The sequence below is a fragment of the Oncorhynchus tshawytscha genome, linkage group LG33 (assembly GCF_018296145.1).
Source record: "Oncorhynchus tshawytscha isolate Ot180627B linkage group LG33, Otsh_v2.0, whole genome shotgun sequence".
Classification (NCBI taxonomy): Eukaryota; Metazoa; Chordata; class Actinopteri; order Salmoniformes; family Salmonidae; genus Oncorhynchus; species Oncorhynchus tshawytscha.
This window is the reverse complement of record NC_056461.1, coordinates 21645950-21780397: the sequence shown is the minus strand read 5'-3', so window position 1 is coordinate 21780397 and position 134448 is coordinate 21645950. Positions and strand designations below refer to the sequence as shown.

Below are 134448 nucleotides of genomic sequence, written 5' to 3'. Positions count from 1 at the left end.
ATTACAGATACTTTTGAAAAACTAGATGACTACTTTGATTACTTTTAAATTCAGAAATGATGTAGCCAATTAAAAATAAAAAAAAATAAAAATGCAGAGATCACTATGATGACGCAACAAATGCATTTGATGGATCCTTTTTGTGATCTTCTAATGCCTCTTAAGGGGAAAGTAATCCAAAAGTAACAGAGAGTAAACATATTACTTTACTGTGTTTGGGTGTTCCAAAATGTACATTACTGAATACAATATGACAAGTAACTAGTAACTGTAAAAGATTACATTTAGGAAGTAACCTGGCCAACCCTGGATACAGACAATAGCATAAACACAGCTCAGACACTCATGAAAGCATAGTTACACATGCTCACAGTGATCACAAACTGTCTAAAGCATTGCATTGATGGGCACTCTCCTCCTCTATCCACAGGGATTCAACATAAAGAGCATGCAGTCCCAGGGATTTAAGCTAAATGTTTGGGACATTGGAGGCCAGCGCAAGATCCGCCCATACTGGAGGAACTACTTTGAGAACACAGACGTACTGGTAGGTCCAAAAAGTTCTGACCACAAATAAATGGAGACAGCTTGATACGGTTGAACCTTTCTATCTGTCACTAATACTCTCCTCTGTCCATCTTCGTCACAGATCTATGTGATTGACAGTTCAGACAGGAAACGCTTTGAAGAGACCGGTCAGGTAAAGCGGCACCAGTCTGTAAAAATGCACAATATTCTATTCAGCTGTCTTCTGATATCCCTATTTTGATGCAGTTATTGATTGAACCCCTCCCCCGCCCTTCTCTTACACACACACAAACACACAGGAGCTAGCTGAGTTGATGGAAGAAGAGAAGTTGAGCATGGTGCCACTGTTGATATTTGCCAACAAGCAGGACCTGATGACTGCGGCTCCTGCATCAGAGCTAGCTGAGGGTCTCAACCTGCACACCATCAGAGACCGGGTATGGCAGATCCAGGCCTGCTCTGCAATTACCGCAGAGGGAGTACAGGTATAAAACACACATCTATGGTGGTTTAGACATTTTTGCAAATGTATTAAAAAGAAACAACAAATATCACATTTACATAAGTATTCAGACCCATTACTCAGTACTTTGTTGCACCTTTGGCAGCGATTACAGCCTCGAGTCTTCTTGGGTATGATGCTACAAGCTTGGCACACCTGTATTTGCAGATCCTCTCAAGCTCTGTTAGGTTGGGTGGGGACTTCGCTGCACAGCTATTTTCAGGTCTCTCCAGAGATGTTTGATTGGATTCAAGTCTGGGCTCTAGCTGGGCCACTCAAGGACATTCAGAGACTTATCCCAAAGCCATTCCTTGTTGTACTTTTTTTTTATACTTTTTTTTATTTTTTTTACCCATTTTCACCCCAATTTCGTTGTATCCAATTAGTAGTTAGTCTTGTCTCATCGCTACAACTCCTGTACGGACTCTGGAGAGGCAAAGGTCGAGAGCCGTGTGTCCCCCAATAAACAACCCAACCAAGCCTCACTGCTTCTTGACACACTGCCCACTTAACCCGGAATCCTGCCGTACCAATGTGTCGAGGAAAACACCGTACACCTGGCGACCCCGTCGGCGTGCACTGTGACCGGCCCGCCACAGGAGTCTCTAGTGTGCGGTTGGACAAGAACATCCCTGCCAACCAAACCCTCCCCTAACTCAGACGTGACCCAATTGTGTGCCACCCCATGGGTCTCCCAGTTGCGGCTTGCTCAACAGAGCCTGGACTCGAACCCAGAATCTCTAGTGCCACAGCTAGCACTGCGATGCAGTGCCTTTGACCACTGCACCACTCGGGAGGCCTCGAAGCCACCCCTGTGTTGTCTTGGCTGTGTGCTTAGGATTGTTGTCCTGTTGGAAGGGTTGTTGTCCTGAGCGCTCTGGAGCAAGTTTTCATCAAGGATCTCTCTGTACTTTGCTTCATTCAACCTGACTAGTCTCCCAGTCCCTGCCGCTGAAAAACATCCCCACAGCATGATGCTGCCACCACCATGCTTCACCGTACGGATGTTACCAGGTTTCCTCCAGACGTGACGCTTGGCATTCAGGCCAAAGAGTTCAATCTTGTTTTCACCAGACCAGAGAATCTTGTTTCTCATGGTCTGAGTGTCCTTTAGAAGCCTTTTGGCAAACTCCAAGCTGGCTGTCATGTGCCTTTTACTGAGGATTGTCTTCCATCTGGCCACTCTACTATACATCCTTGGTGGAGTGCTGCAGAGATGGTTGTCATTCTGAAAGGTTCTCCCATCTCCACAGAGGAACTCTGGAGCTCTTTCAGAGTGACCTTCAGGTTCTTGGTCACCTCCTTGAACATGTCCCTTCTTCCCCGATTGCTCAGTTTGGCCGGGCAGTTTGGTTTTTTATCTGACATGCACCGTCAACTGTGGGACCTTATATAGACAGGCCTTTACAAATCATGTCCAATGAATTGAATTTCCCACAGGTGGACTCCAATCAAGTTGTAGAAACATCTCGAGGAGGATCAATGGAAACAGGATGCACCTGTGCTCAATTTCGAGTATCATAGCAAAGGGTCTGAATACTTATGATGTAAATGTTTTTTCTGTTTATCATTTTTTATAAATTAGCAAACATTTCTAAAAACCTGTTTTCGATTTGTCATTATGGGGTAGTGTGTGGATGGATGAGGAAAAATATGAATTTAATCCATTTTAGAATAAGGCTGTAACGTAACAAGATGTGGAAAAGTCAACGGTTCTGAATCATTTCAGACTGCACTGTACACACAAACCGCCCGTACACTACATTTGCACACAACACACATACTGTATGCACATTTATATAGCATCATAGACACTGATTGCACAAAACACATACTGTACGCACATTTAGAGAGCATCATAGACACTGATTGCACACAACACACATACTGTATGCACATTTGAGGCATCAAAATATTTGAATTTAATCACATACTGTAGCACATTTAAGGCATCATAGACACTGATTGCACAAACACACATACTGTACGCACATTTAGAGAGCATCATAGACACTGATTACACACACATACTGTACGCACATTTAGAGAGCATCATAGACACTGATTGCACACAACACACATACTGTACGCACATTTAGAGAGCATCATAGACACTGATTGCACACAACACACATACTGTATGCACATTTTAGACACTGATTGCATCATTTAGCATCATAGACACTGATTGCACACAACACACATACTGTATAGCACATTTAGAGAGCATCATAGACACTGATTGCACACAACACACATACTGTACGCACATTTAGAGAGCATCATAGACACTGATTGCACACAACACACATACTGTACGCACATTTAGAGAGCATCATAGACACTGATTGCACACAACACACATACTGTACGCACATTTAGAGAGCATCATAGACACTGATTGCACACAACACACATACTGTATGCACATTTAGAGAGCATCATAGACACTGATTGCACACAACACACATACTGTACGCACATTTAGAGAGCATCATAGACACTGATTGCACACAACACACAAACTGTACGCACATTTAGAGAGCATCATAGACACTGATTGCACACAACACACATACTGTACGCACATTTAGAGAGCATCATAGACACTGATTGCACACAACACACATACTGTATGCACATTTAGAGAGCATCATAGACACTGATTGCACACAACACACATACTGTACGCACATTTAGAGAGCATCATAGACACTGATTGCACACAACACACATACTGTACGCACATTTAGAGAGCATCATAGACACTGATTGCACACAACACACATACTGTACGCACATTTAGAGAGCATCATAGACACTGATTGCACACAACACACATACTGTACGCACATTTAGAGAGCATCATAGACACTGATTGCACACTAACGTTTAATACTGTGTCGGTGTAATATGAGTCTGTTTACTTACTTTTTAGGATGGCATGACATGGGTGTGCAAGAACATAGCAGTTCGTAAGAAGTGACGCCAGGGGCATACTTATTCCCACAGACTCAAACGAAGGGTAGGAGGTGAAAGGTGGAGTGGTGTTCATTATCAAAGCTTTTGACTTGCTGTCATAATATGTTTTAAAAGTATTGTGATATTTTTTTGACTAGATCATGAGCCAGTTGCAATAGAGTAAAAACTTTAAAGAGAAACTTTCTGTAATGTTGACATTACCAGCATTTTATTAATGCTTCTCCAGTTGTATATACTGTATATACGTTATTATTTAAACATTTCAATTATTCAGATATTACTCAACTGTCATTTCTGTGTGCTTACTTTTGCCACCTTTTTGTAATAGTCAGGAGGCTTATTGTGAAGATGTCTACATTATGAAAGTAGTTTTTTAAGAATGAACAGCTAAATAGACACGACCCACTGGGCACAGACATCAGTTCCAACATCTAGTTTTGATTTACATTTGGTTGAGTTGTCAACTAACTTGAATTCAACGTGAAATAAACAAAAACTTTCACTGTGTCATTGGATTTAGGTTAAAAGTTGGGTGGGAAAAAAACACAACATGCCCTTACGTTGATGACATTTAGTTTTCCATGTTGATTCTATGTTCTCATATAGATTCTTTTGGGTTGAAATGATGTGGAAACAATGTTGATTCAACCAGTTTTTGCCCAGTGGGTACTTTGTTTGCTTGTATGTGATTGATACTCTGTCCTTAGTACCAGTGGGGCAGGGAAATATCCTGCTCTGTATCAGTAACCAGGTTTCTATCCAACCATTTCATGCCAATTTAATTACCTAAAGAATTAACAAATAAAACTGTGTTTGTTCAAAATGTTCTGATCTTTTTGTGTCTGTAAAATAAATTATGCGAGAAATGGCAGTTGAAATGCCTTAATTCGCAAATATTGATTTAATAACTATCATATCGAAGTCAACTTGGAGTCACGCAATGATGTTATGTGGTCCTCCCACTATGACTCGGGAAAGGATTCTACATGGTTGTGAAAGTGCCCGGTGATGAGCTTGATGCACCTTTTCAATAAATATTGAGGGTCTTATTCTGGTGACATGATGATCGAATGCTTGGCTACCATTTAACAAACTAATTTTATTGCTTCTATTATCCGTAATAATCTCATCATGTAGGTAGCCGACCCACACAGTGGGGCAAATTTTCTATAAGGCTAACTAATCCGTTTTTGTGACAAAAACATCAATAGAGTTGAAAATGTGATGGCAACCCATTTAACTTGTATTTTTTCTTCGGTACATGGGAATTTAACCGCAAAAGTTATTTTATCTGCAAATCAAAATAAAATTTTATTTATCACATACACAGATGTTAATGTGAGTGTAGTGAAATGCTTGTGCTTCTAGTTCCAACAGTGCATTCATATCAAACAAGTAATCTAACAATTCCTCAACATCTACCTAATACACACAAATCTAAAGGGGTGAATGAGAATATGTACATATAAGTTATATGGATGAGCGATGGTCGAGCGGCATAGGCAAGGTGCAGTAGGTGGTATAAAATACAGAATATGCATGTGATATGAGTAATGTAAGATTAAAGTGGCATTATTTAAAGTGGCATTGTTTAAAGTGACTAGTGATTGGGTCTCAATGTAGGCAGCAGCCTCTGAGTTAGTGATTGTTGTTTAGCAGTCTGATGGCCTTGAGATAGAAGCTATTTGATGCACCTGTACTGACCTCACCTTCTGGATGGTAGCGGTGTGAACAGGCAGTGGCTCGGGTGATTGATGTCCTTGATGACATTTTTGGCCTTCCTGTGACATCCAGTGCTGTAAGTGTCATGAAGGGCAGGTAGTTTGCCCCCGGTGATGCGTTGTGCAGACTACACAACCCTCTGGAGAGCCTTGCGGTTGAGGGCGGTGCAGTTGCCGACAGGATGCTCTCGGTTGTGCATCTGTAAAAGTTTGTCAGGGTTTTGGGTGACAAGCCACATTTCTTCAGCCTCCTGAGGTTGAAGACGTGCTGTTGCGCCTTCTTCACCACACTGTCTTTGGGGGTGGACAATTTCAGTTTGTCTGTGATGTGTATGCCCAGGAACTTAACTTTCCACCTTCTCCACTGCTGTCCCTTTGATGTGGATAGGGGAAGGCTCCCTCTGCTGTTTCCTGAAGTCTACGATCTTCTCCTTTGTTTTGTTGATGTTGAGTGAGAGGTTGTTTTCCTGACACCACACTCCACGTGCCCTCACCTCCTCCCTGTAGGCTGTCTCGTTGTGTTGTCTGCAAACTTGATGATTGAGTTGGACTATGTTATCAAGCACAGACTTTTATCTGTAATAAATATGTTTCTTGGCAACACACTGGTGGGATAATGTGCATATTGTTTCATGCAGATTTCAGAAAATTCCCATGAAAATCTGTTGCAAATTGGATAGAAACCTAGCTACTAAGGCCCAAGCACCGAATGTCAGACAGGAATGCCTGCGCTTCTACTAGAAAATTACTAGAGGGCACTATTTCTCTACTATTGATCTCCATGACAACGCTTGCTCACGGCACTCACATATCCCCTCTTGTTGCATAGTACTTGTACTGTTTTTCAACAACATACATTTCAACATGTGTATGTGATGAGTTTATGTTATGGGCTTAATTAATTGATCTATATTGGTTGTGATTTTATAGGGTCAAATAAAGTCATTATTCAGTATCCTTTAGAACACAAACAAGCAAAGCAAGAAATGATTTAGCCGATTGAAACTTTCCCTTGTTTCTCACTCTCGTTGGGCTGGACTAATGTAGTTCGTCTAGACTAGAGAATTTGCACCACTACAATAAAAGCCCCAAATTACTACGAAACGCAACTCTAATGATCTCTGGATTTCGTACCTTAGAATTTGAACACGATCACATTTTATGCATGAGAGTTCTTTCCGTAGTAAAGCAAATACTATGAACTGCACCCAACAATCTCTGACACTGGCGCATTTACAACAATCTCTCTTCAATACATCTCTCTTGCATATACAATAAATCACATAGAATACCTCAACCATTCAGTGAAGTTCTCACCTTGTTCACCATGATTTACCACAAGGCAATTCCATTTTTTTTATTTCTATTTTGTCTTTTATCGCAGCCCATACTAATCTGCCTGGGCTGAGTGCTCCACTGTGGTCTTATAGACATTTACATACAACCCTTTTCCAGGACTCTAATAGATCTCCAATACAATTTGCATTTATATAGCCCTCTTCATACCAACATGATTTGGGTGCTTTGCCATGATAAAAACAAACCTCCTCCTCTGGCCTTGAGTCACAATATTCTGCCGTGTGCCGTGCTCTCCATGTAAGCTTGGCTGGCTTTAATAACCCGAAGTCTGTTGATCCTCCATCTGAGGCAAAACGAGAGCAGGAGTATTCAACTGGACCTCAAGGTGATTCAACAGTCAGCATAGAGTATGGAGGGTTTTGTAGACCATGCACAAGTGTGATCCATCCATATTCACTGTGGTTTGCTGCTTTGGTACACTTGAAAGCAATAGTGGTCATCACTCTACCTAAGCAGAGAAACATGTAATGTAAAGATGAACGTATTATTGAAATGGATTCTAAAAAAGTATTTCATATATTTTCTACTGAAATGAGGAAATCTATAAGGAGTTGCATTTAAGTTCTGAGGAAATTAAATAAAGAATCACAAGTTTAGCTCTTGGGTTTGTCCAGTGTATAAATAGGTGTTTATAGTTTTATGGGGTGCATGTAGTGCTCTTCTAAAGGTGAAAAGTGAAAAAAATATAACAGGGAAATGAAAGTCTACCATGTGAGACAGATGATAAAATCTCCATAACTCTCTCTCTCTGCATTGCTTAATTATTAACATCTGAACCACACAATGTAATAATCAAACTAATAAAATGCACTCAAAGTTGTTTCCCTTTCCCAAATATGATGTTAATCAGATCACAAACTGCAGAGGATGAGAGTGACAATAAATCCCAATGAACAATATAGGATTTCCCAAATAAGAGAATAGAGCGAAGCAATCAACCCTCGTTACCCTCACTGCTAACCTCGCTGAGGCGAGAGGCAGTCAGGCCTGCAGTAGGCCATAAATCATGGGACTTTCCCAGCTTCTTACCCCAGAACACCGGCCTCCCACACAGGGGAAACGAAGGACAGAAAGACAGATTGACCAGCGGGGTAAAGAGAGAGATATCCTCTAACTTAATTAAAGTGTTGTGTGTCACACAGTCTCTGTCTGTAACTATACTATAGGCAGGGGCGTAGGAGAGTATAACATTGATTGGGGCCATCAGCCCCCTGGGAAGATTTGTTTGATAAACACCTTTTAAATGCTCTTTATTTTTTTTTACTTTTGAGAAAAGGATACAGACAAATCTTAACTAACAAATAGGCAAATTTACAAGGCTAAGAGGGGCCTTGTAGAGGGGCACTTACTCTGGTAAACTCCAATCAGTGACTGTCTATGTGGATATATTAATTTAAACAACCATTTTGTAGTCTTTCTCTGATACTGTATGATTAATTTCCTAATATTAGTCTTACTTTCCCTATAGCAGATTGTTACTTCTGCTGCTCTGCATACTTTATTGTTTGAAACTAAAAAAATAATATTTGTAATACATTTATTATACTGTAACAATAACCAGCAACATAATAACATTTATAAAACTAGGCATGAAAGGTCAAACTGAAATTAATCAATCTCTCTCTACACAACTACAATGTATATATAAAAGTATGTGGACACCCCTTCAAATTAGTGGATTTGGCTAATTCAGCCACACCCGTTGCTGACAGGTGTATAAAATCGCGCACACAGCAATGCAATCTCCATAGACAAACGTTGGCAGTAGAAGGGCCTTACTGAAGAGCTAATTGACTTTCACCTTTGAACCGTCATAGGATGCCACCTTTCTAACAAGTCAGTTCATCAAATTTCTGCTCTGCTAGAGCTGCCCCAGTCAACTGTAAGTGCTGTTATTGTGAAGTGGAGAAGTGGAAACGTCTAGGAGCAACAACAGCTACGCCGCAAAGTGGTAGGTCACACCATTTCACAGAACGGGACCGTCAAGTGCCAAAATCGTCTGTCCTCGGTTACAGCACTTACTACCGAGTTCCAAACTGCCTCTTTAAGCAATGTCAGCACAATAACTGTTCATCGGGAGCTTCATGAATGGGTTTCCCTGGTCGAGCAGCCGCACACAAACCTAATATCACCATGCACTATACCAAGCGTCGGCTGGAGTGATGTAAAGCTCGCTGTCATTGGACTCTGGAGCATTGGATACGCGTTCTCTGGAGTGATGAATCATGCTTTACCATCTGGCAATCCGACGGACAAATCTGGGTTTGGCAGATGTCAGGAGAACGCTACCTGCCCCAATACATGTACAAATTACCTCGACTCATGTTCAAATTACCTCGACTAACCTGCACCCCCGCACATTGACTCAGTACTGGTACCCCCTGTATATTGCCTCGTTATTTTATTGTGTTACATTTTTCTGTTTTTATTATTTTTAACTTTAGTTTATTTGGTGAATATATTCCTAACTCTTTCTTCAACTACATTGTTGGTTAAGGTCTTGTAAGTAAGCATTTCACGGTAAGGTCTACTACACCTGTTGTATTAGGCGCATGTGACAAAGTTTGATTTGTACTGTAATGTTTGGTGGAGGAGGAATAATGGTCTGGGGCTGTTTTTCATGGTTCAGGCTTGGCCCCTTTGTTCCAGTGAAGGGAAATCTTAACGCTACAGCATACAATGACATTCTACACGCTTCTGTGCTTCCAACTTTGTGGCAACAGTTTGGGGAAGGACCTTTCCTGTTTCAGCATGACAATGCCCCTGTGCACAAAGCGAGGTCCATACAGAAATGATTTGTCGAGATTGGTAGGGAAGAACTAGACTGGCCTGCACAGAACCCTGACCTCAACCCAATCGAACACCTTTGGGAGGAATTCGAACACCGACTGCGAGCCAGGCCTAATTGCCCAACATCAGTGCTCGACCTCACTAATGCTCTTGTGACTGAATGGAAGCAAGTCCCCACAGCAATGTTCCAACATCTAATGGAAAGCCTTCTCAGAAGAGTGGAGGCTGTTATGACAGCAAAGAGGGGACCAGCTCATATTAATGCCCTTGGAATGATATGTTCGACGAGCAGGTGTCCACATGCTGTTGTTCATGTAGTGTGTATATATATATATATATATATATATATATATATATATATATATATATATATATATATATATATATATATACAGTACCAGTCAAAAGTTTGGACACACCTACTCGTTCCAAGGTTTTTCTTTTTTTAAACTATTTTCTACATTATAGAATAATAGTGAAGACATCAAAACTATGAAATAACACATATGGAAACTTGTAGTAACCAAAAAAGTGTTAAACAAATCAAAATATATTTGTGATTTTAGATTCTTCAAAGAAGACACCCTTTGCCTTGATGACAGCTTTGCACACTCATGGCATTCTTTCAACCAGATTCACCTGGAATGCTTTTCCAAAAGTCTTGAAGGGGTTCCCACATGAACTGAGCACTTGTTGGCTGCTTTTCCTTCATTCTGTGGTCCAACTCATCCCAAACCATCTCAATTGGGTTGAGGTCGGGTGATTGTGGAGGCGAGGTCATCTGATGCAGCACTCCATCACTCTCCTTGGTCAAATAGCCCTTACACAGCCTGGAGGTGTGTTGGGTCATTGTCCTGTTGAAAAACAAATGATAGTGCAAATCAGATGGGATGGCGTATCGCTGAAGAATGCTGTGGTAGCCATGCTGGTTAATGCTGCCTTGGTAGCCATGCTGTAGCCATGCTGCCTTGAATTCTAAACAAATCACTGACAGTGTCAACAGACAAACACCCCCACACCATCACACCTCCTCCTTCATGCTTCACGGTGGAAACCACATATGCGGAGGTAATCCGTTCACCTACTCTGCGTCTCACAAAGACATGGCGGTTGGAACCAAAAATTTGGTTTGGACTCATCAAACAAAGGACAGATTTCCACCGGTCTATTGTCCATTGCTTGTGTTTCTTGGCCAAAGCAAGTCTTTTCGTGTTACTGGTGTCCTTTAGTATTGGTTTCTTTGCAGCAATTCGACCATGAAGGCCTGATTCACGCAGTCTCCTCTGAACAGTTGATGTTGAGATGTGTCTGTTAAGCATTTATTTTGGCCCGCAATCTGAGGTGAAATTAACTCAAATGAACTTATCCTCTGCAGCAGAGGTAACTCTGGGTCTTCCATTCCTGTGGTGGTCCTCATGAGAGCTAGTTTCATCATAGCGTTTGATGGTTTTTGCAACTGCACTTGAACAAACTTTCAATATTCTTGACATTTTCCAGATAGACTGACCTTTATGTCTTAAAGTAATGATGGGCTGCTGTTTCTCTTTGCTTATTTGAGCTGTTCTTGTCATAATATGGACTTGGTCTTTTACCAAATAGAGCTATCTTCTGTATACCACCCCTATCTTGTCACAACAAAACTGATTGGCTCAAACGCGTTAAGAAGGAAAGAAATTCCACAAATGTACTTTTAACAAGGCATTCCAGGTGACTATACCTCATGAAGCTGGTTGAGAGAATTCCAAGAGTGTGCAAAGCTGTCATCAAGGCAAAAGATGGTTACTTTGAAGAATCTCAAATATAAAATATATTTTGATTCGTGTAATACTTTTTTGGCTATTACATGATTCCGTATGTGTTATTTCATAGTTTTGATGTTTTCACTATTATTCTACAATGTAAAAAATTGTAAAAATAAAGAAAAACCTTGGAATGAGTAGGTGTGTCCATATTCTTTACTAGTACTGTATATGCCTTTACGGGCATCACAAAACCGGGCATCAACATTGATCAAAGAAGGCAACGATAGCAAGTAAGGATGTGTAAAAGCAGTAACGGGCAGAGCAGCCCTCTCTCTGGAGACGGTCTTCTCCCAGGATTCAGCTAGAGACATTTCATCCATCGATTCACTTGATTCTGATTGGCTACATCCAGCCCGTCCCCTCTCATACTAACACACACAGTTTCACAGTCTGTGCTGAGAGCTGAAGCGAGGTTAGATTACATTGTACCCCAAACATTTTTTGAAAGTGTTAAGAATTTAAGTGTTTAATGGCATGTAATGATGCAATTGTGCAATACAGGATTGTACAGGAAGGAAAGACCTAAGGAAATGTTTTTTGCATTCTTAACAGTAAGTTGAGACCCTGACTGAGTTTTTATTTTATTTATATTATCGAGGTCCAGACCTCAGTGTCCTCGTATGTATCTATGGCTCTGTTCTCCACCTGAGACTGGTTTCTTCATGCCCCGTGGAGGGCCCCAGCCATAGCCCAGCGAGACATGGGCCGAGAGCAGAGGCAAACCTCCACCCAGCAGGAGGAAGAAGGTCCGCAATCCCTTCCCAAAGTGAGAGCAGCCTTTGTTGTGACACGTCACACAGCCATGTCTGTCTCTGTTGCTTGTCTGTCAGTGAGCCCGGACCTCCCGCTGCTATAATAGTATAATACACAAGATGCATTTTCGATACTTGGTTGTGCACCAGCAGTTTTCTTCTTGTTACATGTCACTTACTGACATGCAGTCACACAATTAGCCCATGTCAGTTAAATATTTTTAGATAGGTAAATGAGTTTATTAAGTCTAGCCAGCTTTCTAAACTTTACCGACAGGGAATGCGGGTCACAGTAGCCCTGACCTCCAGGTGGCCCTGACCTCCAGGGATCCCCCATGTATTTTGTTAGTCACTCTCACTCAGATATCATATTAACATGTCATGAGTCACGGCAAAATGTGAATAATTGCAGGAAATTAGCTGTAAAACTGCAACAACAACAAAAGGTTATGTAAAGCAAGCGTATTTGCTTACCTTTTGTTAATAAAATATTTTTCTGCTAACAGATCCCTCTATACGTATCAAATGATTGTTTTGAATCCCTGTGCTGAGTCAATGTGAGTACAGCAGCTAATTTGATAGGTAATAGGGTATGTGTTTGTAGATCATACTGAAGTGAATGAAGCTACAGCAACCAATGTGATAATGGTTGGGGTAGTCTTTGCTTGTTTTTTTTTTTATCTCCAAATAGCATTTCAGTTTTTAAACTGTATAGAAATACAGTAATTGAGCTTGAACTTTCTTAAAATGTCCCTCCAGACCTCACTAAGACTCAGACCCTGGCTACAGCCCTGGTAGAGGAGGAGTTGAAAGGTCCACTGGGTCCATGTCCTGCACCAGAGTGGTGGTGGAGGGGCCGTCCTGAAGGGAAGTAACCACCGTCGGCAGTTCAGAATTTGTTTTGCCAAGGAGGCCTTAGTTAGGAAATTTTACATCTAAATAAGGTGTTTAATGCAGTATTTCTCAAGTTAAAAATATGTGCTTGAGAAACTAGTCAGTGCACTGCATATACTGTACAGTCTATTGAGTCGGGAAAGTCTGTATGTACTCTCAGGACATGATCTCTGAGAACAATAACATGTCTACAACTTCATCATCTGCAAGCTGCCAAACTATCTTAAAAACGTACAAGTTACACACTGTTTATCAGTGCCGAAAATCACTTGCTAACTAGCTACGTGTTTGTCAATGAAGCTAGCAAGTAGTAGCTGGCTTGTGATTTCAGTGGTATGGCTACAGCTGTTTTCTGAAAGAAAATTACAAAAAATATGAGAGGTGTTGAAGCAAAAGGAAATCTGAGTTCCTTCCTCTGCATGGTCCCGTCTCATCTCTGGCTTGTGGCATCTGTGTTGTCAGTCATTGATTCGTGTGGCAGCTCCGACCCGTGTGAATCTTATCAGTGATCCTTTGACTCAACCCCTATCCACACACTCACACATACAGTGCATTTGGAAAGTACTCAGATCCCTAGACCTTTTCCACAATTTGTTACGTTACAGCCTTATTCTATAATGTATTGTAATTGTCCCTCATCAAACTACACACAATACTCCATACTGACAAAGCAAAAACAGGTTTTTAGAAATCTTTCCAAGTTTTAAAAAAAAAAAAAAAAAAAAAAAAGCTCTGTCAGGTTGGATGGGGAGCGTCGCTGCACAGCTATTTTCAGGTCTCTACAGATGTTCAAGTCCGGGCTCTGGCAGGGCCACTCAAGGACATTCAGAGACTTGTCCTGAAACCACTCCTGCACTGTCTTGGCTGTGTGCCTGTTGGAAGGCGAACCTTTGTCACAGTGTGAAGTCCTGACCGCTCTGGAGCAGGTTTTCATCAAGGATCGCTTTGTAATTTGCTTCGTTCATCTTTCCCTCGATTCTGACTAGTCTTCCAGTCCCTGCCACTGAAAAACATCCCCACAGCATGATGCTGCCACCACCATGCTTCACCGTAGGGATGGTGCCAGGTTTCCTCCAGACGTGGTTCTTGGTATTCAGGCCAAAGAGTTCAATCTTGGTTTCATCAGACCAGATGTTTCTCATGGTCTGAGAGTCCTATAGGTGCCTTTTGGCAAACTCCAAGCGGGCTGTCCTGAGCCTTTTACTGAGAAGTGGCGTCTGGCCACTTTACCATAAAGGCCTGATTGGTGGAGTGCTGCAGAAATGGTTGTTCTACTGGATGTTTCTCCCATCTCCCCAGAGGAACTCTGGAGCTCTGTCAGAGTGACCATCAGGTTCTTGGCCACCTCCCTGAACAAGTCCCTTCTCCCCCGATTGCTCAGTTTGGCCAGGCAGCCAGCTCTAGGAAGTGTTTTGGTGGTTCCAGACTTCTTCCATTTAAGAATGATGGAGGCCACTGTGTTCTTGTGGACCTTCAATGCGCCTCGACACCATCCCGTCGCGGAGCTCTACGGACAATTCCTTCGACCTCATGGCTCTGACATACACTGTCAATTGTGGGACCTTATATAGACAGGTGTCTTTCTAAATCATGTCCAATCAATTAAATTGGCCACAGGTGGACTCTGATCAAGTTGTAGTGACATCTCAAGGGTGATCAATGGAGATTGGATGCACATGAGCTCAATTTGGAGTGTCATAGCAAAGGGGTGTGACTACTAATATAATATTTCTGTATTTAATTTTCAATATATTTGCTAACATTTCCAAAAACAAGTTTTCACTTTGTCATTATGGGGTATTGTGTGTCGATGGGTGAAAAAAAAATCTATTTAGTCCATAATTCAAGAATCATTCATATTTTTTGAAGGCTCTGTACAAGAATGATGTACTTTTAGTTCATGGTTGAAGCAGTTTGTTGGCCATTAGCCAATCTGCGTTTCTCAACAAGTTCAAAGAACATGAATCCCATCTAATTGGTATTTACAACTTCACAACTGGTAATTATCACCTTCCCACTTGGTTATGAACGCAGCATGAGAACGAAGCAGTCAGTGGAGGTGGGGGAAGTTTCTCATGTTCCGGCAGAGGAGGCTTTTTCAATATAAAAGTCCCTCAACAAATCTGGCTACTATTGTTTTCATAAAAGTGTTGCTTCTAACATTGGGGGGGACATGTCCCCCCTGTTCCACCCCGGCTCCTACACCATTGACTACATTCCTATAGCTGTGGTATTGGCCTACTTTAGGATCAGTGGTTTTTATCTTAAGAATTATGATTACGAGGAATATGACCTCAATAGCAATAAAATGTTCAAAGGCCTTTCACACCTCTGTCCTGCACCTGCAATGTGTTAATACTGTATATCAAGCAAGGTACCCATTTACTCCGTGCTACAAACACCCACACATCCCACTGTGTTGAGAGAGGGGGGGGGGCTGGCAAGGCTGAGATTAATCTGCCCTATCTGACCAACAGACACATTTACTGCAGCGAGGAGGGTTCGTTTGGCCATCTGAGTGCTCAGGGTATCATTCACGACCCATCCCTTTTGATTAAGCGGCAGAATGCCACATGATAAAACAAACAAATGTCGGCATTCCTCCCATAGCCTCTTTGATGTCTCTCTCTCTCTCTCTCTCTCTCTCTCTCTCTCTCTCTCTCTCTCTCTCTCTCTCTCTCTCTCTCTCTCTTTGGAGCCATAACAGCTCTGGGGGAACTCTGCCGCTCTCCAGGGCACAGTGGACTTGGGGGCCAATAAGGGCCACACTGTAATCAAGGCATGAGCCATAAAGAGCCACTGATGGGGACAGTAAAATGACTGGAGCTCAGTAAGAGGTAGAGGCTGTCCTCACACCTCAGTGTGGGTCAAACCCAGAGCAACACCATGGGGTCACCACTGAGGCCATCTTGACAGGGGGCCTTGTTCTATTTGATGGTGACGAGACAGATAGCGGAGAGAGTGAGAGGTTATAGTAGCCTGTTTACTCAGTCAGGGTTATATTTCCACTATGACATCAGGAATCCTGTGACACAGATACAGTATATGAGAGGGTGTCATGGGATGACATTTCTCCACACTGTTTTAGTAAGGGAGTCTCTTAAATACCAATAGAATGGATGGAACAAACATGGCACAGTGTTCTATAGCCCTGCATGGGTTTAGAGCAACGTTTTTATGTGAACATTTAGTTTTCTTGATTCACTTCTGGGCTATTATTTCATCCAGCCTTTAATGTGCTTGTTATCATTTGGATGTGCCATTACAAGTACATAATGATCAGTTGCTGCAAGTAATCATCTTTTCCACATAACAAACTACATTTCGATTAGGTTCACTTGAAACCAATAGTGTCCAATATAACAAAAACAGACTGTGGGGACTTAAGTTCTTTGGAGCAGTCTGGGAGCCTGCTGCATCAGCTATAGGCCAGGTCAAAGGTCATGTTCTTGACCCTTCGCTGACCTCTAACTCCAGACTGCACTCGGCTGTGTCACACAGGCACTGGGAGAATTACACATTCCATCGCTCACGTGAAGAAATGCTTTCCTCATTGACTGATTGGCCTTATCTCTTGACGGATCTTTTCCAATTCCCTGTCTCTGTGTCCGTGCATCCCCACCTGTCTCCCCAGCAGTCATAATTGAACTTTTTATCACCTCTCGCTGAAAGAGAGAGCCGGCGTCATCCGTCATTACAGCACACAATGACAGCTCTTCACAGATGCATGAAAGGAATGGATTTTTACATTTGACTCAATCCGGGGGGTTACTTTACTGTAACAGATTCAATATTCTTAAATGAGCCTGGCGATACATGCCGGTCAGATGAAATGATCTATTGCATGGCCTTAATGGATTTCCTAGACTTCAAAGGCTGGGTACTTTAGGAGGAAAATACATAATGTGCAATAAAAACATCATTGTTAATTTGATTAGCCTGATCATTTATGCCACTCCCATTGTCTTAGGCCTGAGTAGTAACTGTGAGTGTGTTCTATTTAGGATGCACAGATTTCTCACAATGAGATTTCTCCCAATGTCTAAAAATATCTCTGTAGAACAAAATAATTTGGAAAATGAAAAGGTATGCGAAAGGAAAGACTGTTATAGAAAATAGAGAAAATTATCAAACATATAAAAAAGCATATTATGAGAATGAACCTGCATAATATGTTTCTTTAGATAGGTCTAACTGATATTCTCCCCCAAAACACTATGAATTATTTGTAACAAGAACATTCTGCTCCAGAACCCCCCAAAAAAAAAAAACCCACTATGTATTATTTGTAACAAGAACATTCTGCTCTAGATCCCCCCCCCCCCTATGTATTATTTGTAAAAAAACCCACAAAAAAAAAAAAAACATTATGTATTATTTGTAACAAGAACATTCTGCTCTAGAACAAGAACATTCCCTAGAACACCCCCAAAAAAAAAAAAAACATTATGTATTATTTGTAACAAGAACATTCTGCTCTAGAACCCCCCTCCAAAAAAAAAATCAATTTTTTTTGTAACTTTTTTTACGGCATTGATATTTCCTTGGTGAGAAATTATAAGTACTGTAATATCCATATGATATTATGATAGTTAGACATTTCCAAATATGGTACATTTGAATCTCTGTGATTCTCTGTGAGAGAATGAGAGAGACAGAGATAGAAAGAGAGAGGGAGAGGCAGGAGGAAATATTGTTTTTGTTTTGTTTAAATATCTTCCTGTTTTTAATGGCTTGTGTTTGAGTTTTGCAAGCGTCTGTGTGTGTGAGAGCAGGAGAGAGGGAGAAAGAGAGTATTCTCAATTTCCCTGTAAAAAGAAAATTCATTTGCAGTTGCTAATGTAATGTCATCGTTGTGTTTACTGAGCGTGGATGATGTATAGGGGATGTTGCATTGAGTGAGACTGCTTAATGATGCATAGAATTAAGTCTGCGGCTTTCAGCTGAGCTCCCCTCTCCCTTTTACACTCCACACTCCCACTCCCTCCCTCTCTCACTCTCTCCCTTCTGCCCTTCCTCTCTCTCTCTCTTCCTTCCTCCTCCATCCTTCCCTCCCTTCGTTCTTCAGTCCCTGCCTCTCTCTTCCCCCTTTCTCTCTAGCTCTCTCTCTCTCTCTCTCTCTCTCTCTCTCTCTATATATATATATATATATATCCTCAATGTCTCTCCCCCGCTCTCTCTCTCTCTCTCGCTCCTTCCCTCCCTTCCTCTCTCTCTCTCTCTCTCTCTCCCCCTCTCTCTTTCAGTGAACGCTGAGAAACAGGCTGTCTCGGACTGGTGGCCACACGTTGCTCTGTGCTCTGTCGCCTAACTCCATCAATCACTATGGAGGGAGAGCGAGTGAGAAGGAGAGAGCAAGAAAGAGTGTGTGTGGGGGAGAGAAAAACAATAAAAAGAGATATTGATAAAAAGTGGTGCAAAAAATCACATTGTGTGTAGACATTGAGGAGCATAAATTATAAAGAGAAAGGGGAGAGAAAGTCAACCAAATGAAAGGTATAATAGCAGTTATTAATAATTTGCCATGCATAATGATGTCTCAAATAAATGTGTTTTCCCAATACTGCTTCACTACAGTGTGAATAAAGTGTCAGAATGGTGCACAGTTTGGCTGGGACTGTGATTATAATTGTATGATGATGGTGATGATGATGGTGATGATTATGATCATGGTGATGGTGATGATAGTACTTATGGTAATTGTATGTCCTTAGTTGTTATGGTTATTACCTATGTGAGATCACCAACTGAGCATTATGAGGGCTGAGCGGGAGACGTACAGATGGAGAGGGGTACCTGCATATGGCATTTACGTCATCTCTGTAGGAAATTCATCCATATGCAATGGTAATAAGCCTGAACTGAAAACCATCACCTGTTTTGCTGGAAATACTTTTATTGTTTGACAATTGCGTTATAGTTATGTGTAGTTACTGAAATGTAGCTTTGCATTTCAAATAAATAAATGACACTGACCCAAGCAAAGGGAAAAGTGGAAATGTTTAGTCATGTGCAAATGTCCTTGATATACACAATTCTGAAATACTGTAATCTATATCAACAACAGCTTGATGATATTGTCATCATCCTAACAAGTTGGGGGCCTATGAAATATATTTCAGCTCTGTTGTGTGTAGATTTATGTGTAAATATACAGCCAGGCAGCTGCCACAGTGAAAGCATCGCTGAGAGTGGCCTATTTCACTTCCAACTGCTGAATGTGCGTTTCTATTTGATTTGATTTGGACTCCTCGTCACTTTTTCAATGGCGTCTAAAAATGCTTCAAGTCCTAAATTCCTGGGTACTGAAAGAGATCCTCACTATAAATCATTTTAAAAAACTTAAGTCTTTCAAATCTTTCATGAAGGAAAATATAGGACGCCAGTTTTCTGTCCTGTTCAAAAGAGAACCCATTTGATGCAGTATTACAGTTCTCAATACACTTTGAGTCCCACGCTATGAAGTAATAATGTTATATTAGTTGCCATCGTGTGACAATGTTCAGCTATGCAAACATGATGTTTACCAGCTGATGTCTGCAGAGAACTGCAATGTCAACCAAACTAAATATAAATCATTTTTCTACCTAAGTGAAATGTCCCTTTCATCACCTATGTAGTTGACAAGGTAGTCACAAGTGAAATAGACAATTCAGCCTTTCACATTTACTCAACTTAAAAAGTAACGATTACATTTCTTCTAGTTTCAAAGAACTAAATATTCAAAATACTTTTTATAGCTCAGCTGGTTGCTAAATTATTGCTCAAACGACTCTGGAATATATCATAAATCACTATGGTTAACTAACTAAACTGTATTCATGAAGCTAAATGAAGCAGTGAATTCCATCATTTCAAAGAATGGTGCCAACACTTTCCTCTATAAGGACATCTGCTGGACCGGTCCTTTCAATTCATCTCATTTTCTCAGTCACACATATAATCCGCTATCTGGAGTGTCTATTTCAGTTAGTTGTGTCTATGAAAACAGCATACAAACTATTTCACTGAATGATGCAATGTTTGTTTGCTTATGGATTTTCTAGTTGTTCTCTCTCTCCCTCTCTCAGGCCTTCTTCCTCCCGGTCTCTTCCTCTCTCTCTCACTCCATTGCTCCGTTGTGATCTAGCTGTCCACCCCATTCATCATTCCGCCACGCTCCCCGTGCAGAATTATTATTTATTTCATGTGTTACTAGTTGAAAACAAATCCATTTTGCTGCCCATCAATTTATCATTTGGGATGGGGAGTCACACTTCAGTTGTAGGGGCAGCAAAATTTTTCCCAATTTCCACTGTACCGGCTGTGTGTTTGTGTGTGTGTGTGTGTGTATGTGAGCGTGTGTGTGTGTGTATATGTGTGTGTGTGTGTGTTTGTGAGCGTGCGTGCGTGTATGTGTGTTTGTGTGTGTGTGTGTGTGTGTGTGTGTGTGTGTGTGTGTGTGTGTGTGTGTGTGTGTGTGTGTGTGTGTGTGTGTGTGTGTGTGTGTGTGTGTGTGTGTGTGTGTGTGTGTGTGTGTGTGTGTGTGTGTGTGTGTGTGTGTGTGTGTGCGTGTGTGTTTGTGAGCGTGCGTGCGTGTGTGTTTGTATGTATGTGTGTGTGTCTGTTTGTGAGCGTGCGTGCAAGTGCTGGTGTGTGTTTGTTTGTGTGGGTTATTTTTAATATCAGAGAGGGAGAGAAAAAGAGGGAACAAAGCAATGGAGGTAAATAAAAAGGAGGAAAAGAGAAGGAGTATGTGGGAAGGAAATAGAGTGAGAAGTAGAATGGAAGGGAGAGAGGGAAGGGAAATGAGGGAGAGAGAAGGAGAAAGGGGGGGTTTCTCTTCTCCCTCTCACCCTCCCTCACCTAACGTCTGTGATAATTTATCACTCCTCCTAGCTTGGCTGACAAACTATTTGCAGGAAAATGAGTTTTTCCGCTACGGATTTGTCCTCTGGGAATGGAAAGGGGAGCTGCTGTGTTTTTATTCACACACACACACACACACACACACGCATACTCTCAATCTGACTGAGGTCTCCAGTATTTACGGGGGGGGTTAAGATAAATGAGGTAAATTAATAGAGTCACTGAGGGAAAGATCTGCTTCCGCACCAGCAAATCTGCCAGTGACACGCTGCCAGTGACACGCTGCTGGTGACACGCTGCCGGTGACACACTAGGGAGGAGGAGATAGTGCTCTCTCTTTCTTTCCCTGCCTCTCTCCTTCCCTCACTTCCCCAGGTTAATCCCTTTTGCATTCTGTCTTCACCCCTCCTAAACCCTCAGTTTTACTCATGCTGACAAATGAAACACTCAAATGGATACCAGAAGGCATAACGTAATAAAACGACAGGGTATATCCACACTGGGACAAAAACAAACACTACAATCTCCAACCAACATCTATCACACATTTACCAAGCATCCTTGAGAGAGGAAGAGAGTACTTTGCACAGTTGCTATAATTACCAAGCTTGACCTGGGTCAGTGGCTCCAATCTCACTTTCAACCTCATCAACCAATATATTGACAATGTGCTTGACGGAGAATTACATGACAATAAAGGCCTAATTACATTGCTATTACTATGGGCCATCAGTAATGGTCAGACGACGTGTCCACAGGACATCTCGGCCGTAAACTTGCAGGGGGAGAGGTGTGTATGGTGTTCATGGAAGGCACTCTCCCTCTGTTATAATGGGACTCGATGCATGCCGGCTCATTTGCATATCAAGCACATTCCTGTTTTACGGCGTAGGCTATGGTGATAAAATCGTTGGATTGAGAAGAGAGGAGAGGACTTCATGACTGTCAACAAACACACACCAACTGCCAGAAAAGTAGTGGGCTTTGCATTCAAATCAAGGAGTGTTACCTTATTACTGGGGGTTTTCCTCGTCACATAACCTGATTATGAAATACTCATGAGCCCTTGTTGTTTGTAATAGGTTGGCCTCACATTATTCCTGGAATCCTCTGTGTCAGCTGACTGCAAGGTCTACATACAAAAAAATTAACAAATAAGTTACCCATCAAAGCAAGGAGGAGCTGTGTTTTGGCCTATTGCATTTCCCAAAGTGGGGCAAAAAGATGGTGCTGGAACTGAGGCACAAGAGGACACCCTGCTCTGGCTGTCTGAAAAGGATTGGGGGTCTTTGTGAACCCAGGAGGACCCTGTGGCAGCAACTACCTGACCCTCTGTCCACCGGCTCAGTCCAAGTGTCAAAATCCCCTGCTCACACATTATGGCTTCATCAACACAGCTACACCCTCCTCCCTCTATTATGGCCAACTTCACCTAAGACCTTTCTCTACACATCAAATTGAGTGGGTGGGTTAAATGTATCTTCTTTGGGAATAGCATGTCAGACTCACAAGGCTGTTCCCTTGGTGTGCAGGCTCCCTGGCACCCCATTGATTGACTGAATACTGAGTTGACTAAGAATTTATTCAGATAACTTTAAACATAATCTATGAATTATAATCCAATTAGGTTGAGTTAGACTAAAAATGGATTTCTTTGACCATCCATTTGTCAAATAGGCTATCTCTCCAGTGGTGTAGAATGTTTGCAGTAAGTGGACCACCTGAACATGGTTTCCCCTGGGTCCACTCAACTCCACAACTCCAAACATACAGGCAACTGCCTTGCACCCTGTGATGCCAGTCTCCATGGAAACCACTACTCTCACTGACAGGCATGAAGAGGGGTACTACCAATCACTCTGATCATCCAACTCTCCCTTTGCTGATACTTATTCTTTCTTACACTGTCTGTCTGCTCCTTGTCTGTCTGTTGGTCTACATATTACTGTAAACGTAAGTGAATCATTCACATGTTAGCTGTTCTTTTTGTGTAAAGAGTATCTCTGATTTCATTGGTTGAATTATTCTCTTTCATCCATATGTCCTCTTTTTAAAAGTGAATGCTGTGGTTAAATGTTTTTATTAGCTGAAGAAAATCATTGTCCAGACCAAAACATTTGGTTAACGAGGTATACATTTTGTAGGTTAGGCATTGAAATGAATTGTAAAATCTCTGAGGGAAAGGTCCACATATTTTCTTAATAAAAACCTACATTAATCAAACAAAGACCACAATAAGCTACTATGAGCAAAAAGACTGGGATTTGACTACTATACCTTGTGCTTGACTTGGACTGAAATAGGTGTCGGTACTCATTTTGGATGCCGGTACTGTTTACATTTAGGTGCAGGAGTTTCACAATGCTTTTGAGCTAATATTCTAGAAGAGGAACAGGACCTCATGTAGTAGAAAATAAGAGGTGCCGGTACTCAGCTCCGGTGACTCAGCTCCGGTAAGCTCCTGCCCAAGTCAAGCATTGACTATACCAGAAACCAGGCAGCCACCATTCAGTGTTTGAGATTTCTGCCTCAAGCCTACAAGTGGGGTGAAGTAACTGATGCCTGTCACAACAGACAAGAGAAAAAGAATGAGCGAGAGAGAAAGAGAGAGAGAGTGAGAGAGAGCGAGCGAGCGACAGAGAGAGAGAGACAGAGAGAGAGAGACAGAGAGAGTGACAGAGAGAGAGATAGGCAGAGATAAAGATAGACAAGTGGAAAAAGAGAGTGAGGAGAGAAAGGTAGAGCCCGAATAGGCTGGATGGCAGGGCAGGTAGGGCTTAATGTGGGGCAAGCCCCTCTGTTGCTAATGGCTATTACCGCCTGGGTGCCATTGTGGCCCATACAATGGCCGTCACACTGGGATTTTGTGAGGAGCTTGCCAGCAAAAGTTATTAGCCCCAAAACCTCAGGCGGAGCAGTCAACAGAGGAACAAGAAGATTTGGGGTGCCAGGGGGAGAGGGGAACAGGGTGTGGGGTCAGGGGTCAGACACAAAGCGGAAATGGGAGGCAGAGAGCGGGAACAATGGAGGGGGCTGGACCAGGCAGACAAAGCTGGAGGGGGGTGACAGTGCACAAAACACAGGAAGATGAGGATAGAAAGATGGGGTACCAAAACAGATGGTAAAAGGAGGTACGAGAGAAAAGGCAAGCACCAAAGAACAGGAAAAGACCTCTATTTGCAACATATACATCATGAGAGAATCAGTCTAGTGACTGACTGAGTATCCAACTAAATGTGGGTAAATCACATATGGCAATTGGCAACATACTGTTAACTTATATTGCCCAACTAAGCATGAAGGACTGAATGGATGCATCAATGACATCTTGTAGTGTTTTCAAGGGGGGCTAATGCTCTCCTCACGCTGTAGCTGAGCAATTTAATATTGTACCCTCACATATTCACTGTAAAAGCTTGCAATTTTGGACACTTTTGTGTAGGCCTAAATTGTGCAATGCATTTACTGCATGGTGTCCACACATTTAACACAAATTCAATCTAAAGCATAAAAACAATAGAAAATGTTGGAAGATCCGAAGAAACGGGACAGGGGACATCAAACGTGGGTGTAATTTAAGTGGAAATCTGTGGAAAAGACAAGATTCCTTATATAAAATAAAAATGGGGGTCTGGGTGGAGTTCTTACATGGATCCTAGTAGAAATTTAGGTTTGCACCAACAACAACAAAAAGTTTGCAAGGGGTAATGGAATCATCAATATTGAGGCATTTCTTTAGCTGGTATGATCTAATTATCTGGCACATCTCGAATCGCTGACCACAAAGAGACAAGCGTAAGGCTAGATTTATAAAAGTTGCTATTAAGTGGGCTTTAACGTCAACCCATTCATCTTGCAGAGCGTGCAGAGTGACAAGCGGAGCAGCGTGGAGCAAGAGGAGGCCATGCATCACGCAGAGAGCGGGACGGGAAACGTGCGCGCACCGAGTAATCAGCGAATCAGACACAGTGAATTCACTTCACCCTCCCTTCGCACGCACCTTTGCAGGTGGAGAGACACCGATAAGAAGACAAAACGGTCGTTTCGTTTTTGTACAATTATTTGAGAAGAATTTTACCAGAAAAAAAGTTCAGTTACATAGATGGAAAATGTACAATTGGTGCTTATGAGGAAAAATAGCCTATGCCTTAGCTGAATAGGCTAGGCCTATTCTTTATCCCACTCTCTCGAAGCAGTGTGGTCTCTTCTTCTTCAAAACGGACTCCATATTTTGTTACTGAATGAAGCTAAATCGCTTGCTTTGTGACCTTCGTTTTATTTTTTATAATTTAGACCTATTCAAACATATTATATGTGTGCCTCATAGGCTTATCAGTTGTCATATCATGTCATATCCTATATTTAAATGTCCAATTTGGAGTAGTCTACCTCGTGGTGTTCACTTTAGTGGTCTCAAAGTAATTCCCCAGTGAAAAATAGCTCAGCTGAGTTGCAAGGTGTAGACATACATGCCTTTTACCGGTGTAAAGTGTCAGACCTAAGAATGGTTAGCCTAATAAGGTGGAGTAATAGTTTTGTTGTGTGGAATATGAAAACGACAAAAGTTGAATTTAATGTTTTTGCTTGAGGCTACAACTCAAATCCAATTCAATTATGATAAACTTGAAAAGCATATGTCTAATTGAAGTCAGAAGATTTCGGCTAATATTATAGTAGCCTATAGGCATATCATTTGTTAATCAGTTTCATTTACTAGCCTATCTTTTGGACAAGAATTGATGCTGCTTTTCTGACCCTTTGCCCTCATGGTTTGCACCCGTCGCCCCTGGGTCTGAACTCTGTTGCAGGTCCAAAATTGGCCGGGGGAGCTGAATCCGTAAAAACACCCATCAACAAGACACACCCGAAACATTTGGGGCATGCATCTTCTTATGCCTCATGTCCCCAAAAAGTCCCAATGTAGGCTAAGTGAATGATGTTGATATATTTTAAACCTATCCCTGTTTGTTTTAGTACAGAAAAGTAATTAAATGAATAGTCGATTGCCCTCAGGAAAAAGTAGTACATATGAAAGCTGTCAGAAATTTAGAAAACGTTCATTATTCTGTCAGTTGTGAAATTTTACTGTTAAAATATGAATTCATTATTTCTTAGATTAAAACTTAGATGCTTAAATGCTTCTTCTTTTTATTTTGTGGGATCATTGATGCTACAACTGTCGAGATAAAGCAATAACCTTTCAATGAAACTACAGCGTCCAATCTGCAAACGTTGGTATAGGCATTAATCTAAAAACAAGCATTTCTTTAAAAAGTAGGCTCCAGCCATAAAGACCGTATTCATTGAGGAATTACACAGCATCTTTGGACTGAGGAGACGTTATTCATTTTTTTTTTTAATCAATTTTTTTGAGAATGTTTGCAGAAGGTGTTCTTGATATGGGTGGCTGTGCTCAAAGCCAAACGCTGCTGTAAAAAAAAAATATTTGATCAAGGTATGGTTTTTTCTTCACTTTTTCATTTTACTTTATATTAACTGGCTCCACCCGAGCGCTACGTTGATTGTGTCGGTCCATTCAATAGTCAAATCGCATAAGATCCTCTGGCGAAATGCTTTTCTCCATTGCATGTTGACAACCAAGTCTGAGAGTGGTTCTGAACTGAAGGACATGACAGACTGACTGTAGGCCTACATGTGCAGCATTGGAAAACAATCCGCGGGTTGTCGTAATAAAATCTCACAGTAGAAAATAAGTAGGGGCTGCATAGGCCTGCATAAATTACAAATTAAACGGGCTTGTTCATATGGCCTGGGCGGAGAATGCTTTCAGAAACTGTCTGCGAGTTGATCTAATACCAGACAGATGAATTGCCTTGGCTATACTCTTTATTCGAATGAATCATTTAGTTCAGGTTTTATTTCGAAATCATTATAGATGATTATAGACTATTTACAAAAACATTAGGCCTATATGTAAACTATATATATACCTACATCCCCTCCCCGATATCCCCCTCTCCATATGCAATACGTTTATTTTGATATTGCAAAGGCCCATTATATCTGAATTTACACTGTTTAATTAGGCTATCAAAAGAGTTGTGCGATTACTGGAAATAAAATAGATTATTTTAGGCTAATAATAAGAACATTTTTGATGCAGTTTTGGCAATACACGCAACCTGAAAACCACCGTCAATAATCGTTGATGTCATGATTCAATTAATGTAGTCCTAATTATGTTATTTCTTCTTCCTCCTCTTCCATCTTCTCATTTTCGTCCTCATCATCATTACAATATTAGGTTTATTAGTTCAGGAAGGATGATGATGAGGTCATATAATTATTATAACAGTACCGAAGGTAGCCTACTATATTAACATATGCTACTATGTTGTGTGTTGCATATTCTCTTTTCATTATAATCATTATTATAATTGGTGGATACTCACATGACCCAGTCATCTGAGAGCCTTTGGGTGTATATTCATGCAATCAGTTTGCCTCAAAGCAAGCCACACAACAAAACCCCTGTAACTAAACATTATTAAAATGTGCACTTCTGGTGCAGATAGCCCATCTAGAAGTTTTAATCCCTTGTTAAACTCTCGATAACCTCTGTGTTCCATCTTTCTTTCTATCTCTCACCTCCCTCCCCAGGCAATTGCCCCTCGCTCTCGCTCTCTCTTTGCACTTCACAGAGGAATTCTCTGCTTCCATCTAATGTTATGATTCGCTTTAGTCCCTCGACAGTTTTATTTATTTCAAAACATTCACCCTTTTGTCCCGGAGCGAACCTGATGTAATGGTATTTACATTGCACGGCGGGCCGGGGAAGATTGAGAATGAGCTCACCAATTGTAGCCTAACGAGATAAGGATTTGCGATGCACTGACCAATGATGTTAAATTGTTTGGGGCGCACAAGGGTCCCCTTCTATCTACTTCACATATATGTCGTAATCTCGCAACTAACAGGCCGTACAACGTTTCTAGATTGTTTTTAAGGACCTACACTTAAATTGCCCCGACTATATGTTCTGTTTCCAATCACCAATTTCCATGGCAAAAGGTTTGACTTTTGCATAATCAATTTTGCTATGTCTTCAACTGGCAAAACTGTAAAACAACTGTAAATTGGTGCCACGGGCCATATGGTTAGATAGACTATAATTTCTACTGGGCAGACGACACTGTGGCCATGTTAGGCAACATGGGGTCATAAACGAGAGTCATTATAGGTGTTATATTTGTTATCCAAGCTCGTGAGAACAACTAAACACTGTTGGAACGCAGAGGGACACCGACACCCTGTTGCGAAGAACCACCCGCATATTTCACGGAGCCCATTCACTTGATTAAGTGGTGGATGTGTAAAATAAGCTAAGGCATTCAATACGCACAATCAGAACGCCTTGGCACTATGATAACCAGCAGCTGAAAATGCGTGGGATGTGATGTTTGGAAGTGATGTTCAGACTTGATGTCCACTCATTTGGATAGGCAGTGTCTACTGTCTACTGTCTTTGTGTTGAACTGGTTTGACCTTAAAGAACTCGCTGTAGACTTACTTATTATGTAAGTAAGAGACAATCTACCATTAGTTAGTAATCTAGTATGGGTATTTACATCGCTACTTGACGGAGAGGTGAAGAGGATCGTGAAGAGGATCGCTTAGAGGGATAGAACACAATCCACGTAACACTGTCTGACCTACAACTGCACAAACCACCACAGAAAGCAATCTAAGGGCGGGTGGGTGAAAGGTAATACAATAATGTAATCCCACATCAACATATAAGACTGAGTCGTTGTTTTTTGACTGAATTTGGTGATGATGTTGAACATTATGTATATAAGATTTACCTCTGCATCTTTGTTTAGTAACAGAATAAAAAACAGCCATAATGTGGTGGTGGTAAAAAATATATATATATATTAATAATAATATGTAAATATAAATTCATTCCAACAATAAAGACAAGCAATCTGAAAGAAGTTTCTAATAAACATTTTGGCTATTAATGTGCAAAAAGTAATACATGTCATCAATATTGTGGGCAAACATGGCCTATGTCATCCATATTTAATTAGTTGAAAGTTGTGTAAAAAGTAGCAAATACTAGCAACCGCTTATTCAACCTTTAATGTGGGCCATTATTTTTAATTGAAGTCCTCTGACACGAAATAATAGGCTGTCCTATATCATTCAAATATGACTGTAAGCAGATAATATCTGATGTGCTTATTCAGGGTACAACACAAAACTAAACTTTATGATTTAAACGTAACATCTACAACGTGTAGGCTATCGGCTTCACCCATGTCCCTGACATGCTATAGTCCTATATTACTCATTTTATCGCTCAAATAAGGGGACATATACCTGTCATGTGATAGCAGACATTGTGACAGATCACAACAAATCAAGTTCCAAATTGTGTGTGAAAACAGTGTACTCCAAATTAACCGGAATTCACAGACCCCCGGAAATCGTGTCATATCTTGTACACAATCTAATCAAAGCAAAGCTGTCGCTGGGGGTGAATGAAAACAAACCGGCTCCTTGACAAGTGTTTCCGTAAACGTTACTGTTTCTCTAAGACAGTGTGTTGTATTGGGTGGAATGCCACTCAAAACACAAAATCAGTCATCCATGTGGTTTTGGGAAAGGTGACACCCTCTTTTCAAATAGCCACACCTCACCCTTAGTTCTACTGCACTCCCCTCGACTCCATCATCCAATGGCCGCGGCGCACCATCGCCATTGCGCGCCTCGGAGAGCGTCTGTTGGATAAAACCTTGCACAGTATTAGTAGCAGGTCGTGAACAGCTACACCACCTCTGCCTGATGAGAGAGTATCATACCAGACGCTTTATCAAATATTGACTTGGATCTCCCCGGCCGAGGTTACATTTTCTCCGCTGTGGTCTAGCATTGGATAATAATAAGGATATCTGCCCGGACCTTTTTTCTGCAAGGCGAAGGTAATTATTTGCATCAATGAGGTGTTTTTGATCGTAAAAAACGGCTAGTCATGGGTACATCACTGTGTTAGCAAATGTGAATGGTTGTTAACATCTTTAACAAATGGTTGTAAACGTGTAAAAACTTAACAATGAGTAATGTATTGGCTGATCGTTTAGTTAGAGTATCGAGTCCCGTTACATTCACTAAGTAGTGTGAGAGAGTAGTCCCTATAGAGATCCTATTATTCCTAATTGGTAGTCCCAACAAAGATCCAAAGCCTAGCCTACGATAAGCAGTGAAACGTGTTTTTTGTTTTGTCTTATTATATAAGCCTATATATTTCTTTAAATAAGAGCGGCGACGGGGACTTAAGACTCAAATTGAAACTGCAACGCGGGCGCTAATATATTTTAATGTTATGCCACACTATGGCATAACCTTACTTAACAGTATTCATAAGAACCCCATATTAACTATTACAATGTCCTCTTGCAGCAAAGAGTGCACTCAGGAACACATTCATTCCAAGCGAGGCCCCACATGGACTAAAAACATCTAATTAACTGGGAGAGAGAGAGAGAGCGTGGACCCTCTTGCATTTGTCAAGGACACCCAACGACAAAGACCTCAGAGATATGTCCAACACCACCGGACGAGGTAAAACACAAGATCTGAGACTCCCTTCCCTCGTATTGCTATAGTATTTTGGCCGCTAAAGAGAAGATAATCACATGCATTTAGTAGCTATCACTCAAATATAGGCTAAATAAACAGATACTTTGTTAAAATGTTCCTTAGAAAAAGCTGAACTCATTCATCAATATGAAATATTTAATTGTCAAAGCAAGCAAAAAATGCAGTACAGGCATGACAAAAATATTTCAGAGACCTTGACAGAAATCAGCCGTTAATAGTTAATGCTCAGGCGTTGACAACGGAATAAATTCATAATCCCTGTAATTATTTTCTATCCAAGTTTCGTTAAGAATATCTAACATTATTCACCGGGATTTCTAATGGCATGAAAACGAAAAGATTTTAAAGTAATTGAGTGATTATGCTGATAATAAACTGTATTTCAGCAGCAACGATATTTTTGCATACGGGTGCTTTGAATAATGAAACACTTGAATAGTGTTTGTTGTTTCATTCTCTAATACTTTGACATTATTCATACTGAATAAGGACGTTATTAACAGAAACAGGCTATGTTTTGTTGTAATATCTGTATACCCACGAATTCTGAATACATTAGCATAGTTGAGTAGTCCATAGCTGGTTATACAGTTTATAAAGTTTATACAGCAATGTTTTTCTTATCAGAGCAGAGATCGTTAGTCAATAAAAACCGAATGATCAATAATTGAATAACTTCATGTGCACCTGTCTTTATACACTGTTATTCAATTTATTTTCCTTAATTTCAGGGTGATCTTTGTAAAAGTTATGACAGAATGTCAATTAATGAATGTAACATTTAAAAAATCGAACTATCAATGATCAGGCCAACAATTCTGAAAGTTGAGCCTGGTGTTATAAATCCAGCGTGTATTTACTAAACAAAAATAACAGATTTTCCTTCTCTCGTGGAGGGTTTGTCAAGTTAATTGGACGTTAGTTTAGCTGACAGATATAGATTTGGGCCAATCCGTGGTCATTGTCACTTCAATTGTGCCAATGATGGAACGGTGGGGAGCTGAATGGTATGGCTTGTTTACGTTTCACCGGGTCTACCCCGCGGCAAATTATGACACCCTCCTGTCGCCTCAAATGCGCCATCTTCTTTCATGTTCTCATAGCACCCGCTGTCAGGGGTTACAATAACTGTTCAGAAGTTACAGTGCAGCATTGCACCTCAGAGGTTTTGAGGTTATTGGGTGCCGTTTGGCTCAGTTGGTAGAGGATTGCGCTTGCAACGCCAGGGTTGTGGGTTCAGTAAGGGAAAAGTACGAACATGTATGCACTCACAAAAAGTCACTCTGGATAAGAGCGTCTGCTAAATTACCAACATTGAAATGTTATGGGTCTATTAAAATTACGTGACAATATTGTTTAAAATTGTTAGGAGTAGCCTATAGGATAGTCAACCGATGTTGTCAAACATAGGCAATCGATCTCTAGTGGTTAATTAAAACTGCTTATTTTGAATTTAGACTAAATAATGGGTTGTGCTAATCGTGGTCAGTGGCCACACGTTCATTCTATAACCTAATGGCAAGTTAGTGGAATAAAACAAAATATATAAAGAGTAGACTATCATATAGGGACTAAAGTGCAGTGTAACAGAAATACTGCATTATTGAAGTTCATGTGGAACTAAAATGGAAAGTGAGAGGAAAGTGAGAGGTTCTGCAATAGTTTGTGTGGGCTATATTATATTTAATATAAGGGTATAAGTTACACACACACACACACACACACACACACACACACACACACACACACACACACACACACACACACACACACACACACACACACACACACACACACACACAAATAGGTGAACAAAACCAGTTTTTTCAGGTATGGTAGATATTTCCTCTGGCAATTTGACGGCTCCTTATGCTACATTGTAGATTGTGTTCTCAATCCAAATGTGTACATACTCATCCAAAAGGCTAGGCCTTTAGACCTAGTTCCCGCATCATTTGAAGTCTAGAATCAATAAAATAATATCTTTTACAGTGGATTATAAATTCGAATCCATTTTGAGGAGGAAAACCATGCAAGGGGATTCATTATTTTAAGGGAAACAACCTAAAGAATGAATGGCATCATTACAAATTACGCGAAATGGAGACAATATAGGCTATTAATTGTGCAATTAGGATAAATCGTCTTTATGAGGGATTTTTGTGTGTGTGCGTGTGTGTGTGCGTGTGGTATGTATGTGTTTGCGTGACAGAAGAGCGAGAGAGTGCACGCGCGTGTGTATATGCGTGTGTGTTTATTCCCTTGGGGTTGCTCAGCTTTAATATCCTGCAGGTTGGTGAAGCTTGGCGGGGAGATTTTTACACACTCCGCTAGCACGGTTAATGGTGCTCCTGCTCCCCACCCAGCCTCGTCCGGCCTCCGTTTGATGTGGAAATAAAAGCTGGGAAAGGGCTGAGAAGAGAGCAAGGCGAGGAAGAAAGCTGCTGAATGGGTTAAATTAAAAGCAATGGGATTCTTACAAAGTCACTGATGCAGTCTATAGAAAGACAGAGAAGCTGCTGACAACTTTCAAAATGACATGGCAAACCATTTCCCCAGCGTCATTTCCAAGTCCTCTTAAAGGAGAGGTCGATTTTTGATTTTGTAAATTAAAATGGTCAACTATAACTAGAACATGCATTACCTAGTGTAGTCTAGGCCTATGGTAGGCTATTCATTTAAGCATCGACACAAGGGAATACATTTGATTATGCATGCGCATTATCTCGAGCATATTGGTGAACCATAATAATTGTATAGGCCTATATGGGAAATGTTCATAGGAATCACTATTACATGAATCCCTATAGTTCAAATACAGACGATGGACACGTTCTGCCATAGACTACATCACTCTCAATGTAATATCTTTTGTTTATAATAACCGCATTATACCAACTGACTACTGACAGCCCATCGAAGTGTTTAGACGAGAAGAAATGTAGTGAGTATGCTTGCACGCAAATAGGCTATCAATAACTTGATTTACACCACACAATTGCTATTTGACCTAATATAGCTATTGGAAATGGTCAACATGCTCACGATGTAGGTTACATTTTTCTAATGTAAAAAACGAATTATTGCCATTTATTTTGCGTAATTGTAAATGTGAGAAACATGCCTGTCAGAGAGGTGGTTTCACATTGAACTTGGTGCTATAACCTATAGAAACCCATTATCCTCGCAGATATACTTTTTTTTTTTTTTTTTACGAATAATTGACCAAATCGTGGAAAAATAAACTCCAAAACATAAGATGATGATAAATAATTGACTTTGTCATTTAGGCTATAGAATTGTAGCTTAGACAGTATCACTTCAGGGCATTTTGAAATCGAAATGATGGCAATATCGTATCATTGTGCATGTGAGCTGTTTTTCCATGCCGCTTGCCAGAATGGGCCTAAATTATGCATGGCCTATGGGCCCTAAACTCCTTACATAAAAAATGTAAAACGCGTCAAATTCTCCGCTTTATAACGTTTAATGTGAAATTCATTTATATCAAAGTTAGGATAAACTTACTTCCTCTGCGAGAAATGACTACCTTCTCTCGCTGCCTTGTGTGTCCCATAGGAAACCCAAACCCGGAGAGAGGAATCTAGAGGTCAGAACCAGGATTGAGAACATCTAGAATGTGGAAGACTTACACAGAGCTGTCTAGACCAGAGGCTGTCAAATTTCTAGCTAGATCCGACTTAATTGGTCAGTTACCCTCTTTTACCACTCTTTTAAAACAACACTGAATTATGCATGATAAATTGACAAAATATATTCTGACATGTGCATCATTCACATCTCTGTCATCATTTTTATATAGCCCTTTTAAGATCTGTACCCGGGTTAGTTTGATAGCTAGGGGCTCTATTCAATCTGTATCGCTGAAGCGTTACAGATTGCGCTTTAGAAATGTAAAGGTAATTTCCCGATTGAGCCAACATAGCCTGTACAGCGTTTACCGTGAATACAGTCTCCGCTAATGCGGGAACTTTTCATTTACATTTCAACCACTCTGTAATGCTGAACTTCAGCAATATAGATTGTGTAGAGCCCTATGCTACTGTAACTTATAGGTTAGTGAATATTTTTTTTGTCCAACATTCATATCAATTACCTGTAAACTTGGACACACTAAACATGCCTGTCTCCTCAACATAAAAAAACAGAATATGAAATAACTTTATTTCAAACAATACAGTGAAACAAATTCCAGGAAATATATGCTCATTGTTATGTTCATGACCTGCACAATTTTGTGTGCTGAATTGTCCCACCAGGTTCAATAACATCTTCTCTTGGAAACCCAAAGGACCCACCTTTTATCCTGTTTTTTTATTGCATTCTGAAAATGATATTGCCAGCAGATGCCTAAATAATAAGTGATTTATTTGATAAATTAATCTATTTAGTTCTACATGTCTGTAGTATGTCATTGTCGTATCAAGGTAAGAACATTAAGTGCCAAGTAAGCCCTGTCACAGACCAAACAAATAGCTTGAAGTAGAACCAGCCCAGACCCAATATCAGTGTGCCCTCCCTGTATGTGTATCCTCTGTGTGAGGTAGTGCTGTGTGTGGGTGGTAGTGTGGGTGGCAGTGAGCTCAGGTTCCATGACATTTATAAGTGTTTCATCCCCCCCCTCCCCCAGGTCATGGGGGTCTTAACCAACTAGGTGGAATGTTTGTGAACGGCCGTCCGCTTCCGGAGGTGATCCGGCAACGCATCGTAGACATGGCCCACCAGGGCGTGCGTCCCTGTGACATCTCCCGCCAGCTCCGTGTCAGCCACGGCTGTGTCAGCAAGATCCTGGGACGGTGAGCACCTCATAGCACCTTTACACCTTTACACAACAGGGTGATACTGTTAGCAGCCCTCTATTGTGTTCTCAAGACACCTAAACCATGAACCACGGTCTCCCATTGTGAAAAGTGTCTGGGTTCACTACACAGTACATCATTGGTCATGTAAACACCTATTTTTGTTCAGTCCAAATGATGACCACCCACATTCACTATATTGTTCTCTGACTGAACAAACCTCTCTCTCCTTTTCCAGCTACTATGAGACTGGCAGCATCAAGCCAGGAGTGATTGGGGGCTCCAAGCCCAAGGTGGCCACTCCTAAAGTGGTTGATAAAATAGCAGATTACAAGCGTCAGAACCCCACAATGTTTGCCTGGGAGATCAGAGACAGGCTCCTGGCAGAGGGGGTGTGTGATAGCGACACCGTGCCCAGTGTTAGCTCCATCAACAGGTACTGACTAACGTCTACATTATGCTATGTGTAAACCAATAAATATCACTAAGTGGGCCTTTAAAATAAGAACTGTGATCTCTTAAGTAGTGTTAAACAAGTGTATAGAAATTGAATCAGCAGAACAATCGCAGATGTAAGTATGTGGTGCAATAGATTTTACACTGTTGTCCAATAAACACATTTCACTGCACCTATCTGGTATGTGACAATAAAACGTTTATTTAATATTATTTATAATCTCTGCTCTTTATTCCAGAATAATCAGAACCAAGGTGCAGCTGCCTTTCAACCTGCCTCTGGATGGGAAAGGCCTAAGCCCAGGACACACACTAAGTGAGTCTCTACACACACACACACACACACACACACACACACACACACACACACACACACACACACACACACACACACACACACACACACACACACACACACACACACACACACACACACACACACACACACACACACACACACACACACACACACAGACAGACACAGACAGACACCCTAGTCATTAACAAAGCACTATCACCCCCCCACTCCAAGCACCAACACACGCCTTCACTAAGGCCTAGCATTATGATCTGATCATGTAGTATTTAGCCTAAAGAAACTCCATGCTTAATGGTTCGTAAGATTAAGCGCTAATGGTCAACGATAATATTGCAGTAATAATAGTCCGTTTTCCCTTTCTTTCTGTCAGTCCCCAGTTCAGCTGTCACTCCCCCAGAGTCGCCCCAGTCCGACTCCCTGGGCTCCACCTACTCCATCAGTGGCCTGCTGGGAATACCACAGCCCAGCCAAGAGGGCAAGAGGAGCCATGATGACAGTAAATACCCACAAATTCTTGTGCAATCCCAAATCCTGATGTTCTATACTCCTCTCACATTTTATAATATTTTTTTATGCAATTCAGTAAGATTCACTCTGACAATTTATTCTACCATAATTTATGTACAAACTCAAATAGATTCAATAACTTCTCAATATAACCCCACTCTCTCTCTCCTCTCTCTCTCTCTCTCTCTCTCTCTCTCACACACCTCTCTCTCTCTCTCTCTCTCTCTCTCTCTCTCTCTCTCTCTCTCTCTCTCCCTCTCTCTCTCTCTCTCTCTCTCTCTCACACACACTCTCTCTCTCTCTCTCTCTCTCTCTCTCTCTCTCTTTCTCTCACCTCTCTCAGGTGACCAGGAGAGCTGTAGACACAGTGTGGACTCTCAGGGCAGCGCAGGCGTTCCTAGGAAGCAGCTGAGACCAGAGCACTTCCCCCCGCAGCACCTGGACTGTGGCTTTGACCGCCACCACTATCCACCAGACTTCAGCTCTGCAGCAGCCAGCAAGACCGAGCAGGTACGGTGACCTACATGTCACATTGGCACTGAGAGGTGGAGTCTGCTTAATGCCACTGGCATGGGAAACATATGTTTACATTGCCAAAGCAAATGAAATAGATAATAAACAAAAGTGAAATAAACAATAACAAATGAACAGTAAACATTACACATACAAAAGTTCCAAAAGAATAAACACATATCAATTGTCATATTATGTATATATACAGTGTTGTAATGATGTGCAAATAGTTAAAGTACAAAAGGGAAAATAAATTAACATAAGTATAGGTTGTATTCTCAATGGTGTTTGTTCTTCACTGGTTGCACTCTTCTTGTGGCAACAGGTCACAAATCTTTCTGCTGTGATGGCACACTGTGGTATTTCACCCAGTAGATATGGGAGTTTATCAAAAAATGGTGTAATCTGAGGGAAATACGTGTCTCTAATATGGTCATATATTTGACAGAAGGTTAGGAAGTGCAGCTCAGTTTCCACCTCATTTTGTGGGCAGCGTGCACATTGCCTGTCTGCTCTTGAGAGCCAGGTCTGCCTTCGGCAGCCTTTCTCGATAGCAAGGCTATGCTCACTGAGTCTGTACATAGTCAAAGATTTCCTTATTTATTTGAATTCTCCCCTCTATTTTTCACACACAACACAACGCTCACGTACAAATGGTTAATCCGCTTTTATTCTCCACAGACTGTGTACCCTCTCTCGCTCATCAATGGCAGTCTAGAAGACGGGAAGACCAGCCTCTCAACATCGAGTGCTGCTATTGGTCGGAATCTGGCAGCGCACCAGGGTTACACTGTGGTGACAGGTAAGACTCTAACGATGGATGGTGCCCTCTCACCCCGCACAAAGATCAGCGCTCAAAGATGAAGCAGAAGGAAAACTGGACACGCTGGCACATGGAAACATTAGCATATCTCAACACCCAATTCACAAAGGCAGTTATTTTAAATATCATAATGCATTCATAATCTGTGAATGTAATAGCAGCCTGTTTAGGCGTGTATACTCCGGACTGTAGCAACTGCGGTTGTCATCAATCTGATAATAGATCTTGTTTCCAACCGAGCTATCATAGCAGTTGATGTTTATCTCTGCAGTGCAGCCACATGTTAGCTTGCCGTGCCTGCTGATGCGTTGTACAATTAATTTGGCCTATTATCACGAGCTGCCCAAAGCACCCTTTCAAGTTTAATTTAAAACAGACGTACAATATGTGCTGTATGTCTAATGCAGTACCCATTCACTCGTCATTTGTTTCAAGCATTAATTTCAGCTTCCTGGCTATTTCTGCTGTGTATTTGTTAATCCATTCATTCATATTAGTTAATTCCATTTTATTTCATTTTCTCACCCATCCACCCACTGGCCATGCCACCTCAGACCCCCTACAGCCCCTCACACTTTGTCTGAAACAGGAAATGTCCCCGGAGGTGACCAGCACAAGCCCCTCCCTAAATGCGGTGGCCAACTCTGCCTTCCTAGAGCTGCAGTCATTGCAGGCCCCTGTCACTGTCAGTAGCAGCTGCAGCAGCTCCAACCATTTCCCTCATGCGTTCAACTCATTCTCCCATCATGCACCAGTGTACGGCCATTTCAGCAGCCAGTCTCTCATAGCAGGTAATGAAGCATTCGTCTCACCCATTGCCACGCCCTGTAGGGGGTCCATAAAGACAGTATAGACTACACTCGCTTATCATGTCACCTGCCACAACACACCAAACCCTGTGTGCAGTACTGTACTGGAACGTCAATTGCTGTAGATGATGGTGAGCACCACTGACAGTGCCAGAATTGATTTGTTTTTCATGTGTATATCCAGCTGCTGCACTACTACAGTATGTGTACATCCTCATGCTGACAGTGTGTGGTCTGTCCTCCTCTGTTTCAGGGCGGGATATGGTGAGCTCCACTCTCCCTGGCTACCCTCCTCACATCCCCTCCAGTGGCCAGACAGGCTACTCATCCTCGGCCATCACTGGCATGGTAGCAGGTAAGACTCCCATCCCTTGACACACACAGGCTATGAGACAGGCAATGGCATCCTAAAATGGGATTTCTGAGAAAGAGATGAATGATGTCTCTACTTTCAGTTCAGCTTATATAAATGCAGTTCATAGTTTTATTTTTAGCCAAACCTGATCCTATCTGGGTTTTCCCTTGGGGAACGCTGAAACTGCATACGCTATTAGGACAAAGCACCACTGAGAAGGATTTAGACAAAAAAAAGGCAGTGAGCAAAACCAACGCTAAAAAAGCAAGGATGGGCGTGAGACAGGGAGAGCGAAATGCTGGGAGGGAGGATTGGAGATTAACAGGAAGGCATGCTGGTTAATGAGTAGCCTGCTCGGCTGGTGAACTGCATGGCGGTGCAGCCAGGGCCCAGGGGGTACAAGAGAACAGGCTGGGGGTTCCGCCCTGCTGCCCGCACCCCCACGCCGCCCCTCTGACCACACATCACCATGGGAACCAGGGGCCCCACCAGAGGGGGGGAGAGGGTGGGGGGCCACAGGGTGGCAGAGTGGGCCTGGGTGTGAGAGAGAGAGAGCAGAGGAGGAGGGTCTTTGTGGTGTGTGTGTGTGTGTGTGTGTGTGTGTGTGTGTGTGTGTGTGTGTGTGTGTGTGTGTGTGTGTGTGTGTGTGTGTGTGTGTGTGTGTGTGTGTGTGTGTGTGCGCGCGTGCGCCTTTTTATTTGAAGTCTGCCCTTGAAGCGCGAAATGAGAGGGTCTGATTTATTATTTTTCTGGTGGGCTTGCTGTGAGGAAGCGTTCATACACAATTACTCACAGAAAGGGGGGGGGTCTGGGGGGGAGCAGGGGTATTCAATCCAGCCAACATAATTACCAATTAGATATTGGAATGTTAAAAAAAAGAAGAGGAAAAAATAGAGGAGACAGAGAATGGCTGAAAGGCTGAAGCAGGAAGTGAGGGATAGAGAGGAGAGGAGGGCATTTTGGACGGACGGAGAGGGGAGGGGTAAACGCTAAAGAGAGGAAGCGGAGACTAGCCACACGCACCAATGAGTCGAGGGATTTTACCCCCAGCCATCCACCTGGCCCATAGATTAATGGTTTACAAGATGCCCTAACCATTGGTGAATTATGAGCTAAGTCTTAGCAGATGCTGGCAAGAGGACAAACACCCTCAACTGAAGGCAAAAAAAACAAACACTTTGAGGAATTCTGTGTCTCTATAAGACATTTTATGCCTGATATTGTCTGTGATGTATTTCTTTCTATACACGTACATCTGGGAATTTCTTACTGAATGATGTTTGTTACTATGTCTCTTAGTGTACATCTGATGTACGCGCTGTTTTGTTCCATGTCCTTGCAGGTGCAGACTACTCTGGTCAGACCTACACTCACTCCCCCTACACCTCCTACAGCGAAGCTTGGAGATTCACCAACTCCAGCATTCTCGGTGAGTCAGTCAGTCCGGCACAGTGGTGTTCAATGGACACACCCTTCATAAGTATTAGAAGCATGTACTGTAATCTGTGTTGTGTCAGTACTGGAACGATGAAAGATTCCACACAGGACCATACTGTTTATAAAGCTGATGTGTTATGATTGAAGTGAACGTGACAAAAGTGACTGAATTGTTATAGATAAAAGTCCCAGCTTCCAATTATTATTATTATTTTTTAATGCAAACCATTCCTGTCAGGTCAAGTTTATACTTTGAACCTTATTAAATAGCTTTGAACCTAAAATACAATGAATTTGAACCTAGAGTATCAATGGGAAAACCTCAAATACAAATCCTCACGCCAACCAGGAAATAAAGTACAGTCAAACTTTTGGTTTCAGTCAGGTCACATGTATCAGGATCTCCCCTAGTCCCCATGGAAACTAGTTACCCAGTTACCAGGGGGTCTGCGCTATACCACTGCCGTCGCTTGGTGTGTACGGTAACTCTCTCTGAGCTTACCAGCCTATGAGAACTTGTGTTCTGTTGTGACTTTCTGGTCACAAGTCTGTGTGTCACCTTGAACCAGCTGATTCCACCAATTATTAACGACACCGGGGAACATAGACAGTATTAATGCTTGTGTGTTCTGAATGCTTAATTCTATGCATAATGCAAAATATTCAGTGATATTTCTTCCATCAAGTAGACCCATACTTTAACAGAGAGAAGGTGCAAAACAGGCAGCTTTATTCATGGGACAAACTATCCAAGCAAGGCAGATTTCCATCTGAACCATCTGCTATTGTCATGTGGTTGATGGGATTAAGAAAGCCTGCTCTGCGTTGCATTGTCCCTCCTAACACCATCAAAGCCAAGCTAAAAATCAAACCACAATGGTAAACTCCTTTATCTCTGTCGCCCCCTGCAGGTTCGCCCTATTACTATAGCTCGGCCTCCCGCACCGCTCCACCATCCACTGCAGCCTATGACCATCTCTAGCTCCCATGGACCAACCCTCATCAAGAGGACTGATAATGGGGACCAACAGGCAAATGCAGCAAGGGATAGGAAGCTATGAGGAGAATTGGACTGTCTCCCAATGATGGACAGGGGAGTAAAGACATCCGAGGGACATTGAAGACTTTTAGTGGCAACACTGGACCAGCTATCCTTGACCCTGAACTCATATGGACAATACCTTCTCATGGCTAACTAATTCATTATTTATTTGTTTTTAATGACAGCCTCATCCAGGGTGACTTGACACGTTTACACATGACATTCTAAACACTGTAATACATTTGGGCAACTGATGTCTATGACATTGTCAGTGGCAAAGGCCCTGAATCCTGCATTGTGTGTACGTCGCTCCAAAGCTGTTTCACCAAAGACTTTATTTGTAGCACATTTTGCAACACTCTGACATGCGACTTTGACTCCATGACATCATAGGATGTTTTGGTGGCACAGTACAGTAAACAGCTTTTTTTGTGAAGCTACTCCTGTATTTGCATCAAGTTTACAATAGTTTTATACAATAATACACACGTCCCTTTCGCATTCCAGTGTCGGTTTTTTTCAGGATCCTCTGTGTTGAATTCAAAATTCAGCCTCTTTGAGCTCACCACCCAACCAAACCTTCCAGATCTTAAATGTAGTGCAGTGCCAATTGTCTGAATGAGGCATACAGTCACACGGGGTATCATTCTCATAGCAAAATGTCCTCATGTCCTTGTCAACAAAAAACAAAAAATGTTTCATGAATTGAACTGTCTGGGTTACTCTTGTTTGGCAATATGTATATATTGTAAATGGCAAACTGCTCTTGAGAAAGAAATGCAATTTTATCAGAAGGATGATTTGGGGGTGAATATTGTGGGGATTAATGACTGAGTATCTGAAAAACAAAACAACTCTTTCATTTTTTTTTCTTTATAATAATTCGATTTTGTTGTCATGCTGATGTTTAGTACGAGAACTGTGACTAAACTGTTTTTTCTTTTCTTATACTGTTATTAATGTTATTGAAGATGTAAATATGGAATTTCTAAATAATTATTTTAATTAAATAAAGCATGACAAAGTGATTGTGCATTGCATTCTTTTCCCCACGTGTTTGCACACCTAATGAGTCACGAGAACATGTACATTAGAATAGAGTCCTATTTAATATCCTTAGAATCAACTGACAAAAAAAACAAGAAACCCGTTTCTATTCAAGTCTTTACAGTGTAAGTGTTGTGGCATGTCGTATGTAGTGCATGAACAAACATAGGCCTACACAAAGCTCCCCACTTACTTCCATCACAATAAGGAAGGGACATCACAATGAGAGGATCATTGTTTCGTCACAGTGTTGTTACATGCTGCACAAAGCTCCTATTGTTCTAACAATCACAAAATGCCGTTTAGAACTTCGCTACAATCTTGTAAGATTGTAGCCCTGTATACCAACTCCTCATGCTGAAGCATTTCTAATCGATTAGTAAATCGTTCATACATCATCTATTAATCCTTACACCATTCATAATATGTATAATAAATGTCCGTATAAACCATTTACTAATCATTAGTTAAGTATTTTTGCGTCGTCTGAAGTGTGGGCCATTTATACTTTATGAATGTTTTGAGTGACCAGTGTTATTTCTCCAAAAAAGATGGGTAGACATTCCAACAGACAAGCAGACAATTCAGAGGATGTTTAAATATAAAAAATCTTATTCCAAAACAGTCACATTATTGTAATAGTGTGATGTGTAACTTTAGACACGTTATGCTGAGTAAAATAACGTTTCGTCTGAAAATGCTATCATCAGCGTTTCTTGGCAGGGACTTTTCTACCAAAACCAAGTTGCAGATTGCAGTCACTCCGTTATCCATAGAATGCTTATGAGTTATGGAAATAAATATCTGAATACATCATATCGTTGAACTATCCCATTACGGTTAAAGAGCTAACACATTTATTAAGGCCCAGTAAAAGTGCTGCCAAACAATGCCATGTGTGAAAATTAGTCTGTGGTTAAAAGACTGAAGCACTGGAAGCACTTAAAGGTTATAACATTTCTACATGCACATCATGAGTGTAAAATTTCTACCTCAATCACATATCAGTAGTAATGAAAGAATAAAAACTAGAGAAAAACTGGCCGGTCTGGCCAGCTTTTGTGTGTAGGCTACATCTCTCTGTTTTATGATTATATTGTGTTCATGAGGTTGACAACATTAGCAAAAATAATCACATAATCACATTACAACACCTCCTCACATCACTGAGACAGTTGTTTTACAATAGTTTTTTGTGAATAAAATGTTTCATATATTTCCTTAAAGGCCTAGTGCAGACAAAAACTAGATTGTCCTGTGTGTTATATATACTGTATTTCCACACTATGAGGTTCAAATAATACTGTGAAATTGTGAAAATGATGTTGTTTGAAATGACTGCCTGAAATTTCAGCCTGTTTTGGTGGGATGCCTGGTGATTAGTTAAAAGACCAACAAGAATGACAGTTCCAAACCTCTCTGCCAATAACAGCTAGTTTTTTCAGTTTTCCCCTCCCCACTCAGACCACTCCCAGACAGTCCTAGCAAAATTCTTGTTTGAGAAATTGACCTTTGCCAAGAGCTATTTTTGTTTATTTTTGATCATTTTAAATGTTAATTGAAAACAATCACAGTAATACAGTTAATTGTTACCCACAAATGATGCAGTGGACCTTTAAACATCCTGTGTTGTGTGCTTATTATGTTACCATTGATATGTTCTAGGCTATTTTACGAGCTTAAGGAAAATCAGATACTGCTGGAATGTCTACCAATGGCATTTCCCTCTTTTTGTCAGAAATTACACTCGTCACTCAAACATTTATCAAGCATTTATAAAGTATAAATAGCACACACTTTAGACACGGCCATGCAAAAATACTTAACTAACGATTAGTAAATGTTTTATAAGGACCTATATTAAATGCCTTATGACCGGAGTAATGATTAATAGATGATGAATAAACCTTTTACTAATCCATTATAAATGGTTTATTACGTGGAGTGATTATAAAGTGCTACTAGGGATTTTAGTCGCAGTGCAACTCTTTAGCCTATAGTCAAAAAAGGTGTTCTGCTAATTTCCATTTATCAACACAATATCTCACCAGATCTCACTGCCTCACACCACTTTACTGTGTCCTATTAGTGATGTCAATTATTCACAAAGACAATAGGCCTAGTTTCCTCCCGTGGATCTAAAATGTAGGATTCCCATTGTGCACAATACATACGTAGTGAATTAAATCCTTATAACAGAATACATAACTATTCCTATTAGTTGCTGTTGTTATTATTATTGTTATTATTATTATTATTGGGGTCTATATGGTTCCACTGCAAAACTCAAATGTTGCATATTTTCTGCAACTCAGCAATTTACCAGAAACGTAAGAGGACAAAATCAATGATCCTGATCAAACGCGCATCTGTTTAATTTCTTTTTTTATTTTCTGCTTCATGTAGTTTTATTTGCAATTATTTCTCCCCTCTTTGCGGCCTCATAATTATACCGCGGTAACGAGGCCACGGTTCGGCGGTGCCACGGCCCACCTGGACCCACCATCGCAGCACAAGCCGCGGGACTTGATGGATGGCCTGCCTCGCCGCCGTGCATAAGTCTGATTCGATACCAGATCACACCCCATGATGTTGGAAAGAAGACCTACTGTATGTGTAGGCTATTGTCTCTGGAAAAGCAGCCAAGCCAAGGCAATTCCTTTTGTCTTCAAAGGGGACTCAATCCTGTTCTGTCTCACATTTTATTTGTTTTATTTGAAGGTGTAATTTAGGACCGCAGTGCTTGTGAACTGGGGATGAATTCGTTGCTGTCTTTATTTTCCCCTAGTCTTAGAGTTTATATTCAACTTCATCAGTGAGTTTCTGCGCTAAGGTAATAACCCTTGATTGTGAGCTGACAAATCTAATAGGCCTACTGCCACATATCCTTTGCATATAGTTGCATATTCAGACAATTCGTAACCTAAAATTAGTGCATTGTGGTATTCTACTTCAAGATAAAGACTCATACATTATATCAATAGAATTAAGAGACTACATTTTGTTTTGTTTTTACCATAGGCTAATTCAAACTCTTTTTAATGAAATACTCTTTTTAACTACATCCATTTTTTTTATTCGTGTGTTGTTTTTCTTCTGAATGTAGGCTATAAACCTTTATTGGTCCCTCAAAAACGGAACACATCATGGCCTTAATTTACCACTAAAAGAACCACTAAAACAATGCAAAAATCGAATCAAATTAAGGCTAAACTCCCGTTTGAAAAATGGTTTTAAGCAAACAATATCAATGATAACTGGCAAGCAATACAATGTAATCAGGGCAGTACTCAGCAACTGACGAAGATGATTCATGACATCTCTTTATTTACTGTATGCTCTGTCTTCCTCCCTCTCCCTCCCTCATCCTCTCACTTTCTCTCTCTCTCTCTCTCTTCTCTTCACACCTCTCTTTCCTATCCAAGTTGCGACCCTCATGCTCACTCTACTCTCTGCCCTGTGTACTTAAGACAATACTCCCTTCTCCGTTGTTGTTGAAGTGGGATGTCCCACTCCCATCAAACGAATGGAACACATTGTTTTCAGTTCCCTGTGCAGGCACGCAGAAACACACATCACATCCACATACTGAAACACAGAGGAGCTTTAAAGTATATGTCCCCTCTGTTTTTTAATGGCTGCAAAATGAGGCAATCCCCCCAAAGCATCAAATTCAAATTCCAAAGCCTCCACAAACCCAGCCAGCTGACGGACTGCCAGGGAAATAATGACAGCAACTGTTAAACATTAACAATCTTGCAGCCAAAGAGTCGAAAACAACATAATACTGCCACAAACAACTACAACACAAATACTTCATCTCTCTCTCTCTTTTTCACACACACACACACACACACACACACACACACACACACACACACACACACACACACACACACACACACACACACACACACACACACACACACACACACACACATTCCCAGCCCAGGCCTGGCTCTGGGCGACAGTGGGCCTATTAGTGTTAAGGTTTTGGGCCACAGTGCTTCTAGTAATGAGCCCGGCAGCACAATACAGGCACCCGGCCGGAACAGCTGAGGGGGGACAAAGCCAGCAGGATGGGGAGAGCGCTGGGGGCTTGGGGTAACTACATTTAACACAGAGAGGGACAGAGCGGTGTGTGTGTGTACACATGCATCCATGTGTGTGTCTCTGTGTGTGTGTGTGCGTGTGTGTGTGTGTGTGTGTGGTGCATGTGTGTGCCATAGCCATTACTGGGACAAACTAAGAGACAGATAGAGGCCCCTGGAGTAGCTGCTGCCAAAAAGGCAGTGCAGAGAGGAGTGTGTGGCAATCAGTGGAATGACGGGTCAGAGTTGTCCCGCGCCAGTCAACTGGAAACTTCACCACTTATCTCTGGGCCTGAAACATTGGGCGAACCAACTCAGACTCGCAAATAAGCATGGTGCACAGGACAACATTGGTCTGCCTAAATGAAACACAGGCTGCTGTTGTTTTAAACTGTGAATTGCGGGGCTACAAGGTTGCGCTGAGGGTCTCGTCTGCCGGATGTTTTCTCTGAGGACAGGCTTTGAGGGTTGGTGAAAAGCACTTAATCCAGACTGTTTGATTGAACTCGTCACCTTCATTTATTGATTTGGATGGAGCAGCGGTCATTAACGTGAGCCCTGTCGTTCTGTTACAAAAAGGTTTCGCTTTCAAACTATTTCAAATGAGCTCATTGTCCTGGAATGACATGTCCCTACCAATTCTGAACGGTCTCTGATGTCATCATTAAATACATTTCCTTAGTCAGAATAAACCTGAGAAAAGCTTTAGTGATCACTAATCTACAGATTTTAATATGAGTACTACTTCTTTCAATTATACCCTTGAAAACAGTCCCTCTTCCTCAAACATTTATAATGAATACCATCAGTAACTTCAAGGATCTCATCTGTCCATCAAACCATAGAAGGACTTAAAACAATGGAAGTGGCCAAACAGAAAAGAAGTGGCCAAACAGACGGTCTCTGTGAGCCTGTGGTAGATCGGAGGTGAAAGACAGGTGCCCTCTGTTTGACTGGCCTATTAGCACACAGCCCTGAGGGCAGGAAGCACTATTGACTGGAGACATCAAGAGGAACGCACCTTTCAAAGCACACACCTTCCGGACTCACATACACACACTCCTATATACAACCACCTGGATCAAATCTGCCAGGTATCAGGTACTGCCCCGAGGGAGAGGCCTGAACTCTGGACATGGGGACAGAGTCAACCAAGACCAACACTGCTCTCTCCATCAGATGCTTCAAAACATACTCCCCTCACACTCAACATTTCATTTGCTACGCAGCACTGCGCAGATCTATCATGAATAGCACCAAGATGAAACCCCTCACTAGTACTGATTAAAACTCGGTCAAGCTCAGATTGAAAAGGACACACCGTCAACATACAGTGTTTTCAGTGTTTGTCCTGCCTGCCCAGATTAGGAGCTCTAACCGCAGTGTACTGTACATCGCCTCTAAACCCTATTCTACGTGTCATTATGTTTGTCTGCAGCGCCCGGGTCTGAGAAGCACTGAATCCCTGCCTAGGGAGTGTTGTCCCAGGCAGGAGTGTGTGGAAGTGGAGAGTGTAATGTTAGGTCATGCATTGAAATGCCCTTAAGCCAGGCACTTTACCTTAACTGTTCCAGTGAGAGACTCCACGGGTACAAGGGCTTCCATTCTAAAGGGGACGAAGGAAAGAGTAGAACGTGGAAGTGTTATTCATGTTAGGCCTGGGTCTGCTTAGCAAATCAAATGAATATGTCTGCTTTCTGAGTCTAAAATGGGGGAAAGAAAAAAAGGATGAGTCTAATGCTATTTCTGGACATCACTAGCCTCCATGCCCTCACATCTGGTACCTGAGAAAAGGGGCTAAATCAAATAGGAAGAGGACAATAAGAAATGTGATGATGACATGATAAATAATAAAAGCAAAAAAAAAACAGAGACAATAAAACTGCTAAACAACAAGGTTAGAGAAACAGCGTAAGTATGAAATGGAGCACGTTGTGGTGTTTGGTGTTGATTGTCACACTGGAGACTCTCTAACTCAAGTGGACACAGAGGGAGCTGACAGTGGATAACTGAAGGGGGATGAGGGTCCAAATGGAAAAGAGACTCCTGAAAAGATCACAGAGAGAAAAAGAGTAGAATTCAAGAGCCGGGCCACAGAGGAAGCCACGCCACGACGCCAGCAGTCAAGAGTGGAGCGACTGAAAGGCCAAGGATATAAAAGAGGATGGGGAGAGGTAGAGGGAGTAAAAAGCTACATCGAATACAGAGGGGAGAGAGAGACAAATAAAGGGTTAGTGCGAATAAAAGATAAAAAAGTAACAAGTAGAACGTGTGAGGCGTCAGCACCAGATGGGCAATGTGTGTCGGGAGGGACATTGAAGGCAGAGGCAGGAGAGACAGACGGAGAAAATGAAACACAGGGACAAATACTGTGTGTGTGTCTGTGTGTGTGTGTGTGTCTATATTAGGGCTTTTGGAATGTTGGATAGCGTTCAACACAGGATGAGTGTTTGTGTGCTTCACAGGGAGAGACCTTATGTGTGGAGGGGCTTATTTTGAGTCCACTGCCCAGTGCAAGCGTTGGACAAGCCCCTAATGATCACAACTCTGGCCTTGCCTTTTTAATTACCCAACCAGCCCTGACAGAGCGCCACAAAGCTCTTCAATCCACAGAATGGGGAGTAGAGGAGGGGAACAAAAACAGGACCTTTCCATCTGAAGTATGGCCCTAACCTCTGCTAATGCAAGGCTGAGTCCTGCCTGCCTCACTGCCATGGCCACTCTTTGTGTGGAGTGGAGGAGCAAGATGGCACTCCAACCCAGCACCACTGCTGCTGTCATGGTCTAGAGAACATGTATAGAGCCTGGGTCAAGACCCTCCATTGATGAAAGCCAAAAGTATTCACTGCAATTTGTACCCTGCGTGCATTAAGAAGAAACCCGATGTGAATGTGTGAAAGTCCATGTGTTTAACAGGTTAACATTGCCTCAGAACAGCAGGATTTCTGAATTTCTCCTACTGTTGCAATTCATGTACAACAGACCAAGAACTTGAAGGTTATCCAAGATGGCGTCCTTTGAGCTTATCAGGCAGACACACCCGGAGCATTGTCATGGCCTGAAGCTCCTGCCAATCATTCGCTCAATCAATCATCCACATCTTTAGAATCGGACTTTATCTTAATGGTTTGTGGTTATTCAAATGAATGAATATGAACCATTTTAACAGAAAAAAAACACACAAATAAGCACTATCACATTAACGCAGGTCCTGTGTCAGCAATATCATAACATTACACATTTGATGAACCCATGTCTCACGACACAGGTCCTTTACTTGTCATTACCAGATGACCTGAACAAGAGAAACTCTGGGCCTTAGTATGCCAGGATAAACTTGGTGCCCAAGCAAATGATGTATAATGTATTTCTGAATGTATGCATGTTCCTGTTCAAGATATTAGTCTTGATCCTGAAGAGACTAGCCCAGTCAGAAAAGGTTTGTCCCATCTGTATTGTCTGTGCACTTTTTTTATACCTATTGTCACATCACATTCCTGTGTGTCATCCATAACAGTGACATTAAGGAGGAACGTGAGGGTCTTCTGAAACATCCTGTTCTGACCGTGGCTGAAGATGTCCCTTTGAAAAAGAACGGCCCAGAATTCCTCCACGTGCCACGCAAGATCAAAAAACTATTAAATCCCTTTTCACCATTCTTATTGACAAGGGCATACGTGACTGGCAGCTCAAACAACTGGGATGGATCATTTAACTATTTTGATTCTAAACTCAAGAAGCCTAATCAAATCATTGTGAAACTTACAGTGAAATGTGATGGTAGTCTTTCATGGAGATGAAATCCAAATATGTTCATATAAAAGGACATAGAAGATACAAGACTGCATAACTAGAATGAGTATATTGACATAATTTAGATTCTTTTTCAAACTGTTTTATAACTTCTTTTTTATTTGGTGTGATATGCTGTTGTATAGCACCCTCATGTGGCTAGAGTTCCACACTGGCCATACAGAGCAAACGAGTAAGATTTTGAAACTGCAGAGACACATTTCTAATATAAATAAATAGGTATCCCAACATATCACAGCAAATTCATAGGTGTAGGTAGGTCCATGTGGGTTTTGAGGGATCAAAATCGTTAGGAGACAATCATTCTATTACTCTTTTTGACCCGTCAGCATGAAACATCGACTTCTGAGGTTCAATTAATTTTGTTAAATTGAAAGTGCACAAATATGAACTAAAATACATTCTCTCTTCATAAGATAAAAGTAACAAACAAAAGGACTCAAGCAAGTTCCCTGAGGGATGCATTCTGTTTTATTGACCTTTGCCTTCTTGCTGAATAAGTGCAAGCTGAAAATGAAAACTTAAAAAGGACCGTGCTTGGAAGTAACACATTGTCCCTGTCCTAAAAAAAAGCCATTGAAAAGTAATGTCAGAGTTCTATGTGTCCCCACACTTTTGGACACCTGCCCTCATATGTCCTGGTTGCGTCTCGGTATGATGATCTTGCGATAGGTCCGTCTCTCCGAGATGTTGCGTTTAACTTTGACCACAGGTTGCGAGGCCATCTCCAGATCCAGGGAGGGGCTGGAGTGGGACTTCTTCAGGGTTCCCTCCTCCCCCTCCTCATCCACTGTGTCCTTACACAGAGCTCTGTCAAACAGGTCGAGCTCACTGGTTCCCACCTCAGTCTCGGTTGACTGGTTCAAACCCTTCCAGACCTCCAGCATCTGGATGTAGGCCTCGTAGCGACATTTCTGTGGGGAGAGGAAGGAATGAGACATCTAATAGAGTGAAGGGGGAAAAAATGTAGCCTGCATTACGATAATGTCACAGAGCTTAACATTGTGGTCAATCCCATATGCACATACATATGCAGATATAACACACACACACCTCATGCTGCAGGTATTCCTCTCTGACTCGGTGTTCCTCCATCTCCTTGGCTTTGGCCCTGCGCCCGTCAGGGAGACTCTGCTGCAGGTAGGCCAGGTCTTCCTGGAAGGACTCCAGCATGCCTGCATGGGACTGCAGCTGTCTCTCCTGCAGGGGGCAGCAGAGAGCCAGGCTCAATGAACAGGCTCAGAACACACTCCAGGTAGAAAGTGTCCCTAACCATAGATCTAGTATCAGATTACCCTACCTGGCCCAGCACAACTAGAGTACATAAACTCAGCAAAAAAGGAACATCCCTTTTTCAGGACCCTGTCTTTCAAAGATAATTCGTAAAAATACAAATAACTTCACAGATCTTCATTGTAAAGAGTTTAAACACAGTTTCCCATGCTTGTTCAATGAACCCTAAACAATTAAGTGAACATGCACCTGTGGAACGGTCGTTAAGACACTAACAGATTACAGACGGTAGGCAATTAGGTCACAGTTATGAAACCTTAGGACACTAAAGTGGCCTTTCTACTGACTCAGAAAAACACCAAAAGAAAGATGCCCAGGGTCCCTGCTCATCTGCGTGAACGTGCCTTAGGCATGCTGCGAGGCATGAGGACTGCAGATGTGGCCAGGGCAATAAATTGCAATGTCCGTACTGTGAGACGCCTAAGACAGTGCTACAGGGAGACAGGATGGACAGCTGATCGTCCTCTCAGTGGCAGACCACGTGTAACAACACCTACACAGGATCGGTATATCCGAACATCACACCTGCGGGACAGGTACAGGATGGCAACAACAACTGCCCGAGTTACACCAGGAACGCACAATCCCTCCATCAGTGCTCAGACTGTCCGCAATAGGCTGAAAGAGGCTGGACTGGGGGCTTGTAGGCCTGTTGTAAGGCAGGTCCTCGAAAATAAAAGAGAGCCGCACACTATAGGAGCTCAGATGCAAAAATGTAATACCAACGTTTCGACAGCCAAGCTGTCTTCATCAGGGTATAGACGTAAGGCAGGTCCTCACCAGACATCACCGCCAACAACGTCACCTATGGGCACAAACCCACCGTTGCTGGACCAGACAGGACTGGCAAAAAGTGCTCTTCACTGACGAGTCGCAGTTTTGTCTCACCAGGGGTGACGGTCGGATTCGTGTTTATCATCGAAGGAATGAGCGTTACACCGAGGCCTGTACTCTGGAGCGGGATCGATTTGGAGGTGGAGTGTCCATCATGGTCTGGGGCGGTGTGTCACAGCATCATCGGACTGAGCTTGTTGTCATTACAGGCAATCTCAATGCTGTGCGTTACAGGGAAGACATCCTCCTCCCTCATGCGGTACCCTTCCTGCAGGTTCATTCTGACATGACCCTCCAGCATGACAATGCCACGAGCCATACTGCTCGTTCTGTGCGTGATTTCCTGCAAGACAGGAATGTCAATGTTCTGCCATGGCCAGCGAAGAGCCTGAATCTCAATCCCATTGAGCATGTCTGGGACCTGTTGGATTGGAGGGTGAGGGCTAGGGCCATTCCCCCCAGAAATGTCTGGGAACTTGCAGGTGCCTTGGTGGAAGTGGGGTAACATCTCACAGCAAGAACTGGCAAATCTGGTGCAGTCCATGAGGAGGAGATGCACTGCAGTACTTAATGCAGCTGGTGGCCACACCAGATACTGACTGTTACTTTTGATCTGGACCCCCCCTTTGTTCAGGGACACATTATTCCATTTCTGTTCGTCACATTAGTGTAACTTGTTCAGTTTATGTCTCAGTTGTTGAATCTTGTTATGTTCATACAAATATTTACACATGTTAAGTTTGCTGAAAATAAACGCAGTTGACAGTGAGAGGACGTTTCTTTTTTTGCTGAGTTCACAGTCTCAGCGTACTCCTAAATATCACACCCCACAAAGATGAATACATAATGTACTAAAACAAAGCAGTTGGGACTACAGAGAGTGAACCAAGAGGGTATGTGAATACAGTACCAGTGTGTGTGCAGACTGCGAGGCTGGCAGGATGGGTCTGCAGAACTTCCTCTGAGAGCCCACAGCAGCAGGGAAGGGAGGAGAGGAGTGTAGGGCTGACACCAGGTTGATACGGCTGATCCATGAAATCATCTCTGCTGTGGAGCTTCGGACAACAAGGGAACCGTGCACATAGAAGACATAACATATCTAATCATATCTTTGTATACAAAGTCAAAGGATTATTAGACTGCTGCATCCTGATTGATGCGATTGTTCCTTCACACCGCCAAATAGTCAAACACATTAGACCTTTGTGTGACAAATGTAAATTCACAACTCCAATACTACATGGATATACAGTGAGGGAAAAAAAGTATTTGATCCCCTGCTGATTTTGTATGTTTGCCCACTGACAAATAAATAATCAGTCCATAATTTTAATGGTAGGTTTATTTGAACAGTGAGAGACAGAATAACAACAAAAAAATCCAGAAAAACGCATGTCAAAAATGTTATAAATTGATTTGCATTTTAAATGAGGGAAATAAGTATTTGACCCCTCTGCAAAACATGACGAAAAAAACATGGTGGCAAAACCCTTGTTGGCAATCACAGAGGTCAGACGTTTCTTGTAGTTGGCCACCAGGTTTGCACACATCTCAGGAGGGATTTTGTCCCACTCTTTGCGGATCTTCTTCAAGTCATTAAGGTTTCGAGGCTGACGTTTGGCAACTCGAACCTTCAGCTACCTCCACAGATTTTCTATGGGATTAAGGTCTGGAGACTGGCTAGGCCCCTCCAGGACCTTAATGTGCTTCTTCTTGAGCCACTCCTTTGTTGCCTTGGCCGTGTATTTTGGGTCATTGTCATGCTGGAATACACATCCACAACCCATTTTCAATGCCCTGGCTGAGGGAAGGAGGTTCCACCCAAGATTTGACGGTACATGGCCCCGTCCATCGTCCCTTTGATGCGGTGAAGTTGTCCTGTCACCTTAGCAGAAAAACACCCCCAAAGCATAATGTTTCCACCTCCATGTTAGACGGTGGGGATGGTGTTCTTGGGGTCATAGGCAGCATTCCTCCTCCTCCAAACACAGCGAGTTGAGTTGATGCCAAAGAGCTCCATTTTGGTCTCATCTGACCACAACACTTTCAACCAGTTGTCCTCTGAATCATTCAGATGTTCATTGGCAAACTTCGGACGGGCATGTATATGTGCTTTCTTGAGCAGGGGGACCTTGCGGGCGCTGCAGGATTTCAGTCCTTCATGGCGTAGTGTGTTACCAATTGTTTTCTTGGTGACTATGGTCCCAGCTGCCTTGAGATAATTGACAAGATCCTCCTGTGTAGTTCTGGGCTGTTCCTCACAGTTCTCATGATCATTGCAACTCCACAAGGTGAGATCTTGCATGGAGCCCCAGGCCGAGGGAGATTGACAGTTCTTTTGTGTTTCTTCCATTTGCGTTTCTTCCAATAATCGCACCAACTGTTGTCACCTCCTCACCAAGCTGCTTGGTGATGGTCTTGTAGCTCATTCCAGCCTTGTGTAAGTCTACAATCTTGTCCCTGACATCCTTGGAGAGCTCTTTGGTCTTGGCCATGGTAGAGAGTTTGGAATCTGATTGATTGCTTCTGTGGACAGGTGTCTTTTATACAGGTAACAAACTGAGATTAGGAGCACTCCCTTTAAGAGTGTACTCCTAATCTAAGCCTGTTACCTGTATAAAAGACACCTGGGAGCCAGAAATCTTTCTGATTGAGAGGGGGTCAAATACTTATTTCCCTCATTAAAATGCAAATCAATTTATAACATTTTTGACATGCGTTTTTCTGGATTTTTTTGTTGTTATTCTGTCTCTCACTGTTCAAATAAACCTACCATTAAAATTATAGACGGATCATTTCTTTGTCAGTGGGCAAACGTACAAAGTCAGCAGGGGATCAAATACTTTTTTCCCTCACTGTAGTTCGGGTCTCTCAAACATACACACGACATAGACTCACGAGGCCTGAAAGAGGAAAACCCTCCAGTCAGCGGTCTGCAGGCGGAAGACGTGTGGTCTCTTAGTGTAGTCTGCTGCCTGCTCTGCCAGGGCATGGTGCACACTGACCACCTCCTCTGTACTCTGCCACTCCATCGTATACTCATCCTGAGGGAGAGGACAGGTTGGATAGCGTAACAAGCAGTGAGGGATTCGTGTCAAAGGCATCCAGAACATTATCAAGAGGCCGTGATATGGAAAGTATGGAATAAGATGAGGGAGAGGAGGAAACTCTAACCTTCTGCAAGTAGAGGACCATTCCCTTCAGCACTCCATAGAAGATCTTCCAGCTTCTCTTCCCCCAAGGAGCTGTCACACACAGTTACATTACATCACTCCTGAGGTCAAAGGATGCTTCTCAAAGACATTCACACCCTAAATCATTTCACCAGACTGATGAATCGTCAAAGGATTTATCAAAACTCTATGACGCTCTTGTACACACTTTATTGCCCTGATATTTGAGTTCCTATGGTTTCGTGCAAACAGTGTCACAGTCCCACTCACTGCGTTTGCCATCGATGTCAGCGTGGGCCTTGCGTTTGAGGAAGCTCTGTTTGAACACTGTGGCCTTCTTGTCATGCGGCACATCTTGGAACGGGTTGCTCTTGGAGCGCAGGGGTGCGTCCTCTTTAGCATCCTCCGCCAACAACATGGAGCTCTTCAGTTCCTTCTCATCACTGAACAGGGCGATTGACGAGATGAGGGGAGGAATGAAGAAGCAATGGAGAGGAAATTAAAAAACAATGAAAATATGAGAGGTGTAACACAACCACAATATATTGGAGAAAGCAACATGAAGAGGAATCTGTGTGTAAATCTACCATGTCCAAGGGGAGACTGAAAAGGTGGTGGCAAATAGTATAGAATAATGCTACCCACTACCTTGTTCTTAAGTCAGACTACTTACACTGCCCATTCCAGAGGCTCGTTCTTAATGGAGTTGTAGAGAGCCTGAGCAAGAAACAAGAGAAAGGACACTGAAGTCTTCCGTAAAAAAGGGTTACTTCAGACTGCTATAGACACGGTTCTTTCAGTTAACAGTATCTACTGAAATATTGAGTAGGTGTAGAATGAGGAGGATAATCTTACCTTCAACAGCTCCTTACTGAAGCTCTCACCCTCATTCATCCCATCCAGGTTGGACACGAAGCTGGACACAGACATGGGTTTGCCCACATTCTGTGGACAGACACAAAAACAATGTTTAACTCAGTAGCGGTCGGTGCTGTTTAATTTTTTTTTTTTATGAGGATGATCTTATTTCTATTAAAGCATACTGGATGACTGTCATTCAAATTCCATTCACCCAGTTCAATGTAACAGCGATAGGTTTAGGCTACTACATGATACTCACATTTTTCCTATACCCATCATGAGATTGCTACAACCTAGACAACAAATTAAAGTTTACAATGTAGGTGCACAGGTCTAGAGACATTTTTCAGTAATCAAGGTGACAGACCGTGACACATTCAATACTTCCTTGCACACTCTTGCCTGCATCTAGCTGATCTAAGGTGTAATCAGTAGTCCAACAGTCGCAAACGAGAGTTTCTATTGGCCAAATTCAGGTATGTTTAACTCCGTTTCATTCCGTTTAAAAAAATTATTTCAACAGAATCGGGCGAATAAATAAACCCTTGATCACCACAAACAGTTCAATTCATAGCAGCCACATAGAAGCCACATACCAACAGCATGATAATTGGCTCATTGTATAATTCCTTCTCTCATCTACATGCTCTCCTCTTCTCACATTTTCCTTTCAACTTCAATACAGTAGCTGACCAAGAAAAAATAACTTTCCAAAACAAAACTTCATACCATAACCTCTACACACAGCCTACATCGTTGTCACCATATTAGCTAACGTCATAGTTCAAATACTTAGCTATATTGACTAACTCTCAATAAACCCGCTACAATCTTGCTGTACAGTGTACAGCAAGCAGTTTAGCAGTTACACCGGTGGGCCCCGTTGGGAATAAATCAAACCAAAAGCGTACCTTGACTTAGAAGAGTTACAGTGTTGGATAGCCATAGCCATCTAACATAGCATCCCTCTCTGTTTGAGCCAGGAGTTTGTGTAGGCTCAACTAGCTAGCTGAATTCGCTAGATAGGTACGTTTTTTTTAAAGACAATGAAATATAGCTAGCTCTCGCTCTCTTTTGCTTCTCCATTTAAGAAATGAATTTGTTCAAAACTGTTCAACTATTGTCTTTCTCTCTCTTTGAGTCAACTACTCAACACATTTTACGCACTGCAATGCTAGCTAGCTGTAGCTTATGGTTTTAATACTAGATTCATTCTCTGATCCTTTGATTGAGATGAAAACATGTCAGTTCATACAGCAAGAGCTCTGATAGGTTGGAGGATGTCCTCCGGAAGTTGTCATAACTGTGTAAGTCTATGGAAGGGGGATGAGAACCATGAGCCTCCTGGGTTTTGTATTGAAGTCAATGTACCCAGAGGAGGATGGAAACTAGCTGTCCTCCAGCTACACCATGGTGCTACCCTAGAGAGTGCTGTTGAGGCTACGTTAGACTTATTGCAAAACTGTGTATTTTAATTGAATATTTGGTGACCTGAAAATATTTAGTATATTTTTATCTAAAAAGGATAACTTTGTTTTGTTTCACTCTATATTTTTCTGAAATTCACAAAGGAGGATGGTCCTCCCCTGGTTTAACTGTGTATACATTTGTTACGTTCCCCAGTTTCTGTGTTGTAGTTTGTGTATTTGAGTGTGTTTCAGGAGATGGCTTCCTGAGATCCCCAGCAGCTGATTGGTTGACGCCACAATTAATTGGAGAGCTGACCCCGCCCCCTCATCAGGACGCAGCTGTCTCCAATTTCCAATGCCTTCTGAAGCTATAAAAGCCAGTGTTCTGTTGTTCAGGGGAGAGACTGATCGTGATATAGATCATTGCTGAGAGAGGAGGTTGATGGCTGAGGGGTATAGCATGTTGATGGCTGAGGGGTATAGCATGTTGGTCGTTAGTATGTACTATGTTAATTGTTCTTGGTAGCAGCTTGGTGCGGTTCTGTGTTTGTGCGGTTCTTCTTTAATGGCCTGAGTTAGTTTTTTCTCAGTTTTGTTGTGAAGTGGGTTGTTTAATATTCTGTTTCATTTGTTCCCAGGGGGAAGGGGAAGGCACCTAGGGAATGCTTAGGCAAGAGGCCTGAGGGCATACATATACCCGTAGTATATTCACTGTCTAGGCACACTAGGTAAGACCTGGGCGGACCACCCCCCGTATTTTGGTTAGGGCACCAGGTGGTGCTAAATTAGGTAAGTAGTGGGTAGGCAGGTAAGGTAGGAGAGGGGGTTTGAGATTTACTTTCTTTGCTTTGGTTCCGTCCAGCCCCTTTTCCCCATATTACCGTGTGAAGGAATAAATTCCTAGTAAGCGATAAATTCTGCCTTTTGTCATCCTTACTCGCACCTATAGTCCATACCTCTTTCACTTCACGGAGAGTTGAGTTAAAGCAGGGTGTTGCGTTCCCTCTTCATGGAGGCGTGCGTAACAACATTCAAAACCCTAAATACCTACACGGTTTGCAGTGCAGTGGGAACTCACCTGTCCATGCAGATCAGAGTTCAGGAGCATCACAGAACAGGTGAGTGTGAGTACTTCTCCGGAAGAGGAGAAGGTGTGAGGGTTGCATTGCTGGAATCGACAGGAGAAATGCTGCAGCACCCGTTCTCTTTCCTGGGTCTCACCGATAAGCACCACCACCCTCAGGAAAGACCTGGGAGACGAGGGCAAAATAGAGGAAATATAAGATAATTTACAGATGGAAGATGCTAATTTGAGACCATTACTTGTTACTATTATAGTGAACTAGGAAAAATCGAATTAGAAAGTGTGAAGGACTTACCTCAGGCCTTGGTCCAGTCTCTGACCGGTGAAGTCAAAGAACTTCAGGTACTCCTCCCCAACAGCTCGGCTAAAGTCATTGCTGAATTAGAGAGTGGCCGGGAGACAAAGACAGGTCAAGTTCATGATTCAAGGTGACACATTATGAGAAAAAAACCTCAGAAAGTACTTACTAGCATGGATCATTACCCTAATAGTTACTACTGCATAAGACCTATGTAATGTAACGTTTGGCCACTCCAAGGTTTTGCAGCCTTTGGTCTTACTCTTTGTCCAGGTGTTTGACCACATCTGTCTTGTAGATCCCATCCAGCCTGTAGAGTCTTTCAGCCAGCCTGCAGGCCCTCTCCCTGTCCAAACCTCCACCATTCATATGGACCACCACTGGTTCTGAGGCCTCCGTCTGCTGTACCTGAGACTCCAGTTGCTCTCCACTTCCTTCCCTGGGCGGCAAACATGAATCCTCTGTACAAACGTTCTGTTCCAATTGTTCTACATGCTCTGTCTGCTCTAGCTCTTCTGTCGACTCAGTCAGTGCAGTCTGCGCTGGCTGTTCAGCCCCTGAGTGTTTCTGGTCTTCTGTCTGGTCTGACTGTTCTGTCTGTTCAAGCTCCTCTGTGCAAAGGAAAAGTAATTCTTCTAACTGCTTTGAATGTATTGGTTTTTCCGTCTGCTCTGACTGCTGCGTCTGCTCTGACTGCTGCGTCTGCTCTGACTGCTCCGTCTGCTCTGACTGCTCCGACTGCTCCATCTCCCCTGATTGTTTTGACTGCTCAGAATCTTCAGAGTGTTCCGTCTCCCGTGATGGTTCTGTCTGTGGTTCTGCCTGCACTGAAAAGTCTGTCTGCTCGGAGTACATAGTTTGCTCAGAATGTTGCGTCTGTTTTGATTCTAAACATTCTGTCTGTTCTGGCTGTTGCGTCTGCTCTGATTCTTTTGATTGTTCTGACTGGTCTGTCACTTCTGACTGTTCTGCCTGTTGTAAATGGGCCTCTTCAGTTTGCTGGTCTCCGTCCCCTGACTGATTTGAATGCTCTACCTGGTCGGACTCTACAAGTTTCTCAGAGTCTTCTGGCTGCTCTGTTGTCTCGTTATTGTTCCCGTATTCACTCTGTTCTGTGTGATTAGGCTCTGACTGCCCACGGTGTTCAGACTTCTCTGAGAGTTCTGACTGTTCTTTCAGTTCAGCTGGCTCAGGCAGGTGCTCTAAGAGTTCTATCATCGCTGATTCCTCCTCACTGTCCGACTGTTCCCTCCCCTCTGACTGTCCTATCTGTTCTGTCTGCTCCCCCTCCTCCTCATAGTCCGTAGAGCTGGATCCTTGCTCTGGGTTGATCTGTATAGTCAGGACTGTGCCAGTCTGTTCCTGTTTCTCTCCCGGCACAGAGCCTAAACTCTCACTATCCGGCCTAGTCTCGGACTCTCCTGTCTCTACAGAGCTAGGAGCTATGTCAGAGGGTGTGATAGTCTCCTCTGTCACAGACGGTCCTATCCCTTCCTCTGGCCATGGACGTCTCCCTGAAAGAGAGTCTAAACACACAAATACCCATGTTAATATTGACCAAGTCAATATCACAGGAAACCAGGTGTTTGATGTAATTGTTACCATTCCACTTTTCAGCTCCAGTCATTAGAACGAGCCTATTTTCCCCAATTAAGGTGCCACCAACATCCTATGCACTCTACATACTATATGATCAAGTCGAGGTGAGAGGTCAAATGCATTTGAAGGGGTAGCAACTATCAGAATATGTCAACACATGTTAAAATAAAATCTTAAGAGTATGCCCATGGTGCATTTGTGAAAATGACCTCGGTTTGCACTCACCATGGTCCTCAAATAGCTCTTGTGCTGAAGCCTCCTCTTCCTGTGTGTGTGCTGCATGCTCCTCCACATATGGCCTTGGTGTATCACATGCCTGGAATTGCAAAAGCAGCTGTCAACAATAAACATCGAGCTGGGGAAAACTTGTGATTGAGAAAGAGGTGGGATGATCAGCACTCAGACAGAAGGGACCTGGCTCTCAGATGACTGATATGTACAGTATCAGTCAAAAGCTTGGACACACTTACTCATTCAAGGGTTTTTCTTTATTTTTTACTATTTTCTACTTTGTAGAATAATAGTGAAGACATCACAACTATGAAATAGCACATATGGAAACATGTAGTAACCAAAAAAAAAGTGTATATATTATATATATTTTAGAGTCTACAAAGCAGCTACACTTTGCCTTGATGACAGCGTTGCACACTCTTGGCATTCTCTCAACCAGCTTCACCTGAAATGCTTTTCCAAAAGCCTTGAAGGAGTTCCCACATATGCTGAGCACTTGTTGGCTGCTTTTCCTTCACTCTGGGGTCCAACTCATCCCAAACCATCTCAATTGGGTTGATGTCAGGTGATTGTGGAGGCCAGGTCATCTGATGCAGCACTCCATCACTTTCCTTCTTGATCAAATAGCCCTTACACAGCCTAGAGGTGTGTTTTGGGTCATTGTCCTGTTAAAAAAAACAAATGACAGTCCCACTAAGCTCAAACCAGATGGGATGGCGTATTGCTGTAGAATGTTGTGGTAGTAGCATAAGTGTGCCTTGAATTCTAAACAAATCACTGACCGTGTCACCAGCGAAGCACCCCCACACCATCACACCTACATGCTTCACGGTGGGAACCACACATGTGGAGATTATCTATTCACCTACTCTGCGCCTCACAAAGTCTCGTCGGTTGAAACCAAAAATCTCAAATTTGGACTCATCAGATTAAAGGACAGATTTCCACCGGTCTAATGTCCGTTGCTCGTGTTTCTTGGCCAAAGCAAGTCTCTTCTTCTTATTGGTGTCCTTTAGTAGCGGTTTCATTGCAGCAATTCGACCATGAAGGCCTGATTCACGCAGACTCCTCTGAACAGTTTATGTTGAGATGTGTCTGTTACTTGATCTCTGTGCAGCATTTATTTGGGCTGCCATTTCTGATGCTGGTAACTCTAATGAACGTATCCTTCGCAGCAGAGGTAACTCTGGGTCTTCCTTTCCTGTGGTGGTCCTCATGAGAGCCAGTTTCATCATAGTGCTTGATGGTTTTGCGACGGAAATTTTCTGGATTGACTGAGCTTCATGTCTTAAAGCTGTTCTTGCCATAATATGGACTTGGTCTTTTACCAAATGGGGATATCTTCTGTATACCACCCCTACCTTGTCACAGCACAACTGATTGGCTCGAATGAATTAAGGAAAGAAATTCCACAAATGAACTTAACAAGGCACACCTGTTAATTGACATGCATTCCAGGTGACTACCTCATGAAGCTGGTTGAGAGAATGCCAAGAATGTGCAAAGCTGTCATCAAGGCAAACGGTGGCTACTTTGAAGAATCTAAAATATATTTTGATTTGTTTAACACTTTTCTGGTTACGACATGATTCCATATGTGTTATTTCATAGTTTTCATGTCTTCACTAATATTCTACAATGTAGAAAATAGTAAAAATAAAGAAAAACCCTTGAATGATTAAGTATGTCCAAACTTTTGACTGGTACTGTATAACGGTATATTCCATTCACCTCATCTCAACCTACAACTGAAACCTATATGCTGGTATATAATCTATGAATAGACAGAGGTAGAGCTATTTCTCATCCTAAATACTCTCTTTCTCTTGTACTTTCACAGACCAACACACACATGCACACAGGAAATAAAGGTCCACAAATGTACACAAACACACAGCAACATAATTTCAAATGACAACAGACACATAACCACAATCCTTTCCGTTCTGCCTGACGTACCCGAGGGGAGCTTTCACCCTGGTCTGTCTCCAAAGGCAGCTGTTGCTCCGGTCCGTTCTGATTATGTGTCTTCTCCTGGACAGACAGCTCTATGTTGATTCCTGTCACACAGGCTTGATGTTGCTGCTGGGACAGGGGACTCACAGTCCAGTCCAGACTGGCCGCTCCACTGGAGTCCAGCTCATCGGCCGAGCTGTTGTCAGTCATGGGGTAGGGAATGTCAGGGGAGGGGTTGGTTATGTCCCACTGCACCGTGGCAAAGGACAGAGAGACACTGGGATGGATCATGGGGTACACAGGTAAAGTCATGGAATCCCAGTGCTCCTCTGGCTCCTCAGTCCTTCCAGTCTGATGAGAGTTATCCTCTTCCTCCCTGTCCATCTGGTTCACTTGCTCCTCCATCTCTCTCCACCCAATAGCCTCCTCCAGTGGCCTGCTCTGTAGTGGGAGATCCATATTGGGCCATGTCTGGCTGTCTTGCTCCCTGAGGTCTGGGAGAGGAGAGCGCACCCTAGACCCCTCCATAACCTCTCTCTTCACTCAGTCCTAAGCAGAGATATGGCTCAACTTAGTTTAGTCTCGTTCCTCTGTGCTGGCCAGGGCATCCATCTTGGAATTAGGTCAAAGTGATGCTGTCATGGTTGACTCCTGTGGTTGGTTAGCTTCCGGTGCTGCCCTAGTTATGTGCACGAGGTCCGTAAAGCAAGAACATTCATGTACAATAAAATATGGCAAAACATACATCCATTCAAACTAACTAGTGACTCGCTCATAAATTCCCACAGTAATGTCAAACAAGTAGTGTTTGTAAAGGGCTAATGTTCAAATGAAAATAAATCAGTAAGACAATATGTTTAGCTAAAGACAGGTTCTCTTTAAGTACACCTTGACACTTGTTTATAAATAAACATATGTGGTGAACTGAGTCATCTGCCAAATGAAAGCCAATCTAAACAGGTACAGTAAATCCAGGAGAAAATACTGCTCTGCAGGCTAAAATATACTCCCCAACACTGGCTACCTGCCTTGTATATCAATAATATTACAGTGTGAAATTTCAATTTTTTTTTTTAAATGGAAAAAAAAAATGGACTAGGGTGTGAGATTAACACTCTTTCAATTAACAGAAAGCCAACATCCTAAAGCTTAGACCAGCGGTAGCTCATGTCACTCTCACACATCATACACCAATAGGCACAGTTCAATGACAAACATGGTCTCTTAAACATATTAAAATGTTAGCCAACACTCACCATTCACTTCTGCATACCAAACACTATCCAGTTCATATATTTTAAGGAAGAGGTTGTTTTATAAACCCTGTTTACTTCTCTCTCTTTTGGTGTGGCACAGCGGATGTGCTTTGCAATGACTTTTGCTGAAACATTACAGAGGCGCATTTACTTCCTGACCACAGAAGAGCAACCTTTACAGAAAGAGAGAGAGAAGTTGGAGAGCATAGATGGAGAGAAATAGAGAGTGAGAGCCAGATGGTGGGGGTGTGAGCGGTTTCACTGTATCCTAAATATTCATGTCTACTGCTAACCATCAGCTTGAGCTACCATGATGTACATGTATAGGTCATGGTCCATGGACCGACCCGGAGGATATCAGTGAAGATTCACAGTAGTATGTTGTTGATCCATATCAAGGACACTACCTAATATAAACACACAGCATTTTTGTAACAATTCATGTGAAGCCACATACTAAGCCTCTAGTCTTCAGAATTGTACTGTCATAAAAAGAAGAGTGACATGGAAAATTGGTTCAAATACCTCCTATTCCGTCTATTTAAACTTTCACTCCATTTCTCTCTTTCAGTCGCTCAGCCTTTTTGTCAATAGTCTACTCACATCACATAACCAACATCCGGGACAGTGCTTGGCCACACTTCCTGTGTGGGTGCTCACTTCTCATTTCCTGTTAGGGTGCTAGGCTGGCGCTCCACTTAAAAACAGCAAAGAACGGTATAAACTTACAATGATAGACAGATACTTTCTTTTTGCACCCCATACTTCCTCATTGAATCTGTGTGAATGAGATTTGCAGCTCTCTGAGATTGTATAAAGGTCCATGTGTGTGTTGTATAAACTAGATTACTCTTACTTTGGAGTCTGGATAAAGACTTTACAGTCATCATCTTCCTTTAGGTATAATATTTGAAGGTATTCAGGTCATAGGTTACAGTTATCTAATTAGAGGAACATTGTTCCCTTTATGCAGGCACAATATAGGCCTATCTATTGTTTGGTGTAATAACAACAATAATCTCTGACCTTGGATTTGAATGTTGCTGGTGATTAAGTCTTCTGGTTTTTAAAGTTAATAAGACAGAGATTTCAGTTGTGTCCTTTAAATTATCAGCATTACTACACTGAAAAAAATATGAAACGCAACATGTAAAGTGTTGGTCCCATGCTTCATGAGCTGAAATAAAATATCAGAAATGTGCCACATACACAAAACACATATTTCCCTCACATTTTGTGCAAAGAAATTTTTACAGTTAGTGAGCATTTCTCCTTTGCCAAGATCATCCATCCACCTGACAGGTGTGGCAAATCAAGAAGCTGAATAAACAGCATGATCATTACACAGGTACACCTTGTGCTAGGCACAATAAAAGAGCCCTCTAAAATGTGCCGTCTCGTCACACAACACAATGCCACAGATGTCTCAAGTTTTCATGGAGGGTGCAATTGGCATACTGACTGCAGGAATGTCCACCAGAGATGTTGCCAGATATTTGAATGTTAATTTCTCTACCATAAACCACCTCCACATCATTTTAGAGAATTTGGCAGTACCTCCAACCAAAGACCACGTGTATGGAGTCGTGTGGGCAAGCGGTTTGCCGATGTCAACGTTGTGAACAGAGTGACACATGGTGGTGGTGGGTTATGGTATGGGCAGGCAGGCAGGCAGGCAGGCATAAACTACAGACAATGAACACAATTGCAATTTATCAATATCAATTAGATCCTGAGGCCCCATTGTGAGTTCCATTTTTTAAAAGTATCTATGACCAACAGATATGTATTCCCAGTCACGTGAAATCCATAGATTAGGGCCTAATTAATTTATTTTCATTTACTGACTTCTTTATATGAACTGTAACTCAGTAAAATCTTTGAAAATGTTGCATGTTACATTTATATTTTTTAAATTCAGGAAATTAAGGTCTAATAAACATTGAAATGGCAAAGGTTTAGTGCAGCTGATGAACCATTACATTAACTTGTGGATGTCCCAGTGATTATGTGGATTATCCCCTACCAGTGGACCATTGTATTGGCAGGCACTATGCATGGGACTCTCTAGCTGTTGAGGCAGTCTATCAGAGGGAGATGCCAAATTGACTGTAACCACATTGACTCGTCAACAACACACCCAAAGGCTCTACATGACAAGTACAACTATGCAGAAATCAAACCACAAACTTGAATGAAACCATCAATACCAACAGGAAAACAAGGTTAATATATATTATTCATGTGTGGAAACACCAGATAATAGACACTACTGCTGTCAGCAAAATAATAACATGCCTGAGATCATTAAAAACTCAAACTCAAACACAAACTACTTTCAGAGAGTAACACTTGCCATTTTCTTAGTAAACTTCGATTTGGACTTACCCTTTAAAGCCTTCTCATGGGGTATCATATAACCAGTCAGTTAGTAAGGCTTTAAGTCAGTCTGTGGGGGGAAAACCTCTTTATTGCCATGTAGACAGACAGCTTAGTGCACAAGGTGTAATCCCTCAGATGACAAGTTTTCTAGCCTCTCTCACTTACACAGCGCTAGCCTGGGGTGTCACAGAGGATGCATGCGAGTCGCAAGTCCTAGTCCACTCCTCCTCTGTGAGAGATACCTCATCTCCAGGCAACAGATCCCAGACTTCCGCCTCCCTCTGCTCATCTGCAACATGGATATGCCTTGCAAAAACAGGGAAAGAGGCAACAAAAAGAAAGAAAAGACACATTCTGATTGGCAGGGAGCGAAATAGCAAAGACACCTGAGAGCATTGGGCCCGCCCACAGCCTGAAGGCACAGATGCGCACAAGCATACATTGAGGGGATTCTATAATGCTGGCCCAGGTAGGCATAGTTTGCACTGGGTAAAAAGTGATTGCATTCGTTTTGGAACCGTGCTGCTCCCGGGCATGAGCCAGCTGCCTCGTTCTGGCCGACAGCGAAGTTGACTCAAAGCAAAAGGTGGACGAATGAGCAGGATTCTGTATGTTAAAAAATATATATAAAATAATAAAAAAAGGCTTCCCAATGAAAACTTGTTTGAAAATGTGAACATACATTTTATGGAAAATATATGTATGTTTCTGAACGATGGATCATGCGGTCTTGTTGACAACATAACCAAGCGCTGCAGATTGCTGTTTGATTTGAGCTTGGCGCTACTCCCTCACCGGCCACGCCCGGTCCAGTTTAATATAACTCTGCCACTCATACAGCCACAAGTCAGGAGAGTGGCTTAACTTCATTCCTGCAAGTCTTGACTGACACAAGGGAGTGGACTGGTCGAGCCTCAGGGTACTGTAGGCATCCTTTGAAGCAAATACTTATGAGTCCCAGGGGACCATATTCCCCCTGGTTTATTGGTTCCATGACAACATTCCCACTGTGTTTTTCTAACGATTGTTCCATGTAAACCTCAAAATAACAAAAAGGATAAACATAACCACTGTGCATGTGTCAACTTTATGAATTATGTTGTTGTTAAACCCTTTAAGACGCACCGCTTGTAGCCAGGGCTAGTTGTTGTGACAAGTATGACTTGGGTCTATGCTTCTTGAACTATAAACACGTGTCAAATCAACAAACAAGCTACTACAAGCCGCCCTCGAAAGAAGGCACTAAATGTATCACATATATAACATTAAACATATACAAGTACCTGCCAGGTGGTTGGTTGCCTACGACACTTGAAATCGACGGCTAACACACATGCAATGCGTCCTCCTTAACTGCGGAGGCGGTGAAAGAGGGAGAGAACGACATATTGACGGGATGGAACGTCACTTTCAAGCGACGGTTACTGCTTTGTTCCGGACACGGCAACAACCTCGGTCACACCCACATCGTAAGATAGTTTAGGATTTAATATTTTATTTGTATGCTATTTATTTGCAGATTATGGCAAAGTCAAAAGACTTAAAAGTGTTTTTGGAGTCGTCTCTGAACGAGATTTTTAAAGCCACAGTAAGTGACATATTGGAGTCAGTGGACCAAACGTTGTCTGAGTACAAGGGCAAAATACAAAGAATTGAAAGTGAGAATGAGGATCTTAAACGAAGGCTGCACGAACAAGACAATAAGGATTCGATCGTAACGGGTACGTACACAATGCAGTTGGCTTCAAAATAATAATCGCCAGTGCAGCTATCGTTAGTTGCAGCTGTCCTTTGTTGTCCCATTTTGAGGTGCATGCTGCCAAGATGGCCACCGAGCCTAGCTGACCCCTCTCTGTTGCATGTTTTACATGTCGTTTTCAAACACTCATTGTAACCATGGACAACATTTGTTGTCAGTGGTACTTTCAGACTAGCTTTCGACGTTGGAACTTGTAGTAGATAGTAATCCCCTGACTTTGTTGGACATTTTTTACATTTAACATGTATTTGTTGTTGCCCAGACCCTGAAAGTAACCAGGACGTCGTTCACCTCCCAGACTTATCAAGGAAGACATGTTCCAGCCGTTCATCTGTCAGCCAATCCCATAAGCCAATCAAAACACAGGGTGATGAGAGGAGGAGCTCCAGGAGACAGCACAAGGGCAAGATACCTCAGAGTAGAGGGTCTGTCTCCATTATGGATCCAGCAGCTCAGCAGGAACCAGAATGCCTCAAAAACATCCCAGACACTGCGGTTTCCACCCTAATTTTCAAGAACATAAAGACAGAACCTGATCTGGAGGATGACGACTATGCTATAGACCTCTCAAAACCACCATCTCCTCTCAACCTGGCATCTAAGCAAATTAAGATGGAGAGTGCTGAGTTGAGCTATATCATTCCTGAAGAGTATGATGAACATTTTCAGTCACCACTGGACACAGATGTGGACTCTAGAGACAGCGACAGTGATGTCAAAGTCACCATAGTGTCTGACATTCACATGGAGATGGGAGACGATGAGGGTGGCCATTTTGTTGAATCGGAGGGAAGGCTGTGTCACAATGATACTGGAGAGTCTGAGCCAGAAGAAGATCCTTTCTTGGCATACTACCCTGACACAGGAACTGACCCTGCTGGGACGACAAGTGAGGACATTTTACCAACTCTGAACTCTCACGCTATAGAACCCTCTAAAAACACACAAGGCGTCTACAACTGCACCCAGTGTGAGAAGACATTTAGTCGAGTGAGCTCCCTCAACATTCACATGAGGAATCATAGTGGCGAGAAGGCCCACTGCTGCAACTACTGCGGCAAACGCTTTGGCCGGGCAGACCTGCTCAAGTCCCACAAGCGCACTCACACAGGAGAGAGACCGTTCAGCTGCAACCTCTGTGGGAAGAACTACAGTCACCCGGGCCAGCTCAGAATACACAAGCGTGTTCATACGGGAGAGAGACCGTACTGCTGCCCACATTGTGGGAAGCGCTTCAGTGAACACAACCAGCTTAAAGTCCACTTACGAACTCACACAGGAGAGAGGCCATACAGTTGCAGTGTCTGCGCCAAAACATTTAGCAACGCAGGTAACCTGAGAATACATCAGAGAATACACACGGGGGAAAAGCCTTACTGCTGTGTACAGTGTGGCAAGAGGTTCAATGGTATGGGGGACCTCAAAACACATTACAGGATTCATACAGGGGAGAGGCCGTACCACTGTGACCTGTGTGAGAAGACCTTCAGCCAGGCAGGCCACCTCACCATACACAAGCGGATGCACACGGGAGAGAAACCATACACATGTTCAGAGTGTGGTAAAAGCTTCAGCGTGGCGAGCAGCCTCAAGCTGCACCTGAGGACTCATACAGGGGAGAAACTCTTCAGCTGCTCTTACTGTGGGAAGAGCTTCAGTAGGTCTGGCCATCTGAAGAGACACGAACAGGTCCACACCAAGGAGAAGGTCTACCCCTGTGACCAGTGTGGGAAGACTTACACCGACCAGTCATCCCTCAAAAAGCACCAGAAGACTCATGGAGATGAGGAGATGAGGACTGAGGAGATTGAGGGCAGTACCAGTGGGACTGATGTTCCCCATAACCTGGAAATAAAGATTGAGGACTAAGACTGTCATATTACTGTATGTGGTACATTGCAATATATATGGATATTTAATATTGATGTATCAGTACAGTGTTGGAGAAACACTGTATGCTGAATTTCATGAGAACTCAAGTTTAGATTTGTCCCAAGTAGTAGGACAGCAAACTGCTTTTAGTGGATGTAGCCCAAGAGCTAGTCTTTGCCAGTATTAAACTATGGTAATAATTGTAATTTGTGGTATTCTTTCTATGTATATAGTGGTAATGTTGTTTACTAACACTGTACATAGCTTTTAAGTCATATTCTCTAAGAAAATTTAGATTTTCTTCAAAAGAATGTCATGCATTTTAGTGTAAATAATGAAATTCACCCAAATTGGTTGCAATGGCCTTTACAAGCTAGATCATTTAATCTATGAACATGCCATTCATTTTCACAATTAATAGTTTTAAACAAATCAACACGTTACACTAGAATATTGCATTCTTTTGGTAAGAATGATGCCAAACTTTGAAAACTATTTATTATTCAAAGTGTAATTAAAGGAATAATCCACCCAAAACCACGCATTCTTTTAATTTACCGTGTTAAATAACACTATGTGAACAATATTTTTTATGAACAAATGTTTCATTTTGATATTATAAGGTTGGTAGCAACACGAAATCCGCAATGCTCTCTCTATTGGCGATTTAGCAAACGTAGCTACACAGTAATACCGAAGACAATATCAGCATGTAAAGTGGGTAGTTAGCTGTAAAATCGCCTGAACAAATTGTAGGAGTCTACAATCTCAACATGTTCAACCTGCAGATTGATGTGGAGTCTAACATTCGCAACTGCATATCTACTTTTGTGGAGATGGGAAACTTACTATACTATGTCAATGGGCCGCGCGGGGCATTTTGGGTGATTCTGGGACAAGGAGCACACAGGTATTTCACCCAATAAATATGGGAGTTTATCAAAATTGTATTTGTTTTTTTAGAATTCTTTGTGGATCTGTGTAATCTGACGGAAATATGTGCCTCTAATATGGTCAACAATTTGGCAGGAGGTTAGGAAGTGCAGCACAGTTTCTACCTCATTTTGTGGGCAGTGTGCACATAGGCAGACATGGCTCTCAAGAGAAGACAGGCTATGGCGACCTTTCTCAATAGCAAGGCTATGCTCCTTAATTTTGGGTCAGTCACTGTGGTCAGGTATTCTGCCACTGTGTGCTCTCTGTTTAGGGCCAAATAACATTCTAGTTTGCACAGTTTTTTGTTAATTCTTTCCAGTGTGTCAAGTAATTATATTTTTGTTTTCTCATGATTTGGCTGTCTAATTGTTAATTGTGTTGCTGTCCTAGGGCTCTGTGGGGTCTGTTTGTGTTTGTGAACAGAGCCCAGGACCAGCTTGCTTAAGGGACTCTTCTCCAGGTTCATCTCTCTGTAGGTGATGGCTTTGTTATGGAAGGTTTGGAAATCGCTTCCTTTTAGGTGGTTGTAAATTTAACGGTTCATTTCTGGATTTGGATAATTATTTGTTTTTTTACGTTGTACACAGGATATTTTTGCTGAATTCTGCATGCTGAGTCTCAATTTGGTTTTTGTCCCAATTGGTGAATTCTTTGTTGGTGAGCGGACCCCAGACCTCACAACCATAAAGGGCAATGGGTTCTATAACCGAGTGAAGAATTTTAAGCCAGATCCTAATTGGTATGTTGAATTTTATGTTCCGTTTGATGGCATAGAAGGCCCTTCTTGCCTTGTCTCTCAGATCGTTCAAATCTTTGTGGAAGTTACTTGTGGCGCTGATGTTTAGGCCGAGGTATGTATCGTTTTTTGTGTGCTCTAGGGCAACGGTATCTAGATGGAATTTGTATTTGTGGTCCTCTATGGCAATGCATCCTGGATGAAAGAGGCAGACAAATAGGACAAATGTGCTAGACCCTCCATTAAATTACACATTTCTCAAGGAATGAATATCACACAAAAAAATGCTCAATGGCTCATTCGAGAGAAGACATCCGCCTGAGTTATGACATCGGCCAGTACTGAAAACTGACGTGTGATAGACGTTTTCACGATTTAAATTCCTATTAACATCCAGTGCTAGTGAGAGACTTTTTATCACTGTGCTGCATCATACCGGCTGAATTTCTGCCTGCTTGAACGCCAATAGCTCAGATACACATGAAAATATGAAATTACAGGTACAATATCCATTTGAATTAATATATTCAGTTTATATAACATTTACCAGTGAGCTGCCACTCAAAAGAAAAACAAAACACACACAGAGTTTAAGTAATAATACAGTCAGTATAAACAGAAAAAAATAAATAAATGGTCATCATGCTTTGTAATAAAACAACATATCCCATTAGCATCTTCCTCTTCCTTTAGTCACTGAACTTCAACATGACTTAAGAAATAAATCTGCTTGCTTGATTCCAGAATAGAGTTGTCTGATATTGAATAAGGCTTTCCACTAGATGTTAGAACATTGCTGTGGGGACTTGCTTCCATTCAGCCACAAGAGCATTAGTGAGGTCGGGCACTGATGTTGGGCATTCCAGTTCATCCCAAAGTTGTTCAATGGGGTTGAGATCAGGGCTCTGTGCAGGTCACACACTGATCTCAACAAACAATTTCTGTATTGCTTCGCTTTGTGCACGGGGCATTGTCATGCTGAAACAGGAAAGGGCCTTCCCCAAACTACTGCCACAAAGTTGGAAGCACAGAATCGTCTAGAATGTCATTGTATGATGTAGGGTTAAGAGTTCCCTTCACTGGAATTAAGGGGCCTAGCCTAGCTTGTCTGTGTACAGCCGTATATAAGACAAGTTATATTTGCATGATTTAGCATAATGAATTCATCATTACCGTTTTTGTTTAATTCATGTGCCCGACCAATACTGGTTCATAACATTTGACAGACCAATAGCTCACGAGGCTTCTTCTCTCCAAGCTGAGACCTTGAAACTGAGATCTTTCGGTTCTCAAAACAAAGGTCAAGGCGTACTGCCACATTGCAGCTACTGATAGTGAGGATTCCTTCAGTCAGTCACTTACATGAGCACAGAAAACGGTTATTAGAAAAGCACATGAATAGAACACAACTTCACTTCACAATAACAGCACTTACATTTGACCGGGGCAGCTCTAGCAGGGCAGAAATTTGACAAACTGACTTGTTGGAAAGGTGGCATCCTATGATGGTGACACGTTGAAAGTCACTGAGCTCTTCAGTAAGGCCATTCTACTGCCAATGTTTCTCTATGGAGATTGCATGGCTGTGTGCTCGATTTTATACACCTGTCAGCAACGGGTGTGGCTGAAATAGCCATATTCACTCATTTGAAGGGGTGTCCACATACTTTTGTATATATAGTGTAGCTTTATATATATTTTCTCTCAGCCTCATGGCAAAATGTGTTGAATGAGATTAGTTATAAAACTACAAATGTTTTATCTTTATTTTTTTACTGAGGTATTCCACTGTCGTTGAGACACAGCCTACACGGTGTCTTTGGTCTGTTCTCTGTACAGATGGCAAGAAGATCCCTAATACTCTGAATGTCAGAAACTGATCTCATAAAGAGGTTGTTTGACCTTTCAGATGACCTCTCACATCACAGAGCTCAGAGTGTTCTTTCTTCATTTTCATTCCATTATGAAGGAACAGAAAGGAAGATGAATAAAGACATCGACACAAGTGAAGGAAACCTTTTTCAATTACAAATTGGAATTAGATTGCACTTCACTGTGACATCAGATATTGCTTGTTGTCTTTAGAATATATGACTACGCTTCTCCTACAGTGAAAGTCAATCAACACGGCTAGATCCAGTCCAGAAGGAGTCACCTTATTTGTTTACTCATTTGTATGTCTGATTTGTTTGGGCAAACATGGTTATTGAAATCTATCCACACACACATCTGTATAACTTTGAGTGTTTTATCTTGGTTATAATGGTTACAATTCCCCACAGCATCTGTCGAAACAACCCAGGTTCTTTCATTGTGTGACTGAATACAAGGTTGTGTTTACATTAGTGCTATGCTCACACAGGACATATTTTGCTCATATAAGGCAAGATTCTCAGATGCGTGCCACATTCAGCCCTGGGCTCTGAGCACCACCTCCAGCCACAAGACAAGGGTTCTGTTTTTATCATGCAACTGCAGACATAAGATCAAACCAAAGTTCATTTAAATGTCTCAATTGAAATGTCATGTACATTTGAAATATACCATTCTGATTTAGTTACGTGTCATTTCCTTGTCATTTCACTTATGTGTTTCAGGAAACTTTCATTAGATTACCAATTTGGCTGAAAATGCCAGCAATGAAACTGATAGGTTTAAAAGGAGATGCCATTCAGTTGACTTACTGTAAATCCCCTTCTCTTGGATACCTCAGAGAGAAGTGACTACCTGAAGTCACAGTGACACATAATTGAAGAGCACATTATGCCAGACATTGTTTGCATGCTTCTCCTATCCCACAGACAGTATCTTGTGTGAAAGTCACATCCCCACCATGCAAAGTCAGTCATGCAGATGACATGATGCCCATGGGATGGTTTTGCCATTCTGTTTAGTTAGTCTCTGAGAGAGAGAGAGAGAGAGATGACGTGCAGAGGGAAACTTCCCTTGGGGTCTCTGACTCAACATGCTTAGCTGTTGTTGCTTTGGGTGCTCATTTAATTAGTGGGAGTTAATGATTCAAAGGGGAATCAGTGGAGTCTAAAAAGAATTGCAATTAATTAGGAATGTTTCTTTGTGTCGTTCGTATTTCTGTTGTTTTTATTGTTTCTGAAGCTGGTGAAATGTAGTGTAATGGAAAAAGTGAATGACATAAGTTGATTCATTTGTTTATGGATATTAGATATATAATCAAATTCATTCGGATCCACATTAGCTTTTATTAGTATCCCCATTAGGTTTTGCCAAAGCAGCAGCTATTCTTCCTGGGGTCCACACAAAAACATAAAACACGACCAGTAACAAAACACTGATGAACAAGAACAGTCACACAATTTTAAAATACAATGATATACAAGCAATACAACTAAAGAATAACGTGTGATAGTGTGTCTGGGTGTGCGTGTGTTTGTCATTTCACAGTCCCTCTTGTGCCATGAGATGTTGTTTTATACACTTTCAAAGGTCATTTTGCTTTTGCTTAAGTAATAGAAGATGGAAGGGAGTTCAATGTGATCATGGCTCTGTTTAATACTGTGCGTTGCCGTGAATTTGTTTTGGATTTGGGGACTGTGAAGAGACCCCTGGTGACATGTCTTGTGGGGTATGTATGGGTGTCTGAGCTGAATGTTATTTGGAATTTTCATCACAGTAATATTTCTCATAAAAACTAGAAGAGAAGCAGTTAATCTCTCGTCAACTCTCAACCAGGAAGGACTGGCATGCATGTCGTTGATGATAGTTCTGCATGTGCAGTGAAGGACAAGCTGCGACTTTGCTAGGTCTTTCTTTGCTTCACATATCCGGATAGTGATCAAGATGGGACAAGACCAGAGCCTGAACAACTAGTACAGTTGATTTTTGTGTAAAAAAAAAAAACCACAGAGCATATTTTTTTTATAACAGCCAGACCCCTCCCCATCGTCACAACAACTCTGTCAATATGACTTGACCATGATAATTGACCATCCAATGTTATACCTAGGAGTTTAGCTTCCTCAACTTGCTCAATGGTCACATCCTAATGTCTCATGAATAAACCCCACACTCTCACCATTTCTAAAACATTTGAAAGACATACAGTAGTCATTATACCAATCCCAATAAAGTCTAAGATGTATGTTCAGGCCAAACAGAATTATATTACTTATTAAAATCGTCTCCGTTGGATCTTAACTAATGAAATCCAAATTGAATATTGGATGAATTATGTCATACTGATATCGTACTAGGGCATTTCCTAGTCTGACGGTTATCTGTGAGGCATTGTCCACCTAATTAAATACAATGGCAATCATTGATCTGTCAGAGAAGCCTAATGCCAGTTATATTATCTCTCAACGGAAGACACAAAGATTCTCTATCTGAGAATAGACTATGTAGCTTCTAGTAGTCTGGAAGAGATACATGGGTAATATTTCTCATTGTTGCACAGATCATTTACCATCTCTGGTCAGTTACACTCTGTCCATCCATCTTTACAATAACACACTCAATCAAAAGTTATTCATTTCAACCTGTCCATCAACTTGGCACGGGTTGCTTTTTTATTTGATCAGAAAGAACAAATTGGAGAAAAAAAAACAGTCAACTAGTTAAGCGCTATTATATGTGTGTGATTATTTAACGGTGCTATTTACTGGCAGCCACCAACAAAAAGAGTTTTACAAAAGAAGAGGAAGAAAGAGTATCAGATGCAAATGTATCAGTAATTCTATCCAGATAAACAAGACAGTCTTCTTTCTCTCCACACATGAGCACTACTACCCGCCATCTAGTCCTGCGTTGCCATACCTCCAAAATCACATTGTTGTCACACCTGTTTTAGGGAAGCCTGGTTCAAGACAAAGCTACATACGTCCTCGAATACCTGTCCTCTTACACACTTTCTCATTGAGACGTTTGTGTATCAACAGTTAGACACCCCCGCACATTGTTGTTCCCCACAACGTAAACACCGCGTCAAATATGGCGCTTTGATTGATGTTGCAGAAATGGTTTAAATTCAACACTGGTTTCAACCACAAATCAACAAGAGGGTTTTACTGTTTGGTTGATTTTTAAATTGAATTCATGTTTGCTGACAACATCAAATCAACTATGAATCCAAATGTGAAATATTTGCCCAGTGTGCTGTCTGTATAAACCTTTTTTTAACCAAAGTAAGAATTATTTATATTTTCCTTCACTTTCTAAATATCTGCTATACTGGAAAAGAGGTTGGAGAGTTTATTTAGGAGTAAATTAACAGGTCCTACGTACTTTATAAGCCCCCAACTGTGCCATGCTGTTATGAGAATTTCGTTATCAATGTTCATAAACGTCAATTAACCTACTCAGTCTGCAACCCAGAGTTTGTAAGATTCTGGTTGAAAAACAGGACTTGGAGGCACCCTGCACCCAAAAGCTGTTCAGTCAACATCCTGACCCATTACATCCACCTGCATAGAGGTGACTGCTTTCTAAATCAAGTCAACTTTGTTCAACAAGATGCTAATTTAACATCTTAAAACCACCCTACTACTGATGACCCTCATCTGGATCAACCCTGGAATACAACGGAATGAAAAAGCAAGGCTAAATTAATCACAAGGTAAAACACCACAAAATAGATGAAAAGGTGGCTGATCGATAGTATGACCGTATTGGCACCTTTTGGTGTTTATTTTACAGTCAAGTTTGAATACTTCAATTGAAATAGGAAATGATAGGGTGGCATATACTCATGTGCAGCGAGATAACGAGACCAAAGCCATACAATCAAACAGAGTCAGTCACAGGCAGTCAGTCACAGCAGAGTATTGGTATGCAGACATCACGACAGTACCTAATTCAAGTTGCACTGCAACATCATCACATAGCTGCGTTACATAGCAATCTACAGCCACAAAAAAAAAAAAAACATTTTCTCAGTTTAAAAGGGGGTTCAAGACTGAGCGGCCCCTGTCGACCATGTGGTTTATTATCCTGGATTAGTGGGACCATTATGAAGAACAGCAGTAAAGAGCGGTTGCACCTTTGCTTGGTGTTCACCTCTCAGGGAACCAAGTCACATACCATGTTAGTACAGGACGAACAGAAAGTGGGATCACATTCTTTTTTTTCTCTTTTTTTCTACACAAAGGCTCCAGGACACCACAGAGGAGAAGTGGCACGATAAAACCAGTCTTGCATGAATCATTACATTAGAGGCCTATTAACCAAGGACTCACTTTAATTCCACTAGCCAACACAACAACCCTCTTCTCTGAGCCACGCCCTGCTCCAGTGGTCACACTGCCGCTGAGGACCAGGGCTCAATGCACATTCAATATATACCAATCCTTCTCATCTTCAAGTCTCTTCTACATGCAAACCTCTCTCTTACCCTCTCCACTACTCGATCCCCTTGGCTTGTAGGACCTTTTGGTGTTCTCAATATACATTCACTTTAAGGGAAACAAAATGTGACATTTACACGCTGCTCTGCTTCTAAAATGGTGGGCAATAGGCTATATATACTAGTGCGTCACTTAAAGGACACTTAGAGAGACATAAATGAGATGCTGCACAGTCATTGTGCCCTCCAGGTCAGGAGAGCTCAGCTTCTCATCATATCAACCATTTCAATGAAGGTTTGAGGTACGCAACTGGGTGTATTGGAATAGAAGGGGAGAAATATTGACCAATGTGTGACCGGGATCAAAGTCTCTGGATGAAATGGGTAACAACATTGTGTTGGAATGGTAGATCACAGCACATCAACTTTTTCATTTAAAAAAAATCTACATTTTTAGTGTGGTGTGTGTATCGGTCCGGAAGTCCCTCTAACAAATGTATTTTGTACAGCAGCTGTTGTCATGGTGATTGGCAGGGATGGATCCTGTAGCTCCCTGTAGTGGTTTTAAATGTAGTCCATGATGTCCAATCACATAGGATATACTGTGATGTGAGGGAGGGTAAACATAAAGGCTGGTCCAATAAGGTAGGAATCCTAGTGCATCACAGTAGATCCTTGGAGTGATCAAGTGGGAGTGGAATCCTGGGAAGGCCCCAGTTAGGAGTGGTAAGACTGTGGTGTTCCTGGATTTTTGCCCAGTGGGTGAGGCTGACTGTATTATAGGAGGGTTGACTCGGGGGTCCCTCCCCTCAAGGAGTGGCCGGCCCAGATTAGTGTGCAGGCCATTTTAAGTGGAGTGGTCAGTTGGGGAGATCCAAAGGGAGTGGTACAATGCGGGGTAAAAAGTTCAAGGTGCTTTCATCACAGAAGTGGTGAGTTGAGTGTGGAATCCAGTAGGAGTGGTACAGCTGATACAGTTGTCTTGTTGTGACTGTGTGTGTGTGTGCGGGGGGGGGGGTCAGATAGAGCTGGAGCCCAGTGTGGTTGTATTATGGTGTCTGTATTCAGATGAAGGTGGAGTCCATGGTGCTGCTGTCATGCGTGCTCCGGGCGCGAGCCTCAAACAGCTGTTTGATCAGAGCAGACTTCTCCTGCTCCAGCTGAGTGATGCGCTTACCCTTATCTGTCACCTCCTGCACCGGGATGGAGGACGAGAGACATGGACAGGGGGGAAGATGGTTTTGAGTTTAAACAAGCCTTTATTGTGCATTAAAGGAGTTTACACACAGTGTCCAGTGCAGCAGGGAGAAGACATAGGTAGAGGTCAGACCATCATAAAGGGACAGTGGTGAGGTGTTCAGGAAATCTGGACATTTACAATACATCGACATGATATGTTCAGTTTACCTGGGTGAGAAGGCGGTTCTGGTCCTTTAGTCTCTGAATGGCTTGTGGGGGGGCAGGAGGGTGGAAGCTGGAGGAGATCACTGTGGGCTGGGAGCTGGAGGATGGGAAAGACTGCTAAGAGGGAGAGAAAGAAAGATTATTCCCCATGAATTACCATGTTTCAGTAACGACTCTAGTGTTTAGGCTTGACTATACTCTGTTTCTAAAACGTAGAACTACCTCTCAACATCTAATTGCCACTGGGAGGACTCCAGTAAGAGGAAAATAAGTCCCTTCAAAATTGCCGTGGAATTCAATATGACCTTAGAAATGACACGGTCATATGAGACAACCATCCCCCATTTTAAGAGCAGTGAGGACGCTCAGTTAGACACAGTCAGGTAAGGTGTCTTATTTCAAGACGCACCGCTCCAGAGCAGGAAATTAGGTCATTAAGGCAACGGTTGACTTCCTGCAGCTTGGGAAGCAGAACATTCCTGTGACTTTGATTCTGGGATTCTGCGAAGGAATCCTGGTGGGAGAGAGAAAGAGAGTAAGAACTGGACAGTTTCAGATAATTCATACACTGTATCATCCATTCCTACTAAATTGTATACATGCCTTGGGTCATGTTCATTAGGGTATGAAAAGGAGCGTTTCTTATTGAACCTCAATAGTAGTCCCTCCCTGTTTCAGTTATTTTTCCGTCTGTTTGTTGCCTACTGAACAGTCATTACCGTGCAGTGGTTGCTTTGGCCCACGTGTCTCTGTCTCTCGGTGACGTTGTGGATCTGAGTCTGGTACCACTCTCTAGCCCGCTCCACCACGCCCAGACCGGCCAGCAGAGAGTCCTTCTCCTGCTCCAACTCCTTCATCTGCTTCAGCTGGAGGGAGGGGGGAACAACTTCTCTCTTACTGGCATCGTCAATATGGGTCACTTACCTGAAGTCATTTGGCAAACCTGTCCCCTCAAGCTTATACTCATCCTGAGCCCCAAACAAAGCTTGCATGTCAATATTTATGATGGTTATGTTGTTTTGGGTGACTTGGGAAATCTGCACCCTTCTATTTGCACATTTGACTGCCGCTTTTGTTCTGAGACAATGGCACCGGGCCAATTGTGCCGGAGTGGTACCCTGATCTCAACAGGAGAGACAATGTTAAGAGCAGCGATCAGCCCGGCGCCATGGCAACCATGCAGAGACCTAAGAATGGGAAAACAGTAGCCACTACAACAGGTCGTCCTGTCCCAGTGACAGGTAGACAGCATAGAGTTCTGCTGACCATCCTATCCTCCAGTACCACAGCACAGGCCCCATTCCTGGCATTCAGCCACCCTCTCTATACACTATCACCGTTGGGAAAACCATGTCTGTACAAAGGCCTAGTTCCCAATGACATAATGCGGTGGCCAAACCAACCAGTATTGTCAAAGTCTACTGATCCTGTCGTTGTTGTTATCTGATCTGGACTGTAATTAGCCAGGGTAAACCTCTTGTGCCATCACTGCATACTAAACACATTTCCCCTTTCAGCTCTGGCCATGCTGGGATGAATGGGAGCTGCAAACAGAGGAGAGGAGAGCGAGGGATGAAAGAGAGGTTGGGGGTGGGGGTGGGGTTGTGGCTGGAATGAAGCGTGACCCAGAGTGTCAGGCTGTGTTTGTGTGGTGGGCCACAGGCAGGGAAAATCTGCTCTGTAAAGAGGGGAGAGAACACAGAACAGGGGGAGGAAAAGTTGCAGAGGGGAGAGGGGGGTACGGGAGGGGAGAGCTGGCTGACAAAGCTAACATCACCAGGGCTGCAGGTGGCCTCGCGGTTAACAGCGTCACTGAGAGCTCTGTGGAGTGAATCCCCGAGCCGACGATGTGCCCTTGAGCAAGGCACCTAACCGTAATTGCTCCTGTAAGTCGCTATGGATAAGAGCGTCTGCTAAATGACTTGAATGTAAATGTTAAAATGACAAAGCGTACTACAACGGCATGACACAGCTGATGTTGTTGTATCTAAAATCACAAAGTACAAAATCATGAGCATCAGGATAATCTACACAACAGCTCCAAACAGTACAAACTACCATACACCTGCTAGGGCCAGAGGAACAAACATTACAACTAGGAGTTTACTGGTTATCAACAAGACACCAACTGAAACTGGTCCTTTCCACTAGCTTCAACAACACATCAACCGCAGACACAGAACTGTTAAATATTCAATTAGTTGACAAACAGTTATCTCTCCCTGACTCTGCTCATAACTCCATAGTTACATTTTGACACTGCTCAACACACATCTGCAAGTGTGTAATAGACATACACATACATGGAAACAGCTCAATGACCAAACAAGACTCCGTTTTTACTTCTCTTTCCTGACCTCTCTCCTCTAGTTGTTCTCACTCACCCCGAGGAAAAAGTGCAGCGCCTTGCTGCTGTACAGACTGCTGCTGAGAGGGATGAAGACAGTGGTGTAGGCTGCCCAGACAGCTGTCCAGGCTGGGCCGGGTGGGCCAAGCGAATCCCCTGCTTCCAGGCCCCTGGGCCCGACCCGGCTCATTACAATGAGGACAGGCGGCCAGAGGGGGGAGGGGGGAGCAGCTCCCTCTACGACTTCACACAGAGAACGAGTGGAAGGAGAGGAGAAGACATAGAGAGGGGGATAAAGTAGGGCTCAGAGAGAAACTGGAGGCAGGGGGATAGAAAGAGAGAAAAAGAGGGTGAGAGGAGGCATGGGAAGGGGGCAGGAGATTGGGAGGGCCACAGGGGGAGAGGGGCTGGACTGAGTGAAAGGTGGGAGGGGTGTAGGGAGAGGGGTTGAATGGGGGAGTTAATGGTGGGTGTTGGCCAATAGAAACAAAGTGACCTACAGCAGTTGCAGTCTGCACAGAGCAGATAGGCCTGTTTATCCATGAAACTGTTCTCCACCTCACCCCCACTCTAGATAAAAAGTTGAACTGACCCCTAACACCAACCATATCACTGAACACCAGTATGAGACCACTTTCACGTTGTCTGTGGGTCACAAAATACCTGTTTTCACTGGCAGTGAGAACATGGTTGTTTGACTGCCTCTCTGAAAACTGTGCATAATGCAACAGTGTGTGTGTGTTAGCGGGCGTAAGTACCATTCCATAATCCACCCCGTTGGTGATGGTGTGGCGTCTCTGCTCATCTCGGCTCCGCCCATGGCGTCTGGAGACAGTGAATCCCGTGGCTGACTCACTCTGGGACCTCGGTAACCCAGCCTCCACAATACCTGGACCAGAAATTGGACAGGAATGGGTGGTCAGAAAGATTTTTTGATGATTTCACCAACTGACTTCCAGGTCTTGTCTGGAACACAGGTATCAACTGTCTGGTTAGTACAACTATGCTTTGGGTAACTGGATAATTAATACATAAAATGTAAACATACCCATTTGCTGTGAGGAAGAACAAACTTGTTTCACTTCTATAATGTTAGTATCAAATACATAGAGCTCGATGGACATGAACATCAGAGAGAAGTTGTGACTCACTCTGTTGTGTTCAGTGCATCACGGTTTCCATCTATGATAGAACTGAACTGTCCCCCAGCCAACAACCAAAAGAGACATTGTCACCAAAACCCCACCCCAAATCAAATCAAATTGTAATTTGCTTTCACATAAACAACAAGTGTAGACTAACAGTGAAATGCTTACTTACGGGCTCTTCCCAACAATGCAGAGAACATTTTGAAAAATTATTTTAAAAATAACGAGGAACAAACACAAAATGAGCAATGATAACTTGGCTATATACATTAGGTACCAAGTCGATGTACAGGACTAGGAGGTAATTGAGGTACTATGTACCTATAGGCAGGGGTAAAGTGACTAGGCAACAGAATAGATAATAAACAGAGTAGCAGCAGCAGCATACAGTAAGTGATGAATCAAATGAGTTGGTGCAAAAATGGCCAATGCAGTCTGGGTAGCTATTTGGTTAACTATTTAGCAGTCCCATGGCTTGGGGGTAAACGTTGTTCAGGATCCTGTTGGTTCGAGACTTGGTGCATCACTACTGCTTGCCATTCGGTAGCAGAGAGAACAGTCTATGAGTGAGTGAGTGAGTGAGTGAGTGAGTGAGTGAGTGAGTGAGTGAGTGAGTGAGTGAGTGAACGAGGGAGAACATGAGAGAGAAAGAGACACAGAGAGAGAGAGAGAGAGAGAAAGGGGAGAGGCCACTACTCAGAATAGTGAAATCTGTAAACCCTGCAGTGCCTTTGGTGACCACACGAGGGCGCTACCCTCCCTCCCTGCTAACCTTATCAACCCTATCTGGTTGGGTTGTATTGAATGGGGATAAATTACAATTCTGGGAGAAGATGAGAATAAAATGTAAGAACTTATGTATATAAAAACAGTTCAGGTGATAGTTGATAACAGAGCAGAGAAAACATGACACGTTTCCATGTTGTATCCGGACTTCCAGAAATCCTGTTAATCGGTAACTGGAGATAGTTCCTTGAGGGCAGGAGTATGCGGGGTTCAGAGAGGTGGAGGGAAATATGCAGAGCACCTAGTTTAGTGGCTCTAGATAATCGTCAAGTTGGACTGTGGCACCCAAAGAGGATACTGTTTACCAGTGTAGGTAAGCCTCATTTGCATGCCTTGAAACAGCATTGCTAATTGAAAGAGAGCCTAATGGCCATTTCTACTTTTTTGTTGTTGAAAACATTTAACATAATAACAAAAAAGAATAAATGTAAAAATAATAACGCAAGGAATAAATATACAATGAGTAATGATAACTTGCCTATATACATGGGATACCAGTACAGAGTTGATGTGCAGGGGTACGAGGTAATTGAGGTAGATATGTACATATAGGTAGGGATAAAGTGACTAGGCAACAGGATACATAATAAATAGTAGCAGCAGTGCATGTGATGAGTCAAAAGAGTTAGTGCAAAAAGGGTCACTACAGATAGTCCTGGTAGGTATTGGGGAACTATTTAACTAACTATTTAGCAGTCTTGTGGCTCGGGGGGAGAAGCTGTTCAGGGTCCTGTTTGTTCCAGACTTGGTGCATCGGTACCATTGCCGTGTGGTAGCAGAGAGAACAGTCTATGACTTGTGTGGCTGGAGTCTTTGACAATTTTTAGGGTCTTCCTCTGACACCACCTGGTATAAAGGTCCCGGGTGGCAGGGAGCTCGGCCCCAGTTATGTATTAGGCGGTACGCACTACCCTCTGTAGCGCCGTGCGTCTGATGTCAAGATGCTCTCAATGCTGCAGCTGTAGAACTTTTTGAGGATCTGAGGGCACATGCAGAATCTTTTCAGCCTTATGAGGGTGACGAGGCGTTGCAGTGCCCTCTTCATGACTGGGTTGATGTGTGTGGACCATGATAATTCCTTATTGATGTGGGTACCAAGGAACTTGAAGCTCTCAACCTGTTCCACAACAGACCCTTTGATGTTGATGGGGGCATGCTCGGTCCTCCGTTTCCTGTAGTCCACAATCAGCTCCCTTGTCTTGCTGACGTTGAGGGAGAGGTTATTGTCCTGCCACCACACTGCCAGGTCTCTGACCTCCTCCCTGTAGGCTGTCTCATCGTCGTCAGTGATCAGGCTGTGTCGTCTGCAAATTTAATGATGGTGTTGGAGTCGTGGGTGAACAGGGAGTACAGGAGGGGACTAAGAACACACCCCTGAGGGGCCCCTGTGTTGAAGGTCAGCGTGGCGTAGTTGTTGTTGCCTACCTTAACCACCTGGGGGTGGCCCGTCAGGAAGGATTCAGTTGTAGAGGGAGGTGTTTAATCCCAGCATCGTTAGATTAGCGATGAGCTTGAAGGGCACAATGGTGTTGATCACAGAGCTGTATTCAATGAACTGCATTCTCACATACAGTGGGGCAAAAAAGTATTTAGTCAGCCACCAATTGTGCAAGTTCTCCCACTTAAAAAGATGAGAGAGGCCTGTAATGTTCATCATAGGTACACTTCAACTATGACAGACTAAATTAGAGAAAAAATAAATAAATCACATTGTAGGATTTTTTTATGAATTTATTTGCAAATTATGGTGGAAAATAAGTATTTGGTCACCTACAAACAAGCAAGATTTCTGGCTCTCACAGACCTGTAACTTCTTCTTTAAGAGACTCCTCTGTCCTCCACTCGTTACCTGTATTAATGGCACCTGTTTGAACTTGTTATCAGTATAAAAGACACCTGTCCACAACCTCAAACAGTCACACTCCAAACTCCACTATGGCCAAGACCAAAGAGCTGTCAAAGGACACCAGAAACAAAATTGTAGACCTGCACCAGGCTGCGAAGACTGAATCTGCAATAGGTAAGCAGCTTGGTTTGAAGAAATCAACTGTGGGAGCAATTATTAGGAAATGGAAGACATGCAAGACCACTGATAATCTCCCTCGATCTGGGGCTCCACGCAAGATCTCACCCCGTGGGGTCAAAATGATGAGCACGGTGAGCAAAAACGGTGAGCAAAAATCCCAGAACCACACGGGGGGACCTAGTGAATGACCTGCAGAAAGTTGGGACCAAAGTAACAAAGCCTACCATCAGTAACACACTACGCCGCCAGGGACTCAAATCCTGCAGTGCCAGACGTGTCCCCCTGCTTAAGCCAGTACATGTCCAGGCCCGTCTGAAGTTTGCTAGAGAGCATTTGGATGATCCAGAAGAAGATTGGGAGAATGTCATATGGTCAGATGAAACCAAAATATAACTTTTTGGTAAAAACTCAACTCGTCGTGTTTGGAGGACAAAGAATGCTGAGTTGCATCCAAAGAACACCATACCTACTGTGAAGCATGGGGGTGGAAACATCAGGCTTTGGGGCTGTTTTTCTGCAAAGGGACCAGGACGACTGATCCGTGTAAAGGAAAGAATGAATGGGGCCATGTATCGTGAGATTTTGAGTGAAAGCCTCCTTCCATCAGCAAGGGCATTGAAGATGAAACGTGGCTGGGTCTTTCAGCATGACAATGATCCCAAACACACCGCCCAGGCAACGAAGGAGTGGCTTCGTAAGAAGCATTTCAAGGTCCTGGAGTGGCCTAGCCAGTCTAAAAATATTTGGAGGGAGTTGAAAGTCCGTGTTGCCCAGCAACAGCCCCAAAACATCACTGCTCTAGAAGAGATCTGCATGGAGGAATGGGCCAAAATACCAGCAACAGTGTGTGAAAACCTTGAAGACTTACAGAAAACATTTGACCTCTGTCATTGCCAACAAAGGGTATATAACAAAGTATTGAGATAAATTTTTGTTATTGACCAAATACTTATTCTCCACCATAATTTGCAAATAAATTCATTAAAAATCCTACAATGTGATTTTCTGTATTTTTTTTCTCATTTTGTCTGTCATAGTTGAAGTGTACCTATGATGAAAATTACAGGCCTCTCTCATCTTTTTAAGTCGGAGAACTTGCGCTGACTAACTTGCTGACTAAATACTTTTTTTGCCCCACTGTAGGTGTTCCTTTTGTTCAGGTGGGAAAGGGCAGTGTGGAGTGCAATATCGATTGCGGCATCTGTGGATCTTTTGAAGTGGTATGCTAATTGGAGTGGGTCCAGGGTGTCTGGGATGATGGTGTTGATGTGATGCCATGACCATGACCAGCCTTTCAAAAAATGTCATGGCTACACATGTGAGTGCTACGGGGCGATAGTCATTCAGACAGGTTACCTTGGCATTCTTGTGCACAGGGACTGGTGGTGTGCTTGAGACATGTAGGTATTACAGACTGGGTCAGGGAGAGGTTGAAAATGTCAGTGAAGACACTTGCCAGCTGGTCTCACTAAGTGTCCTGGTAATCCGTCTGGCCCTTCGGCCTTGAGAATGTAAAACTGTTTAAAGGTCTTACGCACATCGGCTACAGAGAGCGTGATCACACAGTCATCCAGAAACAGCTGGTGCTCTCATGCATAGTTCAGCGTTGCTAGCCTCGAAGCACGCATAGAAAGTATTTAGCTGGAAGGCACTGGACAGCTCACGGCTGGGTTTCCGTTTGTAATCCATGATAGTGTGCAAGCCCTGCCACATCCAACGAGCATCAGAGCTGGTGTAGCAGGATTCGATCTTGGTCCTGTATTGACACTTTGCCTGTTTAACGGTTCGTCGGAGGGCATAGCGGGATTAGCTCATTGAAACCAGCAGATCTAGCCTTTAGCTCAGTGCGGATGTTGGCTGTAATCTTTGGCTTCTGGTTGGGATATGTATGTACAGTCACTGAGGGGACAAAGTAATCGATGCATTTATTAATGAAGCAGGTGACTGATGTGGTAAACTCCTCAATGCCATCGGATGAATGCCAGAACATATTCCAGTCTGTGCTAGCAAAACAGTCCTATAACTTAGCATCTGCTTCATCAGAGCACTTCCGTATTGAGCATGTCACTGGTACTTCCTGTTTGAGTTTTTGCTTTTAAGCAGGAATCAGAAGGATAGAGTTATGGTCAGATTTACCAAATGGAGGGCGAGGGAGAGCTTTGTATGCGACTCTGTGTGTGGAGTAAATGTGATTTCAGTTTTCTTGAATTAAAGTCACCGGCCACTCTGGGTGAGCATTTTCTTGTTTGCTTTTGGCCTTATACAGCTCGTTGAGTGCGGTCTTAGTGCCAGCATCAGCTTGAGGTGGTAAATAGAAACTACGTAAAATAAAGATGAAAACTCTGTTGGTAAATGATGTGGTCTACAGCTTATCATGAGGTATTCTAACTCAGGCGAGCCGAACCTCGAGATGTCCTTAATATTACAGATTGTGGACAAGTTGTTGTTAACAAAGAGACATACACCACCTCCTCTGCGCTTCTCCAAACGGTCTCTGGCTCCAGAGACAGTTTTTCCAGAGGTGAGTTGTTCCTCACGCCTCATGGGTCATTTGCAGTCAGACTGGTCGGAAAGGCCAGCTCTGACAAGCTCTCTCTCGCTCTCTCTGTCCAACCACTTCCACACAGCCTCCCCTGCCTGCGTGGCTGCCTACAGTTCACTGCTCAGATACACAGAGATAGAACAACAGGCAATGCAACCATGAAAAATGCTCAATCTGTCCTCATCTTTTTTCAGTGTTTAGAGCATTGTATAGCATGGACGTCATGTCGCCCACACAGTGACGTTGTCCAGAAGCTGCCGTTAAGAGTGTGGGAAATACTTCATAGTGTTCCAGGGAAGTGATACTTGTTATTATGCCTTTCTTTCAGCTTAATTTTGGCAGGGCACTAAAGCATTGGGGTCAGTAGCTTAATTAAACAGTCCACAGTCCAGCTCCATCCACTGGCCCATTACCCTGGTCCAATATCACATCCGCCTCTTCACATTACCCTGCTCGAATACCACATCAGCCTCTTGACAATACCCTGATCCAATACCACATCTGCCTCTTCACATTACCCTGATCCAATACCACATCAGCCTCTTCACATTACCCTGATCCAATACCACATCAGCCTCTTCACATTACCCTACGCCAATACCACATCAGCCTCTTCACATTACCCTGATCCAATACCACATCAGCCTCTTCACATTACCCTGCTCCAATACCACATCAGCCTCTTCACATTACCCTGCTCCAATACCACATCAGCCTCTTCACATTACCCTGATCCAATACCACATCAGCCTCTTCACATTACCCTGCTCCAATACCACATCAGCCTCTTCACATTACCCTGCTCCAATACCACATCAGCCTCTTCACATTACCCTACGCCAATACCACATCAGCCTCTTCAATGAGTTCCACAGCCGGGCAGACGTGATCTCTCTCCATGATTTTGGACATCCCCCAAGAGTCTGCATCCCGAATGGCACTCTATTTCCTACATAGTGCACTAGTTTTGACCAGGGCCAAGTAGTGCACTATGTAGGGAATAGGATGCCATTTGGAACACAGTGAGAGCGAGAGAAGAGAGAGCAGGGTAATGGTAGCTTGGCCAGGGGTGGGCAGGATTTCACCGCTGCAGTGCCTCAATTACTCTGCACGTAATCTGTGCTAATCCAGCGGGTTTGCTGGGGGAGATTACATTGCCATTCACCACACTCTCCAATCCCATGGCTCTACAGAGAGTAGTGGGTAGCGTGGGGGGGGTGCCTGTGTGCACATAGGAGAGAGAGAGCAGGATTTTCTCCATAGCTTTCCCGACTTCAGTGAACACAGGTCAGTCTAACGAGCGAGACCAGGAAAGGACCAGGGAAATTGGGCTGATGATCCCAATAGGAGGAGCCCAGAGCCCAGTCTAAACTCTGGCTAAGCATCCAGAAGAATTTGAGACATGATCTGTGACTCACTCTGGATGAGCTGGAGGTCAATTATTCAATTACACACTCTTCACTTGCAGCAGAGAGATTTGAGAGGCATACCAGGGCTTTGAAATAAGGATAACAAAATAATGTTAGCTGAGCTCCTCCATTAGTAAAAACCCAGAGTGTGTGGAAGGATTGACCCCTAGCTGTGGCCCCAAGTCGTGGGCTCTGTTTTAATGTGGACATTTGTCAACAAATCAAATATAATTGTATTTGACACATGCGCCGAATACAACAGGGAGAGACTTTAACGTGAAATGCTTACTTACAAGGCCGTTCCCAACTATGCAGAGTTAAGAAATACAAATAAATACAAATAATAACACAATAGGAATAAAATACACAATAATGAGGCTATATACAGGGAGTACCAGTACCAGATCAATGTGCAGGGGTATGAGGTCATTGAGGTAGATATGTACATATAGGCACCAGGATAGATACTCATAAGAGTAAAATAAGAATAGAGTAGCAGCAGCATATACGGTGGGTGATTGAAACATGAACTGAGGTCCACACTCATAATGCACCTTAAAGTTGGTTGCCAACCGCCGTATAAAGTCCAAATAAAAAAAAGAAGCCCGAAGGAGGAGAGATTTCTAGAAACAAACTCGGTTTACCCTTTTGTCTGTGGATTCATTGTCAGAGTAATGGACTTTATGCATTTCAGGTAAAATAACAACCCAATGTTTATATCGCAGGACAAATTAGCTAGCAACAGCAAGCTAGGTAGCTAAATTGCCATGCATGTTTAATGCTTTTCAACCTAGCCTAGTCAGCATGTGATGCTAAACATGTCGGAACCTGGTGCTAGTGCTGCAGTTGTTTAGTGATGACAGTCTGGTATAGAAATGTGTGTAATGGGTGTGTCTGTGTTTCCAACTCCTCTACCTCCACACCTGGGTCAATGAGACTGAGGCAGCAGAATAGCCCTGATCTGTTTATACCCCACTTGATCTTATTGCTGAGGACGATTACTGATCGCTTAGCATAGTGAGAAACAAAATACATACACATGATGGGGGGATGGATAGAGATGATGGAAGACTGGTCCTGATTTGATTGAGCTTTGATAATCAAACTTACTCGGTTTTTGGAGACTTGACGACTCGAGAGCAAGGGACTCTGTGGACCTCACCCGACTCTTCTGTGGATGCGTCTGCTTCCCCATCAGAACCGAATCCGCTCGATATGAACCGCTTTCGGGTACAATGGTTATCCGTTCCAAACTTCTGCCTGTTCTCTCATAACCCGTATTGGTGTAACGCATGGGACCCCCTACGACCGAGGTGACTGATGGGTGTCCAGTTTTCCCCTCATTATGTCTGGACCGACTCTGAAGTGAGGACGCGCGTTTGTGATGCGTATTTGTCCCATTGCTTGGACCCAGTGGGCGAACTTTGTTTTCAATCAGAGTTCCGACAGAGCAGGTAGAGAGCGGGACAGTTTTTTGCGCTGGCATATGGTGCCGTTTGGAGTGCAGAAGTGCTTGTTTCGGGTGCAGGGAAACCTGAGCCTTTATGTGGTTGTTGTTGTCCGCTTTCGGCATGGAGTATCGCAGCCCCGCCACGAAGCGCTCAAATGTCAGGCAGCCATGAGGTGGGGCCACCAGCCTCAGACACTCCAGAACCCCGCCGGACAAATCATGAGTATCTGCCCCTTGCCATCTACTCTGAATCTCCGATATGTGCACATATCCTCTCTTCCCATCATCAAGGATGTCAAAGAGTGTCCTCAGACTGTGTAAAAAGGCTTTGGGTAACCCATCTGTTGAATATTCCGTGTCTTTGGGCTGCATTTTACCGGTTATGCCTGTCTTGCCTTGTCTTCTTGTGCCAATCCTACCGTAAATTGTCGACGGCCCGTTCAATTTGCAGCTACCATCAGTATCAGTTTCTATCAAAGCCATGAAGTTATCAATCGTTGAATTGAATGATGCCAAAATCAAACCTCACCAAGATATATCTTATAATGTGGTTATAACCAACGTCTTATTACTTTACGCGAGATACAAAAATAAATGTGTTTATAAGTAGCCTACCCTACCTGTCTTTATAGACTATATTTCTCCAAAACAGATTAGAAATCCGACCAGTTTTTCTTTATGCCTTCGCATAAACTTTCCCTCCCAAGTCTTGCGGCTCCAGCATACCTTTTTCAACAGGACCGCCCTTCAAATGTCTGCGCAGATTTGTCCAGGGACGCAGCCATTGGTCATGGTCAGAATTGCCGTGAGCTTATTGGTTGGAGGTTGTGGAAGGCAGAAGTTTGAGTTGTGCTTTTGTTATTCATAAAGCCGGACGTTATTCACCCTCGGATTCATACCCTACCCGCAGGATTTTTTTTTGTGAGGAAATAGGTTTCCTTACCCTCCCTACATGTGGGTTTTATTGTTAAAAAAACAGAGGCAGCCTTTTTTACAATATGTTTATTATAATGTTTGTACATAGTATCATGCTTATGATACATTGTGACACAATGTATAGCCTACATTGTATAACATTGTATCACAGAGCTACATTCCATTGAAAACGTATCTTTCAGAATGTTCAACATAGAGCTTTGTATGGCTTCATATTACCAAAAATATCATAAAAGATCTTTAGAAAAGGGGTTCTTATAACACAAGTCAAGTCTTCTAGTCCCATTTTATCCTAAAGCCTCGCTTGCTCAGACTTGAATTCTTATCTTATCCCTTGACCTCAACTTTGAAATTGATGTCATTTAGTTGCACTGCAATATATATCACAGGCTATGCATTTATGATCTATAAATTAATATCCTGTCACACAGTAAACACAGCACTATTGCAGACGTATTGATTGTTGAGAGAGAGAGAGAGAGAGAGAGAGAGAGAGAGAGAGAGACTGTTCAATGGGAGGGGTGCTCTTTTATTGATCGGTAGGTTCACAGGGTCATGCAATTGAGTCCTCAATGCTTTCTGTAAAGGAAATCGAATTCCCAAAGGTATATAACCTAATTAGCCAAATCCCTTCTATACAAATATAAGTTAAATATTTCAAAAATGTTATGACTGTGCCACAGAGGATCATTAGCTTCTTTAAAAAAAATCTAGTTGTGGATTGTTTTTAGTACTGAGCGATTAACCGACATTTCGGGGGTTCGGTTAGGGACTATTAAACAACTAATTGACCGATGTCAGTTCAGTTAGGCTACTTCAATTCCATTTAGTTCGGTTTTTCTTTGCCAAACGCGCCATTTCTCGAGATAAATCAAATCACTCATGAAAGAAGTGAAGAACTATGTTTGACGCTGGGCTGAAGGGAGTTGTAGTTTTCATTAAGGAAATATTCCAATTAGTTCCGCGCAGAAACGTGGCAATTAACTACAATGACATTAATCCATTGCGCCTGTTTTCTTGGCTCAGAGATGGAGACACTTTTACGCCGGCTATGTTCTACTTTAGGTTAGATACACACACAGAGACGGCATTGTCCGCATGTACACAACACAAAGACAAGGGAGAGGGATAGAGAGTGCGTGAAAGTGTCTTATCTAGTTTAAAGAACTAGTAAAATAATTTCGTCAGACAGCTCTGCAGCATCCTTAGGCAGGTTAGCCTTGCTAAACAGGATGACTAAATATAGCATAGTATGGGGAGCACATAGATAACGTTATCTGACTAAGCAGAGATGAGATTATGATGTTAAGGTATGACAAGCAATACAATCATCAAATCAAAACGAAGCAATATCCACAACTGATATTTTATTATTTCATAGTAATTTCCTATTTATTTTATTTTATGTCAACCCAATGTGGACCATCACTTTGCCTTAATTGCCTACAGTCGAAAGAAAGGCGGCGCGTACAATTTGATGATTTTTGAGTTGCGACTGTCAGTGAAAAATTCAGACCAGGCCAAGCAGATCCCAATATTTCAAAATATAATCGCGGGAAAATATCGTTTGTAAAGCAAATGCTATTGCGGTAAAGAGAAGACAATGCAAATACGAATCTGTATTTTAGTTATCACAACTCTCAACTTAATGACCGAACAACAGTATAGCCTATCTTATTGGCTCCAGCGGAGAGCATCCCCCTTATCTCTGGCGAGGATGACGTCTGTGATCTTCAGGTTGAAAAGTCGGAGCTCTGGAACAAGGTTCCCCGGGAGGGTCGCCACTAACTGGAGACATTAGCAAAATCTGATTTAATACGACAAATTACAGGTTAGCCTACTCTGCTGACACTGACAAACAGATAAATAAAAACAACGTTGTCCATATAATAGGCCTAGGCGAAAGGGAGACGCAAATAGAAGATGATGTCCATCTAAGCATTTAGCTACACCCGCAATAACATCTGCTAAATGTGAGACCCATAACATTTTGATTTGAAAAACTGGAAGAGGAAATTGTCCAAAATCAAACTTTTATTTTAAGTGGCACTGACCCAACAATGATATAGTGAATATGCACAGTCCGACTTTTCAACCTGAAAATCACAGACGTCAATTTGACGTCGTCTTTTTCAGAGTTCCCAGTTGTCTTGAGAGCAACATTACTACAGCGAAAATGGCTTGCTTCCAGATAGAAGACACCGAAGCAACATTTGTATCTTCCTATTGCGGTTCACCGGGACAGCATTTTACATTCATAACCATGTCGTGGGGCGTTCTAAAACTACTCGCCCGTCGTTCAGTTACGTTTCCCCATTGGCTAGCTAGCTAACAACTTGTTATCTTTATCAGTATATCCAAACATTTGGTGGCACAGAAAGAAAGGAAAAGAGATTCAGGAGATTAGTGATCAATAGCAGCGAATGAATGACAGATCTCTTGCTTGTCAACACAAATCGGACATTTTTAAATAGACAGTGTACAATTTTCAATGTAATGAATCTCATCTCAATCATATACATTAAAACCAGGGGAATCTCAATAGTTAAATAGTGCTTTAACACAACTTAGAAGTCTAGTATTCCACAAATGACTTTGTCATTTCAATAACAGGTATGTAATGAATATGAACATTTGAGCTTTTATAATAAACTAATGTAGGCTATTTACAGGGTTACATATTAGTTTCTAAAGGCACAACATGCTTCAAAAGTAGCTCGTTTTCATATAGGCTGTATCTAAAGCTTTTTAATTTTTTTATTATCACCAGTGCTACCAATTACGATGTTTAGTTTAGAGGCCTGCATACACCGCCACAGTCACACAAACACACACTCACACACTCACTGCAGTGCCCACAGATCATGAGTGGAAGCTAAACCATCTGTGCGCTGAGGGACTTATCCCTGGTATTGTTAATCTTACTTATTAGAACCATACTTTTCCTCACCCCACTAGCCACCCGGCCCTCAGGCGTGCATATGTGCACACACACACACACCATACCTTTTTTCTCACTCTGTGCCTTGCTTGCTCTCTGTATTTCTGTCTCTCCCTTCAACAATATCACTACATGTGGCAAATGATTTGAGAGCTGGGTCACTGCAATATTCTTTTTCGAGAAGTGCTTCAAAATCATACAGTCTTTTAATCAAAGCTTAGTCACAGTGGAAGACAAAGAGGAAGTGGAAGTGAATTTAGGCCATGGAGACTAAAGGAGAGAACAGATTGTATCAAGTATTTTTATCATTTAGCCTTCAGTTATGATTTGACTTCATGTCTGTCATCAAATGAAAACAATCCAATCCTGGATGAGTTTTGTCCATGCCAATCCACTTCTCCAATCTGTTCCTGGCGCCTAGTATTGTTAAGAGGTTTTCTTTAAGCACTTCTTTGGGTACCTAAGGGCCTGGACTTTGGTCACCTAGTTTCTCCTGGGAGTTATGTGTAAAAGGAATCCATTGTTTCACTGGCCTCCATTAAGAAAAACAAAATTGAAAAAATAAACTAGTTCAGCTATGCAAATATAAAAACGGACTCTGTTGGTGTATAAAATGGTGTATAAAAACGGACTGTGTTGGTGTATAAAATGGTGTATTAAAAATGGACTGTGTTTTTCTTACAGTACTGATGCAAAGCCAAATCCTTGCTCAAACTCCTATAAATACACTATTTTTTTATAGATTGTAATGCATGTCTAGTTCTAAGCCATCTATAGAATCCATCATGTGACTGCAGGGCTTACGATGAAAAATGTGTTCTTGTTTTTGGAAGCATTGTTTATCAGTGTGCTTGCCACTATATGGTAATAACACACCTCTGGTATGTACAACAGAAATGTCACACCAATTGGGTATGTCTGTTGACACTAGTTCAAGTATGATTTTGAGCGCCTTGCGACAAGGAGCTTGAACCATACTACATCTTCATGTTTTACCCAGCCTCTGTTTATTCTTATCCTTAAGGACCCTACTCTAGAGAAGACTGAACTTCACTACTACACTGGGTCAATCTTGGGGTTGTCGTTTTTGGGTTGTTGGCCAATGCATTGCGTGAGACACAACATTGTCTACCTGAAAAGTCATTCAGAGTCAATAGGATGAAATGTATTTATGACACACATAAAACTACTGGTAGACAGACCCAGCTGAGGAGCAGCCCCAGGCAGTTGGAGATTGTCAGGGAGAGCTGGGAGAGCCACATAGTGGTGTCAAATCAAATCAAAGTTTATTTGTCACGTGCGCCGAATACAACAGGTGTAGTAGATCTTACAGTGAAATACTTACTTACAGGCTCTAACCAATAGTGCAAAAAAGGTGTTAGGTGAACAATAGTTAAGTAAAGAAATAAAACAACAGTAAAAAGACAGGCTATATACAGTAGCGAGGCTACATACAGACACTGGTTAGTCAGGCTGACTGAGGTAGTATGTACATGGTTAAAGTGACTACGCATATATGATGAACAGAGAAAAGCAGTAGCGTGAAAGAGGGGTTGGCGGGTGGCGGGACACAATGCAGATAGCCTGGTTAGCCAATGTGCGGGAGCACTGGTTGGTCGGCCCAATTGAGGTAGTATGTACATGACTGTATAGTTAAAGTGGCTATGCATATCTGATAAACAGAGAGTAGCAGCAGTGTAAAAAGACGTGTTGGGGGGGACTGCCTGAACTGCAAACAGTCCAGGTAGCCATTTGATTACCTGTTCAGGAGTCTTGTAGAGAGAACAGTTTATGACTGGGGTGGCTGGGGTCTTTGACAATTATTAGGGCCTTCCTCTAACACCGCCTGGTGTAGAGGTCCTGGATGGCAGGCAGCTTAGCCCCAGTGATGTACTGGGCCGTACACACTACCCTCTGTAGTGCCTTGCGGTCAGAGGCTGAGCAATTGCCGTACCAGGCAGTGATGCAACCAGTGCAACCATGCTCTCGATGTTGCAGCTGTAGAACCTTTTGAGGGTCTCAGGACCCATGCCAAATCTTTTTAGTTTCCTGAGGGGGAATAGGCTTTGTCGTGCCCTCTTCACGACTGTCTTAGTGTGTTTGGACCATTCTAGTTTGTTGTTGATGTGGACACCAAGGAACTTGAAGCTCTCAACCTGCTCCACCACAGCCCCGTCGATGGGAATGGGGGCGTGCTCGGTCCTCCTTTTCCTGTAGTCCACAATCATCTCCTTAGTCTTAGTTACGTTGAGGGATAGGTTGTTATTCTGGCACCACCCGGCCAGGTCTCTGACCTCCTCCCTATAGGCTGTCTCGTCGTTGTCGGTGATCAGGCTTCCACTGTTGTGTCGTCTGCAAACTTAATGATGGTGTTGGAGTCGTGCCTGGACATGCAGTCGTGGGTGAACAGGGAGTACAGGAGGGGACTGAGCACGCACCCCTGTGGAGCTCCAGTGTTGAGGATCAGCGTGGCAGATGTGTTGCTACCTACCCTCACCACCTGGGTGCGGCCCGTCAGGAAGTCCAGGATCCAGTTGCAAAGGGAGGTGTTTAGTCCCAGGATCCTTAGCTTAGCGATGAGCTTTGAGGGTACTATGGTGTTGAACACTGAGCTGTAGTCAATGAATAGCATTCTCACATAAGTGTTCCTTTTGTCCAGGTGGGAAAGGGAAGTGTGGAGTGCAATAGAGATTGCATCGTCTGTGGATCTGTTTGGGCGGTATGCAAATTGGAGTGGGTCTAGGGTTTCTGGGATAATGGTGTTGATGTGAGCCATTACCAACCTTTCAAAGCACTTCATGGCTACGGACATGAGTGCTACGGGTCTGTAGTAATTTAGGCAGGTTGCCTTTGTGTTCTTGGGCACAGGGACTATGGTGGTCTGCTTGAAACATGTTGGTATTACAGACTCAATCAAAGGACAGGACGTGTGCCCGGAGCACACGTCATGGTAATCCGTCTGGCCCCGCAGCCTTGTGTATGTTGACCTGTTTAAAGGTCTTAATCACTTCAGCTACGGAGAGAGTGATCACACAGTCGTCCGGAACAGCTGATGCTCTCATGCATGCCTCAGTGTTGCTTGCCTCGAAGCGAGCATAGAAGTGATTTAGCTCGTCTGGTAGGCTCGTGCCACTGGGCAGCTCGCGGCTGTGCTTCCCTTTGTTGTCTGTAATAGTTTGCAAGCCCTGCCACATAAGATGAGTGTTGGAGCTGGTGTAGTATGATTCAATCTTAGCCCTGTATTGACGCTTTGCCTGTTTGATGGTTCGTCGCAGGGCATAAAAGGATTTCTTGTAAACTTCCAGATTAGAGTCCCGCACCTTGAAAGCGGCAGCTCTACCCTTTAGCTCAGTGCGAATATTGCCTGTAATCCATGGCTTCTGGTTGGGGTATGTATGTACAGTCACTGTGGGGACGACGTCCTCGATGCACTTATTGATAAAACCAGTGACTGATGTGGTGTACTGCTCAATGCCATCAGAAGAATCCCGGAACATGTTCCAGTCTGTGATAGAAAAACAGTCCTGTAGTTTAGCATCTGCTTCATCTGACCACTTTTTTATAGGCCGAGTCACTGGTGCTTCCTGCTTTAATTTTTTGTTTGTAAGCAGGAATCAGAAGGATAGAATTGTGGTCAGATTTACCAAATGGAGGGCGAGGGAGAGCTTTGTACTCGTCTCTGTGTGTGGAGTACAGGTAATATAGAATTTTTTTCTCCTCTGGTTGCACATTTAACAAGGTGTCTCACCTTACCTGGCTGCCCCATGCTGCCAATGCATTATGAGACCCCTTGGCACTCTCTTATGGCTAATCCCTGGTCGCCGCACCATAGGTTATCAATCTGCTGGGCCCAGATTACCTGTTGTACTGTACACAAACAAGACCCTGTCAGCCCTCAATGGCAAAGAAAAGCATTTCTCATTCTCGGACAAGCAGCTATTCACTGAGACCAAAGCAGATGGGACATATACACCTCTCCTCTGATGTGTGGGCAGATGCTGGTGAGAGATGGATTCTGAGTGATGTACAAGTCATAATCTATTCTGTCAGGAGCGCTGAATGGCAATAATCTACAGAGCAGGGCCATAACTACAGGCAGTTACTGCAATGAGGAAGTAGAATACACTGACTTGTGTCATATGGTCACAATTTCATGCTCTCACCTCTGCTTCAACCCAGATGAGCAAATTCTCACAAGAGAGGTGTGAGAGTGGATTTACACATATGTGAGCCAGCTAGTGTTGACATGCCTAAATAATGCTGACCAAAGTCTCCTCTCCAGACTCGTAGCATTTGCTATATACACTGAGTGTACAAAGCATTAGGAACACCCTCCTATTCGGATTCTACAAAGTGTTGAAATCATTGTACAGGGATGCTGGCCCATGCTGACTTCAAAGCGTCCCACAGTTGTGTCAAGTTGACTGGATGTCCTTTGAGTGGTGGACCATACTTAAGACACACAGGAAACTGTTGAGTGTGAAAAACCCAGCAGCATTGCAGTTCTTGACACACTTAAACTGGTGCGCCAGGCACCTACTACCATACCCTGTTCAAAGGCACCTAAATCTTTTGTCTTGCCGATTCAGCCTCTGAATGGCACATATACACAATCCATGCCTCAATTGTCTCAAGGCTTAAAAATCCTTCTTTAACCTGTCTCCTCCCCTTCACCTACACTTGATTGAAGTGGATTTAACAAGTGACATTAATAAGGGATCATAGCTTTCACCTATGATGGGTTCTGACTTCTAACCTTGAAAATATGAAATATCCTTGTTCAAGTCACTGAAGGAGAGAGGGGAATGTAGAACGTTTACATTCTGTTAGAATATCTTATTGTTAGACATCAGGGATCCTACAGGGAGGAGTGAGGAATCTGGGGCCGAGGTCAGGTCAGATGAAGTGAGGAAGAGCAGATATCACTAAAGTTCTGCCTAGCAATAAAGATGTCATGTTTAGAGGGAAGGAAGAGACTTCACCCACGTTGGGGTGTATATACTTGTGCTGGTGGAAACATGTCTTTGTCTTATGCAGCTGTGTGACCCAGTGGGTGAATAAACTTGGTTTGAGGGTTACTAATCGTCCGTGAGTTTTTACTCTGTTTATTTAGAACCTAACACCTGGATTCGGGCCGATCTCGGTTCAACACTTTTCTCTGTATATATCAATGATGTCGCTCTTGCTGCGGGTGATTCTTTGATCCATCTCTACGCAGGCGACACCATCCTGTATACATCTGGCCCTTCTTTGGACACTGTGTTAACAAACCTCCAAATGAGCTTCAATGCCATGCAACACTCCTTCCGTGGCCTCCAACTGCTCTTAAATGCTAGTAAACCAAAATGCATGCTCTTCAACCGATTGCTGCCCGCATCCGCCCGCCCACCTAGCATCACTACTCTGGACGGTTCTGACTTAGAATATGTGGACAACTACAAATACCTACATGTCTGGCTGGACTGTAAACTCTCCTTCCAGACTCATATTAAGCATCTCCAATCCAAAATTAAATCTAAATTCGGCTTCCTATTTCGCAACAACACCTCCTTCACTCATGCTGCCAAACATACCCTTGTAAAACTGACTATTCTGCCGATCCTTGACTTCGGTGATGTCATTTACAAAATAGCCTCCAACACTCTACTCATCAAATTGGATGCAGTCTATCACAGTGCCATCCATTTTGTCACCAAAACCCCATATACTACCCACCATTGTGACCTGTATGCTCTCGTTGGCTGGTCCTCGCAACATATTCGTCACCAAACCCACTGGCTCCAGGTCATCTATAAGTCTTTGCTAGGTAAAGCCCCGCCTTATCTCAGCTCACTGGTCACCATAGCAACACCCAGCCGTAGCACGCGCTCCAGCAGGCATATCTCACTGGTCATCCCCAAAGCCAACACCTCATTTGGCCGCCTTTCTTCCAGTTCTCTGCTGCCAATGACTGGAATGAATTGGAAAAATCACTGAAGTTGGAGACCTATATCTCCCTCACTAACTTCAAGCATCGGCTGTCAGAGCAGCTTACCGATCACTGCAGCTGTACACAGCCCATCTGTAAATAGCCCATCCAACCAACTACCTACCTCATCCCCATATTTGTTTTCTTTCTGCTCTTTTATACACCAGTATTTCTACTTGCACATCCTCATCTGCACATCTATCACTCCGGTGTCAATTGCTAAATTGTAATTACTTCGCCACTATGGCCTGCCTTACCTCCTTACTTCATTTGCGCACACTGTATACAGATTTTCTATTTTGTTATTGACTGTCCATTTTTTTATCCAATGTGTAGCTCTGTGTTGTTGTTTTTGTCGCACTGCTTTGCTTTATCTTGGCCAGATCGCAGTTTTAAATGAGAACTTGTTCTCAACTGGCCGACCTGGTTAAATAAAGGTGAAATAGAAAATAAATAAATAACAATTCACCTGGTCAGTCGGTCACAAAAAGAGCAGATATTCCTAATGTTTTGTATACTCAGTATATATATATATATATACACTGTATATATATATATATATACACTGTGACATAAAGGCAAACATGATCTGTTTAATGTATGTTTCAGAGGCAAATCCTGTACGTTAACGTTGTACATTAACAACGCTGACTGTTTTAGCCTCTCCATTTTCAACTGCTTTAGTTGAATGAACATTATGTTATGAATCATTACAGTCACCATCACATTAGCTTACATGGTGTCTGTGCTCACCAAGGTTATTATAGCTGTTTTTATTTATATTAGTTTTAAGATTTTTATTTGAAATGTAGTATAGTTTCAGTTAGTTTTGAGATCTGATTTACTCGTTTTTATTTAGTTTAAGTTTTATAAAAACATTTCTATTTCATTTTTATATGATTTAGTTTTTGTGTTAGGGATATCAAGTAGCCAATTCGTGGGAGGCTAGGAGCCATTTATGTGATGTATTGTTTTTGTGTTAGTTGGGATTCCACTTCTTGCCACTCTGGGGCAGTAATGCATAAAGTGTGGGTCAGGATGGACAAAGTAAACAGTAGTTGTGGGTCAATTTACACAACAACCAGGAGTGAAGAAGCACGAGGCTAATGGTGCTTTCAAGACAACTAGGAACTCTGGCGAAAAAAACAAGGTCAAATCATGACGTCAGTGATTTTCAGATCGAAAAGTCAGAACTCTAGAAAGATGCCCGGTTTTTCCAACTTAGAATTCCGAGTTGGATGACCATAAAAATACAAATAAATCCCAGTCTGAGTTGTTTTTTTACGAGTTGAATGCAACTAAGTCGGAGATTTCCGAGTTCCCAGTGGTTTCCTCTCGAACATGGCCAATGACTGTAGGAGAGAGCAAGGTCTTGCATCACACTCATCCCGTTCGAGTGGATACATTTTGTCAAGTCAATGACCATTTGATCAAAGGTAAGGTTGTTTTTGATTAAGTCGCTGCTGTTGCTTCTCACCAACTGCACCATGCAGCCATTTCCTGCATTGTGGGAGGCACTATTTGTCAACCAATCATAAGGGTGTTTTTGGTTGACCCACGCAAACATGACCAAAGACATGACTGAAACAGGAACCAACTTGTCCGCTATTCTAAAGCTAAAGGGTATAGGAATGAACATTAGATTTGAGACGTTATGTTTTCAGTTTGTGACTGTGTGTTGTAGGGGTATATTTCCACATTTATAATTAAAAACCTTGTATAAATAAAAGCAGCTATGTTGACACTGCAATGTTGATCTGAGCCTTGCGGTTGGAAAACCACCAGTGTCTGACTTTCCACTGTCACCGTTGCACCTCCCCCGACTTTACTCGCCGAATTTTGTCTACGATCGACTCGTTAGCCTTATGGCTCGAACACACCCAATATCTGTGGTGCTGTTCGAGGCAACATGATCTCGCTGAGTCGACCTTTCAATTATAAAGTTAATCTCAATGATTCAGAAGCTTGAAAACCCCAATCTTCTGAATTACCCCAATTTCATGGTACCCGATTGGTAGTTACAGTCTTGTCTCATCGCTGCAACTCCTGTACGGACACGGGAGAGGCGAAGATAGAGAGCCGTGCCTCCTCCGAAACACAACCCAACCAAGCCGCACTGCTTAACCGGGAAGCCAGCCGCACCAATGTGTCGGAGGAAACACCGTACACCTGGCGACAGTAACAGCGTGCACTGCATCCGGCCCGCCACAGGAGTTTCTAGTGTGCAATGGGACAAGGACATCCCTGCCGGCCAAACCCTCCCCGAACCCGGACGACGCTGGGCCAATTGTGTGCTGCCCCATGGGTCACCCGGTCTCGGCCGGCTACGACAGAGTCTGGACTTGGCCCCAGAATCTCTAGTGGCACAGCTAGCACTGCGATGCAGTGCCTTAGACCACTGCGCCCCTCGGGAGGCCTCTATATTTGCTACATACTTCAGTCTGAGACTGCCCTCATTGAAGTAATTTGTGGTGATGTCAAAATGAGGGGTGTCATACGAAACAAAGTAATCAGCGATTGGATAATTTCTAACCAATCAGAGTATCAAAGCCAGTGACGAATTTTCAAAACTCTGCTTTACCCATGTGTGTTCTGGTTCTGGCCCAACCCATCGGTTTCTGGGACCAATCAGAACGGTTAGAATGTGTTAACGTTCTAGAACTCGTCTGGGAGGTACTCAGATCCAGACTCATTGCGGAGAAGAAACTGACGTCTGTGGGCGTAGCGTTTGGCCGGAGCAAGGAGTTTGGGTAGCCAGGCAAAATAGTTTCGGTATAGTTTTAGCTTTTCCAAATGGGCTTAATTATTTTATTTCAGATTATTAAATGTTTTTTTTTCATGTTTAGTTATTGTTTTACTTTCAGTTTACTATAAAAAACTTGGAGTTTAATTCCCTTCTTTCCCTCCAGTCATCATTGCTGTCTTCTAAATCAGTGGAACTTCCGTTGACTTTTAAATGAACAGAATTCAGCATATCATGCAAAGTACTCACAAATGTGAAAGTGAAAATACACATTGCTTTGATACCTGCGATCACTGAATGACAACACAAGATCTCAAGTTATTAGGGCAGCGTCTTCCCTTGACATATGTTTTAATGCATCACATGGCACATTTCTTAAGAACAGAAAGGGTTGGTCAACTCTTAAAGGAGCTGCTCACCAAGTTAATGAATGCAGACAGTACAGTCCTTACAATGGAATTCTATCAGACCTTTTGTCAAACAGTAAAGCATCATGTAAGTAAGGCATCCTCATGCCCTTTATATCTAGTGATATACGGTATGTACCGTATGTTATTCTGTGACTATAATCTGTCCCAAACTGTGTTACAGGCTCAGCGGTTATACAAAACCTCAATCGATACTGACCACTAGTGGCAAATTATGAAACTACAGGTTTGTTTCACCATACAACATGCCAACCCATACATAAAGAATATTACATGATCATGAGCTTCAAATTTGAACACCCCCCAAAAAAAAAAGAAAAAAATGATTTGTGGAACTCAAAATGCAGCATCATCATCAGCCCTCATATCCTGTTCCAAATCCCACAGCATATCTGTCTGGAAATCTCACCCTTACTTCCATGTGTCAACAGTGGATTATCTTTGAGGAGATAAAAGCTTGATGATGATGGCCATGACTTCTATTGCAATAAACCCAGTATTTTCAGGATGTGATCAAATGGACATCGTTTATTCAACCTCAAGACTCAAGTTTCACTTGCGTCCCAAGGACCACTCTGTGACAGAGAATAACAATGTTTCCCCCTACCTTTTCCATATATTACATATGCACTAGGCCCCTTAAACTCAACTCCGACCTTGAAGCCAGTTCCACTGCTTTTTTAAAATCGTTCCCCTCTAATCACTGTTTTAGACCTTGGACACCAGGTGGGTGCAATTAAGAGTTGAATACCCCTACAATAGGCTATACGGTACACATCTGGACACAAGTCGAAGGTGGCCAAATCTGAAGAAATACAATGATCAACTGAAACTAGGGCCGGGAGGATACCAGTTTCACCATACTCATTAGTATCATGGCAAGGAAACAAAACATGAAGCAGATTCATCCAGTCACATTTATTTCCCAAGCTATAGCACACAATTATTTACATACAGCAGGTTTTTAAAGGAACAAAGAATTAGGTCTGCTTCGTGATTTTATTTTGGCCATGGAAAAAAATATCAAGATACATACTGGTATTGTCCCGGTCCTAACTAAACCCTTTACAAGGCTCCAAAAAGAGAGTTGCGTGAAAAGAAGTCTAACATGGCAGAACATCGTCCATTGGTGGTGACACAGTCAAACCATAATAAATAAATGTGCTCGTTGATGGGATTGACCTGGTGTGATGTGAAGCAGAGAGCTGGGGTTGCCTGTACATGAGTATGTCTTGTGGTCATTCCATCACATCTCCATATGGGGTCTTCTTCGGCCCAGCTGGTTCCTCAGCTGCAGGCTCTGATACTGCAACACAGACAGCACAGACTGACACCGAGAGATGTCAGAGAGCTGAATAAACCCCTGGCCATATGTTATCCCTCTTCATCAGGTACAGTATTGTGCACACCAAGAATTCCGGTGGAGTCCACATAGAATAGAATAGCAGCTAGGGCTGTAGTGGTGACCATATTACCACTGCAATGGCAGTAGAATTCCATGTGACTGTTGAGTCGTGGTAATCTCCTCTATGCACTCAGGACATGCTTAGGTAGCACCCTAACAGCCACTTATCAAAACAGTATCATGCTTTTAAAACTCACCTCACTGTGATGATCAATTTGAAGAAATTTGTTCAAAAGCAGGTTGAAACAGGGTAAAACATGGCTGTTGTGGATGTTGTTTCAAAACCTAACACAACGGAATGGATAACATTTTCTAAAGTGATGATTAATTCAAAACAATTTTGGGAATTTTGCTTAAATTTATCAAAAAAGTTAGCTTATAACAGTTAACTTTTTTGTGGGATACACATAAGGCAATTCTAGGTCTTGTGGCATATTTTGGTTAAAGTATCTCCAATTCAATGGAATTGCAACCCTCTGCATGCACAGTGCATTCTTCCATCACATGTGCAGTGCACTCTTCCATCACATGTACAGCTGATTCTCAAGATCTTGCACACTAATGAGATGCTATTGAGCCCACACTACGACACTGTCTGAGCCAAGGACTACATGCTTTCTGGTAAGTTTTGATTACAATACTAGGTGGAGTGAATATATTTTATATGACATACATGATGTTTTGTTACCTAGTAAATAGTAGCCTACAGCAAAGTGTGTTTAAATAATTTGTAACTTGTTAACAATTTCTGCAAGTTAGTTTTTGCAACCATGTGGGTTTTAGCTTGCTTGAGCCTGCTGTTTCCATACATGTTTCATTTTAAAACATGTATCTTAATCTAACTGCTTAACTATTTCTCTGTACATGGAACTGTATTTGAGGTTTTAAATTGATTTAAAAAATATATATATTTACAGGAAAATGCCACGGACACTATCTGATGTGTGGAGACATTTCACTGCAGCTAATGTAGAAGGAAAAGCTGTGTACATTTGCAAATACTGTGCCAAATCATATGTGAAGAATGCAACAAAGATGCAGAATTATCTGGCCAAGTGCATAAAGTTTCCTCAGCGCTCACAACAAGCAACATCTGACAAAAGTCCCTCTACTTCTATTCGAGGTGGAAATGATGAATCAGACACCTTATCGATAGCAACAGCTCATGGTCCTCCTGGAATTCAATGTTTTTTTTACTCAATGGAGGAGCGTAGTCAGAGAAATACTGATGAATGTCTTGCTCGAGCTGTGTAATGCAACTGGCTCACCTCTGATGCTCACAGGCAATGTGTATTGGAAGAGATTTCTGAATATTCTTCGCCCAGCATACACCCCTCCAACCAGACATGATTTATCTACTCATTTGCTGGATGCAGAGTTCAAACAGAGTTCAAGTGAAGATCAAGCAAATCATAGAGAAAGCAGAAAGTTTTGCAATCATCTCTGATGGGTGGTCGAATGTTTGTGGGCAAGGAATAATTAACTACATCATCTCCACCCCTCAACCAGTATTCTACAAGAGCACAGACACAAGGGACAACAGACACACCCGTCTCTACGTTGCAGATGAGCTGAAGGCAGTCACCGATGACCTTGGACCACAGAAGGTATTTGCACTGGTGACAGACAATGCTGTGAACAATGAAGGCTGCTTGATCTAAAGTGGAGTCCTACCCTCACATCACACCCATTGGCTGTGCTGCTCATGCTTTGAATCTGCTCCTCAAGGACATCGTGGCACTGAAAACAATGGATACACACTACAAGAAAGCCAAGGAAATGGTTAGGTATGTGAAGGATCATCAAGTTATAGCAGCAATCTACCTCACCAAGCAAAGTGAGAATAAGAGCAACACATTGAAGCTTCCCAGCAACACCCATTGGGGTGGTGTTGTCATGTTTGACAGTCTCCTGGAGGGGAAAGAGTCTCTCCAAGAAATGTCCATATCACAGTCAGCCGATATGGACATATCACAGTCAGCCGATATGGACAGCCCCATCAAGAGGATCCTCCTGGATGATGTATTTTGGGAGAGAGTGGTAAGCAGCCTGAAACTCCTGGAACCTATAGCAGCAGCCATTGCACAGATTGAGGGAGACAATGCCATCCTGTCTGATGTTCAGACTCTGCTTGCAGATGTAAGAAAAGAGATCTGTACTGCCCTGCCCACTTCACTGTTGCTCCAAGCAAAGGAAACTGCAGTGCTGAAATACATCAAAAAGCGTGAAGACTTCTGCCTGAAGCCCATACACGCTGCAGCGTACAAGTTTGATTCCAAGTATGCTGGCAAGAGCATCCTGTCTGGATCAACAAGGCCTATGGTGTCATCACTACCGTGTCTTGCCACCTTGGCCTGGAGGAGAGCAAGGTTCTTGGCAGTCTGACAAAGTACACTTCCAAGCAAGGGCTTTGGGATGGAGATGCAATATGGCAGTTGTTCCAACATATTGCATCAGCTACCTGGTGGAAGGGACTTTGTGGATCTGAGGCTTTTTCCCCTGTTGCCTCCATCGTCCTGAGAGGAAGAAAACCAAAGCTTTAGTTTCTAGACTATCATTTTACAGATGTATGTTGAAAATGTTTTTGGGAGATGCGATGGATCATTGGGGATCATTCAATATTCCCTTTCTTTTGTTGTTCAGTGAAATCTTCCCATGTGAAGAAGAGTCAACTCATTTAATTCATAATTAAATCTTTTTTTGATTTCTATTGGAAGGATTTAATCATTTGCAATTATGTCTACTGATGATAAGGTAAAAGGTTTCTGTCTCCATATGATATGGTAAATATATCCAATGCAAAAAAACATCTACATTTAAATGGTATTAATATTAATTCCCATATATTTCAGTTCATTCCCGTTAATTCCCACGGAAAGTTTCCACCTCTGTATATTCCCCCAAAATGTGCAACCCAATTTGAGATGATTGCTTGATGTTGAATATGTCCTCTAAAAATGTCTCTGTTCACAACACAGGTACAACTACACTAGTAAAATAATGACGAGGCTGGATAATCTGACAATAACGTCAGAAAAAAATACATTCCATCATCCAGTTTTACATTTCAAAACAGAATGTGTGTCTTCTGAGCTGAGCTGCAGCGGCTACCAATATGTTGCATAAAAGTTGAAGGAGTAAAGAGAGAGATACATTACTGTACTCTATTTTGGGGACAGAAAAATCTTTTGTTTGGTGGGATAGTTTATTTTCTGCTGAGTAATACTTCTTTAACCATATGATTGATGCAAAAATGAGTATCTATGATTTGCGATTCACTCATTTAACATCAGTGATTTGAAACAAACATGGGCATCAAAATAAACAAAACATTTTAAAAAATTGAATTCCGGGCATTAATACTGAATAACAAGCCTGTAACAGTTGATTATTACATTTTTCCATTCACACAGTCTTTATGAAAATCACTGGTATTGAGACGAGCCCCCAAAACCCATTCTCTGAAGCAGCACCATTCTCTGAAGCAGCACCATTCTCTGCTTGTTTTAGATTTTTCCGTGTAAACCCATGCTTTCCTCTACGGATCATTATCAGCTTAGCTTGGTCCAGTTTGTTGTTAGGGGATGTCTTCCTCGGATTTCGCTCTGCACTCTTGGTCCTGTCAAAAGCCCTGTCCTAGGACAGAGATGTACACAGACAGAGGGTTAAGGTTACAGGAAGGGATGTTAAGGCAGAACACAATATTGAAAGACAGCAGAGCGTTTAAGTTCCAGATAAAAAGTCAACAGGACCCCTACCGGTCTCTCAGCAGCTTGTCTTTATAGTTTCCTGTCCAGTCCAATTGTGGGTAGGAGGGAGGAATGGGATGGACTAACTTCACTGCATCTGTTGTATGTACCACCACAAACAGACATAAACACAAGCACATACATAGACAGAAACAGATGTATGACAGGAATAGTGCATTTGTGTTGTTGCTAAATATGTGACATATTCACCTATATGATGGGGGATACAGGGGAGTTTTCCTCTGTCTCTAGGTCCTCTTCTGAGAGCACTCCACTGGAGAAGCATCCCTGGGGTTATACAATAGGTGCACCATTACCCATGACCAGTGAAGCCTCTATCTATTTGACACACAAATATAACCTGGTAGTCTCGACCCTAGGAAACAGCAGTGACTAGGTTCTGTTTTCAATTACTCTTTTGGCAACTTCAATAAAGGTTTGTTTGTTTTAATCCGGGGAGGGCCCTCTTCAGACAGACAACTCTCCCAACAAATCACGAGGAAAACATGCCAGAACGTCACAATTTGTAAACAAAGTTTGCAGGCCAAACCTTTGCAGTGTTTTTAATTGATGCAAATTAGCCACTTGGAAAATGAACTCATTCAAAATAATGTCTGTGATCTCCATCTTGCTAGCTACTATTTTCTATTTTATTCAAGCGGATAAGGTAGTGGCATAGGCAGTGACGTAGCTCCTCTATGCCAAACTGACGTTCTATTACATACAAACGTGTTAAGCCAGAACATTAGAAAATTGTGGGAGACAACCAGGATGTCTAGTCAGACTACCTACATGGGCTTATTTGGGCCCTGAGGCATGAAGGGTCTAAATGCTGGTCCAGGCCACGGTGGGACTGCCTCTCAAGCAGGTTTTCCTCAGTCTTAGCCTGGAGATGGAGCAGGGGCCGGACTGGAAGCCCAGCAGGGAAGACAGATACTCCTGCCCTCTCTTTGGCTCTCCTCCATAAGGCCTTTGCATCATATCCATTCACCAGCCCCATGGTCATCATCTAGAACAAAGAAATACAGTAAAACAGGAGAAATCATTCCCCCAAAATTGCTTTGTTACTGCACTGTCTAAGATACCAAAGTGTAGGTAGGCCTACCTCAGATGATTCCATTTTGCTGCTTTCACAGCCAGCAGATGAAGTGGAGACCAAAGGTTGCCTGGAGGAAGGAAAAGAAAAGGACATAAAATCACACAACAAATCTACACGTCAAGATGATCTCTCAAATGACAAAGCTTCGTTTCAGATGAGGGTAACCTGTGTCTCGCTCTGTCGTGATCAGTCCCTCTGTATTGCCTGCTGGACAGATGGACCTTGGTCAGATGGTCGTGTGCAGAGTGGGGTTTCTTGGCCTTTTCCCCGATCTCTGTGACCTTTCGTCTGACCTCTGTTGGTGATGAAGGAATCTTAGGAGGAGGCTGACGGCTGGAGGAGTACAGACACCTGATAGGCAGCCAGACGGACAGAATATAACAAAACTGTGGCTTGTGATACGGCCCCCACACATGGGAAAGAGCATCACTTGAGACCGAACACTCTTAAAGTCCACCCTGTCAATGGATAGATTCAGTTACACAAGCTACATGTTAGAGATATAATCTGATTGTCTCTCCTCTTCTCACCTCTGTGTGTACGGGTACTCGTCGCGAGCGGTCCTCTTAGTGACGGACCGGCTCTGAGAGCGCCCTCTGGTGGTGATGGCCGTTACAGTACAGGTGTAGGCCGTGTTGGCGGCCAGACGGCGGGCAGTGTGAGCACGCGCCGTGCCCAAGTAAGCCACGCAATCGTTCAGCCTCAGCTCATAGTTGAACAGGCGACCCAGGGGCACCAGGGGAGCCCCCCACATGATCTGCAGCTCATGCCTGCCCAGCACCACCATGGTCAGGCCGCTGGGTGCGTGGTCCTGGTCCTTGGCTGTACGGACCTCCACCTCCGCACAGGGGCCCACCTCTTCCCCTGGCCCCACGGCGCACACACCCAGCTGGAAAATGGTTCCCGGGGACAGACCACCCACTACAGCCCTGGCAAATAACATAATATAGTGTTTGGATGATGATAACTCTTTACTCAAAAGGAGCTGTTTTAAAAAGGACATTGATTGTTACAGCATCATTTACCTCAGCTCTGTTGTGGTATCTAGTAGTGTTTCCCCACGATACAGCTGATACACCTGGGGCTTCAGCTCACCCGCCGGCGCAACCCAACTCAGTCGCACATGAGAGGCTGTGCATCCAATCACGCGCAGCTTCTGTGGAGGACCAGGCCTTGTCCCCGTCTCCTCTGATTCTATGACCAATAGCACAGGCTCGCTGCAGGGGCTGGTGTCTCCATCAGCGGAAGAGTGGATCAGTCGGAGTGAGAACTCATGTCCAGGTTTGAGGACTGATACCGGTAAAGTCACGTGACATTGGGTTCCACGATACAGAACTATCTCTCTGTCCAGAAGGCTGAGGACAGTAAGAGACCACATATCAGCTTATTGCTAAAAAAGATACATTTCAGTATTTGTTCGTTGTTTCTGCAATTCTATGTTAAATGCCAGTATGCCACAATGTAAAACTGGTTGTTTGTTAGCACACTTTGATATTTTCTGGATTCCTCTAAGAATATTGCGAGAGGGTGTATTTGGTGAAAAGGTCCCTATAATAACACTCCTTAACATTCCTGCATCCAGCTGACCTGTAAGTGACCTCTAGGCCACTCTCAGGGAAACACTTCTCCCATGACACAGTGCAGGCCCCAGATGGGAGGCGCCTAGTTGTCGGGGGCAATGGCTTAACAAGTGGCTCCAGCTTCCTAAGACATGAGGTCACTTCCTCCCTGAGATCCTTGCCAATGGAGGGAGAGCTGGAGAGAGACTGGAGGAGACAGTCAGAAAGGGATTGAGACAATGTAATGAATGCATGTAAGACAATTTAATTTTCAATTGATAACTGTAAATGGATATTGACATATATAATAAAACTTTGATATAGTAATATGATTGATGTAGTAATAGACATCCTATTGATACTGAAAAAAATATCTATAGGCTATGTAATAACTGACCAACCAAGCAAACACTGCATTCCAGGCACATTAGCATAAACTGGTTCAACAGAAATGCTCCAGAGAGTACTGTAATAAGACAACCTTCAGTCGCTCCCTCAGAGACCTGTGCTCTCGCACGTGTAACACTCCTGCCGGTCGTGACACGAACACTTTCACTGCCCTGTGAGACCGAGAGAGGGACGGCAGGGTGAGGCGGTGTGCTTCAGCTAGCTACCTAACCTCACTATGACAGATTGTGAAATATTTTCCATGTTCTCTAGTAGTACAGTGACAGTGAGACTATTAATACTTCTTGATCATGGAAGGAGGTAAGCCCTAGGGTGTAAAGTGGAGGATTGAGTGACATACGTACATGGCAGCAAACCAGGCACTGTCCTGGTCTTCTGTTTGTAAGCGGTAGAGAAGAGCATCAAGAAGGCTGGGAAGGGATGGGCTACCCAGCACCAGAGCGTGTCCATCTTCTTCTGTTACTAGGCAACTCAATGCAAAACAGGCTGTCTGTCCTGCCTCTGGCCCAGCCACCTCACTCATGAGGGCTTGCAGACTGTGAACCTGGAGAGATGAAAAGTACAAGGCCCTTTTGAATGACAGAGCTTGGTGTGGATTCAGAATCTACTATTTATTCCACCATCTACTGTTCTCCTCAACAGATGTGTACAGTGTCTTACCAGTTGGTACTCTGGCGCAAATGTCAGAATGAGACTCCTGCCTCTTTCACTTCCACACAGACGACCCAAAGCAAAGGCTGCATTCATAGCCGTGTCTATTACAAGTGAAAAACAGCCATTAGAAGCATGCAGCTAAACGTTTATCTTTTAAACAAGAAAACCTGTCACTGTCAACATTTGACGAAACATCCAGACTAGCAAAGCAATAAAAACATTCCTACTGGTATTTTGGGTTCAATAGTGCAGAGCATTGGCAGCACTATGTTTTGCCACACAAGACCTTATCCCTCCTGCGTCCTTAGCTCTGACCTGTATGGCTGTGTGCCAGGCATTGTACCAGGCAGCCCAAGGTGCTGGGGGCTGAGGGGTGGCGTAACAGGCCTTGGCAGGCCACATCACACAGGGACAGCCTGGCCAGGATCAGGGCAGCAGAGTTCACCATGCTCTCCGCTCCGTGGTCCAGCAGGGTCAACAGGCTGGTCAAGAGCTGACCAAACACAGCCTGGTCTCTCTGTAGCCAACCACGTCCAGCCGTGCTTTCAACCTGAGAGAGAGGGATGATTCAAGACAGGGAGGGTCACTGGTAAGGCTGCCCCACACACTCTTTTTTACACACAGACACACACACACTCTATTACCAAAGAGGCTAAAGCACCAGCAGCATTCATCACAATGTCTGGATCATGTCTGGTTAGGAGCTTCCCTAGAGTCCCAACAAGGCTGTTGCTGCCCTTTGGAGCCTTGGCCTTGAGCTGCTGCACAACCTCCTCTCTCTCCACCAGGACTCCAAGAAGATAGGCTGCGGTACTGCAAAGCCTGAATGAGCAACGGGAAAAACATTAACCACCAGTCAGTGTAAAGGCTGATATTAATATGCGTTTAGAGATTTACGTAAATGCGTCTTGGAACCATGGTTGTGTAAATGACAAACAGCAGTAAACATGATTTTCTTTAGTAGTCACATTCAGTAGTCACAAACTCAGGCATATTCAAGGGCAGCCAGCCTCTATATCACTTATTGGAGTTCAGGGTGGGGACCTTGCTGTTATGGGAACGCAAAGCGAGGCCCGTACAAGGCAGGGAAGACTTTTCCTCTCACTGCACAGGAGAGGATAGACAAACGCTTACTTAGAGGAAAGATGTGCATTTTGCCTTAGCAGCACAAACATTGATTTGCAGGGACTAATTACTTCTTTATTACAGTAAAATAAACCATTGTACTATATAGGTACACAAACAAATACCATAATGCAACCTTGATCACAAGGCATGTTTGCATGACACACCTTTAGGAATAGAGTACGTGATGGGTTGTTTGAGAGCCCAGGTGTAAACAGGGCAAAACTGTAATGTGTAAAAACTGTAAAGTAGTATCAATCTGCACTCACCATGAGTCTGTGGAGCTGAGTAAATATTCTAGTGTCCTGATGTAGCGCTCTCTCTTAGGATCCTTCAGTATCTCCACCACCAGCTGCTTTCTGCTCTCCTGAGCAGACCTACTCAGAACTTCCAACGTAGCCTTCACATGAGTGGGCTCCGGACACAGGAGCATGGACAGTGATCTCTCCGATTGACATTGGCAAGGACAAGCCATCAATTGTCAGGAGTGGTTTTATTTCAGGATTTCAGTGCCTTTTGGGAATAAAAGTCCCCAAAGTTAGGATTCCCGAGTTAGGATTTGGTTATGATTGCCTGCGCAGCTCTCCGACACCGTCTGCCCTTACAATAATACAAATGTAATTATATGAACATATAAGCTTGAAATACTCACCGGGTTGGTGCAAAGTGAGAGTTTTCAAAAAGTTGTGGTTCGGGTACAGACTTTCTACATCCATATAAGCTGTCCAGTAAGTAAATCATAGTCCACTGGGCACAGCAGAGCAAGCCACCCTTCAGCACTCCGGTAACACTATTTGAGCCTCTGGGCCAATTGGAACTCAACTAAGATAGACTTTTGTGACATTTTCTGGTAGCAGTCGTAGTGTTTCTCTAACAATTTTTCCTTAAGCCGCTATTTCACATAGGCTCTATTTCAATATAGTGAGGGTTTGTCACTCCTTTGCCTGGGTTCGCTTTGGGAATGTGAAGGAGAGGGGAGGGGATAAATGTCACAGGCTCCTTATGCTCCTATCTCTTGTCCCAGAGAGCTGCACAGTACCAGACCAGCCCACTGATCACCATGGTGACGTTGAGTAAAGGTTATTCATTCCACTTTACTTAGACACACATTAAACTGTCCGTCTGCTGTCCCTTTTACTTTTTCTTCTAGTTTATTCGCACACCTGCCAAATGGAAGTAAAGATCTAATTTTACAAGCTCCACAATAAATTCCCGGCTATTATTTCCTGAGCCTAACCCTCATATGCGACACCTTCAAATTGCTTCTGTGTCACACTTATTGTATCAGGCCAAGTGAACGTAGACCATTTCCTCCATATCTAAATGAACATCCAACAAACAGTTTTGAGGTGACATACCATGAGGGCGCCTTAAACTCCCACTAGTCATACATCCATGGGAAACATTTTGTTATTTTATTTAATTTGATAATTTTACAGTGAAAAGAGATAGCTAGTTATCCCCAACTGTACTCCTGTTCATATACTGTAGCTTTTTACTCTTATGTGATTAATGCTTTCATTCTGTAAAAAAAAAGAGGAAAAAAGTAGAATTTTTACACCCAAGTCAACACTCTCTACCTCTAAACCCCCCCCATCTCTATGACAAAGGTAACAGTTGGGTGTGTTAAAACAACTCAGTGCACAGTGTTATGAACCAGTCCACATAAACTATCAACGTGTGCTGCATGTATTATGTCTGTCTGCTTGTTACATGCATCATCTGTGAGAGTGTCAGGATTCCTCATCGCCACCTAAGACACAACAGGAAGACAAACTTTGAGCAGGTGTTCATCCATCACTCCTAGGTAGTGATCATTGGACATAGAACAAATATCTATGATGACTGACGTGTAGAAAACAATGGAATTGAAGTCGGGCCATTTCATACAATCCCAAGACCCGAACTGACATAGCCTGTCCAATGGCCAACCTGGGTTTTCCCAGGATATCCCTTGAACGTTAGCGTTAGTGACAGGGACTGCTTGTGTGGGCATCTGGAAGGGCAACCGACCAATCGCAGATTCATTCAGGGATGTTTAACACACTAAAGTAACAATGCCTGATCAAGCCCAAAGTTGATGACCCCTTCCCAACAAAGAGGGACACTTATTTTTTTTATATATATATATACACACATACACAGAACAAAAACACCCTTCCCCCCCAATGTTCAGCACTTCATCCATGTCCGTCAGTCCAAAATGGCAGCACACACAACACTGCTAGTGCGAAACAGCAAAGTAAATCTATCTGCTGTATGTTGGTCTTAGAGCATAACAAGGAGATGACTGAGTGTGTGCAGCAGAGGTCCAAGAAGTACAGTGAAAAGGTCCATGTCCCATTGTACAAGGTGAGCAGCAGGTACTGTCCTCCCTAGATCCCTGTACACGGCATTACAGGTTGGTGGATGGCAGGAAGGAGAAAGCTGATGACGACAACTGTCGATAATCAATTGCTGTCCAAAAGAAGCAATTTATCCGTGTGACATCATCTTACTCAAACATACAAATCCATAGCAGCAGGTAGAGCTCGAGGAGGATCGCCCTCTCCGAAAAAAAAAAAAAAAAAAAATGATATATACACTTCCCCACCATCCCCATTGACATGTAAAGAAAGTATATGGAGATTTTTTTTTTTTTTAAACCCTTCCAACCAACATTGTCCTCTCATAATTCTCTGTTGGCAGATTTTTTTTTCTTTGCACTTCATTCCCAATCTTCCCCCCCATTCCCCTATCCTGGTAGTTGATCCAGAGATCATCGCTCTGGTTCAGACTCCAGGGCCAGGACTCTTTTGCGCTCACGGCACTGCTTCTTGTGGGCGGGCCAGTCCCTTTGCTGACATTGAGAGCCACAGTAGCGAGCCACCTGACAGCGACCACAGATGTTGAACTCTCTAAGCTGTGGACAGATGGAGACAGAAATCAGACTGGTAGAAAGACACCTGTATGGGTTTTGTGACACTGTTCTGAGACTAACATATTAAAACGCCTAAAAATAGCAACAATATCTATGTCAGCCTCGGAAGTAAATGGGATCACAGAAATCCTCAAAGCCATGTACTTCAATATTCCCTTGCCTACAGTGAAAGTATATGGAGTGTGAAAATAACTGAAGGTAACTGAATATGATGATAGCAGTACGTACTCTCCTCTCGATGAGCGAGCAGGGTGGGTAGTGACACTCGTAGTAAGTACAGGAGCACTCCTCCTCCTCCACCAGCTCTCCGTTAGCGTTGTAGTAGCGGGTACGACTGAGCTCCAGGTACTGCTCCTCTACAGGGTCAGCTGGTACCTGCTGGATGGCCAGCCAGTACAGAGACTGCTCTCTACAGGGGGAGAAATAAAGACCATAACATACCTTCATGACAACTGAAACATTTAAATGCACCAGTCATACTGAGCTAAGTCTGAATATCCTCGTCTTTCCTCAGTAAAGAAGTGGTGAATGCTAGGAGAGCAGAATGTAGCTCTAGTCATTTTAGTGGAGAAGTGATGAATGCTAGGAGAGCAGAATGTAGCTCTAGTAATTGTAGTGGAGAAGTGATGAATGCTAGGAGAGCAGAATGTAGCTCTAGTCATTTTAGTGGAGAAGTGATGAATGCTAGGAGAGCAGAATGTAGCTCTAGTAATTGTAGTGGAGAAGTGATGAATGCTAGGAGAGCAGAATGTAGCTCTAGTCATTTTAGTGGAGAAGTGATGAATGCTAGGAGAGCAGAATGTAGCTCTAGTCATTTTAGTGGAGAAGTGATGAATGCTAGGAGAGCAGAATGTAGCTCTAGTAATTGTAGTGGAGAAGTGATGAATGCTAGGAGAGCAGAATGTAGCTCTAGTCATTTTAGTGGAGAAGTGATGAATGCTAGGAGAGCAGAATGTAGCTCTAGTTATTGTAGTGGAGAAGTGATGAATGCTAGGAGAGCAGAATGTAGCTCTAGTCATTTTAGTGGAGAAGTGATGAATGCTAGGAGAGCAGAATGTAGCTCTAGTCATTTTAGTGGAGAAGTGATGAATGCTAGGAGAGCAGAATGTAGCTCTAGTTATTGTAGTGGAGAAGTGATGAATGCTAGGAGAGCAGAATGTAGCTCTAGTAATTGTAGTGGAGAAGTGATGAATACTAGGAGAGCAGAATGTAGCTCTAGTAATTGTAGTGGAGAAGTGATGAATGCTAGGAGAGCAGAAGGTAGCTGTAATACCTTTGCTTGCTGGAGATCTCCTCTGGTTTGGGGCTCCAGCCCAGGGGGACAAGTCGCAGATTGTCCAGACGGTTATCCACTGTGACAGAGTTGATGTGGACAACTTGGAAGCTGGGAGCGATGCCTCCTCTGTGCTTCTCCCTGGAGAAACATTGACATTTCCTTTTGACAACCAGTCTGCCAGCGTCACACACAATATGAACAATGGATAGTTTGTTTGATAAAAGGCAAAAAGCTGCCCTTACCAACAGACTACGATGATGTATTCAGGAGCAGAATGTAGGGGTGGAACATCAACTCACCAGAGCAGCTCATGCAGTGGCCTGCCAGCCCAGCGCCCTTTGCCAATGTCGAAGGCATAAGCAAAGATCTTTGCCCCATTGCCGTCTGCATCGACATCCATGCGTGCCTGAAAAAATAATGGTGTGACATTTTTATATCCCAGACCATTTCCTCAAGAAAAGTCCAGTTGTTCTTGTTTTGTTTACTGGGGCCAGTCTCGTGTGGGAATGGTCTTTGACTAGAATGACCCTCACCACACCCTCCTCGTAAATCCCCACCCTCTTACCTCAAAGGCATAGTTCTCCACCAATGGTATGTCCTGTTCATCGATCAGTGTGTACTTCGTCTGCAAAAGAAAGGACAGATAATGCCACCTGGAATGTGGGTTAACACTATTATTGTGTAGTGTAAAGGTCACAACAGTAAGGTGTGACACAACACTGAATCATGTGACGGTATGAGGGCGTGAACATTATTTATAATAAGGGTTAAATGGAGAAAATTGGACTTCTCTGAAATGAAAATGGATAGCCCTTTTATCTAAAACCTCCCTGAAGGTATTGAAAAAAGTGACACCACCCTATACCCAAAATAATAATTAAAAACAAAGTGGATAGTAGAGAACATTTGCCATCACTTCTTGGACAGACCAGAGCCTTAAATACAGTTTTATAAACTGTTCTTCATCCTGTATCCATTACATGCCAATGTAGGAATTTTGATAGTGCACAGGGCTGCGGGCCAGACCACATTGGACAAGAGTAGGGGTGGAAAGATACCCTTCATAGTAAAAGCATTGCATGAATCAATTGGCATATTTGATGGGCCAAGACAAAAATGGCCTTTTATACAGTGCATTCAGAAAGTATTCAGACCCCTTAACTTTTTCCACATTTTGTTACATTAGTCTTATTCAAAAATTATTTATTTTCCTCAAATCTACTCACAGTACCCCATAATGAAGCGTAATGAAAGCGAAAACGGGTTTTTATAAATATTTGCAGTTATTACAAATCAAGAACAGAAACACCTTATTTTACATAAGTCTACAGATCCTTTGCTATGAGACTCGAAATTGATCTCAGGTGTATCCTGTTTCCATTGATCATCCTTGAGATGATCAGGAGACAGGAGACTGCCTGTTACGCGAATGGAGTAACCCAAGGTAAGTTGCTAGCTAGCATTAAACTTATCTTACAAAAAACAATCAATCATAATCACTAGTTAACTACACATGGTTGATGAGATTACTAGTTTTACAAAAAAATCAATCAATCATAATCACTAGTTAACTACACATGTTTGATGATATTACTAGTTTATCTAGCGTGTCCTGATTTGCATATAATCGATGCGGTGCGTATCGTTGCTCCAATGTGTACCTAACCATCAATACACAGAAGTATATATTTTTAAACCTGCATATTTAGCTAAAGAAATCCAGGTTAGCAGGCAATATTAACCAGGTGAAATTGTGTCACTTCTCTTGTGTTTGTGGCACGCAGAGTCAGTGTATATGCAACAGTTTGGGCAGCCTAATTATGACATAACATTGAAGGTTGTGCAATGTAACAGGAATATTTAGACTAATGGATGCCACCCCTTAGATAAAATACGGAACGGTTCCGGTATTTCACTGAAAGAATAAACGTCTTGTTTGAGATTATAATTTCCGGATTCGACCATATTAATGACCTACGGCTCGTATTTCTGTGTGTTATGTTATAACTAAGTCTATAATTTGATAGAGCAGTCTGACTGAGCGGTGGTAGGCAGCAGCAGGCTCGTAAGCATTCATTCAAACAGCACTTTTGTCTGTTTTGCCAGCAGCTCTTCGTTGTGCGTCAAGCATTGCGCTGTTTATGACTTCAAGCCTATCAACTCCTGAGATTAGGCTCGTGTAACCGATGTGAAATGGCTAGCTAGTTAGCGGGGTGCACACTAATAGAGTTTCAAACATCACTCGCTCTCAGACTTGGAGTAGTTGTTCCCCTTGCTCTGCATGGGTAACGCTGCTTCGAGGTGGCTGTTGTTGATGTGTTGTTCCTGGTTTGAGCCCAGGTAGGAGCAAGGAGAGGGATGGAAGCTATACTGTTACACTGGCAATGCTAAAGTGCCTATAAGAACATCCAATAGTCAAAGGTTAATGAAATACAAATGGTATAGAGAGAAATAGTCCTATAATATCTACAACCTAAAACTTCTTACCTGGGAATATTGAAAACTCATGTTAAAAGGAACCACCAGCCTATAGCCTAATTTTGTTTGTCAAACCGGGAGATGGAACAAACTCTTATTTCTTAAAAAGAAAAAAGCAGCAACACAAAGCCCTCGTTATTAGTAAAGTCTAATTAAGATGTTGAAATGGATTATGCCTACTCTAATTTGCCTAATTTCAGCACCATGAGCTGTCCCATGTCCTATTGATTGTGCCGGGCTGCTGCTTCAAGTTTCTTCACCACAATGCAAGTTACTTGAATCTGGCTTATTGGGAGGTCAATAACTGATAACTAAATCATGGGCAAGAAACATATTGTTTAATAAAATAATTATAGTAGTAGCAATCCAAGTTTACCTCCGGTCCTCATCTTCACGCTCTCTTTCTCAAACGGAACAGAATTTAGGCTACAGGCTAGTCTGACGCGCAAGATGCATTTTTTGGACTAGGCTTGATAAATAAATACAAATCAGAACTGCCATTGGTTAGGCAGCACCCCAAAAAGTTTATCAGCAAGGGCAGAGCAGCCTGGGGCTCAAGGTTGGAACATCCATTGCATGTGTAATGCAGCCTTGTTTTATTTAGTCCTACACCATCCCAGCAGCTATCATAGAAATATAACTTTGCTCTGTGCTTCTCCGAGCATGCACTTCGTAGCCTAGAACTAGACCACTCTAAATAGCCTATAGGCCTGCTGTTCTGAAACTGCTGTTAAGTTCAAACCCAGACTAATTTTGAGGGTATGCCATAGGACTACGTATTTTTACCAATGACCTGCCACTGGCATTAGACAAAGCATGTGTATCCATGTATGCATCAGCAACCACAGCTAATGAAGTCACCGAAACCCTTAAAGAGTTGCAGTCTGTTTTGGAATGGGCGGCCAATAATAAACTGATCCTAAACATCTCTAAAACTAAGAGCATTGTATTTGATACAAATCATTCCCTAAATTCTACACCTCAGCTGAATCTGGTAATGAATGGTTGAACAAGTTGAGGAGACTAAATGACTTGCTGTTACCTTAGATTGTAAACTGTCATGGTCAAAACATATAGATTCAATGGTTGTAAAGATGGGGAGAGGGCTGTCCGTAACACCACACTCCTGCAGGCTCTAGTTCTCATATCTTGATTATTGTCCAGTCGTATGGCCAAGTAGTACAAGGAAAGACCTAGTTAAGCTGCAGCCACCCTTTGCCTTGATGACAGTGTTGCACACTCTTGACATTCCCTCAACCAGCTTCACCTGGAATCATTTTCCAACAGTCTTGAAGGAGTTCCCACATAAGCTGAGCACTTGTTAGCTGCTTTTCCCTTCACTCTGCGGTCCAACTCATCCCAAACCATCTTAATTGGGTTGACGTCGGGTGATTGTGGAGGCCAGGTCATCTGATGCAGCACTCCATCACTCTCCTTCTTGGTAAAAAAAAAAAAAAACCTTACACAGCCTGGAGGTGTTGGGTCATTGTCCTGTTGAAAAACAAATGATAGTGGGACTAAGCGCAAACCAGATGGGATGGCGTATTGCTGTAGAACGCTGTGGTAGCCATGCTGGTTAAGTGTGCCCTGAACTCTAAACACATCAAGTGGCATCAGCAAAGCACCCCCAGACAATCACACCTCCTCTTCCATGCTTCACGGTGGGAACCCCACATGCAGATATCACCTGTTCACCTACTCCGCGTCTCAAAGACATGGCGGTTGGAACCAAAATCAAACATTTGGACTCGGACATCAGTCCTTTCGACTACCGGTCTGATGCGCATTGCTCGTGTTTCTTGGCACAAGTAAGTCTCTTCTTCTTATTGGTCCTTTAGTAGTGGTTTCTTTGCAGCAATTCGCCCATGAAGGCCAAATTCACACAGTCTCCTCTAAACAATTGATGTTGAGATGTGTCTGTTACTTGAACATTGAAGCTTTTATTTGTGCTGCAATTTCTGAGGCTGGTAACTAATGAACATATCCCTCTGCAGCAGAGGTAACTCTGCACCTTCCTTTCATGTGGCGATCCGCACGAGAGCCAGTTATCATAGCCCTTGATGGTTTTTGCGACTGCACTTGAAGAAACTTTAAAAGTTCTTGAAATTTTCCAGGTTGACTGACCTTCATGTCTTAAAGTAATGATTGATTATCCTTTCTCTTTGCTTATTGGAGCTATAATATTGCCATATGGACTTGGTCATTTACCAAATAGGGCTATCTTCTGTATACCACCCCTACCTTGTCACAACACAACTGATTGGCTCAAACGCATTAAGGAAAGAAATTCCACATATTAACTTTAACATGGCACACCTGTTAATTGAAATGCATTCCAGGTGACAGACTACCTCATGAAGCTGGTTGAGAGAATGCAAAGAGTGTGCGAAGCAGTCATCAAGACAATGGGTAGCTACTTAGAATCTCAAATCTCAAATATACACTGCTAAAAAAAATAAAGGGAACACTTAAACAACACAATGTAACTCCAAGTCAATCACACTTCTGTGAAATCAAACTGTCCACTTAGGAAGCAACACTGATTGACAATAAATGTCACATGTTGTTGTGCAAATGGAATAGACAACAGGTGGAAATTATAGGCAATTAGCAAGACACCCCCAATAAAGGAGTGGTTCTGCAGGTGATAACCACAGACCACTTCTCAGTTCCTATGCTTCCTGGCTGATGTTTTGGTCACTTTTGAATGCTGGCAGTGCTTTCACTCTAGTGGTAGCATGAGACAGAGTCTACAACCCACACAAGTGGCTCAGGTAGTGCAGCTCATCAATGCGAGCTGTGGCAAGGTTTGCTGTGCCTGTCAGCGTAGTGTCCAGAGCATGGAGGCGCTACCAGGAGACAGGCCAGTACATCAGGAGACGTGGAGGAGGCCGTAGGAGGGCAACAACCCAGCAGCAGGACCGCTACCTCCGCCTTTGTGCAAGGAGGAGCACTGCCAGAGCCCTGCAAAATGACCTCCAGCAGGCCACAAATGTGCATGCGTCTGCTCAAACGGTCAGAAACAGACTCCATGAGGGCGGTATGAGGGCCCGACGTCCACAGTTGGGGGTTGTGCTTACAGCCCAACACCGTGCAGGACGTTTGGCATTTGCCAGAGAACACCAAGATTGGCAAATTCGCCACTGGCGCCCTGTGCTCTTCACAGAAGAAAGCAGGTTCACACTGAGCACATGTGACAGACGTGACAGTCTGGAGATGCCGTGGAGAACGTTCTGCTGCCTGCAACATCCTCCAGCATGACCGGTTTGGCGGTGGGTCAGTCATGGTGTGGGGTGGCATTTCTTTGGGGGGCCGCACAGGTCTCCATGTGCTCGCCAGAGGTAGCCTGACTGCCATTAGGTACCGAGATGAGATCCTCAGACCCCTTGTGAGACCATATGCTGGTGCAGTTGGTCCTGGGTTCCTCCTAATGCAAGACCATGCTAGACCTCATGTGGCTGGAGTGTGTCAGCAGTTCCTGCAAGAGGAGGGCATTGATGCTATGGACTGGCCCGCCATAGCATCAATCCAATTGAGCACATCTGGGACATTATGTCTCGCTCCATCCACCAACACCACGTTGCACCACAGACTGTCCAGGAGTTGGCGGATGCTTTAGTCCAGGTCTGGGAGGAGATCCCTCAGGAGACCATCCGCCACCTCATCAGGAGCATGCCCAGGCATTGTAGGGAGGTCATACAGGCACTTGGAGGCCACACACACTACTGAGCCTCATATTTGACTTGTTTTAAGGACATTACATCAAAGTTGGATCAGCCTGTAGTGTGGTTTTCCACTTTCATTTTTGAGTGTGACTCCAAATCCAGACCTTTATGGGTTGATAAATTTGATTTCCGTTGATAATTTGTGTGATTTTGTCGTCAGCACATTCAACTATGTAAAGAAAAAAGTATTTAATAAGAATATTTCATTCATTCCGATCTAGGATGTGTTATTTTAGTGTTCCCTTTATTTTTTTGAGCAGTGTATTTAGATTTGTTAAAAAAATTGGTTACTACATGATTCCGGGTGTTATTTCACAGTGTTGATGTCTTCACTATTATTCTACAATGTCAAAATGGCAACCAAAAAAAAAAAAACATGGCATGAGTAGGTGTCCAAACTTTTGACTGGTATTATATATATTCTGTCTATCTCAATCATACATTGTTAACCTTAAAGCTAAATGAAAATTTTTTAAATCTAAAAGATTAAATTCAACCCGAGTGTCCTTTGATTGTGGGAAAAGGCCACCCTTGATTCGGAATTATTCAAGTGCGGCCTTTCGAGCTGTCATGTTACCGAACGCTTCAAACAAAGCATTCAAGGGTAACTTGAGGAGTTTTGGTACCTGATTCAAAGGGAATACCCTGCCATTTCCCTCAGAGGATTAGAACTCATGGTACCCTTTGCCAGCGCTTCTCTTTGTGAAGCTGGATTCAGCAGTGCTCTCATCTGCATTAAAACCAAATTTCGATCCAGGTTCGATTTGACAGCAGAGATGAGGTGTGCACTGTTGACCACACCCACTGACTTTGAGACGCTCTGACAACATGCATCATACACACCCATCTCATTAGTGGTGGTGAGATATGAGACATTATGTAATTGACTGTCATAGCCCCACAGTAAAAGTATGTGATTGTGAGCTGAAAAGACAATCAGAAATACTGCTAGAATGTTTTGCAATGGACTGTCGTAGCCACAAATAAAAAAGTTAACATTGGCTGTTAATTACAACAAAAAGTTAACATGGATATTACATGCCCAGCAGAGAATGGGGGGGCAAATCAGGCACACATCAATATGTAGCAACTAATTAAAACACAAATATCTAAATTTCATCAAATACATAACCCTCCCTTGTACTATATTATTATTTTTTAAATACTAAACCCTCCCTTTGCCTTAAATTTAAAAAGCAAGGTGGGGTGGCAGGTAGCCTTGTGGTTAAGAGTGTTGGGCCAGTAACCGAAATGTTGCTGGATCGAATCCCTGAGCTGACAAGATAAAAATCTGTCGTTCTGCCCCTGATCAAGGCAGTTAACCCATTGTTCCTAGGCCGTCATTGTAAATAAGAATCTGTTCTTAACTGACTTGCCTAGTTAAATAAAACAAATTAAATAATGACCCTTCCCCATTTTCCTTCAGGTAACCATTCTCTAAGTGTCGACCCATCCCTAATTATGACCACGAGTCAAGTTAGATTTGCTTTGAGTAAATTAACAATCATGAAACAAGCATTTTGGGAAGTCATAGCAGTGGCATGCAACAGCACCGCATTGTGGTGTTGACTAATGTTCCTGGGGGGGGGGGTCACTCCATAACACGTGATATGTCCAAGTGGTTCTCATGAATAAGTGACACACCCATTTCAATGTTCACCAACTGCCCTCAGTGCTGAAACTATGGCTAAAAGCAAGAGGGCCCCTAAATATTCAAGTCACTGTTCAAATTCGTCAGGTAAAAGTAGATCACGTAGCTACTGTCGCTAGCCTAAATAAAACGTTAGCTAGCTAAAAAAACAAACACTAACGTTAGCTAGCTAGCCCTAGTAACGTTACATGTCAATAATGACGCCACATAACCATTTGTATCAGCCTTCAAATGTTAACATAAAAATAAGCTAGTTTAAAAATACCGTTGTTGGCTAAAACATGCCGGTGCTCAATCACGTTGCAAGGGGTTCCTGGATAAAGCGTGGCAATACAATAAGCTTCCTCATTAAGACTAGAGCATAACTATATATACCAGTTAGCTAGCGTACACTACAATTGCTTTACCGGTAAAGTGTGCATTTAGATTACATTATATTTTAAACTTTCAACATTCACCAAGACATCGTTGCTTCGATAAATTAACTAGCTACGAACGTCGGTGAACTGTACCTAGCTAGCTATTAGTAATTGGGCGGCTTCGTGAGAATACGAATTTAGCGAAACATTTGGGCCACCTAACGTTAGCTAGATAGCTAACTTATGAATGCTTCTTTTCCGACAGATATTCAAAATTAAAATATTTTCGATACCATCACCTATCTCAACGAGCCATTTTGTAAGCGCTTTTTGTGATCCCCTCCCCTTCTTGTCGCACATGGCAGCCCTCGGATCCAGCTCACCTTCCCGGCCACACGGCCAAGTCGAACAATCCCAAGCTTGAAATCCGACATTGGAAGACCAGTCGATCAAGTGGCAAAATATGAGGCGATCTACACGTTTAAAACTCGTCAGGGCGACCCCCCAGCCCCGATGTACAGCCGGTTAAGTTAAACAGGGTCAATCGTTGCCCGATTCTGGTCCTCACTACCCGCTAACAAAATCTCCATGACACACCGCTGGATTTTGGGGAGGGACAAAGAGGCTAAAACATTTTAAACCAATGAGAATAGAGCTTTGAAAAGCTTTGGTCCAATCCAAAAATCGTAACATATGTTGCGTTCTTAATTCTCTTGACGTCCTATCCGATTCGCCAATAAAGACGGGGATTTCTTTGGAGCAACACCCAAGCTCCATCACGTTAACGTCTGTGCTATTTGGGAACCTTTGGACGTCCATGCCCTAAACCCTAACTTTAACCCTTACATGAACCATAACTATTTACCTAACATTAACCATGCCAGTTAACTAATGTACATTACAATCATAAGGATCCCGGTGAGATCTTAATACCCATAAAACCTAGCGGTCAAACAATGAAATGGTTCCAATTGTTTTTCCACCAGAATTGTTTTTCCCCATTGGGGGTTTAGAAACCCCTCAAATAAGAGTTATGTTTCCTATAGACTTTACACTGCGTGACATTTTGATAACCGTGTGAATCTCGCCAGGACAAGGTTACTTATCAACATATTTGCCTATATTTACCCCCAAAAATGAAATACTGTTGCTATCATAAAAAAACTACAAATGCCATGATGAACTGGACAAGACTGCCAAATCGAGGCAAAGGTAAGAATCTCTGGATTAAGAATTGTTAGCTAAATTTAGTAATTAATAAATTGGCAAAATTTCTTTAAATTGACAATTCTGTTTACTGTCTTGTGCAAGTTGACACAATACCTGTTTTCAAAAGTTTCAGCTAGAGATGAGGTGCAGGATTTGTAATGTTGCATGATGTCTGCTTTGATGCTAATTACAATTTTAGAATCTGAAAGTAAATAGAGCAGACTATATAATAAAAGTCACCTTGTCAGAGAGAGATTTACATGGTATCAAAACGTCATACCAGGGTAAACCTACACAAAACACAGCCCTTATTTTAAGTGTTTCAAAAATTCCCTATGGGAAGACTAATTGGAACGATTTCCCTGATTGACAGCTAGGTTTTATGGGTATTATGACACCTCCATTGTGGGGCTCTATTGCTTCTTCCTGTGTACTGGGGTGTTCAAGACAACTGGGAACTCGGGAAAAACGAGATCAGATTGAGAATAATAGTGACGTCAGTGTTCTTCAGATCGGAGAAGACGGATCTCTAGGTAGGATGATGTCAGAATTTCTGACTTCTATTTCCGAGTTGGATGACAGTTCAAACCGATTTTTTCCCAGTCGGAGCTCTTAAAAAAAATAAAAAATAAAATCTTTAATTGTATTTGTATTTTTGTATTTTTTTTCAGGGGGTAGATGTTGCTTCCAAAAATGTAATTGTCTGCATAATTTACAAGTAATTTGTAAGTAGGTTTTCCTACTTATGTATTTTTTTTATCATAGGTACACTTCATCTGTGAGAGACGGAATCTAAAACAAAAATCCAGAAAATCACATTGTATGATTTTTAAGTAATTAATTTGCATTTTATTGCATGACACAAGTATTTGATCACCTACCAACCAGTAAGAATTCCGGCTCTCCACTCATTACCTGTATGTAAGTAGGAAAACCTGCAAAATCGTCAGTGTATCAAATACTTGTTCTCCCCACTGTATATAAAAATTGGAGGAGAGATGGAAGGGTTTGCGGGGAATAATAAAGGAAAATATATTCACCCCAAAAAAAAAATATATATATATATATATATATACACACATAACTTTTTAGAATATATTTACCTTTATTATTCCCCGCAAACCCTACCACCTCTGCCCCAATTGGAGTAAACTAATAAACAATAACACTTAGGCTTCTACTTACAGCGTATACATACTATATACATTTTACAGACACAATCTATTTTACAATGGTTATATTCTGTTTGTTTTTAGTCCTGGCTTTCCTCTATTTCTGATGTCCACCCAGTTTGATTTCTATTTGTCATATATTTGTAACTGTGCTATTTCACAAAAGTTCTGAACCTATATACATTTTACAGACCCTGTTTTACATTTGTTATCTTGTTATTATTAGTCCCACCCTTCAGCTCCATTCAATCCCTCCCATTTATCTCTTAACACCATCCATTTTGGATTTCTATTTGCCATATATTTTTAAACAGTGCTATGATGCTTCACAAAGTACCGAACCTTTCCAGTCTCATAGTTTCTACAGATCGTAAATTAAAGATCACATTTTTTGCTAAAATTCTAATTATGTAATTGATTGATTATGACTTTTCAAATCACCCATTATTGCTATCTGCAGCGTTAGCTCTAGGTAAATGTTGCAATGTATATATGTGTATATATAGTGTGTGTGTATGTGTGTGTGTGTGTGTGTGTGTGTGTCACACCCTGACCATAGAGAGCCCTCGGGGTTCTCTATGGTGTTGTAGGTCAGAGCGTGACTAGGGGGTGTTCTAGTCGATTATATTTCTATGTTTGGGTTTGAGTATGGTTCCCAATTAGAGGCAGCTGATTATCCTTGTCTCTAATTGGGGATCATACTTAAGGTGTCCCTGTTCCCACCTGCATTGTGGGATATTGTTTTGTGTATGTGCATGTTGCACCACGGATGTCACGTTTCGTTGTTTGTTTATTGTTTTTTTGGAAGTTTCACTTAAATAACAGATGTGGAACTCAACACATGCTGCGCCTTGGTCCGTCCTTCAAAACGATCGTGACAGAATATCCACCACGAAAGCACCAAGCAGCGTGCCATGGAGGATAAAGTGAGTTGGACCTGGGAGGCGATCATGGGAGGATGCGAGACCCTTCCTTGGAGAGAATTGCAGAGGAATCTGGAGGGACAGAGACGACGCCGGGGTGCGCGGCCACAGAAACCCAAAGATTTATTTTGGGGGGTGGCACAAGGGGTGGTCGGCTGAGCAGCGGAGAGTGCCAGAGCCCGTCTGGGAGTCGGTGGAGTAATTTAATGAGGGATACTGGAGAGAGGTGTTAGCGAGGAGTATGCTGCAGTGCAGACGTGCTGAAGAACGTGTCACCAGTCCGGTGCCGGCTCCACGCACCAGGCCTCCAGTGCGCCTTCTCAGCCCGGTACGTCCTGTGCCGGTTCCTCGCACTCGCCCTGAAGAATGTGTCATCAGTCCGGTGCCATCTGTGCTGGCTCCACGCACCAGGCCTCCAGTGCACCTTCTCAGCCCAGTACGTCCTGTGCCGGCCCCCCGCATTCACCCTGAAGAGCCAGAGACAGTCAGGGAGGTGATGGAGCAGTTGGGGGAGAGAGATCGGAGAGATCTGTTGGTGAGGTGTATTCTGCAGTGCATTCACCCTGAAGAGCGTCTTCCCAGCCCGGTATGTCCTGTGCCGGTTCCTCGCACTCGCCCTGAAGTGTGTGTCATCAGTCCAGTGCCACCTGTGCCGGCTCCATGCACCAGGCCTCCAGTGCGACTCCCCAGCCCGGTACGTCCTGTGCCGGCTACCCGCACTCGCCCTGAAGTGTGTGTCATCAGTCCAGTGCCACCTGTGCCGGCTCCACGCACCAGGCCTCCAGTGCGCCTCCCCAGCCCGGAGCGTCCTGTGCCGGCTCCACGCACTCGACCTGAGAAGCGTGTCATCAGTCCGGTGCAACCTGCGCCGATGCCCAGTCCAGGCACGGTGTCCAGTCCCGCTCCATGGCAGGAGCCTTCCTCTGCACCGATGCCCAGTCCAGGCACGGTGTCCAGTCCCGCTCCATGGCAGGAGCCTTCCTCTGAGCCGGTGCCATTTCCAGGCACGGTGTCCAGTCCCACTCCAAGGCCGGAGCCTTCCTCTGCGCCAGTGCCCAGTCCGGACGGCGTTCAGCCCGGCTCCATGGCCAGATCCGTGGGCTGGGCGGGGGTTAAGACCCACACAGGGGGCACCACCGACGCTAGTCAACCCCCTAACCCTCCCCATCTGGTTTCAGGTTTGCAGCCGGAGTCCACACCTTTTGGGGGGGGGCACTGTCACACCCTGACCATAGGGAGCCCTCAGGGTTCTCTATGGTGTTGTAGGTCAGGGCGTGACTAGGGGGTGTTCTAGTCGATTATATTTCTATATTTGGGTTTGAGTATGTTTCCCAATTAGAGGCATCTGATTATCCTTGTCTCTAATTGGGGATCATACTTAAGGTGTCCCTGTTCCCACCTGCATTGTGGGATATTGTTTTGTGTATGTGCATGTTGCACCACGGATGTCACGTTGTTTGTTTATTTTATTTTTTTGAAGTTTCACTTAAATACAAGATGTAGGAAAATTCCGGAACTCACAGACCTGTTAGTTTTTCTTTAAGAAGCCCTCCTGTTCTCCACTCATTACCTGTATTAACTGCACCTGTTTGAACTCGTTACCTGTCCACACACTCAATCAAACAGACTCCAACCTCTCCATAATGGCCAAGACCAGAGAGCTGTGTAAGGACATCAAGGATAAAATTATAGACCTGCACAAGGCTGGGATGGGCTACAGGACAATAGGCAAGCAGGTTGGTGAGAAGGCAACAACTGTTGGCGCAATTACTAGAAAATGGAAGAAGTTCAAGATGATGGTCAATCACCCTCTGTCTGGGGCTCCATGCAAGATCTCACCTCGTGGGGCATCAATGATCATGAGGAAGGTGAGGGATCAGCCCAGAACTACACGGCAGGACCTGGTCAATGACCTGAAGAGAGCTGGGACCACAGTCTCAAAGAAAACCATTAGTAACACACTACGCCGTCATGGATTAAAATCCTGCAGCGCACGCAAGGTCCCCCTGCTCAAGCCAGCGCATGTCCAGGCCCGTCTGAAGTTTGCCAATGACCATCTGGATGATCCAGAGGAGGAATGGAAGAAGGTCATGTGGTCTGATGAGACAAAAATATAGCTTTTTGGTCTAAACTCCACTTGCCGTGTTTGGAGGAAGAAGAAGGATGAGTACAACCCCAAGAACATCATCCCAACCGTGAAGCATGGAGGTGGACACATCATTCTTTGGGGCTGCTTTTCTGCAAAGGGGACAGGACGACTGCACCGTATTGAGGGGAGGATGGATGGGGCCATGTATCGCGAGATCTTGGCCAACAACCTCCTTCCCTCAGTAAGAGCATTGAATATGGGTCGTGGCTGGGTCTTCCAGCATGACACGACCCGAAACACACAGCCAGGGCAACTGAGGAGTGGCTCCGTAAGAAGCATCTCAAGGTCCTGGAGTGGCCTAGCCAGTCTCCAGACCTGAACCCAATAGAAAATCTTTGGAGGGAGCTGAAAGTCCGTATTGCCCAGCGACAGCCCCGAAACCTGAAGGATCTGGAGAAGGTCTGTATGGAGGAGTGGGCCAAAATCCCTGCTGCAGTGTGTGCACACCTGGTCAAGAACTACAGGAAACGTATGATCTCTGTAATTGCAAACAAAGGTTTCTGTACCAAATATTAAGTTCTGCTTTTCTGATGTATCAACAACGTATGTTATGCAATAAAATGCAAATTAATTACTTAAAAATCATACAATGAGATTTTCTGGATTTTTGTTTTAGATTCCGTCTCTCACAGTTGAAGTGTACCTATGATAAAAATTACAGACCTCAACATGCTTTGTAAGTAGGAAAACCTGCAAAATCGGCAGGGTATCAAATACTTGTTCTCCCCACTGTATGTGTGTGTGTATATATTTATAGTCCGGTCTCTGACATTGCTCGTTCTGATATTTCTGAATTAATACATTTTTCTGGATTATGTTTGTATTGTTTTTTATTTTTTATTGCTAGGTATTACTGCACTGTTGGAGATAGAAACACAACCATTTCGCTGCACCTGCGATAACATCTGTAAATCTGTGTGCGCAACCAATAAACTTTGATTTTATTATTTATAAAGTTGTCTTTATCCTATTTTGTCTAACCGCCACCATGGGCTATGCTACATGTTAAAATATTTGTGTTGCTTTTTTTTACTGCAAATATTTTTTGCCCCTTTTCCCTTTTTGTGTCTTACTTCTGTCAAGGGAAATATATTTGAAATTGCAATTTAAATACATTTGATATTTAATTTACTTAGGCCTAATTACCAAAAGTGCCAGTACAGTGCATTTGGAAAGTATTCAGATGCCTTGACTTTTTCCAAATGTTGTTTCGTAACAACCTTATTCTAAAATTGATTACATTGTTTTTCCCCCTCATCAATCTACACACAATATCACATAATGACGAAGCAAAAACGGACATTTTGCATATAAATGTTTTTATGTAAATATCACATTTACATAAATCTTCAGACCCTTTACTCAGTACTTTGTTGAAGCACCTTTGGCAGCGTATACATCCTATAATCTTCTTTGTTATGACGCTACAAGCTTGGCACAGCGGTATTTGGGGAGTTTTTCCCATTCTTCTCGGCAGATCCTCTCAAACTCTGTCAGGTTGGATGGGGAGCGTTGCTGCACAGCTATTTTCAGTTGTTAGATCGGGTTCAAGTCCGGGCTCTGGCTGGGCCACTCAAGGACATTCAGAGACTTGTCCCGAAGCCACTCCTGTGTTGTCTTGGCT

At 42.8% G+C, this 134448-nt stretch overlaps 7 protein-coding genes across 16 annotated transcripts in view; 3 read left to right on the top strand and 4 right to left on the bottom strand.

The window, feature by feature from the left end:
* LOC112230980 (ADP-ribosylation factor-like protein 3) overlaps positions 1-5127 on the top strand; it is a 21898-nt gene extending 16771 nt beyond the window's left edge. The window contains exons 4-7 of one of the 2 annotated variants that reach the window (XM_024397438.2): positions 431-547; positions 650-700; positions 828-1013; positions 3969-5127. In XM_024397438.2, coding sequence (XP_024253206.1) covers positions 431-547; positions 650-700; positions 828-1013; positions 3969-4016 — 402 coding nt within the window. In that variant the 3' untranslated portion in view covers positions 4017-5127. The remainder of the gene's footprint in view (positions 1-430; positions 548-649; positions 701-827; positions 1014-3968) is intronic. The other variant, XM_024397440.2, reaches the window with a different exon arrangement.
* A 24845-nt stretch (positions 5128-29972) lies between these two features.
* LOC112230979 (paired box protein Pax-8-like) lies at positions 29973-42904 on the top strand. 3 transcript variants are annotated; one of them, XM_042311663.1, is made up of 13 exons: positions 29973-30126; positions 30605-30766; positions 34385-34513; positions 35457-35622; positions 35864-36061; positions 36321-36397; positions 36771-36896; positions 37251-37417; positions 38102-38222; positions 38798-39034; positions 39306-39407; positions 40750-40836; positions 41756-42904. In XM_042311663.1, the coding sequence occupies exons 3-13, from the start codon at positions 34444-34446 to the stop codon at positions 41824-41826; spliced, it is 1422 nt and encodes a 473-aa protein (XP_042167597.1). In that variant the 5' UTR covers positions 29973-30126; positions 30605-30766; positions 34385-34443; the 3' UTR covers positions 41827-42904. The 3 variants fall into 3 exon arrangements, with proteins under 3 accessions (XP_042167597.1, XP_024253205.2, XP_042167599.1); XM_024397437.2 differs by lacking the exon at positions 30605-30766; XM_042311665.1 differs by lacking the exon at positions 38798-39034.
* An 8384-nt stretch (positions 42905-51288) lies between these two features.
* LOC112230977 (PH and SEC7 domain-containing protein 1) lies at positions 51289-68614 on the bottom strand. Of its 4 annotated transcripts, XM_024397433.2 has the most exons (16): positions 68500-68614; positions 67382-67522; positions 67223-67283; positions 63582-64257; positions 61614-61704; positions 60052-61315; positions 59787-59867; positions 59486-59657; positions 56993-57082; positions 56811-56854; positions 56408-56580; positions 56139-56209; positions 55863-56008; positions 53875-54019; positions 51891-52037; positions 51289-51751 (listed from the first exon to the last, which is right to left on the bottom strand). In XM_024397433.2, the coding sequence occupies exons 4-16, from the start codon at positions 64104-64106 to the stop codon at positions 51467-51469; spliced, it is 3234 nt and encodes a 1077-aa protein (XP_024253201.1). In that variant the 5' UTR covers positions 64107-64257; positions 67223-67283; positions 67382-67522; positions 68500-68614; the 3' UTR covers positions 51289-51466. The 4 variants fall into 4 exon arrangements, with proteins under 4 accessions (XP_024253201.1, XP_024253200.1, XP_024253202.1 ...); XM_024397432.2 differs by lacking the exons at positions 67223-67283; positions 67382-67522; positions 68500-68614 and adding an exon at positions 64835-65332; XM_024397434.2 differs by lacking the exons at positions 67223-67283; positions 67382-67522; positions 68500-68614 and adding an exon at positions 64835-65332 and having other exon boundaries at positions 63582-64252.
* A 7-nt stretch (positions 68615-68621) lies between these two features.
* LOC112230978 (zinc finger protein 260) lies at positions 68622-71818 on the top strand. The gene is made up of 2 exons (XM_024397436.2): positions 68622-68937; positions 69238-71818. Exons 1-2 carry the CDS (start codon positions 68739-68741, stop codon positions 70842-70844), a joined length of 1806 nt encoding a protein of 601 aa, XP_024253204.1. The 5' UTR covers positions 68622-68738; the 3' UTR covers positions 70845-71818.
* A 5204-nt stretch (positions 71819-77022) lies between these two features.
* LOC112230976 (suppressor APC domain-containing protein 2) lies at positions 77023-92674 on the bottom strand. 3 transcript variants are annotated; one of them, XM_024397428.1, is made up of 6 exons: positions 91608-92674; positions 83345-83475; positions 80959-81105; positions 80649-80753; positions 80243-80356; positions 77023-80028 (listed from the first exon to the last, which is right to left on the bottom strand). In XM_024397428.1, the coding sequence occupies exons 1-6, from the start codon at positions 92428-92430 to the stop codon at positions 79900-79902; spliced, it is 1449 nt and encodes a 482-aa protein (XP_024253196.1). In that variant the 5' UTR covers positions 92431-92674; the 3' UTR covers positions 77023-79899. The 3 variants fall into 3 exon arrangements, with proteins under 3 accessions (XP_024253196.1, XP_024253197.1, XP_024253199.1); XM_024397429.2 differs by having other exon boundaries at positions 80243-80353; positions 91608-92670; XM_024397431.2 differs by lacking the exons at positions 83345-83475; positions 91608-92674 and adding an exon at positions 82624-83319.
* A 16516-nt stretch (positions 92675-109190) lies between these two features.
* On the bottom strand, positions 109191-116216 carry LOC112230973. Of its 2 annotated transcripts, XM_024397427.2 has the most exons (16): positions 115615-116216; positions 115232-115475; positions 114482-114659; positions 114153-114387; positions 113844-113938; positions 113528-113727; positions 113257-113335; positions 112804-112982; positions 112242-112571; positions 111747-112145; positions 111382-111567; positions 111223-111283; positions 110910-111126; positions 110328-110405; positions 110127-110214; positions 109191-110004 (listed from the first exon to the last, which is right to left on the bottom strand). In XM_024397427.2, exons 2-16 carry the CDS (start codon positions 115435-115437, stop codon positions 109920-109922), a joined length of 2616 nt encoding a protein of 871 aa, XP_024253195.1. In that variant the 5' UTR covers positions 115438-115475; positions 115615-116216; the 3' UTR covers positions 109191-109919. The 2 variants fall into 2 exon arrangements, 1 of the variants encoding a protein (XP_024253195.1); XR_002950401.2 differs by lacking the exon at positions 109191-110004 and having other exon boundaries at positions 110147-110214; positions 110328-110456.
* A 147-nt stretch (positions 116217-116363) lies between these two features.
* LOC112230975 (zinc finger MYND domain-containing protein 19-like) lies at positions 116364-127992 on the bottom strand. Its single transcript, XM_042311376.1, has 6 exons — positions 127755-127992; positions 119724-119783; positions 119458-119564; positions 119156-119296; positions 118111-118291; positions 116364-117864 (listed from the first exon to the last, which is right to left on the bottom strand). The coding sequence occupies exons 1-6, from the start codon at positions 127803-127805 to the stop codon at positions 117721-117723; spliced, it is 684 nt and encodes a 227-aa protein (XP_042167310.1). The 5' UTR covers positions 127806-127992; the 3' UTR covers positions 116364-117720.
* Positions 127993-134448: the final 6456 nt, after the last annotated feature.

What these genes read in the sequence shown, in the direction of transcription:
- LOC112230979 (XM_024397437.2), top strand. Translation starts at nt 34,444, where the DNA reads ATGTGGAAGACTTACACAGAGCTGTCTAGACCAGAGGCTGTCAAATTT. An exon ending in CAAGAGGAGCCATGATGACA is followed by an intron (nt 36,897 to 37,250) that starts GTAAATACCCAC and finishes CACCTCTCTCAG; the next exon opens with GTGACCAGGAGAGCTGTAGA. An exon ending in GGGTTACACTGTGGTGACAG is followed by an intron (nt 38,223 to 38,797) that starts GTAAGACTCTAA and finishes ATGCCACCTCAG; the next exon opens with ACCCCCTACAGCCCCTCACA.
- LOC112230977 (XM_024397433.2), bottom strand. Translation starts at nt 64,106, where the DNA reads ATGGAGGGGTCTAGGGTGCGCTCTCCTCTCCCAGACCTCAGGGAGCAA. An exon ending in AGACTGGACCAAGGCCTGAG is followed by an intron (nt 59,658 to 59,786) that starts GTAAGTCCTTCA and finishes CTCGTCTCCCAG; the next exon opens with GTCTTTCCTGAGGGTGGTGG. An exon ending in AGGAATACCTGCAGCATGAG is followed by an intron (nt 51,752 to 51,890) that starts GTGTGTGTGTGT and finishes CTCTCCCCACAG; the next exon opens with AAATGTCGCTACGAGGCCTA.
- LOC112230978 (XM_024397436.2), top strand. Translation starts at nt 68,739, where the DNA reads ATGGCAAAGTCAAAAGACTTAAAAGTGTTTTTGGAGTCGTCTCTGAAC. An exon ending in TAAGGATTCGATCGTAACGG is followed by an intron (nt 68,938 to 69,237) that starts GTACGTACACAA and finishes GTTGTTGCCCAG; the next exon opens with ACCCTGAAAGTAACCAGGAC.
- LOC112230976 (XM_024397428.1), bottom strand. Translation starts at nt 92,430, where the DNA reads ATGGCTTTGATAGAAACTGATACTGATGGTAGCTGCAAATTGAACGGG. An exon ending in GCCAAAGCAACCACTGCACG is followed by an intron (nt 80,754 to 80,958) that starts GTAATGACTGTT and finishes CTCTCCCACCAG; the next exon opens with GATTCCTTCGCAGAATCCCA. An exon ending in AGAACCGCCTTCTCACCCAG is followed by an intron (nt 80,029 to 80,242) that starts GTAAACTGAACA and finishes ATCCCGGTGCAG; the next exon opens with GAGGTGACAGATAAGGGTAA.
- LOC112230973 (XM_024397427.2), bottom strand. Translation starts at nt 115,437, where the DNA reads ATGGCTTGTCCTTGCCAATGTCAATCGGAGAGATCACTGTCCATGCTC. An exon ending in CTCAGCTCCACAGACTCATG is followed by an intron (nt 114,660 to 115,231) that starts GTGAGTGCAGAT and finishes TTGCTCATTCAG; the next exon opens with GCTTTGCAGTACCGCAGCCT. An exon ending in GCAAAATGGAATCATCTGAG is followed by an intron (nt 111,127 to 111,222) that starts GTAGGCCTACCT and finishes TCTTTGTTCTAG; the next exon opens with ATGATGACCATGGGGCTGGT.
- LOC112230975 (XM_042311376.1), bottom strand. Translation starts at nt 127,805, where the DNA reads ATGTCGGATTTCAAGCTTGGGATTGTTCGACTTGGCCGTGTGGCCGGG. An exon ending in TTGGCCGTGTGGCCGGGAAG is followed by an intron (nt 119,784 to 127,754) that starts GTGAGCTGGATC and finishes TTTCTTTTGCAG; the next exon opens with ACGAAGTACACACTGATCGA. An exon ending in GCTCGCTCATCGAGAGGAGA is followed by an intron (nt 117,865 to 118,110) that starts GTACGTACTGCT and finishes ATCTGTCCACAG; the next exon opens with CTTAGAGAGTTCAACATCTG.